The sequence below is a fragment of the Rhinolophus sinicus genome, linkage group LG04 (genome assembly GCF_036562045.2).
Source record: "Rhinolophus sinicus isolate RSC01 linkage group LG04, ASM3656204v1, whole genome shotgun sequence".
In the NCBI taxonomy this organism is placed as follows: domain Eukaryota; kingdom Metazoa; phylum Chordata; class Mammalia; order Chiroptera; family Rhinolophidae; genus Rhinolophus; species Rhinolophus sinicus.
In genome coordinates, this window is record NC_133754.1 from 85,856,901 (window position 1) to 85,970,404 (window position 113,504).

At 41.2% G+C, this 113,504-nt stretch overlaps 1 protein-coding gene and 1 pseudogene across 2 annotated transcripts; both read right to left on the reverse strand.

The window, feature by feature from the left end:
• Positions 1 to 1,176: 1,176 nt before the first annotated feature.
• FAM124A (family with sequence similarity 124 member A) lies at positions 1,177 to 72,562 on the reverse strand. 2 transcript variants are annotated; one of them, XM_019752183.2, is made up of 4 exons: positions 72,078 to 72,562; positions 62,727 to 62,758; positions 44,387 to 45,120; positions 1,177 to 4,565 (listed from the first exon to the last, which is right to left on the reverse strand). In XM_019752183.2, exons 1-4 carry the CDS (start codon positions 72,140 to 72,142, stop codon positions 3,756 to 3,758), a joined length of 1,641 nt encoding a protein of 546 aa, XP_019607742.2. In that variant the 5' UTR covers positions 72,143 to 72,562; the 3' UTR covers positions 1,177 to 3,755. The 2 variants fall into 2 exon arrangements, with proteins under 2 accessions (XP_019607742.2, XP_074186009.1); XM_074329908.1 differs by lacking the exon at positions 62,727 to 62,758 and having other exon boundaries at positions 72,078 to 72,417.
• Positions 72,563 to 102,958: 30,396 nt separating this feature from the next.
• On the reverse strand, positions 102,959 to 103,510 carry LOC109458458 (PRELI domain containing protein 3B; annotated as a pseudogene).
• Positions 103,511 to 113,504: the final 9,994 nt, after the last annotated feature.

Consider the following 113,504-nt stretch of genomic DNA (forward strand, 5'->3'; position numbering starts at 1 on the left):
TTTACTTGGGGCTGAAGACAACAGCCATAAACTCAAATGTCTTCTTGACAAAGGTAAACATTTGGTCTCACCTGGAATACCCTAGACAGTGCGGTCCAATAGATGTCCACGTAACTGTTCCTCTGCTGTGGGGCCCCTCGGCCCAAGGGGCATCCGGCACTGTAGCCCACGTCAGAATTCTCAACATCACAAAAGCCTCTTCGATGGCTTCCAACCCCACCTCTATGGGTGACCCAAGATGATTTCCACAGGGCTCAGCAAGTCAGGGACCACCCTGAGAAATGTTTGATCTTTAAAGCAGATACTAAGGGGTGTTTAGGGTAGGCTGTGGTGAGACTGTGAGCAGTAATTCTGGGGAGTCTTATTTGGAAAACAGTCCAACAAGGGATGGGCTTTGAACTATACCAGGTCTGTTATTAACACAACCCTTCTGGGGCAAGCTGGGGGAAGAACTGGGTTCCATTAAATGACAAAGAACTGGGGCTCAAAATCTCGATTTCCTACATCCCAGGGCCTAATCCAGGAGACATAATTTATCAGACAACCTCAATGCTTTTATATTGAACAAATTTATTGAGCACCTACAGTATGCCAGCATCTATCACAACAGTAATAATCCAAGAATCAGATCTACCAGTGGGTGTCAGGAGCTCCTCTGGAGGAGGAAAATGCTAGTGAATGGCCAGAAGTGGAAGCGAGGGCTCTGTTAGTGTCTCTGTGAATCCTACTCCAGAGTGACTGCCGTTTCCGACACAGCACTGGAGAGTAGGGTAAGGTAGGGCCTGAATGTGGTCCGTGGGGAGCTTCCATTCCTTCTCTGTGTTATGGTGGCACCCTGCTTTTTCTGCTTTTGAATGGTGTTGCTGACATCCTTTGGGGTCAGTTTGGTTGAATGGAGTGTGCTGAGGGTGGGTCACTGAAAAAGGGTGGGACCAGGGAGTATCTGAGTTGGGCTCTATGGCAATTCTGGGTGTGCATGCGAGTACACTACGTGTACTGATTAAGGATGAAGACAGGAGGAGCCATCACTTGGCAGTTGGTCTGCTCATTTATGCCTCACTGACTGGCTACTCCTGAGCTTGTCCCCTCAGGACGCTGCATTAATACTTCTAAGTTACTTTTCTCTTCTTCCCTAACTTTAGCATGTTGCTTTTCTTTTCCTTTTTTTTTAAAAAAAAAAAAATCAAGTATCACAATGTTTATTAATAGATACAAGTCTATAAAATCAGGGCATGAACATGACTTGATAAATTAAGTAAACTTAATTTCAATACTATAATAAGAGGGACCAATTCAAATTCTCACCATTTGTTTCATACCCACAAAAACCACTTCAAGAGCATTAATGGTCTCTCAACACTGATTAGTTTTGTGCCAGTAAACCAGGTTTCTTTTAAAAAGACTTGTATACTTGCCCAGGCTCAAGGACTTAAAAATCTAGCACATAAAGAGGTAGAAATACCGGCAAGATACTACTACAGCAACAACCATCAATTACAGTTAAGAATTGTTCTGCGACAACCAAATGGATAATCAAATACGGCAGCAGCTCAGGTATTACCGAGCAAAGTGCATTGCGACAGTATTCAGTGTTGCTGTCCTTTGAGAACTGGCAGCAAAGACGGTCCTGGCACTAGACACCTCCAAGTTAGTTTTCTCTTCCCTCCTAACGTTAGCCTGTGGCTTTTCATCACCAGCTACTGACTGCCACTTTTTCAGGCAGGAGGTGGATAAGCGAGTGGCTTTCTAGGAATCCTCTCTGCAGAAAGAAGCCCCTCGCTGATCTACGCCCTGTAGTTCCCTAGACACTGGCATGACCTGAGGAGCTCACTCTCTCGGCCTCATGTACGACAGCACAGCGGGCTGCAGACCTAGATTCTTCACTGCCGACTGTGGCTGGGATCTTACATCTACCTCAGCCCAGCTCAAGGATTGGCAAACTACAACCTTTGGGACAAATCTGGCCCTCCACCTATTCTTGTAAATAAAGTTTTATTGGAACTGAGCCATGCCCACTCATTTACCTGTTACCCATGGCAGAGTTGAGCAGGTTCAACACAGACCAGTTGGCTAGCAAAGCCTAAGATATTTATTATCCAGCCCTTTCCAGAGCAGGTCTGCTCACTCCTGGTATAGAAGTGTAAGAGACCGTATTTTTATTTACTTAAACTGGAGGATATTACAATTTGGAATTTTGGAACATCCAGGATGTTTGGGGCCGGATCGAAGGCGCTCATTGTAGACATGGCAATGATTGAGGCTTCAGCCAAGTCTGACGACGTAACAGCCAGGAGGGCCGTGTGGAAGATTCTGGGGCTGCAGCTGGGCTGGTGTGGGCACTTCCAGAGAGGTGAAAATGTAGACAAAGAGCACCAGCTGGGGGGAAATGAGCACGGCACATCCATGCTCTTCGTTCCCAAAAGTAAACAGCGACCAGAGAGAGCTCAGCATTGGTCCTGATGCCCGCACTTGGCATTGTGGATGTCTGAACTATAAACAGACGCTTATGGGAGTGGGAGAGAGGTGACATTTAACTAGCATTCCCTCTGTGACAGAAGCAGACAGGCAGGAAGGGCCCAAGGTCGGGCGAGAGCTCCAGCTTCAGTTAAGGTGTCGGTGCACTCGTGCAAGACCAGCAACGCGCCAGTAGTTGTTCAGGGGAGCATTTCGTGTAAAGCTTTCCATTCGGAGAAGAGGGGGCGTTTAGTCATCCGCATTCAACATGCCAGTTACAATATTACAAATTATTTAAAAATGAAGACAGGGTGACAATACATATTTACTGGAGAAAGCAGTATAAAATGTGGCTCCTGTCATTTCTATAGATATGTACATATGTAGCCCTTAGATTGTGGTTTTTAAAATCGAAGAATCCTAAGACTACCTACCCACTATGTCTAAATCCTATTATTCTGTAACTCTAACGATCGATTCTTCCTCAGTGATCCAAATAAATCCGGGTGGTGGAGGGGTCTCCTATAGCCCCTCACTTGTGAGTGAATGTTTTGTTGAAAGGTGGAGGCAAATCTAGTTTTTGGAAGTCGTCATATATTAAATGCACCAAGAATCTGTTACTCATGCTAAATCCTCCTAAAGCACACTCGCCACTTTAGTGTAAATCCAGATTTTCAGACGTTGCATGGTATCGAAGTGTGAGGTATTACTGCAGTCTGATGTTTACAGCTGTCTTAACAAGTGGACTTTTTTCACCATATGCAGTACTTGGGATTTCTTCGGGTCACTGTTCCCTGCTGGTGTAAATCTATCTGGAGAACCCAGTGAGCTGTACATTACGTTATTGTGCACTTATCGTACAAGTCACTTAGTATATTTCCCACATTCAACATTTTGGCTTTAGTTTTTTCTTCCTTTACAGAGTGAAAAACTGCCAAATCAGCTTTGGCTGACTAGGTTTTCTTTTCATTTCAAATAATTATATGAAGCATTTAAATTGTAGAAGCGCACTCAACCATATCTCAAATGGAATTGAGTGTTCAAAATATATATATTTTACGACCTAAGTTTCTTGAGAATTTGCATAAAAATGCCAGTATTTTCCCACTGAGTCCCTACAAATATGCCAGCACTCAGGTAAGAATGGGTGGCATGGCAAATGTGCTAGCGATCCCTGTGAAACAGATAATTAGGTTCCAGAAGACCTGGGAAAGCTGGGCTGAGAACACGGGCAGTGTTCAGACCCCAAAGGGGTGGTGGGGTCTGAGCCTGTGTGCTTGAAAAACCAGAGTAGAGGGTGTTCAGATGTAGAATTCCTCTGTGTCATTGTCCCCTGGTCCAGCTAATGCTGAGGGCGGTGGGATGTCTCTGCCTGTCCACTCGGCACTGGGAGCACCACCAGAGAGCTGGGGGGATGACTCTGTGAGTGAGGGGGCCCCAGAAGCTGGGGTGGCAGCAACCGCTGTCGCCGAGGAGCTGCAAGGCCCTTTAGTGGAGAAAGGGAGGGAAGTCCAGGAGGTCTCCATGGTCACCCCGCTCCCAGCGGGCAGCGGTCCTTCTGTGGAACCCTTGTGCATGGGCCAGTGGCTGCTGCATCTTTCGGAGGAGACAGGTGTTTCCAAGGAGCTGCAGAACCTACTGGGTGCGGAATACGCAGAGACCACAGACAGGTCCGAGGAGGATAGCCTCAGGCCCGTGTCCACGTCCGTCTCCTGGGCCCCCTCTAAGTCATCAATGGAGAGGGGGTGGGTGTGCCTCCACTCTGACGCCCATTGCCCTGGGACACCTGTGTTTGAAAACCACTCTGGTACAGCTGAGGAGGAGGCTGGGGAGGGGTCTTCAGTGGATAAACAAAACAAGGACTTGCTTCTCTGGAAAGACCAGGGAAGGCTGGGGGTGCTGCTGGCCCGTCTGGTGAATTCCTGCTGGTGCCCAGCAGGCAGGCCCATCTGGCTGGGCTCCAGGTGTGGACTGTCCAGCAGGGGCTGCTGGCTGCTGCCAGGGGTATGGCTCGGTGTGCTGGCACTCGGGGAAGGCATGGCGTGAGGTTTCTGTGCCGACGAGTGGTGAGCTCTGCCGGGTTTAGGAAACTTCCTGTGCAGCCTTTGTGCCTGTAGGGGCAAGAGGGCACATCCCGTTAGTCACCTGGGGAGGGGATTTATTGTTAAACACATCATGAAACACACTTTCTCCTAACTGGAAACTTCCAGCAATGTCGTGGCAATAAAGCATTGCCAGAAATTTCATTCTCCAAACTCTAAAGCAAAGACAGAGGTAGCAGAGCTTGGGGTGATACTAATGAGGACCTAGGAGGAGATGGCAGCCCCTTGGTGAGGGAATAACACTTCCTCAAGTACACGCGCAGGGGCTTAATAGACCAGCAACAAGAACGAGGGCTTGGCTGAGCCTGATAGAGAAAGTAAGAATTACCGTTAAAAATAGAAAGAATGCTTGAAGGGTTCTTTCCCTCCAACCAAGGGACCTTTGTTTGGAAATGTTACAGATGAGAGGATGGAAGTGATCAGGATGGGAGATGTACAATCTCAGGTCAGACCAACAAGGGACTTAACTCCAGTACCCACGTGACCACCAGGACACATCGTAGGGCTGGCCCATGGTTCAGGGTGGTAAATCTTCAATGAGTGAGGGGCTCTCAGGAAGGAGGTTAGCATTTATTTACTTGCTCTTAGGAATCACTGACCATGTATTGTGCCTTCCAGAGACTGCATGGGAAGGGAAGCTGCAACTACTGACTAATTCCTCGGATGCCCTATAGGGTGTGGGCAAGCAGTTGCACCCTTTCATGTCTTAACACGTCCTCCTATTCTCCCCACCCTCCCCGCAGCTCAGCAGGAAGCTGTTTCATGGACCTGGGGGTCCTCTCTTCTACCTGGTCTGCTTCTCTCAGATTCTTCCTCTGGTCTGGAAATGTTAGAGGTCGAGCCAACAGGGGGGCAATCTTACAATGCAAAGTTTCAGTTAAATAATGGATTTGGAGATAGGGGGTCTGGCTCTATTTGGTATAGGAATCATCTATCTGATTTATGAATCCCTGCAATAAGAAAAGGGCTCTCACTGTGGTTCACTATAAAGGATATTTTGTGGCACGCAGCCAGCTGAGACACTGGCCCTTCCCTAGGAAACAAACCCCTCTGCTATCCTGTTCAGCAGGAACCTGGTTTTCCCATAGTCACTTGGAAAATTCAGTTCTATGTCATATACATTTATTGAGTACTTATTGCAAGTAAAGGCGAGGTAACTGCAATGACATGGATTCAGTCCTTGACCACACGAAGCTTATATTTCATCGAAAGGATAGAAGACAGAAATAAATAACTCAGACAAGAGAAGGTGATGACAGGCGCAATCATAGTGCTCTGAGGGACAGGCCGTGATGATAAAGTGAGTAGCAATATACGGGGCATGTTGGACACAGATGAGGGAGCTGTTGATTTTACAGAGGAGTGAGGCGCTATGGGGAAAGGGGAGGAAAAGCGCGCCTTGGAAAGTCACGCTTGGATGAAATCTTGAAAGTGGAAGAGGGTTTGCCATTGGGAAGGCAGCAGTGCAGCATGAAAGGGCATTGAGGCACAGAGGCAGGCTGAGTGGAGGCTGGAGGCATGAACCAGGAGGTGAGCCCCGAGAAGTGAGAGGAGCCTCATCACAGTGCGCCCCGAATCACATATAAACAGAAGGACCCGCAGGCTTGAACAAAAATCCTGAAGGCTTGAAAGCAAGATGGTGGCATGGCTCGATTTGTGGCAGCAGAGTGAAGGAGAAAGGATTGGATCGGGGTGTGGGGGGTCTGGGTGGGGGGACAGGGCAAGATGAATGGTAGGAAGACCATTTATTAATAGAAGATACCATAGCCATCTTTCCCTTTTTGAGATTTGGGACAAATGAGTCATATTTTCAGTTGCTCGTGTGAGCTTTTTCTCAATCATTGCTTCAGATAGTCAGGACTTTCTGAGCATTCTCTGTCCAGCCTTCCTGATCTTCTCCTTAATTGTCAGTCTCTCTGTTCTGTGTGTATGGAGGGCTGAGTGTCTATGTCCCCGTGACCTACTGATCCTGTTCCTGCCCTTCAGGCTCTGTAGAGCATAGTGACATTCCCAAGGTCTTCTGCTAAGGCTGGCTTCCACAAAGACTGCGATGCAAATGCTTTTAGCACAGGTTGTACTGGGTAGGATGTGGTTTTTCTAAGAATCACAGTTCATGAGGCCATTCTCCCCATGACAATGACACTTCAGTTTTAAGTAGCTCTGGATTTTATGAATATGGGAGACCTAGCTGAATATGGTGAGGGAAATTCTGAGCCGCGCTGGGTCTCCCTGGGTCTGAGCCACTCTCCAGGGCTTGCTGCTCTGTGCTCCAGTGTCCCCTAGTCTCCCAGCCCAGCCCTTTTGATGCTGCCCTGTAGTGCGCTGTCCTCTCTGGTCAGCGGTCTCTCTTCTCTGCCAGGCTCTCTGCTCCACAAAGGAGACCCTGCTCGACACACGCCCTGCCCAGTGCCTGACACGTTACGAGAGTATAAGCATAAACGAAGCGTCACACCTTCGGGATGGGGTAAGGAGCAGTCTCAGAAGGCCCAGGTGTGCCTGAGAGGTGGCACAGCGGGGTGGCTGCTGGAGAGACAAACCCATCACTTGTGTGTGGCTAAATAAGAGAGAAGATATGTCATGAGGTTCTTTAGAGAAGGAAGTCCCGGAGGCCACTTCTGGGGCGACAATGTTGAGTAGTGCAAATGCCTTGTTTCCCCAAGGCCAAGTCGCTCGGTGCCCCAATGTCATTGTCTGACTTGGGAAGTGTCTGCCACGCTGTGACTTCTATCTACAGAGCCTTATTTGAGGAGCATGCTCTTGGGGAACACGTGTGCAGTATGAATCTGCCTGAAATAAGAAGGCTTTGTGGGTATTGCTGCATGAGACGCAAAAAGCCAAGGTTCTCACGCAAGGAACTGCTAGGCGACCTCTGAATCTACCAACCCTCAGGGACAGAGCGGTGTTCAATTTGCTTTAAACTTAGGAACAACTGGCCGAGGATGGATACTTGAGCGGTTTTATAGATTTTCAGCCCTGTGCTTGTTTAACGGAAATCTGCCTGTGCTGTGTCTTATTTTTACCCCATCAGGAGTCCAAATAAACCCTAAATTCTACTACTTTGAAGAGAGGTGGTGTTTTTCACTGGAGGGGTGCCCACTGCTCCATGGAGGTACCTGCTGGGCGGGCGGGATTCCAGCTGGCACAGCGCTGGCTGGCCATAGCGGCAGGATCCTGGGGCAGGGAGCTGGGGAGGGTGGCTGCAGAGACTCTGAGCCCCCAGCTCCCAATCTGGGCCAAGGGCTGGTGTGGGATGTGCCTGCTGTGGGGTAGCAGATATGGTGGTATTGTTCAGTTCCTCCCCGAGGCAGAGCAGTCTTTTCTGTCCTGAAGAAAACTTGCATATGCAAAGAATGGTGCTTCTTTCTGTGCCAGTCCGCTGGAGGGGGCTGTTTCCAGCCTCTCGCGTCTGCTTGACCAGAACACTAGATGCTGAGACTGAATCATAGTAGATGTTTCAGGAAATTCTTCCCACTGTCCTTTCCAGAGTGAAACAACACCCTGTGCCCTCCTCTCCTGGAAGCCTCGCTGCTCCCCGGGCTTTCGGCTCTCAGTGGCTGCCCTCCAGAGCTTCTCCAAGTGACAGCAGCAATGAACCTCCAAGTGGCTTCCTTTCTTTTCTGTCTGAAGGGGTGCAGGCTAGCTGACTCACTGGATTCCAGTAGTTCCCTTCTTTGCTATTTATGGAACTTTCTCTAAGGAACAGAGAGTATTACATAAGTGAATCTGCTTAAAGCAGCCAGAGCGATCCAGTTAATGTCCCTAAAATCACCAAAAAAACCCAAAAAAACAAACAAACAAACAAAATGGAAATGTAGTAATAGATCCATGAACTTCTCATGCAACTTCAAGCACAGGCAGTTTGTAGCTCGCAAAGTAAAGAGGTGTGAGTCAAAGCATCTTTTTCAAGGATCTGGGTGTCAGCAGACTCATTCCCTGGCACATGGATCGCGTCCCTGCTCAAGGTGACTCTGCCCCTGACGCAGTCCCCTTGGCAGGGTGTCACGGCTCAATCACGGTGTCTCATGGGTCATTCATGACCAGGCAATTCTCTTTCACCTTCACACCTCCTGTTTCTGAGAAAGGTCATTCATTTCCTCTTGTTTTGTCCTTGACAGAAGTACAACCAGTGGGGCATTGTGTGCTGTGTAAAGAGCCAGCAATGCTCCTTTTAACCCAGGGACTAATAAAAACGAGGGGCAGTCTCAAGGAGACTGGGCAATTGGTTCCCATGAGAAATCACATTTTTGTCCTAAAGAAAAACATCACATTTTGCTTGTCCTTTCACTGTCCTCTGGGTAGTTTTCATATACCTTCAAAGAGTACTACCACAGGCAAAGCCTATGTGGTCTTCAAAAATATTTCTAAAAATTTTAATTAAAAAATTTTAAATTAAAATATAATAGACATATAACACTGTATTAGTTTTAGGAGTACAACATAATGATTTACTATTTGTATATATTGTGAAATGATCACCACAGAAAGTATGTTTAACCCCTTACCATACATATTTACATTTTTTTCTTATTATGAGAATTTTTAATTTACTTTCTTTGCATCTTTTAATAACAACATAGTATTATTAACTATAGTAACCATGCTGTGCCCAGGACTTATTTATTTGATAATGGGAAGTTTGTATGTTTTGACTCCCTTCATACCCCCTTACCCCTGGCAACCACCAATATGTTCTCTGTATCTATGAGTCAGGGTTCCCCCCGCCACACACACACACACATATTAAGTGAGATGATATTTGTCTTATTTCACTTAGCATAATGCCTTCAAGGTCCATCCATGTTTCACAAATGACAGTATTTCCTTTCTTTATGGCTGCATAAAACACCATTGTGTATATACACACCATATTTTCTTTATCCATTCATCCATCGATGGACAATTAGGCTGCTTCCATGTCTTGGCTATTGTAAATAATGCTGCAATGAACATGAAAGGTGCGAATATCTTCTTGAGTTAGTGTTTTTGTTTCCTTTGGATGAACATCCAGAAGTGGAATTGTTGGGTTATATAGTAGTTCTATTTTTAATTTTTTGAGAAACCTCCATACTGTTTTCCATAGCGGTCGCACTTTACATTCCCACCAGCAGTGCACAAGGGTCAGCTCTCTCCACATCCTCGCCAACGCTTACTTCCTGTCTATTTGATAATAGCCATTCTAATAGGTGTGAGGTAGTATCTCACAGTGGTTTTGATTTGCTTTTCCCTGATGATTAGTGATGTTGAGCACGATTTCATGTACCTGTTGGTCATCTGAATGTCTTCTGTGGAAAAATGTGTATTCAGGTTCTCTGCCTATTTTTAATCAGATTGGTTGTGTGTTTTTGTTTGTTTGGTTGGTTTTGTTTTTTTGGTATTGAATTGTATGAATTCTTTATATATTTTGCATATTAACGCCTTACCAGATATATGATTTGCAAATGTTTTCTCCCATTTGGTAGGTGACCTTCTCATCGTTGATGATTTCCTTTGCTATGCAGAAGATTTTCAGTTTTAAAAAAACTTCAGTAGCCCCACTTATTTTTTCTTTTGTTGTTTGTGCTTTTGGTGTCAAACACAAAAAATCATCACCAAGACTAATCTCAAGGAACTTATCACCTGTGTTTCCTTGTAGGAGTTTTATGGTTTCAGGTCTTACATTCAAGTCTTTAATCCATTTTGAGTTAATTTTTGTGCATGGTGTAAGACAGTGGTTCAGTTTTATTTTTTTGTATGTGGCTGTCCAATTTCCCCAAAACTGTTATTGAAAAAGACTGTCCTTTCCCCATTTTACAGTCTTGGTTCCTTTGTTGTAAATTAATTGACTATATAAGCATGGGTTTATTTCTGACTTCTCTATTCTGTTTATTGAGCTGTGTCTGTTTTATGCCCGTACCATGCTGTTTTGATTACTATAGTCTTGTGATACAGTTTAAAATCAGTAGGCATGATGCTTCCAGCTTTGTTTTCCTTTCTCAAGACTAATTTGGCTATTTGGGGTCCTGAGTGGTTCCATATAAATTTTAGAATTGTTTGTTCTATTTCTTTGACAAATACCATTGGGATTTTGATAGGCATTGCACTGAATCTGTAGATTGCTTTGGGTTATGTGGACATTTTTTACAGTATCGATCCTTCCAATCCATGAGAATGGAATGCCTTCCCATTTATTTGTGTCTTCTTCAAATTCTTTCATCAATGTCTTGTAGTTTTCAATGCACATATAGGTCTTTCACCTTGGTTAAATTTATTCCTAGGTACTTTTTGTTCCTTCAATGCAGTTACAAATGGAATTGCTTTCTTAATTTCTCTGATAGTTTGTTTAGTGTATGAAAACACAACAGGTTTTTATATGTTGATTTTGTATCCTGCAACTTTACTACATTTGCTTATTGCCACTTTTTTTTTTGGTGGAGACTTTAGGGTTTTCATTATATAATATCACGTTATCTGCAAATTGTGATGTTTCACTTCTTTTTTTTAAAAATTGGATGCCTTTTATTTCTTTTTTTGCCTAATGGCTCTGGCTAGGACTTGTAATACTATGTTGAGTATAAGTGGTGAGAGTCAGAATCCTTGTCTTTTTTCTGATCTTAAAGAAAGAGCTTTCAGTTTTTGTGGTCTTTTTTTTTTTTTTTACATTGAGTGTGATGTGAGCTGTGGGCTTGTCATTTATGGGCTTTATTATGTTTACATACATTCTCTCTATATCCAGGATATGAGAGGTTTTCTTTCAAAAATCATAAATGAATGTTGAATCTTATCAAATGTTTTTTCTGCACCTATTGAAATGACTATATGATTTTTATCCTTTATTTTGATAATGTGGTATATAACATTGATTGATTTGTGAAGGCTGAACTCTCCTTGTATTCCTGAAATAAATCCTATTTGATCATGTGTATGACCCTTTTCACATATCGTTGAATTCATATTGCTGTTACTTTGTTGAGGATTTTTGCATCTATGTTCATCAGGGATATTGACCTGTAATTTTCATCTCCTGTGGTGTCCTTGTCTGACTTTGGTACCAGCATAATGCTGGCTTGGTAAAATGAGTTTGGAAGTGTTCTCTCCTCTTCTACTTTTTGGTAGACTTTGAGAAGGATTGGCATTAATTCTTCCTTAAACATTAGAATTCACCAGTGAAGCCATCTAGTCTGGACTTTTGCTTGTTGGGAGGTTTTTGATTACTTATTCAATCTCCTTACTAGTAATTGGTCTGTTCAGATTTTATATTTCATCATGATTCAGTGTTAGCAGGCTGTATGTTTTTAGGAATTTATCCATTTCTTCTAGGTATCCAATTTGTTGGCATATAATTGTTTCATAGTTATCTCTTATGATCATATTTTTGTGGTAACCATTTTAACGTCTCCTTTTTCATTTCTGATTTTATTTGAGTACTCTCTTTTTTTCAGGTGGGTCTACCTAAAGGTTTATCAATTTTGTTTATATTTCAAAGAATCCATGTTTAGTTTCATTGATATTTTAAATTTTCTTTTCCTTCTCCATTTCATTTATTCCTGCTCTGATCTTTGTTCTTTCTTTCTTTTTACTAAATTTTGACTCATTTGTTCTTTTTCTAGTTTGTTGAGGTATAAAGTTAAGGGCTAGATTGTTTATTTGGGATCTTTTTTGTTTCTTGAGGTGGTATTTATTGCTATAAACTTCTTAGAATTGTGTTTGCTGTATCCCATAAGTTTTGTTATGTTGTATTTCCATTTTAGTTTGTCTCAAGGTTTTTTCTGTTTTGATTTCTTCTTTGAACCATTGGTTGTTCGTTTTTAAATCTCTACATACTTGTGACTTTTTCAGTTTTCTTCTTGGAATTGAATTCTGGTTTCATACCATTTGGTTGGAAAAGATGATTTTTTTTCAAAGTCATTGAACTTTATTATTTTTTAAAAGATGCTTGATATAAGTTCAATCTTCTTAAATTTATTAAGACCCATATTGTGGCCTAACATATGATCACTCTTGGAGAATATTCCATGAGCACTTGAGATGAATGTGTATTCTGTTGCTTTTGGATAATGTTTTGTATATAGCTGTTAAGTCCTCAGGCCTAACGTGTCATTTATTTCCTTACTGATTTTCTGTTTGGATGATCTATCCATTGGTAAAAGTGGAGTATTAAAGTCCTCTTTAATATTGTACAGTTCTCTCTTTGGGTCTGTTAATATTTGCTTTATCTATTTAGATGTGAATATGTTGGGTGCATAACTATTTTCAAATATTATGTCCTCTGTTGGACCGACCACTTCATCAATATAAAATGACTGTTTTTTTGTCTATTATAGACTTTTTCTCAGTCAATTTGTCTGATATAAGTATTGCTACACTAGCTTTCTTTTGGTTTGTATTTGCATAAAATATCTTTTTCCATCCCTTCACTTTCAGTCTGTGTGTGTCCTTACATCTTAAGTATCTTGTAGGTAGCATACGTGTGTGTGGTTTTTTTAAAAATCCATTCAGCCACTCTGCATCTTTGGATTGGAAAATTATTCAATTTACTTCTAAAGTAATTGTTAATAGGTTTGTACTTACTGCCATTTTGTTCATTGTTTTCTGACTCTTTTATAATTCCTTTGCTCCTTTCTTCTTCTCTTGCTTTCTTCCTTTGCAATTTGATGATATCCTATAGTGGTGTCAACCCCGAGAATGAATGTGCCTTTTAAGAAGGACTTGTGGTGGCTAATTGGGCTCAAATTTATAAACAGAGTCTAGTAGTCATTGCTAAACAGAGGACTCTCATATTCTCTGCACTTCAGGGGAAAACTGCACTGACCTGCCTGCCTCCTGCCTGTGCTTCTGATGTCTGAGATGACCATTATAAAGGAGCTCTTCTCACTGTTTCTATTCAACATAGTACTTTGAAGTCCTAGCCAGGGAAATTAGGCAAGAAAAAAAAAAAGACACCCATAGCAGAAAGAAAGATGTAAAATCATCTGTTTGCAGAAAATATGGTGTTATATATAGAAAACCCTATCTTAAGTTCAGATGAAACATTCTCCAACATAGATCATATGTTACATCACATAACAATACTTAATAAATTTAAGAAGATTTAAATCACATCAAACATCTTTTCCAACAGCAATGGAATGAAGCTAGAATCAATTTTAAGAAGAAAACTGAAAAATTCAAAAACATGTAGAGATTAAATAACATGTTACTGAAAAACCGATGTGTCAAAGAAGAAAATTTAAAAATAGATTGAGACAAATGAAAATGGAATATACCAAAAGTTAGGAAATGCAACAAAAGCAGTTCTAAGAGGAAAATTCATAGTGATAAATGCCTACCTCAAAAACAGAACAAATTAACACCAAAATCAGCAGAAGTAAGGAAATAACAAGGATCAGAGTAGAAATAAATTAGACTGAAAAGATTATAGAAAATATCAATGAAACTAAAAACTGCTTTTTTGAAAGATAAACAAATTGACAAACCTTTAGCTAGACTCACCAAGAAAAAAGGAGAACTCAAGTAAAATCAGAAATGAAAGAGGAGACATTAAAATGGATACCAAGAAATACAAAGGATCATAAGAGACAACTATGGAACAATTATATGCCAACAAATTGGACAATCTAGAAGAAATGGATAAATTCCTAAAAACATACAATCTACCAACAGAATCATGAAAAATATGCAAATAACCTAAGTTTCATCAATGGTGAATGGATAAAGAAAATGTGTATACTCAATGGAATGCTATTCAGCTATGAGAAAGAAGGAAATCCTGCCATTTGTGACAACATGAATGAACTTTGAGGGCATTATGCTAAGTAAGATAAGTCAGATAGAGAAAAACAAATACCACTTATATGTGGAATCTAAAAATACTGAACTTGTAAAAACAGAGAGTAGAATGGTAGTTACCAGGGACTAGGGAGAGATGAAATTGGGGAGATATTATTTAGGATTACAAACTTGTTAACTAGTAGATAAATAAATTTGAAGATCTGATATACTAATACAACAAAGGAATTATAATCAGTAGTACTTACTATAAACTTCAGAGTTGCTAAGAGAGAAGATCTTAGCTATCCTCAACACAAAAAAAGAAATGATAATTATGTGACACAATAAAGGTGTTTGCTAATGCTACTGTAGTAGTCATGTTGCCATATACAAATGTTATCAACGCAACATGTACACCTGAAACTTATACAATGTTATATGCCAATTATATCTCAATTAAAAAATCCCATTTTTACTCTATTTGAACAATAATCAAGAGAAAGGATATTTTTGGTTTGAATTATCCAGATAATTCCTGCAATTCTTCCTTTTAATATTCTGGAGTACTGAGAATATAATGTTAGCCTGTGGCACAGAACTTTAGTCAATTACTATATTGCAGGCCACAAGACTATTCTTTTAAGTAAAAAAAAAAAAAAAAAAATACACATACACATATTTTGAGATCCTGATTGGAATCTTAGAGATTTAATTTAATTCAAGATTTCTCTCCCTTGGCACAATTTACATTTAGGGCCAGATAATTCTTTGCTGTGTATTGTGACAAGCCAAAATGTTTCCAGACATTGCCAAACATTCCCAGCCATGGGAGGGGTAAAAAAATGCCCTCAATTGAGAACCAGTGCTAACCTTTTGTATTATGAAAACAGAACGCTCTTATATAAATTCGGGGGTCAGAATTCTATGGGAATGCTTCATAATTTTTAAATTAAATTTCTATTTTTTATAAATGCATATGTGTACAGTTTAAAAACCAAGTAGTTCTACAAAGCTTATAATGGAAGAAAAAAGGTTCTGCTCTTACTCCTGAGTCTTATTTCTTAGAGCAGTGCTTTTAAAGAGAATTTTCTGCAGTGATGGAAATGTTCAATATCTACACTGAGTGGTATAAGAGCTACTAGTCCAGTTCTCCCCAGTCTTGCTCAGGCTCCTGCCTGGACAGGTGTTAGAAACAGCCCATGTGCTTGAAGCCAGTCGGGGAGTGTTGGGCTGGTGGGCATGCAGCCAAGGATACACAATTCTACTTCTGCCGTGTAGCACTCCCACCCTTGACTGTGCTTCACATCCTCAGGTCTAGTTCTGCTGGCCCCCCTTTCTAGAGAATAAGCTTCAGTCTTCTGATGGAATGAGGAAGAGGTGGGTGATCTAGGGGTTCAATTGCTCTGTGTGTGTGTATGATCCAATAAAACTTTACTTACAGAAACAGTCGGCAGACCAGATATGGTCTATGGTCTTCGGTCTGTTGACCTCCCCTCACCCAGGCAACAAACACAGTGTATGCACTCTGCCTCTTTCAGCTTCGCCATCTCCCTCCTGCCACTTCCTCAGAGCCCTGGCAATACCAGCCTGACGCATCAAGTCTTGGCCTCAGAGGCTCAGAATGATAAAGATAAGACAACCACTAGTCCCCTAGTTTGTGAGGATGGTTTGAGGACCCTTGATCTTGTAGGAAGTAGAAGGAATGTGTTTACTCAAAGATAACCTACTGACCCGATGTGCTCCCAGCCCTCTTATATGCAGGTGGGTGGATGGAGTTCTGGTTCTGCTGAACTGGACCACCTGGCATGCCTTGAAGAGGGAAATGTCTGGTCTCAAGTTGGAACTTCTCTGAACTTCAAGTTGAGGTACTTAACACCTTCTTTGTTTTTCTGAATGTACTCCAACCACTAATTCAGAGATAAGTGGGCACCCATCAGCACTATGTGACATAAACACTAGGTTGGTACCAAAGTAATTGCGGTTTTTGCAATTTTTTAACCTTTTAAACCGCAATTACTTTTGCACCAACCTAATAAATACAAGTGGATTATCAAAACTCAAAGGTGATGCTGTTGCAAAGCTGAGCTAGCTGCCTATATCAGAAATGAAACCACACCTAATATGAGGCAACACCAATGAGTCAGGTCTACCCAACACCTTCAAAACCTTCCAGTGGACGTGGCCAGAGTTACATTACTGCCCGACTATGGCCAGCCATCATGGTGCTCTCCTGGCTGCCCTCAACTTCAGCCCCCACACTGTCATCAGGGTCAGTGAATACATGTATTGGTCAGAACAGATACTGGTAGAGTCGAGACTAAGGCTTTCAGGAAACCATGCTGAGAGAAGCAGAAATGAGAGCAGAACGTAGTGTATTATGTATGCCAGTAGTAGTTTGCAATCCAGGCTGCACGTAAGAATCACTTGGGAAGCTTTAAAAAAATAGCCCACTCCAGAGCAACTGAACCAGAATCTCCAGGGTGGGTTCCAGGCATCAACTGAAAAGCTTCCCAGGTGATTTTAATGGGCAGCCGGCACAGGGCCGCCTTCCTGATTTTCCCTTCTGCCTAGGCTTTATTTTTCTTGTGGACATATTTTTATGGCAACTGAAAGTGACACTCTGAATGACTAGATAGTATATCCTTTCATAACTATATATTCTTCAAAACTTAAAAACAACAACCCTTTCTTACTGTGAAACAAACTCCTGTAATTTACAGCTTCAAATATCTGTGACTCTGAAAAACTAAAAACTAAGACTCAGAAAATCGTGCCTTTTACAGTCTGCACTGAGAAAACTAGTGGGAGAGGCAGAGGTAGCACAGGAATACTCTTTTGTGTTTGTCTTACCTCCCACGGTGTTAATTAGATTAGTATTCACGTTTCCCCCCTTGTTTTATACAATTATTTTGGCTAAAGTACACTGAGCTTTTCCTCTCAATTAACCTTTGTCTGGAAAATGATATGGATAATGGAAATTCTGAAGAACGAGTTTCCACTGCCACCTTCCTCCCTCAACAATTTTTTACTTTGTTCTTATCTGCAAGTCTGTTTTAATAACAAAACTTGCTTTTTAAGTCTTGAATTCTCATCAGTTCCAACCATTGCTATGGCTTACATAAGTTTCCTCTTGCAGTATTATCTGCTAACTCACTTAAAACAGAAATCTATTGGATATATTTATAATGCTTGTGCCAGAAACAAGGTTGTCTACATCAGAAGAGATCAACTAACTGCCCCACAGAACAAAGACTCAGGCTGGACAAAATTTCCATCTAGTCTTCCTCAGAGCACACTGACGTCACTGTCATTGTAGATTCTAAAGAGCAAACATGGATCTAATCTTCTCCATTAATCTGCGTCACTGGGGAAAAATGCTGACTGTTGAGAGCAGTCTTGTGGTAACAATGCCTCTACTTAGCAAATAGAATTTAGGACAGCTCCTCAAAGTTTGTGGGTTAATAAGCACACCAGGAATGTATCAAGAACTCACTATGTCCTTAGGTGCTCTCCTGGCCACAATCTGTGTGGGTTTTCTTGGGTGATTGAAAAGGAAGTAAAAATATAAAAAAACAAACAAACAAAATCCTGCCCTTGAAGTGCTTACTATTCAAGACACAGATGCAGAAACAGAAGGACAACTTGATAGATGTGCGATGAATATGTCAATTAAATAAGCATTTTCACTGAAGATAAATAAGATGGGATGCAATGTATCTTCATAGGTTGTAAAGGAGGAGTCATTTCAGGCTTGCATTTTCAGATACGGCAACAACCTGACATGTAGTCAGGTGGCCATTTGCCTGAAGAATTTACCAACCACTTTAACCTGCTGTGGTATCAGGGCTGGAGGATGAATATAGGTCTGGGGTCACTGCTTCGGGTTGGGCTCTGGACTTGCAGAAGACCATTAAGGGGATGGGCCAGATCCATGTGGGATCTAAGAGAGGCCTGAGAAAAGAGGACCTCTCTTGGAACACCATGAGTGAGTGTGGGCCCCCCAAATTGTCTGACTGGTCCTAAACTCACCCTGTTCAGTAGCTGCGTCCTTGGACCAGACCCAGCTACACTTGGATTAGTTCTGGTTGGGATTAAACTAACGTTCCATTAGTTACTCAGTTAAAATTCTAGAATGTCAATGTAGGTTTTCTGATCTGCTTTTGTGCACAGGAAAATACCCAAAAGCTACTTTTGAAAAATTAATATCCAATTAATTAAAGTACCAATTTCAAGCCCAATTTTTTATTAAACTTACTGATTTAAGTTCAACTCTCAAATCTTATTACTCTAGTACTAATCTAGCAACGTTAACAATTAACACTTATTTTTAAAAGGGCTCTTTCAGCTTAATCGATTAATTTCCTTTAACATCTTAAATTGCATTTGTACATTTACTGTATTAATTTTTGTTTTAAGTCATTCAGTGGTCTGATTAATAAACAAAACCTTTCAAGTACTTAAATGTAATCAATTAAACACATAAACATGGCAAATATTGAATCCTCTTAAATATTTCAATGTTATAAATTTTACTGAAACTTTACCCTTACATTCCTCAACTTAAAACTGCAAAAATAAATCAGTTCTAAACTACATTGTAAATTGGAATCATGGGTTGATCTTTTGTTCTAATAGACCACCTTCTCTAAAACACAACAAATTTTTAGACTCCCAATCATGAACAAATGATTTCTGAACCTAACACAAACAAGTGTAGTATTAGGTTTTGCTTACTTTATTATTTCAATACTTAATTATATATTTTTTCTGGGTTTAAAACATAAATATCCACTAAGGAAGTAACTATGTCATTCCAAACATTTTGGGATTGTTTTTCTATCTGACTTACATTATACACGGACAGCTGTTTTTACCAGGAAGTGTCCCAACAAGGAGGGACAAGTAGGGCCTTCTTTTGCGGTTACTATCACAGAGATTCTAGAAGTTAAAGGAGTTGTTTCCATGGCCCATCTTCCTGGATTTAAGTCAAACCATTATCTATTTCCTCTCTACTAACAGACTTCTGCAACCTTCTCTCAGGTTGTTGCTAACTTCCATCACTGCTTCATTAGCTCTGCATGTCTTTGTTCTCTTGGATTCTGTGTCTCACAGGCTTTGTTGCTTCTGCAGTCCTCTGATAACCAGAGGTTCTTGGATTCATGGAAGAGGGGAGCCAGTTGAGGCTGGAAGGCTCAGCTACTTGAAATGTCCCACATGAATCCGGTGTTAAAGGATAAATCACGAAACAGCGGGGCAACTGAAGGGAGAGTTTGGTTCAGGAAAGAAAGGTGCTAAGCTGCTCATTACTCGACTATCAAAATCATCAGACATAAGGGGATTTTTGGAAAGCAATTTCATGTACTGGCTTCCAGGGCCCTACAACACAGCATGTCCAAGCCCTGGAAGCTTCCTCCTTGATCCTATTTACTACGACTTCCACTTTTTTCTCTGATCCTTCCTACAGCCTTTTCAAAAGATGGTGATCAAAACTGAATTTTGTCCTTCAAGACTGAGGGTATCACTCTTTTGCTTGTCAAGGACAGAAACTCATCTCACACTGTTAAAAAGGGAGATTTGGTGTAAGAGTACTAGGAGACATAACTGCAGAACTGCAGCGAACCACAGGAATAAGTGGAACTAAGGATTCATCTGTAACAAGGCCCATTCTTTCTCGTCTCTGGGCTTTTCTTGTGCACAGATAGTTTTTTCTCTTTCATGGCAGGATGGCTTTCTCTATGTGGTGGAAAACACAGCTGCTGACCACTCTCAAGCTTTACATGTTAAAGCTTCAGTCATCTGGAGGGAGACTAACTTTTCTTTCCCAATCAATATCAGTCCCACAATGCCAAAATGACATCAGTGCACAGACAGTTTAGATACATCAACTATAGGTGGGAGGCAGGATTGGATTATTGGTTATTGGGTTATTAATATGGTGCTCTGGTGATACTTGTGTGAATGGGGGAGAAGGCTCTTACCAACGGAGCACTGGGAAGGGACTGTCTTACTGGGCCAAAGTATGGAGATAACCTGTGCTGAACATAAGGGCATCTTAACCCCCTATACTTCAGATCACTGCTTAGAACTGTTCAACATTAGGCTTTCTCTTAAATAACTAAATTACATTTCTCATTTATATTATTTGAATGTCTTTTGAATCAGAAATAAAGAACATTTAAAACATCTTATTATTATGAAAGCTAGGTGACAGGTAAAACTCTGAAACTTAATTTCCTGGGAATTTGTAGAAAAGGAACAGGTAGCCAGCCTTGCAGTGTCAGGTATTTTCTTTGCTTTTCAGTTTCAGGAAGATACCTATTCTTTTGGGGCGCAAGAGAGAAAATTCATTTGCAATTTCTGACAACAAATATTTCAGATAAGCAATACACTGGGATCAGACTAAAATGACATACATTTTGGAATTTTCAAAATTGTATACATATATTGTCAAGCACACATAAAAAACATTCTCTGGCACAGATCATATGTTAGACCACAAAACAAAATCTTAACATATTTAACAAGATTGAAACCACATCAAGCATCTTTTCCAACAACAATGGTGTATAAAGCTAGAAATCAATTTCAAGAAGATGAAAAATTGATAAACATGTAGAGATTAAATAACACACTACTGAAAAACCAATGGATCCAAGAAGTGATCAAAAGAGAAATAAAAATAACTTTGAGACAAATGAAAATGGAAATACAACATACCTAAACATATGGGATGCAGCAAAAGTGATTCTCAGAGAAAACTTCATTGTGATAAATACCTACATCAAGAAATAAGGAGGATCACAAATAAACAACCTTACTTTACACCTCGAGGAAGTGGAAAAACAAGAAAATATGAAGCCCAAAGTTAGCAGAAGAAAGGAAATAACTAAGATCAGATCAGAAATAAATGATAGAGACTAAAAAAACAATAGAAAAGACGAAGGAAAAAGAGGGTTTTTTTAAAAAATATAAAATTGACAACTTTTAGTGAGACCTATCAAGAAACAAAGAGAGGACTCAAATAAATAAAATCAGAAATGAAAGAGATGTTACAACTGATACCACAAAAATATAAAGGATCATAAGAGAGTATAATGAATAATTAGATGACAAAAAGTTGAACAACCAAGAAGAAATGGATACATTCTTAGAAACATACAAATTATCAAGACTGAATCAAGAATAGAAAATCTGAACAGACCAATTATGAGTAAGACTGAATCAGTAATCAAACACCTCCCAGCAAACAAAAGTCTAGACCAGATGGCTTCTCTCATGAATTCTACTAAATATTTAAGGAAGAATTAATGTCAAGGCTTTTCAAACTCTTCCAAAAAACAGAACAGGAGGGAACATTTTCAAACTCATTTTACCAGGCCAGCATTACCTTGATACCAAAACCAGACAAGGACACCAAAAGAAAAAATAAAATTCCTGGTCAATATCCCTGATGAACATAGATGAAAAATCCTCAACAAAACATTAGAAACTGAATTCAACAATACATTAAAAAGATCATATACAATGTTCAAGTGAGATATCTTCCAGGAATACAAGTTTGTTTCAAAATCAATTAATGTGATGCACCACATTAACATAATGAAGAATAAAAATCATATGATCATTTCAATAGACACAAAAAAGCATTTGACAAAATTTACTATCCATTTATGACAAAAATTATCAACAAGGTAGGTATAAAGATAACATACCTAAAAAACATAAAGGCCATAAATGACAAGCCAACAGTTAATACCATACTCGACGGTGAAAAACTGAAAGCTTTTGTTCTAGTATCAGGAACAAGCCAAGGATGCCCCCTCTCACCACTTTTATTCAACACACCATGGAAGTATGAAAAAGAAGGTATGAAAAAGAAATAAAAGGTATCCAAATCAAAAATGAAGAAGTAAGACAGTCACTATTTACAGATGGCATTTTATACATAGAAAACCCTAAAGACTCTACCAAAAAACAGAACTAATGAATTAAGTAAAGTTACAGGATACAAAATTAATGTACAAAAATCTGTTGCATTTCTATACACTAATAACAAACTATCAGAAAGAGAAATTGAGAAAATAATCCCATTTACAGTTGCATCAAAAAAGAATAAAATACCTAGGAATAAATTTAACCGAGGAGGTGAAATACCTGTACACTGAAAGAAATAGAAGAAGACACAAATAAATGGAAAAGTATTCCATGCTAATGGATAGGAAGAATTAATATTGTTAAAATGTCCGTACTACTCAAAGCAATCTACAGATTCAATGTAATCCCTACCAAAATTCCAATGGCATTTTTCATAGAAATCGAACAAACAATCCTAAAATTTGTATGGAACCAAAAAAGACCCCAAATAGCCAAAGCAATCTTGAGAAAGAACAAAGCTGGGAGGCATCACATTTCCTGATTTGTTTTCTTTTTTTTTTTTTTTAATTTTATTTAAATTTATTGGGGTGACAATTGTTAGTAAAATTACATAGATTTCAGGGGTACAATTCTGTGTTACATCATCTATATATCCCATTGTGTGTTCACCACCCAGAGTCAGTTCTCCTTCCATAACCATATATTTGATCCCCCTTACCCTCATCTCCCACCCCCCCACCCCCTTACCCTCTGGTAACTATTAAACTATTGTCTGTGTCTATGAGTTTCTGTTTCTCATTTGTTTGTCTTGTTCTTTTGTTGTTTTTGGTTTATATACCACATATCAGTGAAATCACATGATTCTCTGCTTTTTCTGTCTGACTTATTTTGCTCAGCATTACACTCTCAAGATCCATCCATGTTGTCACAAATGTTCCTATATCATCTTTTCGTACTGCCAAATAGTATTCCATTTTGTATATATACCACAACTTCTTTATCCATTCAACTATCGAAGGACATTTTGGTTGTTTCCATGTCTTGGCCACCGTAAACAAAGCTGCAATGAACATTGGAGCACACGTGTCTTTATGTATAAATGTTTTCAGATTTTTTGGGTAGATACCCAGGACAGGGATTGCTGGGTCATATGGTAATTCTATTTGTAATTTTTGAGGAACCTCCACACTGCCTTCCATAACGGCTGCACCAGTCTGCAATCCCACCAACAGTGTATGAGGGTTCCTTTTTCTCCACAGCCTCTCCAACACTTGTTACTATTTGTCTTGTTGATGATAGCCATTCTGACTGGGGTGAGGTGATATCTCATTGTGGTTTTGATTTGCATTTCTCTGATGATTAATGATGTTGAGCATTTTTTCATATGTCTATTTGCCATTTGTATGTCCTCTTTGGAGAAATGTCTCTTCAGGTCCTCTGCCCATTTTTCAATTGGGTTGTTTGTTTTTTTGTTGTTGAGTTGCATGAGTTCCTTGTATATTTTGGATATTAGCCCCTTATTGGAGGCACTGTTTGCAAAAATCTTCTCCCATTCAGTTGGTTGCCTCTTTATTTTGTCGATGGTTTCTTTTGCTGTGCAGAAGCTTTAAAGTTTCATATAGTCCCATTCGTTTATTTTAGCTTTTACTTCCATTGCCTTTGGAGTCAAATTCATAAAATGCTCTTTGAACCCAAGGTCCATAAGTTTAGTACCTATGTTTTCTTCTATGCAGTTTATTGTGTCAGGTCTTATGCTTAAGTCTTTGATCCATTTTGAATTAATTTTGGTACATGGTGACAAATAGCAGTCCAGTTTCATTCTTTTGCACGTGGTTATCCAATTCTCCTAACACCATTTATTGAAGAGACTGTCTTTCCTCCATTGTATGTTTTTAGCTTCTTTGTCAAAAATTATCTGTCCATATTTATGTGGTATTGTTTCTGGGTTCTCAAATCTATTCCATTGGTCTATGTGTCTGTTGTTCTGCCAATACCATGCTGTTTTGATTATTGTAGTCCTGTAGTACAAGCTAAAGTCAGGAAGTGTGATACCTCCATTATTCTTTTTTCTTAAGATTTCTTTGGCTATTCGGCGTCTTTTCTGTTTCCAAACAAATCTGACGATTTTTTCTTCTATTTCTTTAAAAAATGCCATTGGGATTTTGATGGGGATTGCATTAAATCTGTATATTGCTTTGGGTAATATGGCCATTTTAACTATGTTGATTCTTCCAATCCATGAGCACGGAATGTCTTTCCATTTCTTTGTGTCTTCTTCAATTTCTTTCAAAAATGTCTTATAGTTTTCAGCATATAGGTCTTTCACATCCTTGGTTAAGTTTATTCCTAGGTATTTTATTCTTTTTGCTGCAATTGCAAAAGGAATTGTTTTTTGTATTTCTTTTTCTGAGATTTCATTGTTAGTATATAGGAAAGCAATGGACTTTTGTACATTGATTTTGTAGCCAGCAACTTTACTGTATTCATTGATTGTTTCTAATAGCTTTTTGGTGGAGTCTTTAGGGTTTTCTATATATAGCATCATGTCATCTGCAAAGAGTGATAATTTAACTTCTTCGTTCCCAATTTGGATGCCTTTTATTTCTTTCTCTTGCCTGATTGCTCTGGCAAGGACTTCAATCCTGTTTGAGCAGGATTGGTATTAGATCCTATGTGAACACTATGTTGAAAAGCAGAGGTGATAGGGGACAGTCCTGTCGTTTTCCTGAACGTAGAGCAAAGGGCTTTAGTTTTTCACCATTAATTATGAGATTAGCAGAGGGCTTGTCATATATGGCCTTTACTGTGTTAAGGTATTTTCCTTCTATACCTATTTTATTAAGTGTTTTAATCATAAATGGATGTTGTATCTTGTCAAATGCTTTTTCTGCATCAATTGATATAATCATGTGATTTTTGTCCTTTATTTTGTTTACGTGATCTATCACATTGATGGATTTGTGGATGTTGAACCATCCTTGTGCCCCGGGGATGAACCCCACTTGGTCGTGATGAATAATCTTTTTAATGCATTGTTGTATTCGATTTGCTAGAATTTTATTTAGGATTTTTGCATCTGTATTCAGCAGAGATATTGGTCTGTAGTTTTCTTTTTTTGTGCTGTCCTTACCAGGTTTTGGTATCAGGGTAATGTTGGCCTCATAAAATGAGTTGGGGAGTACTGACTCTTCTTTAATTTTTTGGAAGAGTTTGAGCAGGACTGGTATTAGATCATCTTTGAATGTTTGGTAGAATTCACTAGTGAAGCCATCTGGTCCTGTACTTTTGCTTTTGGGAAGGTTTCGGAGGACTGATTCAATTTCATTACTGGTGATCGGTCTGTTTAGATTTTCCAGTTCTTCATGGTTCAGCCTTGGAAGGCTATATGTTTCTAAGAACTTGTCCATTTCTTCTAGGTTATTGAATTTGGTGGCATATAGTCCTTCATAGTATTCTTGGATGATCCTTTGTATTTTTGTGGTGTCTGTGATAACTTCCCCTCTTTCATTTCTGATTTTGTTTATTAGTGCCTTTTCTCTTTTTATCTTAGTGAATCCAGCCAAAGGTTTGTCAATTTTGTTAATCTTTTCAAAGAACCAGCTCTTTGTCACATTAATTTTTTCTATTGTCTTTTTGTTCTCTATTTCATTTAGTTCTGCTCTGATTTTTATTATTTCCTTTCTTCTGCTGACCTTGGGTTTCATTTATTCTTCTATTCTAGTTCTTTAAGGTGGAACATGACGTTATTTATCTCGGATTTTTCTTGTTTCTTGAGATAGGCCTGTAATGATATAAATTTCCATCTTAAAACTGCTTTCACTGCATCCCAAAAATTTTGGTAAGATGTATTTTCTTTCTCATTTGTTTCTATGTATATTTTGATCTCTCCTCTTATTTCTTCTTTGACCTGGTCATTCTTTAAAAGTATGTTGTTTAATCTCCACATATTTGTGGTTTTACCTGCTTATTTTTGCAGTTGATATCCAATTTCAAAGCCTTGTGATCAGAGAATATGCTTGGTATGATTTCAGTCTTAAATTTGCTGAGGCTAGTTTTATGTCTCAATATATGGTCTATCCTTGAGAATGTTCCATGTATACTAGAAAAAAATGTGTAGTCTGATGTTCTAGGATGAAGTGCTCTATAAATGTCAATTATGTCCATTTCATCTAAAGTGTCATTTAGGGCTGATATTTCTTTATTTGTTTTCTGTTTGGATGACCTATCCATAGCTGTCAATGATGTATTTAGGTCCCCTATGATAATTCTACAATTTCTCCCTTTAGTTCTGTTAGTAGTTGCTTGGCATATTTCAGTGCTCCCTGATGGGGGGCATAAATACTGACGACGATTATGTTTTCTTATTGTATAGTCCCCTTTATCATTATGAAATGTCCAGTTTATCTCTTGTTACCTTTTTTTATCCTGGAATCTGTTTCATCTGATATCAGTATGGATACACCTGATTTTCTATGGATACCATTTGCTTGGAGTGTCAATTTCCACCCTTTCACTTTGTATCTATGTTTGTCCTTGTAGCTGAGATGTATCTCGTGGAGGCAGCATATGGTTGGGTTAGTTTTTTGATCCAATCTTCTACTCTGTGCCTTTTTATTGGTGAGTTCAGTCCATTTACATTTAGGGTGATTATTGATATATGAGGATTTCCTATCATTCTATCTTTTTTTTCTGATAAGACTGTGTCTCCATTGTTTCTTTGTCTTTTTGTTGTTGTCTATTATTTTTGTGGGGTGGTATTGTATGATTTTCCCCTCTGTTTCTTCTTTTATTACGTTATATATTTCAGTTCTGTATTTTTTTTTAGTGGTTTCCATTAAGTTTATGTAAAAGAAAGTTTCCAATTTAGACTATTCCATTTTCTTCAGCATGCTTACTTTTTCCATTCCCATAATCCAGTTCAGAACTTTACTCTCCCCTGTTTTATGGTTTGGTTGTCACAAATAATCCCTATTTATGCTGGTTGAATAGTCTCCTTCAGTATTTCTTGTAGTGCAGGTCGTGTGTTAGAAAACTCTGTCAGCTTCTGTATGTCTGGAAAGGTCTTTATTCCTCCTTCATATCTAAAGTATATCTTTGCTGGATATATTATTCTTGGCTCATAATTTATCTCTTTCAATAGTTTGAATATCTGATTCCACTCCCTCCTGGCTTGTAGAGTTTCTGCTGAAAAATCTGACGATTATCTAATGGGCTTTCCTTTGAAGGTTACTATTTTCTTTGCTCTGGCTGCCTTGAGGATTCTTTCTTTGTCATTAATTTTGGACAGCTTCAATATAATGGGCCTTGGTGAAGGCCTGTTGGGTTTGAGGTAATTAGGTGTTCTATTTGTTCGTTGGATTCAAGGATCTAGTTCTTTCCACAAGTTTGGGAAGTTCTCATCGACTATTTGTTCGAATATGCTCTCTGTTCCCTTCTCTTTTTCTTCTTCTTCTAGTATGCCCATTATTTTTATATTGCTCTTTCTGATGGAGTCAGAAAGTTCTTGTAGAGTTCTTTCATTTCTTTTAAGTCTCAAGTGTCTTTCTTCTTCCATCTCTGTCATTTCCAGATTTCTGTCTTCAATGTCACTGATTCTTTCCTCCATCTGGTCAACTCTGCTACCTAAGCTGGCTATTTCATTCTTCATTTCTGTTACTGAGTTCTTAATCTCCAGAAATTCTATTTGGTTCTTTTTTAAAATTTCAATCTCTTCGGTAAAATGTTCATGTTGTTCTTTGATTGTGTTTCTGAGTTCATTAAACTGCCTGTCTGTGTTTTCTTGCATCTCGTTGAGTTTTTTAAGAACTGCAATCTTGAATTCTCTGTCATTTATGTCACATATTTCCATGTCTTTAAGTTTATTTTCTGGAGACTTTTCATTTTCTTTATGAGCTGTCTTGTTACCTTAGTTATTCATGGCTATTAATGATTTATTACTTCTCTTCCTAGACATCTACAGGAGTGGGTTCTGCAACAGGTTGACAGAAAGAGGTCTTTCTTTGTTTTTCAGTAGGTGTTGGTAGAATGTTTTATTTTCTCTCTGACTGCAGCCTTTTATTCTCTCTCATACTGTAGTGTTATATTTTCTCTGCACTATTCCAGCTTCTCACATAACGGGGGGATTCCCTGGATGGCCAGCTTCTCCTCTGTGATCAGTTCACGTGGTTCATAGGGTGCCCCCTCCATAGGGAGATGTGTAGAGCTTCTGAAGTTGCAAAGCTCTTCCTGCACCAGATTCAGAGCCTGTGTGTTTCAGCATCTCTGTCTACTCCTGCAGGGATCTGCCCAGATAGGTTGGGACAGGAGTGGGGTGGGTTGTGAGAGGTGGCCCAGAGCAATGGCAGCAACCACCACCACAGTCAGTCTTGCTTCCATAGCTCCCTCCCCTTTGCTGGAACTAGTTGGGCTGCGAGTCTGTGTCTGCGGACCACAGTTCTCAGAAGTGCAAATATTCTGTTCTTTTTATCTGACACTGCTACTGTTCCACTTCTAGCACTGGGCAGGTGGGGGCAGGGCGAGGTCTGGGAGGACAGGGAGGGGGCGGCTCGTCTCAGTACCTAAGGCTTCCATTCTCTGCTCAGCAGTGAGGGCTTAAACCACCGTTTTCAGCCTTCTTACCTCAGTCTTTGCTCTGAGGTCTCTGCCATGAGCTGTATTATATGCTGTTCCCTCTGCCCCGTGGGCCACAAGCAGAGCCCTAACAGTGTGAGTTCTTCCCTCTCCTGCAGCTTGGTAGTTCTGGGATGCAGCGAACTCAGAGCACTGAACTAGGTCTGCGTCCTGCGCCTGCGCGGCCCCATCTCCACACTTCTCCCTTCCCTCCTCACCCATTTGCGCAATTTGCCCACCTTTAGATGATTTCAATAGTGCGCCTCTTAGTCTTGCCTGTCTGCTGTGCAGGGAGTCCTTTGTGGAGTTATAGTTCAATTTGTTGTAAATTTCAGGGGAGATTTCCAGAGGCTCACCTCATGCCGCCATTTTTATGACATTATCTTCAGTAGTTCTTTTATCATTGGGTAAAGAAAGCAGTCATTGGGGACCAGATCAGCTGAGTAGGGAGGGTGTCCCAATACAGTTATTGGTTTACTGGCTCAAAATTCCCTCACAGACATTGCCATATGAGCTGGTGCATTGTTGTGATGCAAGAGTCATGAATTGTTGGTGAAAAGTTCAGGTCGTCCAACTTTTTCACACAACCTTTTCAGCACTTCCAAATAATAAAGTTCGTTAACTGTCCAGTTGGTACAAATTCATAATGAATAATCCCTCTGATATCAAAATAGGTTAGCGACATCGTTGCAACAAGTTCACAAACTTAATTGCCAGACCTTGTGTGTGTGCATGTGTGTGTAATGTTTATATGTATACATATATGTATAATATTGTATATGTAATAGAATCTATATATAGGTTTTTGCTGAACCACTTGAAAGCAATTTGTGGCTTTGCTAACATTTACTCCTAAGTGTTTCAGCCTGAATCACCTAAGGATAATTTAAGTAAATCCTACATATGTGGCTGAGATGGGCACATGTTCACATGTACCAATCAAGCATCTTGAATTCTTGTCTCAGGCAGGAAGATACTTTGTTGTGGTCTGGAGAAAGGCCCCTGAAAATGGGATGCCACAGGCAGCTACCAAATTTAGTTAATAGCAGAGCCACCTCTGTGCATTTGAATCCTTACTGGTTCACTTATTAGCTTTGTGGCCTGGGGTGAGTGGCTTACTAGCCCTGATGATATTGGCAGTGGTGATGACAATGATGACAATAGCAGCAGCAGCTGCAAACACTTAATAACCTTAATGTGTGCCAGGATTTACCATTCTAATCTTTTCTCTTGTAGTGAAGTCACCAAGATGGTAACATAGATCTTCCCTGATTTCACTCCCCTCACAAGGAGAACAACTAACCATTAAAGTAGTCCCCCATTATTCACAATTTTGATTTTAATGGTTTGTTACCCGTACTCAACTACGGTCTAAAAATATTAAACAGAAAATTCCATAAATAAACAATTCAATAAACAATTCATAAGTTTTAAATTATGTGCTGTTCTGAGTAGCATGATGAATTCTGTGCCATCCTGCTCCATCCTGCCCGGACATGAATCATCCCTTTGTCCAGTGTCCCCACACTGTATATGCTACCCACCCATTAGTCATTTGCTAGCTGTCTTGGTTATCAGATCGACTGTCACTCTGCCCATCTGCAGAGACAAGCTGGTGATCCTGTCTGGCCAGAGAGTTTGATGCACAGGTCTGCCTGATTAGCTCCCCAAGTAAGAGACTTGTCAGCCTATGTGTTCAATCCTCCCTCCACCTCCAAGGCAGAGAAGCTAATCTACAGCCCTGCCAACTGTTGAATATAGTTTCCAACACTGCTAAGCAGGAAATCAAACCAGAGCTCCTGGGAATCTTGGTAGCCCACCCTGAAGGCCTGATTATAGCAGCACTTGAATGGAGAACCTGACAAATGGCTCTGTGCCTGCAGAGCCAAGATAGTGATGCCATCTGTCCAGGGAGCTTAGCATGCATATTTGCTTGATTTGATTGTGGAAAAAAGCCTTGCCAGCCCTGGGGCCTGTTCTGCAGCCCCAACCATGCAGGGGAGGCAATTTACAGCCACACCCAAAGCTGAATACAACCTCCAGCCCAACCCAACCTGAAAACATAACCAGAGCTTCTGGGAGCCCATCTTGCAAGTCCAATTATAGTGGAACTTGAATGGAGAACCTACCCAGCAACCCTGCCCTTCTGCAGCTAGGATGGTAGCCTGTCAGGCCAGGGAACTTGGTGAATATTTCTGCCGAATTTGATCCCCAGTCTTGGGGTCAATATGGAGCACTGCATGGGCAGGGGAACTAATTCGTAGCCCCACCACTGCTGAACACAGCCTTCAGCCTGTCTGACCTGAAGACCTAACCAGAACACATGGGAAGCTGCATGTCCCATCCTATAGCCCTTCTCGCAGTGGCACTTGAACAGAGAGCACAGCATGGTGTTTCCCTACCTGCAGAGCAAAACTGGTGGTCCCATCTGGCGAAGAAATCCAGTGCACAGTCTAACCTGATTTGGGTCCCCAAACAGTGAGCCATGGAGGCCTTGGGACCTGTTCTGCCATGGGGCCCTGGCAGAGAAGCTAATTCTCTGCCTACTGCTGAGTAGAGTACCCAGTCACCACTGTCTAGTAAGCCTGACCAGAGAACCTAGGCAACTGTGAAACCAATCCTATAGCCTCACTTGGGCAGGGAACCAAGCCAACAGTCATATCCAACTATTCTCAGCCATTGTCACCATACCTCCACCTGACCTCAGAGCCAAGAAGTGGCCTCACCCAAAAATAGACCCTGATAGCAAGCCCCATCTGCCCAAGGACTTTATCAGCTGACACGTCCAGAACACCAAGCTGATCCGAATGGTGAAAAACTGTCTCTGCCAAAGCGAATCTGCAAAGTCTGGAAAAGAAAACCACTAACTCAAATGTGCAGATACCAGTGTAAGAAATCAAGTATCATGACAAATCAGGTGAACATGATACCACCAAAGGAAACTAATAAACATTTAATAACTGATCCTAAAGAAATGGAGATGCATGAACTGTCACACAAAGAATTCAGAATAATTCACTTAATGAAGTTTAGTGAACTACAAGAGCACACTGACAACAACTAAAATTAGGAAAACAATGCGTGAATAAAATGAGAAGTTCAACAAAGAAATAGAAACTGTATTAAAAAAACACCCCACCCAAAACTAGAAATCCTAGAGCTGAAAAATACCATGACTGAACTGAAGAACTTAATAGAAAGCTTCAAGAACAGACTCAACCAGAAGAAGAAAATAGTGACCCAGAAAACAGACTTTGAAGTTATCCAGTCAGAGAAGCAAAAACAAAAAAGTGTGAGAAAAAAACAACAGAAAAAAAATGGAAAAGAGTGAAGAAAGCCTATGAGACTTGTGGGACACAATCAAAAGAAACAATACCTGTATTATGGGAATTCCAAGAAGAGAAGAGAAAGAGAAAGGGACAGAAAGTATATTTAAAGCAATAATGACTGATAACTTCCCAAACCTGGGGAGAGAAATGGACATCCAAATCCACGAGGCCCACAGGACCCTACATAGGTTCAATTTAAACACAGCTACACTGAGACACTGCATGATTACATCGCCAAAAGTCAAATACAATGAAAGAATTTTGAAAGTAGCAGGAGAGAAGAGGTAAGTTACATACAAGGCAACTCTCATAAGATTATTAGCAGATTTCTCAACAGAAACTTTTCAGGCCAGGAGAGAATGGGATGGGAATGAGAACTGTTAACCAAGAATTCTAAACAGGGCAAAGCTGTCCTTCAGAAATGAGGGAGAGATAAAGACTTTCCAAAACAAACAAAACCTGAGGGAGTTCATCACCACTAGACCTGCCACACAAAAAATGATAAAGGGATTCTTTGCGTAGAAGTAAAAGTATGCTAACTAACATCATATAAATTTAAGAAAGCAGCATAAAAATCACTGGTAATAGTAACTATATAGTCAATGTTAGATTCTGTAATATGGTAATGGTGGTGTGTAATTCACTTACAACATTAGTTTAAAAGGCAAAAAAAAAAAAAAAAAAAAAGTAGTAAAAATAACCATAGCTATAGTAATCTGTTATCGATTACACAATATAAAAAAATGTAAACTGCAACATCAAAAACCTAAAATGTGAGGGGGAGGAGAAATAAAAGTGTAAAGTTTAAGAATGCTATTAGTGTTAAATTGTTATCAGTTTAAAATAGGGTGTTACAAAATGGCAATAGTAAGTCCATACCTATTAATAACTACTTTAAGTGTAAATTGATTAAATTTTTCAATCAAAAGACAGAGAATGCCTGAGTGGATAAAAAAAAAAAAGATCCAATGATATGCTGACTACAAGAGATTCACTTTTACCTTAAAGACGCACATAGACTGAGAGTAAAGGGATAGAAAAAGATATTTTAGCAAATGGTAACCATAAAAACTCAGGGGTAGCCATACTGATCAGAAAAATTATACTTTAAACTAAAAATGGTAAGAAGATACAAAGAAGGTCATTATATAATGATAAAGGGGTCAATCTTTCAAGAAGATATAACAATTTAAAGTATTTATGTACCTGGCATCAGAGCACCTAGGTATATGAAGCAAAAACTGACATAGCTAAAAGAAGAAATAAACAATAAATAAATGCCTACATTAAGAAACAAAAATAATCTCTAATAACCAACCTAAATTTATGCTTCAAGAAATTAGAAAAAAAGGAACATGGTTAGCAGAAGGAAGGCAATATAAAGATCAGAGCAGAAATCAATGAAATAGAGAACAGGAAAACAATAGAAAAGATTAATGAAACTAAAAGTTGGTTCTTTAAGAAGATAAACAAAATTGACAAATCTTTAGCTAGACTAACCAAGGAAACAGAGGACCCAAATCAACAAAATTATAAATGAAAGAGGAGACGTTACAACTGGTACCATAAAAATACAAAGGATCATAAGAAGCTATGATGAATACCTACCACATGGCAATAAACTGGGCAACCTAGAATAAATGCAGAAATTCTTAGAAACATCAACCTACCAAGAGTGAATCAGGAAGAAATGGAAAATCTGAACAGACCAATTACTAGTAAGGAAATTGAATCATTAATCAAAAATCTTCCAACAAATAAAAGCCCAGGACCAGATGGCTTCACTGGGAAATTTACAAAACATTTAAAGAAGAATTAACGCCAATTCTTCTCAAATTCTTCCAAAATACTGAAGAGGAGGGAACACTCTTAAACTCATGGTGGTACAGCCACCACGGAAAACAGTATGGAGGTTCCTCAAAAAAGTAAAAACAGAACTACCTTATGATATAGCAACTCCAGTTCTGAGTATTTATCTGAAGGAAATTAAAATAGTATGTTGAAGGGATCTGTGCACCCCCATGTTCATTGCAGCATTGTTTCCAATAGCCAAGACATGGAAGTAACCTAGGTGTCCATCAACAGATGAATGGATAGAGAAGCTGTGATACACACACACACACACACACACACACACACGCACACACACGTGCACACGCACACACACGCAGTGCAATATTATTCTTCCATAAAAAAGAAGGAAATGTCACAATTTCCTTAAGAGTTCTCATCACAAGGGAAAAAGCCATTTATGTTGATAACCATATGAGATGGTGGCTGTTAACTGAACTTACTGTGGCAATCACTTCACAATATATGTAAGTCGTCGTTATGTTCTACACCTTAAACTTATGTCATAATTGACATACATAATTACTGTATGTCAATTATATCTCAACAGAACTAGAAAAAATTCCTTTCCCTATATTTTAGTGACTCCATCCCCTAACCATCGTGGCTTTACATTATGTCATTTTAGCCACGTTGGAACTATGTTTCCCTGAATTCCCTTCCCCATATGATTCTGTTGAAGGTTGGTCACAAGTGGAATGTGCTTGGGATGTGAGGTGGAAATGAAAGAACAACCATTTTTCATGCTCTGAAGGTTGGAGCCGGGTGCCAGGCACTGGTGGCTTGTACATGCTGTCGCTCATCTGCTGGCCCACCTGTGGGCACGAGGCTGGCCCTGGGCCTGCAGGAACTCCAGCTCCCACTGGGGCTCTGTTTTCAGTTTCTCCTGGCCTTGGGCAGGTGAGTTTTAGGTCCAGAAGAAAGGATCTCAGCTTCTTTTCCAGTCACCACATCACATGAAATTGAGGTGGTGACGGACAAACCTGGGTTCCACTTTATTCCTGTGGGTTCAAGCTCCTCAACCTGCCATCAGCTTTTTGTCCTGACTGTTGGCCTAGCTGGTCTGGGGAGATCTCAGGTCCAACATCAGGGGCACAGCTGTCTCTGCCAGCTCCCACGACTGTGTGTGGCCCTTATGCCAGATTCTTCCTAAGTCTCCCTGAGTGAGCCCTGGCTTATACAGCAGTCCTACAAGATACTCGTATTATCCCTGCTTGACAGATAAAGAAAGTGAGGCACACAGAGAGAAAGTAACTTGCCCAGGGTCACAGAGCTAGCAAGGGGTGGGATACAAATCCAAACCATGGCTCAGAGGCCAAACTTGTGATACATGCAAAATGGTAAAAATGATTCTTAGCCTTTGAGGATTAAAGATTATATATATATAATGTCTGGACCATGAGAGATGCAGATATATGCTTAATTAAGTGGAAGCCATTGCTATGAAGATAATATGATGTACTCTTAAAGCTCTGCCAATTTCAATGAAGAGATATCTCAGAGCCAGTGGGCCACCAAACCCACTGACACGGCGGGGGGCGGGGGGGGCGGGCGGCTGACATGCAGGGGACATGGGAGGTGAACACTGAGTCCCTGAGGATGCAGGAGGACTTGGCTCGGGTTTGAGGGACCCTATGGGAACAAGAACACGGACAAATGACAGGAAGACAGAGCACCGCCCGGGTCCACCCAAGTGGTTGTTCCCATTCTGTCCCTATAAGGCTTTATTTATGCCATTTGTAATTTATTTCCTCTTCTAAACACTCACAAATAGCAATCATAGATATTAAAACTGATCCAGAGCAAAGAGCACAGCATCTCTGATCTAAAGACATTCATGGTTGCAGCTATTAAAGTCATCAGTCTCCCCTGACTTGATCCAAGGCCACTCGAAACACATTAATACAGCTTCCAAACAGTCATAGTGGAAGACCATTCATTGTTATCTTAAATGATTCTTATAAAAGGAACATGAGTTTAGCACCCAGAAATGTTTGTGTTTTCAGATCTGGAATTTTTCTTTTTTTTTTTTTTCAAACAATGAACATTGGGTTTCTCTTTCTGCTTTGGTCTAGATCTGTGGGATCCACACTCAAACTGCTGGCTTCCAGAAGTTTCTGCTATAGTTTCCTTGTTTCCCTGGCCCTGGAGGGAGGCGCCCCTCTGGAGCATACCCACTGCACCCCACTCTCCTGTACTGTGGCTTGCACATGTTATGCCCCACGGAATGGTCTGGAAAAGCTGTGAACTTGGAGCACAGGGACTCTTGTTTATTGCTGTCCCCATGCAGTACCACGTCTGGCTGAGAGGAGCTCCTCAGTTTTTGCAGACTCTTTTAACAGCTTCCAAAAAGGCTGCACTGCCTATTTCTGTTGCATTTATTCACAAGCACAATGCAGCCGGTGTGCAGGGGACAGGCCCTGCCTGCTGGGAGCTACAGCCCTTTCTCTCACATCTGTCACCAAACCCAATCTCTTTGAAAGTAGAGCCCTGGACAAACTAAACTAAACAAGCTAAATGAGACAGGCAGGTCAAGGGGGAAAGCTGCTTGCTCTCAGAAGGAGAGCAGAAAACATTGTTTCAAATTCTTCCCTTTCCTCCCTCTGCCTCAAAGACCTGATTCCAGGTCTTGCCAACTGCTGGCTTACCTATAATAACAGTTCACTTTTTGTTTTCCTAAAGGTAAATGACCCTTCCAGGCCTGAAAGGGCTATGATGTCACTTACACATTCTATAGGAATATCAGTCCCAGATGATACTCTGGGAAATGATTTTCTGGGGGTGACTTTCAAGCACCCTGGGTCATCTGCACGGGTAAAATACCCCAGCACGTGTGATGCAGAGAATGAAAAACAGACATTTTCTTCAGAGTCTGCACTGGGAACTACAAACCCCGGGCAGGTGCAACGAGCTGCCATACCCCATGGCCTCCTGTTCATACAGTATCTTCCTGCGTCCATCTGTAGATGCCTTAACCCTTGGGTCACTGCACCTGTGCCTTGAGATACCAGAGACCCAGGGAGAGGAGGGACAAGCTAATGTCCACTGAGTAACTGCCGTGCATCGGACATCAAGCTTGGGGCTGGGAACAGGGCAAAGACAGTTTTAGGAAGCTGTGCTCACCCTCCAGACACCTGCTTTGAGTTGTACTCTTTTTTCTTTTGAGATATAATTGATATTAAACATTATATTGGCTTCAGGTGTACACCATGACTCCATATATGTATATATTGTGAAATAATCACCACAATATTGTGACTTATACTTTTGATGTTTTGTCCTGAGCCTCTTACTAAGTACAATTATAATATACTTTAAAAAGTGAACTTGCCCCACACATTGGTAATACGCATAAAACAGGAAGCAGTGACTGGGTATCCTGCCTTCAAAAACCCTGTGCCTGGTGAACGTGCAGTGTACCTGGGAGCTGGTTACAAATGCAGGATCTCAGGCCTGGCCCCAGCCCTCCCAGATCAGTTTGAGAAACACTGGTAGAGGGAATGCCGAGGTCGCTACTGGGTTCCTTGGCAAGAACAGAGAGCAGCACAGCCAGTGTGGGTTCATGAGTCAAATGTGCCTACGTACCATTTGCCGCTGGTAATACTGGGAGTGGTGCTTACTTGACCTAAATCTGGGGGTGAGCATCGGCAAGGTGGGGATACGAATGGTCCCCAGCTGGTAGAAATGCTGAGAGGGTTAAGTAAGGTGCTAGAGTGCACTTAGCCTAAAGTGTGGCACTAACTAAGCAAGCAATTAATATTCATTATCATATCAGTATTATTTCTTAGATAAATTCTTCCCTGCATAAGCTCATACTTGGGCAACAAGCTGACCAACTGGAGCTCGTCGGTCCCTGTTTCTGGCAGCTAGAAGCAGAGGCAATAAGACTGAGGAGTGAACCACCATGGTGTGTGTCTTTGGGCATTCCCAGAGATGCTGGCTGAGCCCTCCCTTACTGTTCTAGCCTCTCCTGGGAGAAGCAGGCCTCTCCCAAGGCTGGATGGTAGGGCAGGGGTGGAGAGGGTCTTCAGCCAGCATGGCCACTGTTCTCTGTGTGCAAGGGAAGCTGGCCCACAGGGCCTCCAGCCTGGCGTGCAGGGCAGGGAGGCTATGGGAGGCCCCCCCTACTTCCTTTCTTTGCCTTCTGCCATGTGTTCAATGGCTGGCATCCCACTCAGAGTCAGCCAACAGACACCACAGCTAAGGACTCCTCCCTGCAGGCACCTCCTGTCCTGGTCTCCTACTCTAGGCCTCTGTCACTCTACATCCCCGTCCCCAACTGCCTCTCAACCGCCATGTGGAGGCTTTCCGGGACTCATTCTGACTCAGCTGTGTATGCCTGAAATAGCCCAAAGTCTCCCATCTCTCTCCCCTTCTCTCTGTCTTTCCTTCTTTTATTCATTCAACACTGGGCATCTAATACGTGCCAGACACTTAGAGGTACTAGACATACAGCCATGGGCAAAACAGATAAAGTCCCTGCCCTCAACGTGCTTCTATTCTGGTGGAGGAGGTAGACAAACCTGTGATTCAGTCAATATATAATATGTTGAAAGATGAGTGCTCTGGAGAAAAATAAAGCAGGTAGGGAGGACGGCTGCGGGTGTGTCTGCATGTGAGAGAACAGGGGAGGGAGAGCTTTTCAGAGTGACCAGGGAAGGCCTCACAAAGGAGGGGACACTGAGCAGAGACCAGAGATGGGTGAGGGAGTGAGGTGGCCAGCTGGGGGTAGGAGGTGCTTCAGGCAGAGGGCACTGAATGAGCACAGGGTGTTCTGAAGCATCAACAAGGTGGCCAGGGTGGCTGGGGCAGACTGAGGGGAGGAGAGATGAGAAGAGTAGAAGGGGGAGGTAACATCAGCCACTATGAGGAAATTGGCTTTTACTTTGCGTGTGGTGGCACAGGCAGCACTGGGGATTCCACGTAGAGGAGTCACATGGTCCGACTTATGTTTCAAAGGACCTCTGACTGTCCAGTGGAGAACTGATTGTAGAGAGGTGAGGGCAGAAATCAGGTGACGGGTCAAAAGGCTCCTGAGTAAACACCAGCGGCTTGGAGCAAGTGGTGACAGTGGCCAGAAGTAGTTGGATTCTGCATGTATTCTGGAAGTGGGGTAAACAGGGTCTCCTGAAAGAGGTGGCCTCAAACTAACCCTTGCATTTTTGGCCAGAGCATCTGAAAAGTGGTTTCCCTTTTCCTATGTTGGTTTCTCACCAGACATCTTCCTGCCCTCAGGACGGCAGCTCAGGAACCTGACCACTGCCCTGGCCAGACAGCGCTGCCCAGGCCTTTGTGATTTTTGCTGCCCTGGGGCTCCCCTGGACACCTTGAACCCACGCCCACTCTCAGCTCAGCTCAGGCATGGTTCTTCTAAGAAGCCTTTCATGACCATTTTCCCCACCCCTGGCCAGCAGCAATCAATCTGCCTTTGTGTAATAATAATAACTATTGTTTTCTGGTTCATTGGGTGTGGCTGGTAAAGGACAGCTGGCACTCGGTCGGGAATAACAAAGCCAAGCTCACTGTCACTCACTATGTATTGGAAGTTAAGCTGCGAGAAACAAGTTTTGGGATTTCCCTCCCTCTAGGATTAAGCGAAGCCCCCAGGAGCTGCAGGGGGTCCACCTTGTTTTACCCAGCCTCCTTCTGTACAGTGGCCTTTCTGCTGGGCACCCTGGCCCACAGGCATTAGATAAGAAAAAGCTTTGTGAAGCCTTGTTGTGATTGTCAAGGTACCATTGACAGTCGCCTGTGGACACCACTATGAAAGTGAGAAGATGGCGGAACACTGCTACCAGGACTCAGACCCATGAATACTGGTGCATCTAAAGCACGATATTCTTACCTCACAGACTCTACATCACATCACTGGTGATTTTCATTTTGCTTTTGCTGCTAGAAAACTCAAAGTCAAATTTGGGGCCTATTTCTAGAACAATACTGTCTAGCAGACTGTTTGTGATAATGGAAATTTTCTGTATCTGTGCTGTCCAATGTGGTAGGCATGAGCCACATGTGGTCACTGAGCGCTTGAAATGTGCCTAGTGAATTTTTAATTTAATTTAATTTTAATTAACTACAATTTTGAACTTAAATGGCCACATGTGGCTAGTGGCTACCCATTGTACAGCACAGTTTTAGACGCCATACAGAAAACGACATGCATATTGGATGTCACACTTGGTTTATCTTACTTTCCTATCAATATTTTTCTTCTACTGTAAATACCTTCAGTATCTAATGATTTTTTGTGTAGTATGTATCTTTTTCAGCCATCTTAAATCTTGTTTTAAAAATGTGAGACCTACATACAAAAAAAAAGGTAACATACCCACATTCCCAACTTTTTTGACTAGGTATGCTACTGTAGGCAGAAAGACTAGGGTGGCAGGGAGAGCTGGGGGAGGAAGGGAAGGAGGAGGCAAATGAGGGAGGAGATCAGATCATTCTTAAGAAAAGGTGCAGTTACCAGACGGGCCAGAACTAGATTTTAGTGACGGAGAACAGATCCAGGACACCATCTTGCCCCTCAAGGTGAACTTGAGCAAATTGTAATGGACTATAATACTACCTGTATTAGCATTGCAGGCTGGGAAAAATCTCCACCCCGTGTTGCCATGACAGTTCCGACAAGGGCCAAATAAGGACAAGGGAATCCCTCCTTCCAACGGGAAGGAGTGGTCAGCAAGGACCCGTCTGGGAATACCTGTAACACCACACTTGAATTTAAAATATTTCATGACGTCATTTTGAGGGTAATAAATTCCTAAGCCTCTTTGTTTTTTGGTGCAGTTGCGCTTCTCCTGGCCTGCCCACTCCCACTATTTTGGGAGTGTACTTCTTTTAATAATTCTAGTGCTCGCTTGGCTTTGCTTGCTTCACTTATTTTGTGCATCTTTGCATTCTTTCCTGTGACAATACCAAGAAACCATTTTCCAGAAACAACAGGTACTTCTCCCGCCCTGTCATGCAATAGAGAGTAATTAATATGTTCACTTCAGGGAAGGGAGTCCCAGGAGTAGGGGGGAGACGCCTTCTCTTTGTTTCTGTCTCTATTCTGTTTCTTCATCTGGGTTCCGCTCACACAAATGTTCAATTTGTGAGAATTCATCGAGCTGTATATTTATGATGTGTACACTTTTTGTATGTATATAATTTACATTATTCTTCAATAAAAAATAAAGGAGAACATAAAAAGAGAACTATAATGTTCAATGTTAGTTTAGTTCTAGGAGATGTGGAAAGACTCACAAACACGGACCTAAATTCCAGAAAGCTGTAGTTTAGTATCATCGGGCATTAATGCAAATTTCTAAGACGCATTTTTTCAGAGGGATCTCAGGCAACTCCTGATGCTAGCAACTCCCCACCCACCCACCTCCTGCCTGTTCCCCAGAACTCGGCAATGCCAAGAAAGAAGGAGAGATGAGTTTCAGGAGGAGGAAGGCTTTTTTTCCATCTTACCAGATCTTAGTAAAAAACATTTCCAAATTCTTGTAAGAAGCTGAGCAACTCCCAGAAAAAAAACCTCTCCGCTTTTCTCCTGCAGAGGAATTAAATGGGAGGAGGAGGTGTCTGAAATATGGAATGTTAAGTTAATGGGGCAGGACCAGCAAATAAAATGCTATCTATATGTTAAGAAAGTAATGAAAAACAACTAAACAACGATTTTTATTCAATGTATAACTCCACCCAATTGAGCAAAATCATTTATATCAAAAATTATAGTTGAAGCTGGAACTTGGGAAATATACTAAGGAAAATGTGGATAAAAATGAGCTCTCTCAATGTCATCCTTCCCCTCCTGACCTAGAAATCTTAATTTTGCTAAAGACTGAAATATACATTTTTACTTTTAAAAGTAACTTAAAGAGACGGGCAGGTGTGTATCTCATGCTAGAGCAGAAGTTTGCTTTCTGCAGTGATGGAGTAACAGTAATCTGTTCAAATGGCCATAATCAAAATTTATTAGTCATTTCTGCCCACATTAATTTAACTCCTTGATATATTACTATTTTGAACAGAGGTCTGCATTCCTGAGGCCTAAGATACAAATATTCTTTCTTATCCTTTACACACTTTCATGCCATAACTTCAAAAGCCTGCACCTGTACAGATTTTATAACCATTTAAATGTGTGGATTATCTTTGAGATAGTCTTTCAACGGTTCCTTTGAGCAGAGTGCAGGCCAAGCGTTCATACTTTGTTCTTTCACTTATATTATTATAGGGATCGAAAGAAAAAAGTATTCCAATTATTGCAAAAAGGAAGAAGTCCCTTCAGAAACAATCACATTCATTTTGGTCTTTTAGAAACAAAGCTTTCCATTAACTTTTACTTATTCACCTGCATTGTATTTTGCATAAAGAATCGGCAGCCTTCAAACATAGAATAAATTTTTTTTTCACGTTTTAAAAGAGATTATAGAGCAAATGCTAGCTTTCAGTTATAAAGTATAATGAAGTAATATTATTTACTTATCTGCATAATTGAAAGGGAAATCTGAAAACTATCTAGTTCCTATAAATAGTAACTATCTCAAAGTGACCTTTCTGACAGGAACAGTGTGGCCTGGCTGTAGTTTTAACCAGTTATCTGACATATGCCAACTTCTCAATTCATTTTGTGATCTGTGGATTACGTTCTGATGGTTAATGCCAAACACAACAAACACTGAAACTTTACCTGTGATTCAAGTAACTACAATCAGCACCTTTCAAGACAATGGCCCCTAATTCGCTATCAATTTTCTCCTTTCAAGTAGCCAAAAGCAAAAACGCACACACAGAGGCTTTTCAGAAAAACAAAGTCCTATATTCATCAAACTGATTTATATGTTAATTCAAGGAAGCCTGGGTTTGAAAGCGTTTATCAGGTAGGACCAGGTGTAGGCCATTCTTAAATCTATATACTGAATTTTGAATTCAGAATTTAATTAATGGTCTTGAAAGAGTGTTGGACCACCACTGAAAGGATGGGAGGAGCAAGGGGTCCAGTAATTGAGCAAAAGCATTCACCAAGGAAGGAGCAGAAAAGTCTACTGGATCCATTTCCTTAAAATGAATTCACTCACCCCTTCCCAAGTTTAATGAAACCAGAAGCTCCAAAGGCATCACTTACTCCTTAAAATGTTTATGAGAAAGTCATTTTCAAGTGATCACTGCCCAGCAGTGGAAGGGTAGATGGGGTGACACCAGAGGAAAGAAGAAAACAGGTACTGTTGCCACGCAGCAGCCTACCCGTCTGTCTCCTTATACCTGCCCCTAAAGCAAGGAGAGTCTGTGAGACGGATCCTTTCAGGGACTTTGCTTCACCTTTGTGCTTGCACCTTATGTCTCCCAGTTGGGCCTCAGAAAGATGGCTGGTCAGCCAATGATGAGTAAGATTCCCCACGGGGGTGGGGGGGGCAACTCAAGCCAGGTGCAGTGGAGTGGGGACCAACAGGAGAACCCATGGGGTTCACAGAGGTGGGCACAGCCCCCCACCTTCCCCCAGCTAAGGAGAGCCTCTGCCTCTGTGGCTGCATTTCTTCCCACAATCTGCAAGGGAAGAGATTCAATTATGTGCTCTCCGTCTATTCATATGCATAAAGGTTTTGTCCCTTGGGGAAGTACTTACATCCTGAGACTTAAGGTTCTGCGGCCTGCAGGCAAGGGTGATTGGCTTGAATCAGTTTCCTATTATGATGTGTGGGATTCACAGATCTTGAGATTGACAAGCTTTATCTCCTTTACTTCCCCTCCTAAGTAATAAAAACTATGTGTAGGCTGGATTTGGGCCCAGTCCTTGAGATGGGAGACCCTTGGCCCCGCTTCATTCTATTCACGGCTACTGTCTTTTCTTAACCCTGCGCCGCCCTCCTCACTCCCCACAACCTTCCTCTCGCGGGATGCAACAAAGTACCGTCTCTACTGAGTACGATATGTCTAACTATTTTCATAGTTGGGTTTTCCTTATGTTCCTTTGTGGGAGTAAAGAATACATTGGTTAAAAACTCCTTAAGAGTGAGGGAGTAGATTCAGGAATCTTTACTAACAAGTTCCCTGGGGTATAAACTCATCTGAAATCCCAGGTGAACACCCAGGAGCATTTAGTGGGTGTTCAAACACAGGTGGGTGAAGAGGCATTGGGGGGAGAGGAGGACTGGTAGTTGCTCGACTGAGGCACGTGGCCATGACAGTAAAGTGAAAAGAACCAATGGAAAGAGCCGCCACGCCTCCTCTTTTGTTTGCGTAGAGTATGAACACCTTGACTTAGTACAAGGCCAGACAGAGGGTCATTGATCCCTCCCTTTTCTTAACTCATTGCTCTGTAACAGGTACTAACTCGTGTTTCTGGCAGAGCCAACCCACTAGTGTCTCGGTTCCCCCAGACAGACAGGGAGACAGGCACAGTCAGACAGACTGCCCCCAGGGTACCTGCAGAAGGATCTTGTTCCCGTCGAGGTCCTCCGTCTGCCAGCGCCCCTCACTGATGGGGCTGCAGGGGTTGGGCAGCAGCGGTACCAGCTCGCCGATGTCCCTGACTCGGAACTCCAGCACGGAGGAGTCGGTGGGGACCGGGTTCTGGTCACAGGGCAGTCTTTTCAGGGAGAACTGGATGTCCACATCCAGGTTGGAGAAAATGGGGAAGATGCAGAAGTCCGTTTTCTTCTGCGTGGGGCTCCGCCTGAGGATCAGCTCGTAGAACTTGAGGATGTCGGTGTAGTTGTCATGGCGACAGTAGACGGTGAAGCGCACGATCTCCCTGCCGTAGTGCACGGGCCGGATGGCCCACAGTGGCGTCCCGGGCGCCAGCGTGAAGAAGTCCTGGCTGCAGGGCAGGTAGGGCAGGAACCTGCCGGGCACGCGCTCCGTGTGGTGGTGGCGCCAGGGCGGCCGCTGCAGCGTGCGGTGCAGCTGCAGGATCTGGTCCTCGCCGTACTCCTCCTGCAGGAAGAGAACCACCGCCAGCGCCGGCTGCGCCACCCTCGGAGGCTTCCGCCGCCGCCGGCAAGCCCTCCTTTCAGAGACACGGAACAGCTGGAGGTCTGGGTGGATCCAAGCCAAGACCTTGTCGATGGCCTCCTGTAGGGGTTGGGATTCCCCGGGGTCTGCGATTATGTGGATGCTCACCAGGAAAGGGTCCTGCGCCTCCTCCACGGAAAGCTCACCTGGGAGCACAAAAACAAAAACAAACAAAAAAAATCCCCAAATTATGACTATTTCATTCAGGTGTCTGGTGACGACATGCAAAGCGTTTGGCAGGAAGGCAAACTAATTTCGAAATGAACCGACTCCTGGATCGTTATGATTATCTGACTCCAAGTTCATCTGCAAAACTACTGTTCCTGTACCCCAGCCACCAAAAACTAATGAACGATTGCTATGAATGGTTCCCACGCTGGGCAGTGTTAGGAAAACTCTGGTTCTGTACTTCATCAGGTTGAATATACTTTCTATCTGGCAGCAGAAAGTTAAGTCTGCATTGATCTGGAAGGGAGAGCAGGCCCATTAGAGAAGATGCTGCAGCATTAAGTGTCCACCACTTAGTATTTCCTGAATTGCAGCCTTATCTTTCAAATATTCCCTATACCATTGCACTCCTCTGGTTTGCTTATTTCATTTATTTTGTTCATTCATTTAACATTTATGGTATCCTTTCTTCATGCCCTATACTAGGTGGTGTGCTAGCACTGACTCTTATTGACAGATGCAGGCCCGGCTGTTGAGCCATGCTGCCAACAGTGTCCTAATGGTGGGGTGGCCTAGTTATGATCACCTTGCTGCTAGAAACACAAAGAAGAACATTCTGGGAACATGCCCAGTGTTCCTGCTGTCAGAGCTTACTGCAGCTACGGTTAGGGGTGGGGGAGGCATGGTGGGACCATTGCTGTCTGTGCTATGCTGTCTTTTGGGCCTCTCCTCAGGCCATGTCCACCCAGAAGTCCATACATCCTCAATGTGTCAGTTACTCTCCCTATATCGTCTGGCAGAACATCTGGAAGCATTGACTCCTAAGTGTAAAACTGACTGTTTAACTTGGCAACACTTTCCCATGGGGTGAACAGTTTGCTGGCCACACTGGTATATTTCTAATTCAGAAATATTCAGCATATTTTATCAGATAACCTGATAAAAGTCTTGTTCTTTAAAATTTGCATTTTTATATAAGCTTTAATGACTCATCCAAGGGCAATCAAGAAATCTCTAAGTCTGTTGTGACTTGGGGGCTAGAATCATCTAGCATCTAGATCTGTCCTCACACACGTGCCTCGCAATGTCCACTAAGGTTAGGCACGTGACAATCATGCAGTCAGTAATGTTTGAGAAGTGTGATCTGCTTCTAGGAACCATACTCTTGACCCATTCACAGGATGAAAGGTAATTTTTGTTGTTGCTGTTGTTGTAGGGCAACAAGACATTCCAAGTAGGCTTACAGGTACCTTCCATCATATGCACCTGTAACAATGTGGTTTTCATTTTGTTGGATCAAAACCTGGCTGAATTTTCATCCCAACTCTGACTGTTAGATATCTCACTTGGGAATAGTTTGTTGTTGCACTTTTTTCTCATGTACTCATTTATTCACACATTTCTTGAGCAACCAGTAGGTGCTAGGCACTGGGGAGACAAGGAAGCTGGTACCACCAAATACTATGGGAGTCTATTTACATAGACTCTGGTGTGAATAGTGCACCCTTAGACTTGCTCAGTGCACGGCCTGCACAACCATAGGCAGTACGTAGCCCTCTAAAGAACCAAAAGCCACAAATGAGCACTTCATGATTCAGTTGGGAAGCACAGATGTAAAAAATTAAAATTCAATCTGATATGTGCCTATAGGAAATATAGTAGACAAGTATCTTCGGCAGGGGTTGGACTCTAAAGTCACCATGAAATAAACATTACCTATATATATAGACACTTACCACTGAAAGTCCCTTATATTTCCAACACAGTACTGAAGGTACTGACTTACAACTTGCAACAAGACAGCACAGCCAGATAGATGTTCCTTTGATTGAACACCAGGTGAAATAACAGGCTTGCTTCATGGCTGTGTTATAAAAGAATTGTCTAGACCCCCCATACAGGCTGTGCCTTTCACTCTACAAGAGGATTCTGAGAACTCAAAAGGCTTCTGGAACCAAAAGATGAGTAAGGTAACAGCAGAGTCAAGTCTCCCATGATCATGGAGTAGAATAGTGGGTGGAATCATTTAAACTCTCCTGCTCTCTCTGGCTGAGCATGTATTCCCCAATTTGTATGAGTTAAATATGAGCATGGTGCAATTCCAATTTACTACCACATGACAAAGGAAGGAGCAACGTTTTCTCCAGAGGGTGTCTGAGAAGGCTTTTTGGAGGAGGCACCACGTGACTAGGTCTTGAAAGGGAAATGACATCTCAGTTATAATGACCTCCAATGGGGGGGAGATTGCTGTGGGAAGAGAGAAGACTGTTTGTGAAGGCACAGAACTGTGCAAAAAAACAAGCACATTTGGAAGGGGTGGTGAGTAATTCTGAAACACTGCAACAGATACAGCAGGAAAAAATGGATCGGAGCCAAGTTGTACAAGGGTTTCAGCCCAATTTGGTAGTGATGAGGGGCGATGGAAAGTTTTAATAGAGGGATGTTGACATCAAGTCAGGGGGAGGTTAACTATAGGCAAAGTAAGAAGTTGAAAGATGAGTGAAGAGGCCAGACAAGAGATAACAAGGCCTTGGCATGCAGGGATTGCATTATTAGCCCTAGTTCTTTATCCTGCCTTGTCTCCTGCTCTCTGCCTTGTAACTCTGTAGTTACTCCCACTAAGTGGGTGAAGTGTGTTTCCCCATTCTTTGACTTTGGATTAGACAACATGCCTAGCTTAGCCAATAGAAAGAGATAAGAGTGACATGTGTTTCAGGATGCCTCTTGTGCTTCTGACACTTCCATGAGAAGAATGTGCTCAGGCCAGCTAACTGATGCCAGAAGGGAAGATGAGAGGTATGTGGAGCAGAGCCACTCTCGCTGAGCCCACCTACATCAGCCAACGTCAGACACCCAAAGACACATGGTACGAGCCATCCAACTAAGCTTGGTCTGGATCAGTTGACCCAAGACACATGGGAAATAATAAGTGACTGTTGTTTGAAGCCATCGTTTGGGGGTGGTTGTTACACAGCAATATTAGATATTCAGGCAAAGTCAGGGGATGAGGCACCGATTCACAGGCTATTTAGGAGGCATATGTGACAGGCCTTGGAGCCCACAGGCCTGGGGGTGGGGAGCAGAAAAAGCAAGAGAGAAGTATACCTTGATGTTTCCAGCTTGAACAACTGATCTGATGTTAATGCTCAACTGACCTAGGAATTAGAGGAAGAAGGGCAGGTTTGTGGGGCGTTCCTTGGCCATGTTGGCTTGAGATGCCCCCATGACTTCCAGGACAGATGTCCTGTTGGCAACTGGACCTGTATGTTGCTGAGGTGATGGGCTGTGTTTAAGGATGGGCCAATTATCTTTAGACCATATTCTTGCTTTTATGCAGTTATCTCATAAGTGTGTGCCCCCATATTGATTTGAATCAGGGAAAATTCATCTTGATGACTTAAAAAACAATCCGAATTCATAGATTATTCTGGTCCTTTTCTTTGCTTGTTCTTTCTATTCACCTAGCTACTTTCTGCTTCATTGAACATGAGCACCACTTGAGCAGAAGTGCAGTAGAAACAAAAGTAGTGAAAATACAAACCAATGAAATTTACTGCCAGTCAGTAACTTCAGTAAAGGTAGGAGAAGATACCACAATCATCTAAAATGCATATTTCGCATTTCCATGGTGCCTTGATCTCCCACCAGTGGAGACATGTGACTTTGCTAAACATAAATGAATGCTCAATATAAATGGAAAGGGGCAGAAAGGCTGTGAACAATTTGGGGATGAAATTTACTTGCGAAAATCACAGATGATTTCTGTGAGAGGCAAAAAGGACACATGTTGCAGAAAGTGTTTGGGAAAAGAAGTTGTCACAACAGTCAGGGAGCCCTGTGAAGAGCCTGCTCCACACTCAAGGTGTGCATGTGCCCGTGTACCTGGCGTGACACTGTTAGCTAACACTTGTATGACATTCACTGTAGGTCGGCTGGTGTTTTCTCGGTGTTCTACATGTATGAACTCATTTAATCCTCACAACAACCCTAGAAGGGGGGGCAGTGCTATTATTGTCCCCATTTTAGAGAGCAGGAAATCGAGGCACAAAGAGGTGAAGTAACCTGCCCAGGGCACCCAGCATCTAACTTTGTGTGCACAGTCACCCCACAGCTCTGCAGAGAAGTGTGCTCACATTCTCTGCTGGATTCGTTTGACAGCAGAATGAGCAGCTGCCCAGCTACCTCTGGCCACAATGCTACTCCTTCGCCTCTCTCTATATCTCTCCTGCCTCCTTCTGACTGGCTGGCTTTTCAGACACCAGCCAATAGCTTCACGTCTTGGACATCCATGTACATCTCTTTCTTCTAGCCCCGAGTCTCTGAGGAATAACCCAGAAACAGACCCCCTCCATGGCACAGGCCTAGGTCTTTACATCTGAGCACCGCCCCTGAGGGCAACTGAAAGAGACCAGCACTGCAGGTGGCACAACAGTGAAAGGAAAGCAAAGAGTGACACAGAGAAAGCCTGCAGATGGGCGTGAGCACCTCGGTGTGAAAAGACCTGCAGTATGGTAGCTTCTGAGCCTACAAGACAGAGCTGTCAGGGTGCTCAGTGTCAGGCCACCCCTATCAGCTGCATAAAGGTTTCCCAGAGAACAGTAACAAAGGCCACACTGAGCCTGCACGGATGAGTGAATGTTCACAGCTTTGCAAAAGGGCAAGATGCCCGGTCGGAGCAGGGGGGTGGGGCTAGAAGGCACTGGACCAAACACTGGCTCAAGTACCAGCTTGCCTGGGCAGCTGTGGGTGCAGCCAATTAACCCAACTCCAGAGCTCCCCCCTTTGCACTGTAAGAAACAGGGAGATGTCAGTGGCTAAAATCCTGCCCTGAGAAGAGGAAGAACAAGGAGCGACAGCATTAGTATGCTCCCGCCATTGCCAGCAATGTGCCCACTGCACATGAGCCGAAGATACACAGGCTCAAAGAGCCACAGAATGCAGCGCCAAACCGCCATCAGGGGACTCGGGTTACACACACCCCAGAGAAAAATCTGCCTCCACGGAGCTAGATAGGAAACCAAGTATTTGAGGGGAAGGAGAGAAAATGTGAATAATTAATTGTCATGAAAAGCCTGTCCGCCTCCCGGGAGAAGCGGAGACGCCGCGACTGTAGGATACGCTCTGCCTTTATCATATCTATTACACGTCTTCTTGAAGGACCGCAGAGAGCACCTGTTCAGTTAGGGCAAGGCACAGACCAAAACCGGACCCAGGACGGACGGGCCTCCCCAGGGCTGGTTAGAGGACGGGAGCTGTCCACGCAATATGAACAAAGCTTTCAAATTAGTCTGGGCTTCCCAAGGGGACAAGGGCGATTATTTCCCATGTGATTACAATTAGGTTTTGCTTTCAGGATGTAAGACAAAAACAACTTGAAGTAAAGCACTGCACGCGTTCAGACCTTCTATGAGGCAGAAAGTGTACTATCAACCTGAGTATTTGTTACATTTTCTTCCCCAGTATTTCACTTCTCCTGTATGTCCCTTTTTTGGATCCCTTAACTTGAACAGAAAATAATTTACACAATAATAACCATGTATTAAGCTTTTATTGTTTGCCAAACACTGTCCTAAAAGCTTTACATATATTATCTAGTTTAATCTTTAAAACATTATGACAAAGGTGCATTCTCCCATTTTGCAGGTGAAATGTTAACTGAGTCACTAAAGGTCATTTGGGGTCTCCGTGTTCCTCACCAGTGTGCTTTCTCACCTCTCACGTCTACTCTTCCTAAAATCATCACATTGGTTTCCTGACCCAAACCTCAGCCTGCTTGGTTGGGCTCTGAAACTGTGGCTTAGCCCCTTCAGGCAGTGTGGGTGGGAGATTCTGCTGTGGATGGGCTGACCATCAAGCCTGGGCAGGTCCGGCAATCCCTGACCTGCATGGATGTCCTAAGCTTGAGTCTGGTGGAGGAGAGGGAGGACACTGAAGTCCTTCTGCCTGATGACGTCCTGAGGCTGGACCTCCACTCAGTGCCGCCTGCACCAGAACCCCTTGCGGCCATTCTCTGCATCCCCCAGCTTCACACCAGCCTTGCCAGCACTGTCTCCAGCTGTCCAGTGCCTGCCAGACTGGCCCTCCTCCAAGAACTGGAAAACTGGTGTGTTGCCGTAGCACTTCCTTTCCAGCAGCAGGTATTTCTAATTGAAGGTCCAGCTCTTATTCCAAAGGAAATGCCTCACCAAATCTCAGGATAGGACAAGCTCAGGTACCGCCTTCTAGAATTTGGGGGCAATGATTGATGTCACTGTCATTTTATCCACAATTTATCACTGACAATTTGCAATTCAGTTGCAATCACTTATTTAATCAAGGAATGTTTACTGAGGACCTATTTTGTGCTGGGCACTGTAGGATACAGTGGTGAATAAAAGAATCTCTGACTTCCTAAGACTTATAATATAGTGGAGGAGATACACAATAAGCAAACAGATATATAAGATGAAGTCAGGTAGCTTAGTGCAAGAAACACTTCACTGAACTTCAAAACCCCTATTCAATGGGGTTCCCAAGGCAGTAGCCATAACCATTGACCATCAACTTAATAAACTGGCAAGCAGCATTCCAGTGCCATAAGAACTGCCAGCACCTCAGTGCCTCCTAAACCCTCAGGAGGCTAACAGTCTGAACAAGGGTACCTCCAGCTGCTGTAGGCTGCTTAGTTTAGGGAATTTGGCCCTGGAGCCTGGCTTGAGACCCTCTAACGTCATATGCATGAAGTCTAATAAACTCCTCAGAGGGTTAACAAACTCCGTAGTGGCATTTCTAAAGCCCCACGCTGTGGCTGTTTGGGGGCTTGGATACCCACCTGATCCAGTGGCCATCCAGATGAGATGGCGATCAGGTGTGTAACAAAGACACACGCAAGGCATAGGCTGAGGCAGTGAAGAATGATGAAGTGAGAAAGCAGGAGGGAAAGATGCCTCAGAATGACAATAAAATCAAAACCCACTGCATCCTGAAGTGCCATAAGAGGGCCAACCTCCCCCATGAAGCTGTCTGGTCTTCCCAGAATGCCTGAAAAAGCTCTCTGAAAGGGGCTCTTGAATTCCTTACCCCAAGAGTCTATTCATCCAGAATGAATAACCTGTCTTCGTCTCTTTTTCTTACCGTTTTTAAAAACCAGTTCCTTGAACCTCTGAACTAATAAAAAACACTGAAGCAATCCTCTTTGCCCCTGCTAACACATAAGAGAAACATTTCAGACTTTCTCAGTTCTTAGTAATTTTATGATTTCGACAAGGCCTTTGCTTGGCCTGCAACCTTGGGCTGTGAAAGCAGCAAGGCTGGTCTCAGTGCTAGCCCCAAACGGAAGTCAAACTAGATGCAGGGTTGGAACTAGTGGGAATCTGGTGGCAATGAGGTGACAATGAGTTTTTAACATAAGGGATCACCATATAGATAATAAGGTTCTCCTCTCTTAGCCTGAATTCACAGAACTTTCCTGCAATTGAAGAATGGACTATACGCTGAAATGGTTAGGCCCAAACCCATATCTTCATTTGACAGAGGAGAAGAATATGGAATCTTTCTTATGCTTTGGCCCCTCTCTCAGGCTTTGTAAGAAGTATGGCTTTGCTCTGACTGTGTTACTGCACTGCTCTCTCAATTTTCATCTCCATTGCGGAAACAATGTCAGGGAACTGGATATTCTCGAGCTCATTCTGAAACCAGGACACTATTAAGAAAGAAAAAACATAGAAAGCAAGGCAGATACTTCAGATACCATGCATGGTCTTCCACCTGGAAACGAGACATCCACTTTACTTTGAATGTATTTCTAGTCTTCATTCTGAAACAACTCTCCAGGTGGGAAGAGGAGGGGGAAGGAAGCAAAGGCCAGACCCTAACCAGAGAGTAGTGACAAGAACGCTAAGTTCCGACACAGCTTGACCGGCATTCAGGAAGACGACCAGGAGGTTGATACGTAAGTAGTCTGAGTAGGTATAAATGCAGCTAGAAACACTTAAACGTATCTAGTGTAGTGATGTAAGTCCTTGGACTACAATAATTTTGAAAGTTTATGAGAAGGTAACTCAGTCTGACACACACCAGTGTCCAATGCTTAATAATGTACTAGGACCCTTTGTGATAAAAGCTAAAGGGTTCAAAATGACGGGCGTATCTAGTATTTTACACAGAATCCTTTATTCTACTCAGTAATTTCCATTCTTTCTCGGCTACATCATGTCTTGTCATTTTCATCAGTAGCAAAGCATCCTGAGAGAGCCAGAACTTCAGTAGAATTTGTAGATTTGGAGACAAGGCCGCAGGGCTTGCAAATGACAGGATTAGAATATTCATCTTATTTTAAGAAGCACGTTAATCAAAACAAAACAGACAAGAGAGGAGGGTGTTAACCAAAACCTATCCCAAGGACTTGCTCATCAAGAACTCCAGGCTTCAGACATACACTAGAGCTAGCGGGAGAAACCCTCACTATTATATTAATTAAGTCTTATTTTTAAAAGGGATTTATTCTGGCAGGATGCTGAGAAATCAGATGAGCAATGATTCGCTATTACAACTGTTCTAGGAAAAAAACACCCTACTTACGTACTTATAAAACATACCCTGAATGCGAAGTAGAAAACTCAGAGGCTCATGATCAAACTAGCAGTGGAGGAAATGGAGCCTGTAGACTCATTTATTTTCCCTTCTGGCCTAAAAGTCAATGAAATATTCAAGTGCTTTGCCAATGTGAATATGATACTGACAAGCCCCTAGTCCTTGTTTCCATGTTTCCTTACAATGTATGTATCATTAAGCCTATTTGAAGAAGAAGCTTACTGAATATGACAAGAAACTTAAAGGTGGGTAAGGCATTTAGTCCAGCCCCCTCATTTTACAGATGAGATCAGGCAACTTGCCCACGTCAACCAGTTAGTCAGTGGCGGGTCTAGAAAGAGAACAAATATCTCCCAACTCCTAACTTGGGGCTTGCCCGCTGCACCTCAGCTGCCCTTAACTCTGAAGTGCCTACTCTTGCTAACAGCCCCAAGGACTGCAAAGCAGGAGGAGACATGGTCCCTTCCAGAGCTCACAACCTAGCTGAGGAAGCAAGCTGTTCACACATGAGAAATATAAGAAAAGCATAAAATGGGAGATGATAAGTTCTAAAAGATGTAGTGGATGAATCACAGAGATAGTAACCAAAGTTTCCCTTTCCCACAATTTTCTTATTGCCTGTGGCCCTCCACCTGCAGAGCCGTTTCCTGTTTGTTGCTTCGGGGAGGCTAGGGACAGTTAGACCCACTAGTCAAGTTTTTGGATTTCTATATATTTTTTCAAACCATATATTTTTTGAGACAGAGAAGGCTTTCTGAGGCCAGGTAGGCCAAACACCTAGGGCAGAGCGTTCACCCTATGAATTGGAAGGAAAAACAGAATGTGTGATGCTGCAAGAGCGGCTTTGCCAGCTCAGAAGGTGTCAAGTTTAAGCTTCTGGTGAAAGGAAGAAAACTGGAAAGGACCTGACCAAGGGCTGGATGCCAGAAGGTTTCTGAGCAAGGATCATGTGCTGAACTTCTCCTGTGTGGAGCCCTGCAGCGGTGGAATCCCAGAGCAGAGCAGACCTTTGCTTGCCAGGGGTGAGGGTGTCAGCTCAAGGGTGAAGTTCAGCTTAGTTACAGAGAAATACAGCAGTTCTGCTTTTATACCTGAGCATGTGGCTGTGAAAATTCATACTCACTATACTAGGAGAATCTTAAAGAGTTTTCAGTGGATAGTAGAAAGTGCTATACCCCAACTGACAGTGACTCCTTATACATGCCATCTCATAGAAAGACCTCCAACTTCTGAGTCTCGGTTATCTGTGATCTCCACACGTCTTAGCCAGACTATGCTCCGGATTGAGGCAATGAAATGTTAAATATGGAATCACAGAGGAAGCCCAATTCACCCTGCCGTAGACAAAGGAAAGATGTCTCATAACTCTTCCTGTTACAAGGAAGGAAAAATCAGTCTTCCAAGTGCCGGTTGAACAGCTCAGCTTCACTATCTTTGGTGCCAATAACAATGTCAGAGGATGTCAAGGTGAGACGAAAATAAAAGGGGGACCAAGAGCTGGTGGAATATTCCTTCCCTTCCCTAAACAGTATGTTCTATAAAATAGAAGTTTAATTAATGTGGAGGAAGGAGAAAAGGTTTACAGAGAAAGGAAGGGAGACTGATGGGATCCTCTTCGCTTTCCTCGTCTGCTCTAAGTACTGTACCCTTTAGTGGATATGGCCGGCGTTTTGCACAACATTCCCCAAACACTTCCAACTTGTTATCCCCTCAGAGATTCACAGCAACAATATTGAAGAAAGACAGAAATTGTCTCCTAGAGTGGGGAACATAAAGCCTGCAGAAGACTGATGGCTTTGCTGTGGCTGTGTTGCTGCCTGAGGTCGGAACAGGGGTGTGATCAAAACCTTCCTTCTAATGAGACCCGCAGAAAAGACTTGTGGGTCTCCAAACCCTGAGAGTCTCCCTGTTTATAATCTACTCTTCAGAGTACTTTTGCCCATTGTTAGTGTGTGTGTGTGTGTGTGTGTGTGTGTGTGTGTCCATACGTATCCCAATGGGGATTGGAAAGCTTTAAAAAGTAAGTAAGCTTTTTACCTCAGTAATTCCACTTGTAGGAACTGGTCCTAAGGAAATGATGAAGGACATGTACAAAGACTTAGTACAAAAATATTCCTGGCAAGGCTGTTTATAACAGTGAAAAAGTGAATACAAGGTACAGGACCAACAATAGGGCACTAATGAATAAAGTACGGTGCAGAAATATAATGGAGTACTGAGACAGTCAAACTACTGTAGAAGTAAGTTTATTGATATAGAAAGATGTTCACAATATACTTGGTGAGAAAATTAGACTATAAAACTATATAATACCATATTTTGGTAATAATATATATCTATAGGAATATAGATGTTCAGGAAAAAAAGCCTGTGAAGGAAGACACCAACTTAAGACTACTGGTTCTTTCTGGATAGCAGGATTCTGAATTTTCTTTTTTGCTAATCTGTATTTTCTGAGTTTTTTGCAATGACTATGTATTATTTGGATAACAATGATTACTTAAAATTGAGAAAAGCACCATGCATTTTGGGGGAATATGCAATGGCAGCTAAGCACTCCTGTTCCCTCCTTTGGGGAACCGGACAACCCTAGTAGACCAGACGTCCCTGAAGTGTCACTTCAGCTTCTCAGGGAAAATATGGTAAGAGAAATCTGCCTTCATTTTTCTTTTATATCCTGGATAAAAATCGACACCCTCTACATAGTTGAAGGCACACAATTAAAACTTATCTTTGAAACCAGAAAGATTACACCCTATTTTGGGGGGAACAGATGCCAGTGCAGTAAGGCATCAAAGGGGTGGTGTGTGTGGTATACTGTCCACAGCCCTTGATTTCCTGATGTGTATCTTTGGTTATCGCTTTTTTCTTATCAACTGTCAAACAGTATTACTGTCCAGTTTTTCAGGTTCCCATTCGGAGGACTCTGAACTTACAGACCCTATACCAGCAAGGAACAGTCTAAGTGTACTCATACTTCCAGCGTCAGTGGCTTCACTCACCTCAGAGGCTTCAATGCTACTTCCATGGTCTTATAGACAAGGTTGCCACCTGCTTCTCAAAAAGCCCCCCCCCAAAAAAAAAATCCCCCCCCAAAACGAATGCCTCTAGATTGCCTGATAAAGGATAAATCTCATGTTTTAAAATAAACCATTCTTAGAGGATGAACACAATTTTCTTCTTTGAAATTATCGATAAAATCATTTAAATATTTATCAAGTGAAAATTTTTCTCCTCTAGACATCCTGCAAATCCTAGAGCCTACAAGTTACACCATTAAAAATTAGACTCTAACAGTAAGAAATTTGGACAAACCATAGTTCCCAGGGATGATTTAAGAGCAATCTTGCGTATTGGGGAGATGGGCTACCAGGATCCTGCACTTCTAACAAGCTCCAGGACCAATGCAGCGGTCCCTAGACCACACTGAGTAATACATTTTCCAGTTTGGTGATTTTATGTGCTCTGCCAGGCCGAGAATGCCTTCTCTGGGCAGCTGACAAAATATGGAGTGAGCCGATACCCCAACCTGTGCCAGGTGGCAGTCTGTGATTCTCAGGCTATGACTAACCCTCCACCTGAGTGGCTGCAAGACCAGATCTGCCAAAAATGACATAGCCAGGACTGTGGCCTTTTTATTAGTGTCACCTACAAGCTACATGCTACATCCTGGGGCTACATGCTTTATGTCAACTGTTGGGTTTACAACAGTACATCAAACATCATCATTAGTATTACTAATAAGTGTTTTGGAAACTGAGGAAGTAGAAAACAAATGAAACTAGTGATGGACCTGAGATACTTGTCAGGTTGGTCCCTAAAGACCATATTTCCATCCATAACTAACATTGTCTAAAAGGCTATATTCTACTTTGCCAACTACATGCTAATCACAAAATTAAGTATATTCAATGGCTAAAATTGTTCTTCAGAAGAACTAATGAATAGATTTGAGTTTTGCCTAGATCTCATGGACTAAGATTCCGAAAGAATATTTGCTCTGAAATTAAAATGGGGAAGGTACTTTATACCGAAGAAAAAAAACTATGAAATTTACAAATGGATCAAAGTTAAATTAGCTCCTACTACCTCTTCCAAAATTCAGATTTTCTTTTTTGGGGGGATGTGGTAAAAACTGGCTCTAAAATGAACAAAATATGTCAATAAGTCCTCTAATAAAAACAGAAAGGAAATAATGAATCTTTCATTATCCCAAGTCTGAATTTAGCTCTTGGATGTGGAAATACAGATCATATATATTCAAATCTTCCTTATGAGTGACGAGTTCTACAGTATGTAATCATATCTTTCAATGTGTTGCTTTTAAAACTCCTTACATTTGTGTATAAATTAAATCACAATAGGCTTGTCTTTCCCTCCATGTTTAGAGGAGGCACGTTGTGGCCAAGGACAAAATTAAAACATATTTTGCTTCAGTATCCTGAAACTTCAAAGAAATGATGAAACTACAGAGAAATGAAAGGGAGAAGATGGCATTTATGTGGAGAGAGATATGCCTGTGAGCAAAGGCAGCCTGAGGAAGCAATGAGATGTTCTCCCAGACTGACACCGAGGCAGAGCTGGCAAGTCCCCAATGTGGCTCTGACCAGCTACAGTGTCTTGCAATTAACCAAGACACCCCGACTTTCCTGTGTGAGAAACACCCATTTGACACTTTTTCCTTGAGATGAGAGTGCATCGCATCCAGGGGCCCAGAGCACTCGCTGGGCCTAGTCAGGGCTGCCTTTAAGGGCAGGTCACAGACCTCAGCACAGCTGAGGGTACAGAACTCCATTGGACCTACGGTCTGTGAAAGCTCGGGGTCAGCAGGGAGCACGTATGCAGGAAAGGGGCAAGCTGCCGAGTTACTGGAAGGACAGAGCAGGAAGCTACGCAAAGAAAGCTGGCGGAGGGCAGGAATCTGAGGCCTGGGCAGGTTGAAGAAGATCAGCGACTCCCACCTACCCATGACGTGTGCCTCTTATACCCAGCTTGGTACACGCTCCTGGACTCAGGTCAGCAGAACACACTGTTCGTGGCCATTTCCCCACCGTTTCAGACTGGGCGAGTTCCACGGGACACTGCCAGTGGCCCTCTGCCCCTGCAACCCATCTTCTACCATTTGTGCTTCAAAAAGCATGAAGTGCTTCAGAACTGCAAGGCATTCCCTCTGTTACTGGCAGGCAGTTCAGAAGGGCCAGGGAGAGTTAATGTCTATACCTGAGTTTGAGAAGGAACAGTTTTCGGACACAAATTAGGGGGGCAAACAGAGAACAGTCTCAAATAGAGAGAGCTAGTTCATTCTTTGGCCACTTCCTACTGACATTATCCTGGGGCTAGAGATCCCCAAGAAAAGTTATACTGTCCTAAAAATATCACTTAAAAGCCCCCAGCATGTTCTAAGATTAGTTCTCCACGTATGATTATAATCTTTATTGGAACGGAAATAGTCAATCAAACATGATGGAAGTTCTATTAACATTACGTGGCCCAGTTGATTTTTTTCCCAACGTAATTATCGTGTTTTCTTTTATCCTGTTTATAAAACTTCCCCTTATTTATTTAACACTTAAGAATGCACATTGTACATAGTGGCTTGATGATCCCCTTACCAGGATTCTGGAAAAATTCTGAGAGTTTAAATTAAATTCGTCTTCCTTGGGAAGCGTTATGATTTATTGAGGTCTCCTGAGTGTTTACAGTGTGTTTAGCTTTGTATTAGGTTGGTACAAAAGTAATTGTGGTTTAAAAGGTTAAAAAAAATGCAAAAACCACAATTACTTTTGCACCAACCTAATAGAAAGAAAAAAGGAGTAGAAAGAAAAAAGGAAAAGCCTGTCTGCCCTGTCAATCTAAAGAGGCCAATAATGGACCAGACACAACTAGAAAAAATTCACCTACATAACACCAGACCATTCATTAAAGAAGGCCCCTTAGCTGCTTGCTCCAGAGTTGAAAGTGACATCGGACACAATGGAAATGCGACACCATGATCCATGAGGTTAAGGAAAAACAGGATATCCACAATCCACGTGCCCTCCATAACCCTGTACCCTGTCCATTTTCTCAAGGGGACAGGGATTAAAAAGCAGCGACTGCCCCACATCACAATGTCCGCACTGCCACCAATTTACAGGGAGCTCACAGTACAGAAGCTCAGGGTGATTCTGAACAGCCCTCACTTCAGGATTAATGCTATGGGCCACCAGAGAGGATGCCCTTCCTCCAGACTCTACTCAGGGACAAAGAACAAAGGTACAGATTCCTCAACTGTTCACTCCTTCTCACCTCTTCTCCACCTTCCCTTCTTCCCTTCTTCTCTGCTTAGAGGAGTTTCTAAGACATTTACATCTTAGCATCCCAGAGCTTCTGCAAAGGCCCTTAGAGGCCATCGAGCTCAACCAGATCATTCCACTGAGGAGGAAACTGATGCCCGGAGAGGGTAATTGACTTGTCTGAAAGCACACTGCTCATTCAGGGTAGAACCAGGACTAGGACCTAGGACACCTAATTCTTGTACTTTGTTTTGGTGATGACCTCTCCTCATTTCCCATCAGGGGGAGGCAGCATGAGGAAGCAGCCCCTGCATTGAGGGAAAAGATGACTAAACATTGACTAGCATTCTTGGAGGAAGCTTTCCTCACAATTTTGGGAAGGACGAAAACCAACTGTGAACAAACAGACTCTAACCTAGCACACCCCAAGGAAGCATTTCTGGCCCTGTGAACTCAGGAACCAATGGATAAAGCAGCATCATGTGAATGCTGAATAAGAACAACTCACAGACATAGAAAAATCTACTTCTTAACAGGGAATGATTAGAACCAACGCTCAAATTCCAGTCAGGCATCATTCAGAAACAAGCCACTGAGTGAGAGAGGCTGACTGAGGGCAATGGAATCACAGTGAAATGCAGGAGCTGCTTCCAGGATTGACAAATGGGAACGGGGATGGTCAGTCCCCTGGGCCCCACTGGTCACACAGGGAGCACCAGCCCCACCAAGTCAGCTGTGAAGGGACAGCGACCCTAGAACTGAATCATTCAGGGTAGATAGTAAACACATTAACTTGCTCTCTATTAGGTCCTCTGTGTGATTATACAGTTGGTGGGGAAACACTATTTTAAAAATCTACTTGGAAAATATTTTTTATTATTGCAGCACTGTTGAACTTATTTTTAAAGGATTTAAGACTCTAGACTTTATTTGTTTTCTTTTCAGAAAGGGTTCACTGTTACCATTCACTCACTGCTTAAGGGCCTTCTCCTGAGTATGGGTGTGACCAGGATCTATGTTCCTTGGCTGGGAGGAAAGGCAGGCCAGGCAACATGCGGAGTAAAGACATCGAGGGGCCCACCAATATCCACTCATCCCTTCTTACTGCCCAGAACAGGCATGTGATGGCTATGTTGGAGGCAGCCACTTTGTGACTCTGAGGCAACTCTGAGGATGGAAGCCAAAAGCTGAGGATGGTGTAGTGGGATGATTGCAGGGGTTTCTACACCTCACCTGCGCTGCCTCCTCTGGACTTTTTTTTTTTTTTTAAATGTTAGAAGAAAACACACCTCTACTTGTTCAAGTCATTATTTTTTTCTCAAGTTATTATTTGTAGCCAAATACATTTCCTAACTGAAATATAAAACACATATAAATATACATTCTCATTCACCAAGAGGCCCCAGAGCTGAAGAGTGAGGTAGGAATCACCAAATATTTAAAGAGAAAAGAAAGAGCAATAAAAGGCTATTGATCCCAGCGGCACTAAGAGAAATTCCAGTTCAGAGATTGCAATTAAAATAATGGAGAGGAAAACATCCCAAACCGAATTACCAGTTTCTTTGACAAGAGAAGTGCTTTGTTGTGACCCAGAGGGCTGATTTGAGAGCTACAAATTGAGCAAAGGCTTTGGGCAAGTACTTTATAAAAATCATTCTTTAAAAATATATAGCCTCTGGGCAAAAGTGAGTGGAACGAAAATGGTGGCACAGAGAGAGAGTTCAAGAGAGCTTTCTCTGATTTTAGGAATGCTAAAGCTTCAGGGTGTGAACGCAAATCACTGGAGCATTATTCTCATTATTACTAATGGTTCTTAATAACTAAGGGGCAATGTTAAGTCTCCAGTTGGCTGAAATGAAAGAAATTGCTCGTTGCAGTTATACTAATAACTAAATATAATTTGACACTAAATTACAATTTCAGAGATACAGCTTTCTACACAGTCTCTTATTGTAAAGGAAAACCAAGCCAGGCCATTAGTAAACAGAATAATCCAATTAAATGTCTTTCCAACTGGGAACTATTTAGAATTGAGAGTTTAACATGATAGTGAGATCGTAAATACTGAAGTGTTTTGTCCTGATTTTAAAAATCAGCACTTTATCATACGACAATTTTTTGTTATTTTAAAATAAATGTTTAATCAATCTGAATGGCTTTGGTCATTTACACATCTTAATCACTGTAAATTATTGCTAGACATAAGACCTAATTTCCCATGAGTAGATTTACTTGAAATTTAATATTTAATATAGAGGTAAGTTTTTCTATGCTGAGTGTGTTTATAAACATATTCCCTTATATAACATTAATAATTACCTATGACATCTGCCTGCAGACACAGAAATACAAGGGAGGAAACTTGCCTATCAGATGAGTTGGGGCCACTCCATGGATCCAATGAATGTGTTCTAAGCTGTTAACCTTCAGGCAGTTAAGTATTTGATAAATGTTTGTTGAATCAATGAGTTATCTCAGATTCTTCAGAGAAGGTGTTTTAGAAGCATTCGTGTTCACAAAGCCTCAGCTAGTCCCTCCAGGCTGAATTTCCACAGGGAAAGTAGTGGCATATCTAGTCCTGCAATCACGGTGCAAATTCTCCAGGAAAAGCCTCCACTTCCGTGAGTCTTACTATTAAAGCCGGGGGTCACGGGGATGGCCTTCTCTACATGTGTAGATGGGACTGATCCCCGGGGGACTGTGAAGACCCTGCTGAAGGACATTTAAACCATACTTACTGCTGGTGGAGGACATGTGGCTGTAGTCAGACCTGAAACACAAAACCTTAGTATTAGCAAGATTAGACATTCTTTTTCTTTATCCAAATGATTTCTTCAAGCTAGCATTTTAAAGTCAGTGGTAGGTAGCATTTAACTCGTAAAGGAATGGCACGAATTAAAAACTATAGTGCTGAGTATTGTTTGTGCAAAATAAAGTTATGTCTGAATTTAAAAGCAAAACTTGAAAAGCACTTTAGAAATCAAGAGTCCTTCATATGGGCTCCGTGACTGTCCCAGATGGGAGACCAGATGGGTCCCGAACCATTTAAATTTGCTGGCAAATTTTTGAATGGATGCTTATTTTTCTGGGGAGAAGGCTTAGAGTTTTCAACAGATTCTCAAAGGGGTCATAATTCCCCAAACGGTTCCCTTCAAATGTTATCACCACACCAAATACCATCGCAGGGGCAAATGTTTCTGTGCAGAGGAGTAGTGGACCCTGGGGAGAGTAAGCAGGGGACCCCGGCTGTGAGGGCTTCCACATTCAAGGTCTGGCTGACCATCAGGAAACACAAAGGCATAATGATGTCTGACTGATTTCAGGTCCATCTAAGAAGAAATCCTGCTTGACAGTAAGTGCAGTAACAGGATGTGGGCCGTGATCGGGAAAGGGAAAAGGCAGGGTTAGGGCCAGGGTGAAATCAGCCATCAGTTTCTGTGCTAAGAAATCAGCCACTGGCATTCGGCCTCTGTGCGAATGGGCCTCTGGCCAAGGATCTGCCTGCTTAATCTCTGCTAAGCTTCTGCCCTAGTAGTGTGGCTGCTAAGCCTTCCCTCTCTGGCATCGAATTTGGTATAGAAGCTGTTAGTTTTCTTCTCTCAGTGTCCTAAAGTCATTCTCGGTAGGAAATTAATCTCTCAGGCATCTAGGGATTTAGTCTGTCAAGGTGGTAGTTAGGGGATACAGTGGTGCACATAACGTGGTTAATTCTGTTTAATTTTATAGATATGCGCTCCCTAGATTTACTTAGTCTCACAGCGCCTGTCTTAAGTCATCCAGTTTTCACTCCCCTGAGTTTCTTACCACATTAAAAAAGTACAGTATATGCAAAACTTAAAAAAAAAAACCACCTTAAAAAGCATGGCTCTCACTAGTTAAAAGAATCTACATTTCTTACACAAACTGATTCACCGATTTATTGGTAGAGGAAGGAAATGCAAGAAAAACAGCATGTGGTTTTCTCTTTTCCGATGAAATACTTCAGTAGTCATTGAATCACTGAATTTTAAAACTGGTAAGAACAACTACTAACATTTGCATATCCATTTATATATTACCAACTGCATCCTCCTAGATCTACTCCAATTTTTTATATTATTGATTAGGAGACTAAAGTGGTATTATTGGTAAGCAGACCAGGAGGTGAGAAGTGATAAGAGCTTGAACTATGTGTGCAGGGCGGTGGCGAGGTAGAACAAACTGGCTAGGTGACAAACTGGCTAGGCGACACGCTGGCTGGCTAAGGGAAATGAAAGAGGAAGGATCAGTAACATTCTGAAAACCAGGATTTGTAACCCCAGTGTTTGTGCACTGCATGTTTTCTGGAATCAGGCAGGACAAAAATAAACTTGAGGCCAATGCTTAGAAATGTAACTATATATAAGTGCAATGAATGCTCCACAAACATCTACTGTGGTAGATGCAACAATGAAACAATTCCATTACATATGATCATCTTAAGATGGCTAGACCGGAAAGAAATTGCATGACCATTCAAATCAAATGTTTAATAAGAATGTATGATAGGACTGTTTATTGTATTAAAAATTTGTCAGTATTTTCAGCTAGCATTTTCCAAATATTCCCGAGGCAGATGGATTTCACATATGCATACATTTTAAAGATCTGCATACAGATGGAAATACATGTAGAGTGAAATTTACATTTGAAATGTATTTCAAGAATCTTAAAGTGCAACAGTAGTATTTCAGGACAAGTGCTAGCACAACTAATATCCCTGCCACGAATTTCTCCATATTTCTTGTCACTAAAGGCACTGCCCAGGTCAAGCCTGCCAACTGGTCAGTGTCCTGACTGTCACGCTCACTTGCTCCGAGTCCTTCCCCATACAGCAGCCAATCTTTAATCTTTGCAAAGTACAAATGTGATCATGTCTCTCTCTGGATGAAGTTCAAGCTTGACGTTATACAGCACAAACCCCTCTTTCCATGACCAGTGGGTCTACAGTCTCATCCATCACCCCAACTTCCATCCCTGTCCACCATTAAAACCAGAAAATCAACAGAAAAAAAAAGTCACCTAAAATCTCACATTGCTTTCCAGGCTCTGATCCTGTTCATGTAATTTGTACGTAGTTGCCATAATGATGGAGATATAATTTTAAACTGCTCTTTTCACAAAACACCATCAAAACATGCTGTTACATGGTTCCTATAATTATAATTTTAGATAAAGTGATGTACTATAATTTATTCAACCATTTCCCTTTTGTTAGCTATATGATTGTTCCTGATTGTTCACTTTTGCAAAGCACATGTTGATGAGATATTTATAAATATAGCTTCATAGTTACTTTCTTTTCCCTAGAATAATTATCATGAGGAAGAGCAGGGCCTGAGTCAAGGTATGAACACTTTTATAGCTCTTAAAATACAGTCCAAATACCCCCAAAAGATTATACACTGGAAATACTGCCAGTGAAAGACGAACTGTAAAGCTTAAAACAACTTTGTATATACTAAATAGGTTTTGGCATCTGGAGGGGTATTTACTCCCCAGCTATTTTAGAGTAGAAGGGAACAGCAGTTGGTACCTGTCTTGGGAATCCTGTTTACTAGTCTCACATCCGAAGAATTTACCCAGCTGGCTATACATAAGACATTCAACTCTGCCAGAAAGAAGCATGAAATGTGAGTCCATGAATTTTAGGATGAGAAATTTATGGACACAATACAGATGAGCAGAATACAAGGATTATACATTTTCATACACCTTACCCACATCGTAGACATTTCCAAATATTATTTATTTAGTATCCGTGGCAATGATGAAGAGAATGTTAGATGTAGTCCCTTGGCTGTATTTTAATTATGATTATACATATAGGAATCATATATAAATGGGTCTGCACTTAAGATAGTTTACCACCGTCAGTAGCTGACTTGCCAGTTTTTTTCTAACAAAAAGTACACAGAAGCACAAAGGCTTGCTTTCAAGTGGAAAATGGGAGTTTCAATATGACATCAATCACCACAGAAGAATACTAGTTTGCTTTTAGTCTTGGCCTGTATTAGGTGGGTCAAACAGCAAAGGTAGCATTTCAAGCAAAATAATATGTCTGAGCAAAAAACAAGAACTAATTCCAGAAGTTGAGAGTCAAGTTCACTAGGTGGGAAGTGCAATAGAGACCCAGGCTTCAAGGTAGGCCACTGTGGGGGAAGAAAAAATTTCCTCTACCCTTATAGGTTCTTCTGGTTGGTCAAATAATCAAATTGACATGAGACAGATTAGCGGGAGAAAAACAAATTAAAGTTTAATAACATGCATACCTCCTATATACATGGGACAGACCCAGGAAAACTGAGTAACTTGCCAAAAGACAGAAGCCACCACCTCAACACCTTCAGCTAAAGACAAAAGAAGATGTTGGGGGTGGAGAGTGAGTTATAGGAGGTGACCAGGAAAAGCACAGTAAACAAGGGTAAGATTGTTATGCAGCTTTAAGTCTAGGCCTTCTCCATTAATAGCGTAGGCAGGCCTGGCACAGTGAGGGAAATAGCCTTACAAATGTAAGTGTCCTTCTACAAAGGGTAACTTCTACTTGGTTTCCAGGGCTTCTCCCATGTCTGCTGTTCTTTAAAATTAGCCAGCCTAAAATAATATCCCAAAGAGGCATATTTTGGGGTGGCAAACTCTGCTTCCCTTCATCACTAATTAGTCATGTACTCTCTGAACCTCCATTTGCTCATCTGTAAAACAATAATTATAACACTGAGGTATGTCCTATAGTCTCAGATGTTCTGAACGATGATCCAATTGTGTAAGGCATTGAAAAGCATCAGAACATCTACTATGGTGAATATAAAGAACATATGGTCTTGAACACACCCGGAAATACACATTTTTATTATATAAAACTCTAAGTTTACCACTTGGAGTGTTTTTCATAACAATATTATGATGAGCAACAATGATGTACTGAGGAACTCATTTATGCCAGGCACTGTTCCTACAGGCTTTTAAATGTATAGCATAATTTAATTCTCAAAATCACCCTATGAGGTGGTTGCTATTATTGTCATCCCCTTTTTCCAGAGGAGAAAACTGAAGGCAGAGAGAGGATAAGTAATTAGCTCAAGTTTCTACAATTCCTAAGTAGAGGAATGAGAATTTGAACCCTGGCAGTTTGGCTCTTTTGATTGTAACTTTCAAAGTGATCAGTACAGTCTGCCCACAGGCTGTGGGACCCACAGTGGTTCCTGGAACCACTCTTTGACCATAATTATGAAAGGATCAATACTCAGCTCAAAAAAAATACCCAAATCCCTTGCTCTTATGTTCATATCAGCAACCCAGTGTGGACCCTGAGAAGATTCATTTGATATGAACCCCGAGAAGGAGTTTATCTGCAGAGATGGACTCCCCATGGCCAACTGAGGGCCCAAATTTTATAACTAATAACAGCCTAGCAGGCATTTGCTGACGGGGGCTTCTCACAGATTCTATATATTGGGAAGAACCTCCAACTGAACTCTCGGCTTATGGTATTATGCCCTGCTCAGTTATGTACCTGAGTCAACTATTACGAGGGAGTTCCTGGTTTCCTCTTTTGACCAATGTACTAAGACCTGTCCTGTCCAGTCAGAACTGCTCCATAATGACCAATCTGGTCGCATAATGCCTACCAAGCAGTACTGCATAATTCGGACCAATCAGAAGTGTACAAATTTGGATACCTCCTTTACATAAAATGACCTAATTGGGAATACAGGCAGGAACTTTTGCTATAAAAGGTAGCCTCTGTCAGAGGAGCACAATTTAAGTTGCTACAAGAATGTGTGTCTCCCAGGCTGCAGCAACTTTTGCTCAAATAAATGGTTTTTATTCTTTATTACAGTCTAAAATTAATTTGGGTTTCCACTAGCAATAATCCCTCTCCCCCAAGCCTTAGGGATCCCAACTGCTCACCATCTCTCTGCCTACTTGCCCCTGGGTAGTTAAGCACTGCTGCAGGAAAAGAAATAGCAAGGCAGACTGGTACCGCCGTAAACATGTAACCACTAATCTCAACTGGGTCCTCACTCAACATTGTCCAAACAACTATTTCAAATGTCCATTCTTCTGGGAGAGGGCTGAATTTTCACCAAATGTAAACCCATACTGCCTTCTCTCCTGCTAGTTTTAGGAGGGGAGAAGTCCCTCCTCCTATCCAAAGCCAGTCCATCCATACAGGTGGTCTGCAGTCCACCTGCCTCCACCTTCTCAGACAGCTGACATGACAGATCATCAGTTTTTCTCATATCTTTATCCTTTCCCTTGTACAGAATCCTTTCTGTGCATATTTATTGTCCAATTACTGCCTGTGTTTAGGAAATCCTTTCTTCACCCCACTCTCCCCTCCAGCGACTGCCTCTCCTTCTCTCTCCCCCTTTCCAGACAAAGGATTCCAGCTCTCTTCTCCTCCTCACCTTCCTCTCCGTCCTGGCTTCCACTTCCGCCACTCCACTGCACTCCAGGGTCAATACTACTTTACCCTCCCTTCATTCTCTCCATTTAAAAAGACACTTCACATTCCTCATCTTAGTTTTTCAGTAGCACAGTTGGTCTGTTTCTTTCTTCCTTAGGCTTCTGGTATACCGTATTCTTCCCTTTTTTAATTCCATGCTTACTTTTTTTTCTCAGGCTCCTTTATTGGCTCATCTTCCTTTACCTGACACTTAAATGTTGTAGTTTCTCAAGGCTGGCCTTAAGTAGTAACTGCTTCACAGAGTTGTTTAAGGAGTAAATGAATTAATGAAATAATGGAAAGGCTCAGAATAGTACCTGCACATAGTAATGCTAGGCAAGTGTTTGCTTTTGCCTCTAATTGATTTAATCTACGTGGCTTCAATTGCCATTTTTAGGCAGACAGTTCCCTAATGCAATGTCATCACACATACCTCCTCTCTAAGCGCTAGGTAAGTGGACACATTCAGGCTCATCATCGCTACTTGGACGTCTCCCAACACCTCAAACGCAACCTATTGAAAACAAAATTTCTCACACCCTGCTCAAACTTGGTATGGAGGGAATCACAGGCTACTTTAAGAATCTGATAAAGATCAGTCTCGTCTCATAAAAATTCACAAATGATATCATTCTGCATAAGCTTGAGGCAATACATGGACCCCAAATTATGGATCCCTGACTTAGCAGATGTGTCACTTGAGCCGAGTCTTAAAAATGAAGAGTAGAGTTTCACCTGGTGGAGAGGCATGCCAGGTGGAAAAGGGCGTAGCTAGCAAAGAGGGCAGTTTGACAAAAGCAAGGACCTGGAAACACCCTGCTGATGTGGCTAGATGCAGGGTACAAGGGTGGACCTACCAAGAAGCAAGGAGAGAGAGAGAGAGGAAACCTATAACATGGGGGCTTGTAGGCTACGCTGAGCTCTTCACCTTTTATAGTGACAGAACCACTAAATTTTGAACGGGAGAGAGACATGATCAGATCTGTGTTTAAAAAATAATGATAGCAAATATATATTGAGTGCTCTCTCTGTATTTTATACCCAACATTAGGTAGCTATATGAAAGCTAGATAAGGTAAGAGGAGGCAAGCTCTAGAAAAGCAGGGAAACTATGAACAGCTTTTTGATAACTAAGGGATTTGTGAATATGTGGCAAACACAAGACTAATAAGCATACACAGAAACTATTTTATTTAAATGCAGGCCATTCTACCTGTATCTTTTTTTAAAATTTATTGGGGTGACAATTGTTAGTGAAATTACATAGATTTCAGGTGTACAATTCTGTATTACATCATCTATAAATCATTCTACCTGTATCTTTAAGGCTGCTACTGAGGCAATAAGAATTCTTTAAATAATTCTGTCCTGTTACAACTGCAAACTTTTCTGACAGGCAGAGAACAGATGCTCTAGTGTCAGTATTGTGTTTTCCCGAAAATAAGACCTAGCCAGACAATCAGCTCTAATGTGTCTTTTGAAGCAAAAATAGTAAAATAAGACTGGGTCTTATATAATTGTGGGGACAGAGCCAGGAGAGCAGTTTCCAGGCTCTCGGCCTCACAAGGAAAGGTGCTGGCTCGGGTAGTAGATGGCCATCGGCTGTAACCAGTTAGCCATTAGCCACTGATATAACTGCCGTGGCTAAGCTAGCAAGCGCGGATTGCAGTTAGCATGGCGGATTGCAGTTAGCAAGGGGTTGGTTGGCAAAGTGGACGGCAGGTTGCCGATCGGATCGTGTGGCTCCTCCTTCCTGTGTCTCCAACCCAGCCACCAGCGAGAATATAGTGGTATGACTCCCCTATCTATGGCTCCATGGGTGTTCCTTTTGGCCTCACTTGTGTTCTTGTGCGGGGAGCAGGAACTGAGACCCGCATGACACCCTGCATGACAATAATATAAGACTGTGTCTTATATAAGACCAGTTCTTATATTAATTTTTGCTCCAAAAGATGCATTAGAGCTGATTGTCCGGCTAGGTCTTATTTTCAGGGAAACATGGTATGTTCAGCAAACCCATCCCCAGGAGTCCTGGGAGCTGTCATGTTGCTCGTTGGGATCCTGGGGTGATGTCACCCCCCTGGGTCAGGGATTCCTCTCCACTCATTTCTCCAAGAGGGAGACCTTGGAAAAAATATCTGTTTTAAGTGAGCTCTGAAAATTGAAAACAAATGGACTAGTTGGTGCTTTATTTAACCTAGCTGAAAATGAGCTGGTTAATTTTGCTTTCTTCTATTCACGGTCCAGCTAACTAGAGGCAGGAGAGGGGGAAAGCTAAGGATCTTCAATTAAAGTTGATAAATGCCACACATACAAAGTGTGGGAAAAAGTAAGGGAGTTCAGTATTTGGAGTCAGGTTACTCCACTGGAATATCACTGGGTTCTGTAGTGAACCATAGATGATTACAAATTTGGATAACAGGGAAAGTCCATTACAGGGTAAATGCTTTAGGGTATAAAGTCCCAGATTTGGGCTAACAGTGGCAGTGGAGGCTCCAAAAAACAGTGGGGGTGGGCCTGCAGGAGGGGCTGAGTAGGGAGCCCTTCTTTGGGGCTGGTCAGACCCATGGGTCCATTCTGGACCTGGACTCTCTTTCTGCCACTCTCACAAGGTTGCCAACCCCTGAAATTAGTCTAAACCTCCCAACCTTCCAGGATGGAGGTTTTCTGTCTGGGCAGGTCCAGACCTCCCGCAGACAGGAAAAGACACCCTTTCCTCCTGGGTGGGTAAAGGCATCCTGGACGTGCGCTGACTCTGCATAGGGAAATCCTCTAGAGATAGGGGCTGGGAGGAAGACTTTACAATGACTTTCACCTTCTAAGAGACATTCAGGAAACCAGTTTTGTTGGGAGAGGGCTAATTAGTCTCCGAAGGTTTGGGGTAACTGTTTGAGTCCATTGAAGTGAACTCAAACTCTAAAGCAAACATTTCTCTACATAGGTCTTCGTCCCACGATCTTTATTCCACCTGTACCTAAGGCAAACAGTTATGGGTGGGGCAGGTGCGCAAAGAGGTGAGGAAGTTCGGCGGGGGAATGGAGGAGTTGGGGGTGGGGGATCTCGGAAAGCCATAGAATGAAAAATGCTATCCTCTTAGACAACTTCTGAAGGAGTTTTAGGCGCCGGGTGTCCTACCCTCTTTTCCTCATGCCCAAGCCCCCACCCCGACTTCAGAGGGCTCGGGAGATACAAGAAGAAAGTCCTCACGAAACAAGTGCAAGAGCATCCCTTGTTTCTCTAAGGATGATCTCGGGGACACTGCATTTGCCTGGCACTCCACATCATCTCAGTAATAACGAGGGCAAGAGGGGCTGGGGTGGGGGCCTGTGGAGGGGGGTACTCTGAACCGTAAGTCCACTTTCCCCCATCCCCGGGGTGGGTCTATCCTGCCCCCGGGAGCCATGGACCACGCAACTCGGCTCTAAGGGCCGGCCTGGGGGGGCGCGGGCCCACCACAGACTCTCTGGCTTCCCTGGGGACCCAGTGAGAGGGGCAGCCCCCGTCTCCCTGTTCCGCCGCCGCAGCTCCCGCTCTGCGGCTGGGTCCAAGAAGGTCCCGGGCCGGGGAGGAGCTGCCGCGCAACTCGGAGAGCGCCCCCCGCCCACAGCCCGCGTCGGCTCACCCTCCGGTCTCCGCGCCCGAGTCCACGCACTCATCCTCCTCGCCAGCGCCCTCTTTGCGGTCCATGGCGCGCTCCCTGCCGCGCCCCGCTCGCGGGCGCCGGCGTGACCTGGGGCACGCTCCCTCGGGGCCGCCCAGCACAGTGCAGCCAGAGCTGGCGGGGCTCGCTGCTGGCGTCTCCACGCCCTGGCTAGGGCAAACGACTCCAGCGTCCACCGCGGTCCACCGCGCCGCGCCCTCTCCTGGCCACCAGGGGCCGGGCACCAGTGGCCGCCCTCCCCGCCCCTCGCTGCTCAGCGGTGTGAGCGTGTGCGCGCGCTAGGGTAAGTGCGTGCACCAGAGGGTGTGTACTCCGGGTGTGAGGGTGTGCGCGCGGTGTGTGTATGTGAATGAGGGTATGTGCACGCGCAAGAGGGTATGCGCGCCAGTGTAAGCGTGTGCGCGCAGATGTGCACATGTGCGCAAGCACGTGTGAGCTCGCGTGTTGCGCGCCTGTGTGTGGTGTGCGTGCATGAGTGGGAGAAGTGTGTGAGGTCGCGTGCGCCGGTGTTTGTGTTGTGACGGGTGAGGTATGTGTTTGGAAGTGCACACTTCTGTGTATGTACTGAACGCGATTGTTCCTGTGCCTGTCTGTGATTTGTAACTGCGGGCGGCGTGTTTAAGTGTATGGGAGCCACCCCTTTCCCCTGGGCCCACAATCTGTGAATCAGAGTCCCAGGGATTGCCCCGAGGTTCCCAAGACCCGCGCGGCGAACTGCACGGGAAAATACCCCACCGCACAGTGAAATCAAGTAGGGATCTGTTTCATTTCTGGGAGGAATAGGAATATCCAGGTGTTTTCTTCTAGTTTCCTCAGAATTGCCAACACTGAATTCATTATCCCCTTTCTTAGCACAGGTCTGTGTGGCTTCCCGCCACCCAGCTTTCCAGTTTACAATCGGTGTCATGCATTGTTTTGCTATTTTTTAACAAAATGTGTTTTAAAACAAAGACCATTTAATGTGCATTCAGTCAGGGGTTGTTGCAGTAAGTAAGGGGATAGATGTTTGTAAAGTACCCCTGTCAAGACCTTGGGTGAGTTAATGATCATTATTGGAGGGATTCACTTCCCTTTGTCAGATAAGGTGGTATGGAAGCTTAGGGGGAGGGAGGACCAGAAGCATTGGGTTTAATTCTGACAGCCCGGTCCAAGTCCTTAGAAGGCACTCATTTCTACTTCCTTCTGTTTTAAGACAAGTTATTTAATCTCTTTGAGGCTTAATTTACTTATCTGTAAAATAAGGCTATTGATATCTACCCTATAGTTTGTTGTGAATTTAATGAGATCGTGTATGTACAATACTTAACGTTGGTCCTGACACATGCCAAACCCTAGTCACAGGCAGCTATCGCTGCATTTAAAGCTAGCTACATTCCCAACTTGCAAAGCAGTGCCACTCTGGGTGACAAGTGATACCGTAAAGAGGAATATATTGTTTTTCCTCTCTCCTGCTTCCCTCCCTTTATTTCTTCCTTCCCCACCTAAATATCACTTTCTGATGCTTATCTTAATTAAATTACACAAAAGAGAGAACTATTAATAAAAGAAGAATAGAAATGCAATCTCCTCATCAGGTAAATATGCCAACCCTGAATCTTAAGTGAATTTTCCTTACTGAGCATAAAATTCCTTTTACACAAAACAGACATGAATATATTCTACTCAATTTGTGCTCATTAGCTGAAAAAAAGGAACAGATATGGTGCCTGCCCTCATGGAGTTTGTAATCCAGAGGGGGAGACTAGTTAAGTGAATTAGATACCTTGAAATATATAAAACATAAATGGAGATAAATGCTATGAAAGAAAAGCATAGTGTGCCCCGAGAAAAAGAGAACATTTTAAATTTGAGTGTCAGGAAGGGATATTTTAGCCCTCTGCTGCCTCAGGGCCTTTGTGTTTGCTGTTCCTTCTCCCTGGAATACTTTCTGCCAGATTTTCTGCAAGACTCCTGCTATATGTCCTTCATGTTCAAATGGTCCCTCATCAGAGAGCCCTTCCCAAGTAATCCTACATCACAGAATCCCCTTACCTCTCCTACTCTTTCTTATAACTCTACCAGCACCTAGCATATGATAGATTTAGTTACTAATTACCTGCTCTTCCCTCCCCAACTTTACTCCAAGAATGCCAGCTCCATGAGAGCAAGGGCTCTGTTTGTTCCCTGCTATATCCCCAACACCTGGAGCAATAAATAAATAAAATATATCCATTTCTGTTTTACATAAAAGGAATTTTATGCTCAGTAAGGATAACTCATTTAAGATTTGCAGTTGGCGTATTTACCTGTGTTTTTTCTTGATTATGAGATTACACTTCTATTCTCCTTTTGTGAATGGGTAAATGAAAGGGAAGCAGACCCAGCGTGGAGGTAGGAAGTGAGGAGAGTGTCCCGGGTGGGGACTAGCAAGTGTGAGGCAGGGTGGGGCACTGAGTATGTGATTAGAGGGGGAGTAAAGGAAACCTAGGTGACTGGAAGAACACAATATGGCAGAGGTGATAGACATTTCTACATAAATCTGACATCTCCTGGAAATCAATAGACAATTACTGCCTATTTGGAAAGTGGAAGGACAAATACAGTATCAATGAAACCAGATGAAAGGGAGTGATAAAAGTGGAAAAATAGATAAGTATAATGAACATTCTACCATCTTGTTATTCTTATAGCCACTAGTGAATCTACCTTTGTCTATTCTGTGTGGGGATAATTCATATTTGTCACTTCATTTAACCCTTGACAAAGAAATTTCTGTGAAGTAGGTGTATTTTTCCATTTTACAGTGGAGGAAACTAAACTGCAGTGAGTGCCTGCCCCAGGCCACCCAATGAGTGAATGGAGCAGCCAGGTGACCCTTATATGCGATGGAGTTCTTGTCATCTACCTGGATGGCTAATGGATGGGCCAGTCCATCCTCAGGAAGACTGCATTAAGAAAAAGGTCAGAGAAGAAAGAGTGAAATTAGCATGGCCTTTAGAAGGAGGGCTGTAGAAAATGAGATGCTACTTAAATTATTTCAGTCTTTTTTAAATATACAAAGAAAGGTCAGACCAGATAAAAAGCTTGGGCCACATCTCAAAATGATGCATTGATTCAGGTCCCCTCGACCACAGGGATACAAGTGTTATCATTTATCTTTGGCACAGTATCTGATGGCAACTCAGTGATGCATTTATTATCTGGAAGAAAAGTGTGAAGGTAATCACTATCCCTCTGAGCTGATGTATCATGGTTCTGTGTGGGCTCCCACTTCAATCCTAGGGTCTTAGGAGCCTCATTTTATTTGTTATTTGTTTGGAAATAGAGCTGTCAGCAGGGAATCAGCAGGAGGACTTGCCGTGCTCACCATAGGGTATCTTGCCCATAATCTTGCATGGTTCCCTGGCTCTACTTCTAACTATTTAGCATCAATCACGTTAATCATGGGAGTACAATGCCCTCCTCCCTCACCCCTGTCAGATGGGAGCAGAGGAGTGTCACTGGTTTGCTTAGGGTGCTCTGCCTGCTGCCCTAAAGATTTTCCCATCAGAGTCTGAGGACAGCGTGGGAGGAATGCTGAGGTGTGGCAGGAAGTGTAATAGGCCAGGAAACGCAAAACCTGACCTCTGGACCTGAATCAGTCATGTCACTACCGTGTTTCCCCAAAAATAAGACCTAGCTGAAAAATCAGCTCTACTGTGTCTTTTGGAGCAAAAATTAATATAAGACCCGGTATTATATTATATTACATTATATTATACCGGGTCTTATATTAATTTTTGCCCCAAAAGATGCATTAGAGCTGATTGTCTGGCTAGGTCTTATTTTTGGGGAAACACAGTAGAGGAAAAGGGTAGACCATCAACTGTTTTAAAAGCTCTCACTACATGTCAGGGATTGTGGTAGGGATGTTACATTCATGATCTCTTTAATCCTCAATAAAACCTTATAAGGCTCCCATTATCCTTAAAATGGGTGTTGATATAAATCCTCATAGGAGACTTGGAGCTCTCTAGAAACTATGCATCATATAAATAAGATGTCACTGATTTTTTTTAATCACTTTTGCTCAAACAGCTCTAAACAACACTCTCATGTTGTATTTCACCGATAATACTTGTTTCAGTCTTTGTTGAGGTTGGTATTAGAAAACAAGTCCATTCATCCATTTATTTATTGAGCACTCACTGTGCCAGGCAGTGGCTGGGTGCCCGGGACACAATGGGGAACAGGCCAGAAGCCGTGGCTGGCCTAATGGAGTTTTGAGGTCAGGAGAGGGCAGTTTATTATGTTCCAGGCCCCATGGGTAAGGCCAGGCTTTCCAACAAGACTACCCTTCCTTAGAGGGCTCCTGACACACACCTGACAGGTACACAGTGCCATCAGCCAGTAGAATAGGACTGGAATATCAAAGCCCTTTACTGGAGAAAAAAAATCTCAAAATAATCTGATGGAAAATAAAGAGATTGATGATGAAAGAGATTAGTAATGGAGAAGGCCAAAAGTAATTGGGAGCAGGCCAAGGGTTCTGAATAGCAGAAGATAAGCAGCTTTAAGATAAGAACTTTAAGGGCTAGAGATTGAAAACAGATAAAAAATGAAACTCTCCTGCACATGAGATTTTCCCGAATTTGAGTTTCAAGTCATAGGGAAGGAAGCTAGGCCGCTTCCACGGCATGAGTCTAAACCTTCTGGATCATTTGCTGTAAGGCCAGCCTGATCAACTACAGTTCTTTAAATGAAGTATTGGTTTAGGGTTGCCAGCAGCAATGAGAACTCGAAGATATATTGGCTTGGGAAGTTTTGTTCATTCATTTTTATTTAATTCTTTACTTTAAAAAACACATTTCCCGGAAACAAAAATTTCAGGTTAAAGAGAGACATGACAAAAAAAAAAAAATCCAAAACTTTCTTCCAAGTCTCCAGAAGAGTTTGTCTGATGTGAAAAATAAATATTATGATCATGACAAGAAAAATTATAAACTATTGACAAATCTACTTAGACAAAGAAAGCCACTAGCCTTACATGTGAGCATAAGGGGACCAGATGGCAAGAGGAAAATGAAACTAAAGATAAACTGTTGAGTTGGAAAATAATCTCATTAAAATATAAATGACTCGGCTTCGATAAAGGAGAGCAGAGATAGTGGTCCTGCCTGGGAGCCTATCCAAGAACTCTCAGCCTGCAGTTTATGGGATGAGACCTGGAGTCCAAGACCAGACATCCGGCAACGTGCCCACGGTTACCCCTCCAACTGCCGGGTGGTGGGCGAAAGATGAGACGGAATGAGAAAGACCTCTGGAAAAGTGCTATGGAAACTTAAGAATATGGTGAAATCCTAGACCCAGGACATTGCCCTGTAGGCCCCTGTGAGGATAGATGTGCCTTCTGGGAATTGTGGTCAGGTCACCTATTTATCATCGTATTAATTCTCTAAACTTGGAAAGACTTGGCCCTCTGCCTCTTCTAATTCTCACACGTTCCTGCCCTGACCCAGTCTTCCACAGTTCTAACTGCCTATAGTTTGCTACGGCTGCCAGAACACCACACACTGAGTGGCTTAAACAACAGAAATTTATTTTCTCACAGTTCTGGAGGCTAGAAGTCCAAGATCAAGGTGTCAGCAGGTTTGGTTTCTCCTGAGGTTTCTCTCCTGGTCTTTCCTGTTTGTACACAGAGCCCTAGTGTCTCTTTGTGTGTCCAAATGTCCTCTTTTTATAAGGACATCAGTAATGTTTGATTAGGGCCCATCCTAAATGCCTCATTTTAACTTTATTGCCTCCATAAAGAACTTATCTCCAAGTACAGTCACATTCTAGGTACTGGTGTTAGAGCTTCAATATATGAATTTGAGGTACACAATTTAGCCCATAACACTGCCTTTGAAGAAGTCTCAGGTAGGAGGCAGGATAGTATGTATCACAGGTGGACTGAATTTTGATGCTGGCCAGACTGTCCAAGTTCAAACCCTCCCTCTCTCCCTAGGTTTGTGATCTGGGGCAGTTACTCAACCCCTCTAAGAATCAGTTTCCTTGTTTGTATCACTGGCACATTAAGAGCTTTGTGAGGGCTGAGAAGTTATTGTATGGAGAGTGCTGAGCTAGTGTCTGGCATGTGGGAAATGTTGGATATTACCATTTTGCTCTGCAGTCAGCTTCCAAATCTGTCTCTCTCTCCATGCACTCTCTTGGGTATGTGTCTACTGTCCAAATGCACTTGACCCTCTCCCCACGAATGCCATGCACTCTCTCCTCAAAATGGTGTTTACCTGGGCATCCTGCTGGATCTGGTCCGTATAAGACAGAGACCCTGCCCTTGAACCCTGACAGTCATTAGTGGGTGATCCAGACCAATAGACCCCAAACCTCAATACACTGTCATTAATGTTATGACAGATGTGTGTGCAATTCAATTTAGAAACATGTACAAGATGCTGTTAGAGCCAGTGGAAGGGAGGAAAAAATACATCCTGAATAGGGTGGGAGGGGAGGGGGTAAAGAGGAGGAATTAATGGGAATGAATTTCTCAGAGTAACAAACGAAGGTTGAGACTTAAGGAATGAATTAAGTTCACCGAATAGAAAGAGGGAAGGTCAGAAACTGTTCTTTTCTGAGGTCTAGGCCGTTCAGCCGTCCTTTCCAGCCCCCTACTGCTGCTTCTGGTATGTTGGTATTACAGGCATCCTAGTTCCTCCCCTCGTCCAATGAGGACCTTGGCATTTGCTCACTATCATCCTTTCCACCCCAGTTCTTGCCTTCATTTTGTGCCTGCTCCAACCACAATTTAAAATTCCAAGATATAAATTTATGACTACCAGTTTCAGTCCATTCTGCCCTTGATTCTATCTCCCCACCTGTTCCTTAACCTCATACAGACTTCTTGTTATGCATCTCAGAGTTGAACCACCCTGAAAGGTCTCTGGATAGATCTGCTGCTTCGAGAGCTATTGCCCTACAGCACAGTTTTAAGGACATTCATTTCCACCATCTACTCACAGAAGACAACCCCGTGCTTATCCCACCTTGGCTCTCTTTCCAGCCTCGTTTCTCTCTCTACCCTCTTTCCACTCTCTGTGATGGATCCTGCCTCCTGGTCCATCAACTGCTCTGTATCACAGATGGCACTAAGCTCTGGGGACACACAGATAAAAAGCACAATACTTGCCCTTAAATGGCTGCCAGTATATTCAAGAGTTAAGAAGTAACCTGACAGTTTGAAAACAATGTGATAACCGTTCCCAAACCCAAAGTCAGGCTGAGGAAAGTCCTCCTTTCCCCCATAATCCCCCTAGATATTTTATGTAACACCTATTGGTATACTCACCTTACTTGCTTTTCTTTTTTACCTATGTCTGGGGGTCCTGAGCCCTTTTTCTGTGTTGTGGGTTTACAAGTACTGTGGGGTCGCTGAATGAGGAACCCTATTGGGTGGTCTGACTGGAGATGTTAAGCAAAGCCTCAGATTCAGACGTTTGCTCTGCTGGGTCAACCAATAAGCAGTGTCCTGAGTAGACGAGCTGTCCTTAGGGTAGCAACAAGAGGAACAACTGACAGTATCTTTGGGGTTCCCCGATACTGGCAACAAAGCTGCTTGCTCTGGCAACATGATTGCTGTTTTTAATATAGTCTGAGAACCTGACCTTCTCAACACCCACAGTGAGTACCTTCAAAATAAAATCGTTGCATCTAAGGCTCCTATTGCCAGAAACTACACTATCGCTTGCCCTTTCTCTCTGCTCTGTATTTAATCTCTCCTCAGGTCTCTCCCATCAACAGTTAAATACACTCACCTCTCTCATGTTGAAAGAGAAAAAAGTCTTTGTAACCCCACATCACTTTTGTCAACTGCCACTCCCTCACGCAGTAAATTTCCTGAAAGCGTTGTCCAATTTGTAATCTCTATTTCCTTTCCATTCTAGATAGGTTTCAGTTTGCTTAGACATGGTTGATGCCTTCTTTCTTCTTGGAACAGGCTCTTCCCTTGGTTTTCATGGTATGATGCTCCTGGGTTTTCTTCCCACCCCTCTGGTCCTGTCTACTTTGTCTCCCATGCAGCTTCCTCTATGGTCTTTATGGACTGGAGTCCTCCAAGTCTTTTCCTAAGCTCTCTTCTTTGCACCCTCTCCCTTGGCCCATGATTTCAATTGATACACATATGATTTCTAATGAGAATCCAGCTCTGACATCTCCTCTGTGCCTCAGACCTGTTGATCTTATATCTCCTTGACAGCTTTTCTTGGATATCTCGAAGGAACTTCCAATTAAAGTTATACAAACTGAAATCATGATCGCCAACCCCCCACCTCCATTTCCCTACCCTAACGCCTGCCATGATTGTCTTCCCTGTTTCTCATCTCAGTGAGGAGAAAGAACCATTATCTGTCCTAGTATGGAAGCCAGAGATTAGATGTCATCCTTTTTTTTTTTTTAATTTTATTGGGGAATATTGGGGAACAGTGTGTTTCTCCAGGGCCCATCAGCTCCAAGTCTTTGTCCTTTAGTCTAGTTGTGGAGGGCGCAGCTCAGCTCCAAGTCCAGTCGCCGTTTTCAATCTTTAGTTGCAGGGAGTGCAGCCCACCATCCCATGTGGCAGTTGAATTGGCAACCTTGTTGTTCAGAGCTCGCACGCTAACCAACTGAGCCATCCAGCCGCCCCTCCAGAAGCTCAGCGGCAGCTCATTGCCTTCAGTCTAGTTGTGGAGGGCACAGCTCACTGGCCCATGTGGGAATTGAACTGGCAATGCTGTTGTTTAGAGCTTGGGCTCTAACCAACTGAGCCATTTGGCCACCCCTAGATGTCATCCTTAAAATACTCTCTTTCCTTTAACCATTGATCAGTTCATCACCAAGTCCTGTCATTTCTGCTTGCTAGATGTGCCCTGAAATATTAATCTTTCCTTCTACTCCACTGCCATCTTCTTAGTCCATTTTTTTTCTCTTTTCTAGGCTACCTTATTATACTAGTCTTTTAGATGGCTTCCCACATCCATTCCTGCCCTCTTATCCAGCCAGAGTGCTCTTCCTGAAAGACAAATCTGGCCATGTCATCCCTTCAGAAGGGATTGCAATGGCTTCCTGGTGCTGTTAGGATGGAGACCAGAATTGTATCAAGTGTCCAGTCCCCCACCCCATTCTTTCTGTGTTCTCTCTGCACCAAGTACACTAGCCTTGTTTAGTTCCTCCAATGACTACTTTCTTTCCAGGCACATACCTTTGCATATGCCAGTTTCTCTCTCTAGAATACTCTTCCTGGCTCATCTTCACCTGGTTGACTGCTACTTGGTTGTCAGATCACCTGTCATTTTTTATTGCCTCCTTGACTAGATTTCTGCATTCAGAGAACCTTAACAAAGTGGTCATTTTACATTTGTTTGTGTGGTTCTTTGATCATTCCCTCTTTTCACCTCTAAATTATAAGCTTCATGAAGACCAGATGATTCCATTCACCATTGTACCTCCACTGTCTAACGCAATGCTTGACACGTGGTGAGTATCATTACAGCAGATGCTTCTATGCCAGCACTTAATACAAGCCTAGCACACAGTAGGGATTCTTCAAATGTTGCTGGAAGGGTGACTGAACACATGGGCTGTGAATATTATGATGCCTTTTTTAAGCCCTTGGAGGAAACTAGAAAAGTTCTCAAAGATGCTCACTTTCTTTTTAAAAAAGACTTACGAGTACAGTTTTATTAAAGCATTCTTCATGGGCAGGACAGAATATGTAAAAGAGCAGACACAGTTCAAATAATTTTCATCCCACTGGGAGATTTACTTACTGGAAGAAGCATGAAAAAAAAGGGTACACTGAGTGACAGTGGTTAATTCCCAAAACCCCTCAAAAATTGACCCAAGTGACCTTGGACTCTTCCAGGCATGAGTAGTCTAATGTGGAAAACATTATGTTGTGAATGGTTGTGCTTTGATGATTTCACTTTTCCATAATATTTTCCAGGATTCAAAGTATTATTATATCTGGATCATCTCTAGGTGAATTAGGTCATTTTCTTCCCAGTCTGTTTTTGACTAGCAATGTCCTGCCGTGAGGGTTGTTGATACCATGTCACCCCAGGGTTCTCACAGGATAGAGGTTGCTAAGCAGTGAGAATTGTTTGTTGGACATTGTAGAATCTTCTCTTCTGGAGGGGAAAGAGCTGCCTTATAAACATAAGGATTCCTTAGTTCCTTGGGGTTAGGTTAAACATTCTCCTGTGGATGGGAGTAGATTGATTCCACGAGTTCCCCTGGTCTCTCTCTGCATGATGATTCCATGATCCTATTAATGTTTGACAGAAGGGCAAGTCTAAATGTGCAATTCCATATAACCCCTGAGTTTTCTCCTGGGGATGAAATTGAATAGAAAATGGAATATATCACCATGATGGGAATCTGGCTGTGTGCTTTGGAATAGTAACTAGCTGCACAGCTTGGTCACCTAGGAAACAAGCAAAGCCCAATATGAGGATCTCGGCGGGCTTATGCTACTGACTCAAAATTTATCTGGATTTGGCTTCATGGTGGGAGTGCAAGTGATATTTTATTTGTGAGTCTGGGAACACTGACAAATGGTGTTCTAAGTGATTTAAGAGAACAACAGTGCATAACATAAAAGATCAAGGTGTAAACACTGGCTTTATGTTAAAAAGATGGTATGTGGGTAGTGAGCTGTGGAAAGCTTTAGGTCATTTTACACATGATGCTAAATATCAGAATGATTCCTGAAAAAAATGGCTGCCAAACATCTGCCTATTTGGTTTACGTGATGCCAAACATTAGGATATTTGGAAACATTCAGACATCTGACATTGCAGGGACAAACTTTGTGGATGAACAATTATGTGGTTTTTCTTTGAATTCCTTATTATGGTGCCACATAAATCATTTTTGAAAAGTTCCTTTATTATATGTAACTGGGATTTACATTTATGCATTTCCAAACATAACCTATGGCTATCCAGAGAGTTGTTTTTCAAAAAGGGAAACATTTTCTGATTCTATCATGGGATTTTCCCCAAGAGAAAAATTATAGACACTTCAGTTTGACCTGCCAGCAGCAGCCCCACACAGAGGGCCCGCCCTTCTCCCTAAAGGACTCCCTTCCCTGGACATTATCCCTGCAGGATTGCTCGTGTCTCTGGATGCTGCTGCTTCTCAGATTCCTTTGCCAGAGCCTAGAGATCACTCTGACTTCTTGTGTTGGAGTCTCAGTGTTACCCTCGTTCCACTCATTCTCCACTTATCTCCTCGGTGACCCTATGCATGCTCATGACTACAAGTACTATCATTAGGCCAATGACTTCTGAATTTGTATCTTTGGCCACTTCTCCCAGCTAAGCCCCATTCTCTACATGGCATTTTCACTTAGATGTCTCAGAGATGCATCAAATTCAACATGTCCAGAACAGAAATGATAATCTTCCTCCCCAAACCTGCTGCTTTTCCTCCATGTTTCTTAGTAAATAATCCCATCATCCACCAGAAACCAAGGAGTCATCTTTGATAGCTCCACCTGTCCCACCTTTTACATCCAATCATCACAAATACACCTCATAAGTGTCTTTTGAATGGTCCTTGTCTCTTCATCTCCAATATCACCCCCTTGGTCCAACATCATTGCTGACCAAGATGACTGCAATGGCCTCCAATTGGCATCCTTTATCCACTCTTGCCTTCTAACAATCTATTCTCTACATCAGGTAGAGACATTTTATAGAAATGCAAGCCAGGTCATGTTACTACTCTGCTTAAAACTCTTCTGTGATCTCCTAACACCTCCAGGAACAGTAGGAAGAATGGATTTGCAGGCCAAGACTATAAATTATGTCTTAGAAATGTTGGGCTTGACATGCCTGTGACATTCAGTTAGGGCAGATGCACATAGAGGTCATAGTAAGAGAGGTAACTAGAGCCGTTTTGCTGTAACAGAACCACGTGGAGATGTTATCGAGATAAACCAAGCGTTCCCCCAGTCAGGGCTCACAGAATGGCAGTCATACCAGGTGTGGTTAGAGGGTGGGGAACTCTAGTTTGCTAGAAGCTTCCAGTATTTTAGGGGGCTGTTTTGTATATACCTAACTCATAAGAGATTGAAGTACAAGCATTGATGTACGATCATGTCAATTCATTAATTTGGAGTGAGACATATAAGTACCAAATTCTTCCAAAGAGTGTATTGCGTTCTTTTTCTAAAGACAAATAACTGTAAGATAAATTGTAATCAGAAGGTTGCCTGCTGAACATGAAATCCAAGCAAGGGAAGTACGATGACTGATTCTTATTGAGTCATTGGTCCATAATATTCATATACCTGTTTCCAGCCTCTATTGATGCTATGCCTTAAAAAGTCCTGTTTGTGCTTAGCTAAAATGGAGGTTGGATAAAAACAATGAAGCAGTTTTTACTTTTATATGAAAATATTTTTCTACAAGTGGTTTTTGTTCCCTTATAAAAGCAAAACAAAAAAACAGCAAACAACCAAAGAAAAACACAAGGCTAGGGAAATATTCAGTTAGAAATATTTAGTTCAAAATGTATTGTAATATGAAAGAACTGTATTCTCAACAGGAACCAGATAGAAAAAGGTTGTAATTCATTAAAATTTTTCCCTGAGGAGGATAAAGCAGTTGAGAAAATAGTCATTTGATTCCTCTCTTCTGCTTGGGTCTTAGGGAAACAAACAAACAAACAAAAACAAGAGAGAGAGAGAGAGAGAGAGAGAGAGAGAGAGAGAGAGAGAGAGAGAGAAAGAGGCACCATGCTTCAGATGCAGTTGCCTTGGGGAAAAAGAATCAGTGAGAAGCAAGCTCTGCTCTGAGGAGCAGAAATTGGGGGAGGCACAATAAGTGTCCTGAGCTCAAAACTGCTGAGATTTGTGGTCTGCCTGCTCCTCTCTGCCCATTAGGATGACAGTGAGAATTTAACTATGAGCCAGACACTGTTTGACACCCTTTGAAATATATTAACTCATTGAATCCTTAAATTTCTGTGAGGGGGACACTATTTATCATCACTCTGCAGACAAGAAAACTGAGGCACAGAGAGGCAGGTAACTTGATGAAGGCACATAACCAATATTGGCTGCATTGGGGTTCGAACCCAGGTGGTTTGAATCCCAAATTCACAGTCTCAAGATCCCAGCCTATTTATTTTGCTCTTCCTGGGAGAGACAGAGACAGAGACAGAGAGAGAGAGAGAGAGAGAGAGACCCCCAAGTTGGTCCCAGAAGAGCCAAAAACATCACGACTGTGGTAGGTCACAGTCCGCTTGAGGAGACGTAGGTCTGCAGCCATGGAGGGTTTCCTCCTGAGGACCAGGGTGAGGGAGGGGGGCTGGGATGTGGGTGCCTTTCCTATTTTTTATTTCTTACCCACATACCAAAAAAAAAAAAAGGGATTCTTTTCCTAAGAGCCTGGCTACAGACTGCTTACCTCAGGCAAACCGTGGGGCAGGGTGGGGAGAACAGAGTGTAACCGACACAGTGAGCTCTCAGGTCAGGTCACACGGCTTCCCTCTCCTCTGGTCTGCGTGTTGGGCACACAGATAGCGCCTCACGGTCTTGCTCTTTCTCTAGGCCACTTGCTGACCACATTCTTCTATAAAGTCTTTCCTCAGGAAGAGCAAAATACAATGGCTCATATTTCTCCTTTCTTAGTTAAAAATCCCACTCCAATGGTGCTTCTCTGAGATGAAAGAACTCCCAAGGCAGCTTGACTGGTCTTGGACGGACACAAATAGCATCAGTTTTGTATTTATACACAATCCCTTTGTTTTCTTCTATGAATGTTTAACGTTAGTACTGTGCTGTTGGATTTTCTGTTTAACACTCAGCTGGTGACATTACTTATAAGTTACAAAGGTAATTGCCATGGGGATGGGCAAGAAAATTGCCTCACTTCTCCCTATGGATTAATGTAGGGAGACTGTTATGAGCATTTAAGTGAGAGCCAGTGAGAAAAGAGTCAGAGCAGACCCTGGTAAGAACAATATTTAAGGGAAGAGCAGAGGAAGGAGGAGACTAGGAAAGAACAATCGTGGATTAGTGAGAAACCATGTCATGGAAGCCAAAGTAGGTGCGAGTTCGGGGAAGGGGCTTAGTCATCAAGGATCTCAAATACTATGTGGAGGTCAAGTAGGATGTCATCCATGAAGAAGCCATGAAGAAGTCGCTGAGAAGAATCACAAAGCCTGACAGAAAAGGGAAACGACGTGTCATTAAAACAATTGAGAAGCTATGGCTCATAGTCAGACACGTGGAGAGCTGGGCAATAGCCAGGTTTGTTGATTCCAGGCCAGGGGTTACAGATTTAAATCAGACTTGAGCGTTAGGCAGTGTGAACCTGCATCTAGTTATATGGTAGATGACTCCATTAGGCAGGTGTGCACCGGGTGTCCCGATTGGCATAATCTCCATAAAGGGGAGCTCAAATCTTGTGGCTCAGGGTCATTTGCAGAATTGCCCTGCATAGCTCCAACTTGTTAATAAGCAACTTTGGTTCTCAGAGGAATCACCCATACTTTCTTGGGAGAGTCACCTCAATTCTCTTAGGCTAGTAATGTCAGCTTCAGTTCCCATAGAATAGTAATACCCATTTGGTTGAGATAATAAAATTGTTTTCTTGGTTAGTGTTTTTGATGCTAAGAAATACAGAAATGATAATGTAGATCAAATCTATTGTATTCATACTCCTGTGTTAAGTTCAGGAATGATCCTTGGATATTTGATTTGTAAAATTTAAAAGAAATTTAGCATATTATTTGATCAACACACTCCTACCCCAGTGCCTTTGTATTTGCTACTCTTTTGCGTAGAAAGTTTACTCCCAATACCCTTATGCCTTGCTTTACTAAATCCTTTAAGTCTGTATTCAAATATCAACTTATCAATAAAACTTTCCCTAATAACTTTTTTAAAAAGTTATACTTCACCCCTCCATACTCTGCTTTATTTTCTTCACAGCACTAGCCACCATCTGACATACCGTGTTTTCCCAAAAATAAGACCTAGCCAGACAATCAGTTCTAATGCATCTTTTGGAGCAAAAATTCATATAAGACTGGATCTTGTATTATATTAAATAAGACCCAGTTTTATATTATAGTAAAATAAGACCAGGTCTTATATTAATGTTTGCTCCAAAAGATGCTTAGAGCTGATTGTTCGGCTAGGTCTTATTTTCGGGGAGACACGGAACTCTATTTTTTTAATTGTTGATTTGTCCCCCTTGTGCACCAGGTACTGTTCTAGGTGCCGGAGATATAGTGGTAAACAAAACAGACTTACTTTTTTTTTGAAAAATGCTTCTGTGAGCTGCTTAGGGTTGGAATGAAGCTACAAGGGTAACCAAAGATAACTGAAAGATCTCAGGCACAATAAAAATGAAGAGAACAAAATTGTCTAAAAGGATTTCAAGCATCTTAACACAAATTCTTTTATTAAGTTATGTTAAGTTAATAAAAGTTGAGTTTGTGGTAAGATTTCTTAATCTTAAAAATACATGCATATGGTGAAATATTTCAAATAGAACAAAACTACATACAGTGAAAAATGAGGCTCTTTTCCATTCTAAACTTCTTGTCCTTTTGACCCAACTCCCTCCAAGAGTTTTTCTGCTTCCTTCTAGATATTTTCCATGCATATGCTCACATCTATGAATCTATTCTTTTTAACCAAACTAGAATATTATATATGGAATGCATTGCTTTGATCTTTTTCACTTCACATATTTTAGAGCTATTCCTATATGAATACATTCAGACTTGCCTCCTTTAAAAAAAGCTTTCCTTTTAATATTGCATTGAATGAGTTGCCACATTTTAAAATAGTAACCTACTGATGAACTCAAACCATGGCTCAATGAATGTTCTTATAATAACTCTTTGTTACTTTGTCCATGTTTGTAGAATAGGTTGTTAGAAGCAGAATTGCTGATCTGAGTACAGTAGAGTGTGTAACACAAGAGTTTAAAGCATTTCTTCTTCAAACCCTAGTTTGAAGAGCATAGAATTTGGTTTTACTTCCAGCATTCCCACTGTGTTAGTCGAACATGGGGCTTGATACTTCATCCTTTGCTGTCCAATTTCCTATTCTAATAATGAAAATATTTAATAGCTATGCAAACACCACACCAGAGATATAATTTATTAAATTGGCACCAGCAAGTACCACTACGCACTGGGAGCATTGACTTCATAGTACAATTCCACAAGCCTTTATTAAAGACTCATTCATGGGTCTGATTCATCCTTTTGTCTCAGTCATGTGTGGCCCTCAGCTACTGCAGAGAGGAGTACAGAGTATGCCTGCCGTGTCTCACCATCTGAAAGTGCAGCAGCTGCCCAGACTTTTAGCAGCCCAACAGTGGCCAGCAGGAGAGATTTCTATGGGCACTTATTAACTGAAGGAAGGAAAACCTTTTCTTTTAGAGATCATGGGGAAATTCAGTCCCTTCCAGAACATCTGGGCTTGCTCCATTTCTGCCTTAACTGTGTGACACTGCAGGGATGGGGCAACCCATGTGGAAGTAAGTCCTTGCTAAGGATATTAGGGCAAGGGGAGCCAACCTGCATGTCTTAGGTTCATGAGCAGCTCATAGAACACACAGACGGAGCTTAAAGGAGCTTTAGAGGAAAAACTGTTAATAAAATCAAACTTGTTTCTTTTTTTGCAATAGGGAAGAAATGATACCATGTTTCCCCTAAAATAAGACCTAGCCGGACAATCAACTGTAATGTGTCTTTTGGAGCAAACGTTAATATAAGAACCAATATTATATTATATTATATTATATTATATTATATTATATTATATTATATTATATTATATTATATTATATTATATTATATTATATTTATTATATTTATTATATTAAGACCTGGTCTTGTAGTAAAATAAGACTGAGTCTTATATTAATCTTTGATCCAAAGGACGCATTACAGCTGATGGTCCGGCTAGGTCTTATTTTCAGGAAAACACGGTATTATAGGGGCATATTGAGAAAGGGGGAGCAAGATATGACCAAGAGGGCTGGGTGGGTATAAAATTGTGGAGCCATCAGCATAAAGATGGCATTTAACATTGTGGGGAAGGAAAAGATGACTCAGCCAGAGTGTAGATGGGGCAAAGACAAGAAGACCCAGTGCACAGAGGAACACCCCATTTAGAAGTCTGGTTGGGGTTACAGAATCAGAACAGGAGGTTGGGAGGGAGGGCAGCTATGGAAGAGGAAAAGTAGAAAGCACAATGAGACAAATACCATAGGAGACATTGCTTCCAGAATGCAGGAGCAGCCGTCTGCTGCAATCAGCTAATAGGCTAAGTCTTCCTTGGGTTCAGACACGAGTCCATGGGGTTGAGAGTATGAGGGTTATTGTTGATGTTGAAAAGAATCCTTTCCTTGGAGTACAGAAACCGAAAGCCTTATGGAAGTGGGAGATGAAGAGGAAGAGGCAGCATTTATGGGCAAGTCTTGGTCATTTGTTCTGGAAGGGAGAACAGAGAAGTGGAGCATTAGCATTTTCTATAGCAAGTTCTTCAGAACGCTAGTTATATTGTGTTTCATCCATTAGAGCTGCTAAAACAAAATGCCATTTCTGTAAACAATGGAATCCCATTTCTGTAAACAACAGAAATTTACTTTTCACAGTTCTGGAGGCTGGAAGTTCAAGATCAGGATGCTGGCTGGCGTGGTTGAGTTCTGATGAGCGCCCTCTTCCAGGTGACAGACTGCCGCCTTCTCATTGTATCCTCATTTGGCAGAAAGAGAGAGCGCTCTCTGGGGTTGTTCTTATAAGGGCACTAATCCCATCCCGAGGGTTCCACTCTTGTGACATAATTACCTCCCAAAGGCCTCCCCGTCTAATAATATCACATTCGGGTTAGGATTTCAATGTATGAATTTGGGGGAGACACAAGCATTCAGTCCATTGCATATTAGGTATTAATTGTTTTAATGCAAGTGAAAAGCTCTGAGAAACTTAGGTTTAAAAACATCTTTACTACCTATCCTTATAGAGCCTTGGTAAGTTAATGTGTAGTATGAGTTTTCCTCCTTATTTGATACCAGAAAGCTTTTTAAGAATTTTTTATTTTTCAATTATGCTTGACATTCAATATTATATTAGCTTCAGGTGTACAGCATAGTGGTTAGAAAGTTACATCACTTACAAAGTGATCCCCCTGATAAGCCTAGTACCCCCCTGCTACCATGCATAGTAATTGCAATATTATTAACTATAATCCCTAAACTGTACTTTACATCCCTGTGACTATTTTGTAACTGCTAATTTGTATTTCTTAATCACTTCATTTTTTTTCACCCAGCTCTCCAACCCCCCTCCCATTTGGCAACCATCTGTTTCTTCTCTGTATCCATGAGTTTGTTTGTTTTGCTTGTTAATTTTTACTTTTTGTTCCATGTCTGAGATCATATGGTATTTGTCTTTGTCTGACAAATAATCTTTTGTCTGAAATAATCACTTAGCATAATGTCCTCTAGGTCCATCCATGTTGTCACAAATTTCATTCTTTTTTATGGCTGAGTAATATTTTGTATATATGTACCACATCTTTATCCTTTGGAGCATATAATCCATTTACATTTAAAGCAATTATTGATAGATATGTAATTATTGCCATTTTATTAGTTGTTTTCTAATTGTCTTTTAAATTCTTCTTTGTTCCTTTCTTATTCTCTTGCTCTTTTATATGTTGATGACTTTCTATAATGTTGAGTTTGGATTCCTTTCTCTTTATTTCTTGTATATCTCTTGTAGATTTTTGGTTTATGGTTGCCATTTGCTTCAGATACACCAAGTTATGTTTATAGCAGTCTATGTTAAGTTGATGGTCGCTCAAATTTGAACATATTCTAGAATCACGATTTTTACTCACCCCCTCCATGTTTATGTTTTTGTCATTATTTTTTTTTGTGTGTGTGTGTGTTTGCGTATATCCCTTAATTTACTATTGTAATTACACATGATCTTCCTACTTTTAATATTTGTACTAGCTTTAGTGTTGGTTGATCCACTGTTTTTATTATGTGGTTTCCTTCATCAGTGAGGTTTTTTTTTTGCAATATTTCCTTATTTATTTGTTTTACTTTTCCCCCTTCTTCTTGAATAAGTCCCTTTTACATTCCTTGTAATACTGGTTTGGTGGTGATGAATTTCTCCAGCTCTTTCTTGTCTGGGAAGCTCTTTATTTCTCCTTCGATTCTAAATAATAGCCTTGCTGGGTAGAACAATCTTGGTTGTAGGTCCTCGCTTTTCATCACTTTGAATATTTTGTGTCGATCCCTTCTGGCTGCAAAGTTCCTGTTGAGAAATCAGCTGACAGTCTTATGGGAGCTCCCTTGTAAATAACTATCTGCTTTCCTCTTGCTCCTTTGAATATTCTGTCTTTGTCTTTAAACTCTGGCATTTTAATTGTGATGTTTCTTGGTGTGGGCCTCTTTGAGTTCATCTTGCTTGGGACTCTCTGCACTTCCTGGACTTATATGTCTATTTGCTTGACCAGGTTAGGGAAGTTTTCAGTCATTATTTCTTCAACTAGATTTTTAATCCCTTGCTCTCTCTCTCCTCCTTCTGGTAACTCAATGATGTGAATATTTGTATGCTTGATGTTGTCCCAGAGGTCCCTTAAACTATCCTCATTTTATATATATATATTTTTTTGCTGTTCTGATTTGGTGTTTTCTGCTATCTTGTCTTCTAAATTACTGATTTGATCCTTTGTTTCATCTAATCTGCTGTTAATTCCATCTAATGTATTCTTTACCACTTCAATTCCACTTCAGTTATTGTATTCTTCATTTGTAACTGGTTCTGTTTTATGTTTTGTATCATATCTATATATCTATATATCTATATATCTATCTCCTATCTCTTTGTTAAAGTTCTCACTGAGATCATCTATTCTTCTCCTAAGTTCATTGAGCAACCTTATAACCAGTGTTTTGAATTCTGCATCTCGTAGATTGCTTGCCTCCGTTTTGTTCTTTTTCTGGAGTTTTGTCCTATTCTTTCATTTGGGACATGTTTCTTTGTCTCCCCATTTTGGCTGCCTCCCTTCTATGTATTAGGTAGGGCTGCTATGTCTCCCAGTCTTAGGAGAGTGGCCTTATGTAGTAGATGTCCTGTGGTACCCAGTGGTGCAGTCTCCCTGGTCGTCTGAGCTGGGTGCTCCAGGGGTGTCTTTTGAGTGGGTTGTGTGTGCTCTCCTGTTGTAACTGAGCTTTGATTGTTATTGGCACATCAGTAGGTGGGATTGAATCTCAGGCTGACTGGTGAGGACTGGCCATGACTATAGCAGATAAGCTGTTGTGTTGGGGCTGATCCCATAGGGTGGGATTTGGTTTAGCAGGCCTCTGGTGCCTGCCAAGCCACCCTTTGGGTGTGTTATTTGTGGTGCTAACTGGGTGGTGCTTTGGAGTGGTCCAAAGCTGGCCACCAGGTTTGTTGGTTATGGGGCTTCTTGGGAGGGGGTTCAGTCCAGGCCCAGGTCAGCAGCTGCCTGTGCCTGGCCCAGAGCCACCTGTAGGAGCTACAAAATGATCTGTGGTTGTTAGCTGTTTGTACTGGGCTTGGAGGCACTTGGGAGAAGCTATGCTGTGAACCAAGGCTGGCTGCCACTACTGCCAGTCTTGGAGCCACTTAGCAAGAGGTACAGGGCACACTGAGGCCAGCCTCTACTTGTTTGGGGTTTGTGGACCTTTCAGAGATCTTAGGAAAGACCACAGAATGGCCAGTTATGTGGATTAGCCTTTGAAAGATGCTGGGGACAGGGGTGTGAATTGGGTGGGGTGAGGTCTGAGACAAACACCCAGGTAGGGTGAGAATGGTGTTAGTCAGGTTAATGGAAACTCGGATTTGGTGCCCACCTGTTCCTGTAGGCTGTGTGTGGGATGGTGGTGGGGAGGGTTCAAAAAAGGAACAATGGCGCCTGCTGGAACTTTATTCCTGGAGAGAGTTGCCCCTTCAGCCCTCGCCCTATACCCAGACAATTCAGTTCCTCGCTGTATGTCCCTGGTGACTTTAAACTGCTGTCTCTTCTCTGGAGTTTAGGGCAAGTGTTTGTGAGTGAGTGAGTCTGTGCTTGGTCCTTTTAAGAGGATGCCTGAGTCTACAGCAGCCCTCCCTCTCATCCCAACTCAGTCCCTGCTGATTTTCATAGCTAGTTGTTGTGGGGACTCTTCTTCCCTGCAATGGTGCTCTGGGCTGAGGAGCCCAGTGTAAGGCTTGGACTCCTCATTCCTCAGGGGGCACCTCTGCAGCCGAGATAGCCCTTCCAATTCTTTTTTTTTTTTTTTTTTAAGATTTTATTGAGGAAGGGGAACAGGACTTTATTGGGGAACACCGTGCACTTCCAGGGCTTTTCTCCAAGTCAAGTTGTTGTCCTTTCAATCTTAGTTGTGGAGGGTTCTGTTCAGCTTCAAATTGTTGTTCTTTCAGTCTTAGTTGTGGAGGGCGCAGCTCAGTTCCAGGTCCAGTTGCCGTTTTCTAGTTGCAGGGGGCACAGCCCACCATCCCTTGCGGAGTCGAACCAGCAACCTTGTGGTTGAGAGGACACGCTCCAACCAACTGAGCCATCCAGGAGCTCAGCGGCAGCTCAGCTCAAGGTGCCATGTTCAATTTTAGCTGCAGGGGGCGCTGCCCACCATCCCTTGCGGGAGTCGAGGAATTGAACTGGCAACCTTGTGGTTGAGAGCCCGCACTCCAACCAACAACTGAGCCATCCAGGAGGCAGCTCAGCTCAAGGTGCGTGTTCAATCTTAGTTGCAGGGGGCAGAGCCCACCATCCCTTGCATGACTCGAGGAATTGAACTGGCAACCTTGTGGTTGAGAGCCCACTGGCCCATGTGTGAATCGAACTGGCAGCGTTTGGAGTTAGGAGCACGGAGCTCTAACCTCCTGAGCCACCGGGCCGGCCCCTCCCTTCCAATTCTTAACTGCCACACGTGGGTGTGGGACCAGCCTGTTTCTCATCTCCTACCAGTCTCTGTGTGGCTTCTTTTTTATATCCTTAGTCATACAAATTCTGTTCAGCTAGACTTCAGGTGGTTCTCACGGGTGGTTGTGCTATAATTTAGTTGTAATTTTGATGTGGCCATGGGAAGAGGCACACATAGTGTTCACTTACTCTATCATCGTAACTTTTTTTTTCCCCAAGTTGTATCTTATGGGACTAATGGAGCAAACTTTAGGAAACACATACTGAGTTTACCTTAATTTTTGTCTTTAAATTTTATAGATGTAAGATACAGTAAAACTTACTAAATGCACATTTTTGTGTCCTTTGTAAAACAGTAGTAAGCATATTATTAATTGAGTCACTCAATGTGCATTATACAAAAAAAAAAAAAAAATCTGTGACAAATTCCGCCTACAAATCAATACCAGAAAAAAATAAATTACTTCTCTGAACTGGAACATTTAAAAATATCGATTAGGACACAGGCAAGATGGTGCCTACCTGCAGGCTGCACAGAAGAAGGACCCCTCACAAGGAAAATGCCAATTGTCCTTTAGTCCTCCCCCAAAGCCACATACCTCAGTCTGCCCCCCTGTATGTCTCTGAGGTCCCCCAAGTCACCGTCCCTCTGCTGGACCCCAAAGTGAGTACCTGTGAATGAATGAGTCTGTGCGTGGGCTGTTTAAGAGGATGGCTGGGTTTCCCGCAGCCTTCCATCCCACCTGAATGGTCAGAATCCCTATTGTTTTTCACAGCAGGACGTTGTGGGGGCTCCTCTTTCTGGATACCAGTACTCCAGCCTGGAGAGCCATGTTTGTGGCTGGGGTCCCTCGCTTCTCCAGGGGATCCAATGCAGGGGAGATATCCTTCCTGATTCTCAACCACCATGCACAGGTGTAGGGCCTGTTCCATGTCTCTGCCCCTCCTGCTGGTTTTGATGTGTCTTTTCCTTTAACTTTTTAATTCTAGGACTTCTGTATGGCTAGATTTCAGATGGTTCTCTAGGTTGATTATTCTATAATTTAGTTTAATTTTAATATGTTCACAGGATGTAGGCACAGTGTTTATCTACTCTGCCATCTTCAGGCATTCAAATGTTCTTTAAAAACCCTCAACCCCACCACGATCAACAAAAATCTACTTTAAAAAAATTACATGATATACGTGTTTATTAAAGAAAATTTAGAAAATACATATGACCAAAAATCTAAAATTAATGCCCACCATTATTCAATGCCTCAAAAGGAACTGTAGTTGAAATATTGGTGTACTTTCCTCTGCTCTTTCTTGTATTCATGTGTTATGTATCTATCTATAAAATACTTGATCTATAAAAATGAATATAGATTATTTTATAATCTGCTTTCTTCCCTTATTAATACTACATGGTCACTATTCCATGTCATTAAATACTTTTCTACAACTTCAATTTTTTCTGTCAGATTTATTGAGATAGAATTTATGTGCAGTAAAACAGCCTTTTTAACTGCTCAATTTGATGCTTTTAAAAATATATACAGTTATGTAAACCCTACAAAAACCAAGATATAGAGAATTTCTGGTATGTCCAAATTTCCTTTCCCACCCCTGATCCCTGGCAACTATGGATTTGATTTCTAGAGTTTTATCTTTTCTACCATGTCATATAAATAGAATCACAGGATATGTTGCCTTTTGTGTGTGTGTGTGTCTGGCTTCTTTCACTTAAAATAAAGCTTTTGAGATTATATATATATATATATATATATCAGTGAATCAAAGATGAGTCACAGCATCTAGAACTAAAAATGACATTAATGTAATATAGTCAATCATACTACTTTTACAGAGGAGAAAACAGGCCCAGAGATGTTAGAGAACCTGCCAGTGCCCTGGGCTCCTTAGAAGCAAGTCCCCTCTTCTCTTCCTAGTCCTCTGGTCATTTCTCTATAGGGACATGCTGGATGTTTCTGTCACCACACTAAGCTGCCAGGAGTCTTGGTAGTAGGTCTTGTCTTCAACCACAGTGACCAATGTATCCCAGTTGCCTGATGACATCTACTAGCGTCTCTTAAAATTATCTTTTTCTGGTTCTTTTTAATGAGTATGATTTACCTGGCTTTTAGTTTATAGCTCCAAAATTTTCAGAAAGCACAATTATAAATTATAATAATTTTTTAAAATGAGTGCATAGAGGAATTTTTAAATTAGTCCTGTATGTTTGGAACTTGGGAAGTATTTTCCTGTGTAATCCATATTAAACATGCTGGTTAGTTTATAGCACCAAAGTCCTTAATCCATAATGCAGCTGAAATTCATTCATATGTCTTCCTTGAGTTGGCCCATTTACTATTATTGCTCCATTTATTCCTACCTATTAAGGATGAGGCTTCACGAGTCAGCAGAGGGGAGAACAAGGACCCCTCTAGGAGTCCCAGTTCAATAGAGCAAGCTAAGATTTATGCACTCCTGCTGACCCTCCTTCACTGGTTTCTTCTTCCATAATGTGGTGGTGGTGGTGGTGGTGGTGGTGGTGGTGGTGGTGGTGGTGGTGGAGAGGACAAAATGACTTTGCAGGCTGCTAGGTACCTGTCCACTCCATCTCACTCTATCTTCTTTTCCACCTAAAACATTCCTTTGTTTGTTTAAAGATCTTGGGACTTGAGCATTTGGTCTCCTCATGTACTCCTCTGACACTTCCTCAATCTGCCACTACCCTCTCCCCACAGCCAGGGGCATAGGGAAGCAACAGTAGAGGTGGACATGTCCCCACTTCAAAGAAGCTAATCTTTGCAAATGGTAGTAGGAAGACTAAAGAGGGGAGAGATAGAGGGAGAGGGAGAGGGAAGGAGGGAGGGAAGGGGAGATAGATAGATAGATAGATAGATAGATAGATAGATAGATAGATAGATAGATAGCTAGATAGATAGATGATACATAGATATATAGATACATAGATACATAGATACATAGATACATAGATAGATAGTTTTCTCTGGCTGTGTCAAAGCTCCCCACCCTTCCCCCTTATCCCCAGCCAATGGTCTCCAGGACCAAGGCAAATGAGAAAAGGATGGTGGAATCTTTCTTGCTCCTGTGAACTGCTTCACCCTCAGCTGTTTGGATGTTGGGAGGAAATTGAAGAAAACTTTGTACTGAGTTATTATAATATTCAGAATCCTTACCTCTTATAAAACCACAGATATTATTATATATTTTTTAAAGTTGGGGGAACTGAAGTTAAGACACTCACACAAGTTAAGACTTTATAAAAAAGAGTATTAACAATCCATTTGTATAGGGAAATATAATTTACATTCAGAAAAATATATAAAGAGAGATATAACAGCTCGTGGTGTAAGTGGAAGCACTCCCCAGGTTCAAACATAAGCATCAACTTCCCTGAAAACCACGCCCCTCACTTCCTTGATTGTTTTATAGCTTTTCCATATAAGTGTGATGTTTGGTTTTACCTGTTTTTTGAATTTTAAAAGATGAACTCATATTGTATGTATTCTTTTGTGTCCCGCTTCTTTTGCTCAACAATATGTTTGTACAACTTTAAGTTGAATGAATAGATCACAATTCTTTAAAACTATTGCATATTGAGTGTTTTGAGGTTGTCTCCATTTTCCAGTTATTTCTAATAATGTTGCTATGAGCATTCTTTTATATGTCTATCAGTATACGTTACTCTTGGGTATATTAACATTTGGAGGTATATATGTATCCCTATCTCTGTCCCTATCTCTATCCACTTATATATCTATATCAGGATATATACCTTTCTAGATCTTGTGGTGTGGGTATTTCAACTTTAATAGATAATCCTAGTTTGTTTTTGAAAGTGGCTGTTCAATTTACATTCTCACCAGCAATGTATGAAAGATTCAGTTGTTTCACATCTTTGCTAACACTTATTATCATTCTTTTGCATTTTAGCTATTCAGGTCTTATCTAATATCTAAGAATGGTTTTAAATTTGCATTTACCTGATTACTAGTGAGGTTGAACATCTTTACATATATTTATTTAATATTTGCATTTCCTATGTCACGAAGTGCCTATTCAAGTAATTTTCCTTTTTTTAAAATTGGGTTATCTTTTTCTTATTGATTTTAGGGACTGTTTATATAGCCTGCATATAAGTCCTATGTCAGTTATTTTTATTGAAAATATTTTCTTCTACTCTGTGACTTGCCTTTTTACCCTCTTCATGGTGTCTTTTGATAAACTGAAGCTCTTAATTTCAATGTAGTTTAATTTATCAATTTCTTTCCTTCATGTACCCAAGATCATGAAGAAATTTTCTAATATCATTTTTATATATCAGTTTTATAGTTTGCTTTTCACATTTAGGTCTACAACTGATTTTTGAACATGGGTGAATGGGGGCAAGTTTATTTTTTTCCATATGGATATCCAGCTATCCCTGAACAATCTATTAAAGAGACTATTCTTTTCCACCTATTATAGATATTTATTGTGTGAATATTTGTGCTTAAAGAAGAGTATATTTTTTAATATGAAAGAAGGAACCCACAGTCACTGAAACACATTTATGTAAAGTTATGAGTTATCTAAAATTTGGAGAATGTCAAACCAACCCAATTATTTCTATGATCTTTTCTTTTACGAGGTGAAGGAGCAAATCTTTGAGTTATGTGGTGACTGTCCCCAAAAACCTAAAGATAGTTTATGTACATAGGCGTGTTAACATTTTTATTAATCTTAATTCAAGCCTAAATTTGGGTAAGGCAAAAATGAAGAATTGTAAGACATGGGTGTATGTCAAAATTATCTAAAGGCAAGCAATAGTCACAAGCATCGTTATGAAAGGGTAGAGCAATAAGAAACAATTGTTATTAAAATCTTTAAACTTTTTTCATAAATTAGGAACATTTATTAAAATAAATTAAAGTGGCAAAGGCACAAAGAATCTATACTTAGAATGGATACAGAAGATGTGATCTGTATACACAATGCAATACTGTTGGCACACAAAAAAGAAGGAAATCCTGCCACTTGCCATAACATGGATGGAACTTGAGGATACTATCTAAGTGAAATAAGTCAAACAGAGAAAGACAAATACTATATGGCATCACTTATATGTGGAATCTAAAAAAGTCTAACTCATAGAAATAGAGACTAGAATGGTGGTTACCAGGATCTGGGAGAGGGGAGTAGGGTGTGGGAAATGGGGAGATATTGGTTAAAGAGTACAAACTTCCAGTTATAAGATGAATAAATTCTGAGGATCTAATGTTTAGCATGGTGATTAAAGTTAATAATACTGTATTATATACTTGAAAGTTGCTAAGAGAATAGATCTTAAATGTTCTCACCACCAAAAAGAAAAGGTAGTTATGTGATGTGATGCTATACTGGTAATCATTCTGCAGTATGTACTCATAAGTGGATCAAATCAACACATTGTATATTGCACAATGTTATATGTCAATTATGTTCAATAAAGCTGGAAAAAAGAATGTATACTTAAATATCTATTTTTTTCTAACCAATTGAAAAAGTTTATTTTTAATTAAATTTGTAAAATTAACCTTAATATACTTTTATATGTCCATTTTTCAAAATACATACATATATAAATATGCATTAGATTTAAGGCTTTCAACTTCAGTGTTAAATGCAATTGATTTGGGTCTTGCTACACACTAACATCATTTTCAAACAATGATAGTTTCAATCTTTCCAATCTAATCTGTAAAATTCTTTCCTCCTTTTCTTTTTTCTTTTTTCCTTCCTCCCTTCCTTCTTTCCTTCCTTCCTTCCTTCCTTCCTTCCTTCCTTCCTTCCTTCCTTCCTTCCTTCCTTCTTTCTTTCCTTCCTTCCTTCCTTCCTTCCTTCCTTCCTTCCTTCCTTCCTTCCTTCCTTCCTTCTTTCCTTCCTTCCTTGCTTTCCTGAACTTTCTAGAAAACTTAAGTAAAATGTTGAATAGAAGTGGTACTAGTAGGCATTCCTGTCATATTCTTTGCTTCAAAGTATACTTTTAGTGTTTCAGGTTGGGTATGATGTTGGTGGATACTTTTAATCAACTTAAGGTGATTCTTTTCTATCCTAGTTTACTAAGAGATTTTTTGTGATAATGTTTAATTTTATCAAAAACTCTTTCTGACTCTCTTGAGATAAACACATAGTTTTTCTCTTTTATGCTATTTCTGTGGTACATTACATTGATTGTCTAATGTTAAATCAACCTTGCATTTTTGGAATAAACTATATTTGATTGTGATATATTACATTTTTATCTATCTCTGAACTTTATTTGCTAATGTTTTGATTAGAATTTTTGCATTTGTGTTTACTAGAAAGATTGGCCTGTGATTTCCCTCATATATGTCTCAGGACGATTTTTATGTCAAGGACTTGCTAGCCTTATAAAATGAGTTCCTTTTGTATTGTCTGGATGAGTTTGTTTGATAAGAAAGATTGAAATTATTTCTTTCTTGAATAGTTTTTAGAGTTCTCCTGAAGTCATATGGGCCTAGAAAATTGGTGGGAAGATTTTGTATTGCTGATTCCATTTTTTAAATGGTTATAAATCATACAGATTTTCTATTTTTGTTTCTAAATCCCATTTGATTGGTTATATTTTTAGGAATTAGTCTACAAGTATTTCAAATACATTTTCCAATTTATTGGCCTTAAATTGTTCTTAATTTCTTCTTATCACCTTTTTTTTTTTTGGGGATCCAGATTGTACTTCTTTTTTTCTAGTTTCAGGCGTACAAAACAATGTAATAGTTAGACATTTATACCCCTCACAAAGTGGTAACTCCCCTCCCCCAATCTACTACCCCTCTGACATCGTATATAGCTGTTTCAATTCCACTGACTCTATTCCCTATGCTGTACTCCATATCCAGTGGCCATATATATAAAATTATAGTTGACATTCATTATTATTCAGCTACAGCTTCAGTTGTACACTGCAGTGGTCAGGCATCTGCACCTTTTTAATGACTGCAGGATCTGTAATGATGTTTCCTTTTGCATTCCTGATATTGGTTATTTGTGTGTTTCTTCTTTTTTATGAGAATTATTAATTCAACTAAAGTATTTGGCTTTATTGATCTTTTCTACTACATAATTGTTTTTAATGTCTTTAATTTATGCTGTTAAATTTATTATTTTCTTCCACATTTGTTTGTTTTATTTTGCTAGCTTTGGATTGGTGTGGAAGTTATATACTGTATTTCTTTTCTTTTAGTGGTTGCAGTAGAAACAACAGCATGCGTTGTTACCTTATCGATGTGTAGTATTGTTAAATACTTTAGTCTCTTCTTCTTGGCTGATTATAAGGACATTAGAATAGTTTAAGATCCATTCACACCTCTTCTGACTTATATGCTGTTATTTACATATATTTTAAAAACCAAAGAAATTATAATCACTATTAATTTACATAATTAATGTTTATTTGAAATTATGCTCATACTTGCTTGTATCTTTGGTCTTCATTTTTTCTTGTATCTCAGACTTTTCATTTGGGATCATTTTCTTTCTTCCTAAAATACGTCTTTCAGAACTTTCTTCATTGCATATCTGCTCATGGAAAACTCAAGTTTTATTTGTTTGAACATATCTTTATTGGATTTCTATCTTTATGGATATTCTGGCTAGATACAGACTTTTAGATTTTTAAAAGATCATCAAGACAGTAATTTTACTACATTCTGACTTCTTTTATGGCTCTTGAAAAGCATTGCTGTCGGTCAATTCTTTAAAGATAATATGTCTTTTTCCTTTAATTGCTTTTGGGACATCCTCTTTGTCCTTGGTTTTCTGAATTTTCACCATGATGTATCTAGGTGTGGCATCCTTTTTATTTTCCTGCTTGTGATTCATAGCTCCTTGAATATGTGATTGGTGCCCTTCTGTTGTTCTAGAAAATTGTCACTATCTCATTAAGTATTGCTTCTTCCCTACTCTACTCTTTTTTGGACTCTGAGTTAATGTATGTGAAAACTTCTCACTATGGACATTTTCTGTTACTTTCTTTTTTATTTTATTTTTTAATTAAAATTTATTGGGTGCCAATAGTCAACCAAACTACATAGGTTTCAAGTGTACAATTCTATAACACATCATCTATATATTGCATTATATGTTGACCGTTTTCTGTTACTTTCTGTACTAAACTTTTTATTTCAGGTATGTCTATATTTTCAGTTAACATAAGAACCCCATGGTACAACATACTAAATCATAAAGACTTTTGGAAGTACAAATTGAAGGAAGGTTATAACTTTACTAAGTTACAAAACTTTGGCAAATTAATACAGTACTTGCTAATACAATAAAACCATATTTAATAGTAATTTTTCTCTCCAAAATATCATTTAAGTACCAAATTAAAACACTGTGATTCTTAGTAGTGGTTTATAGCAGAACAGATTCTTTTATATAAATTAATATGACTTTAAAATGATATAATTTTTCCCTTTGAAAGTGAGTTCCTTTAGGCAAGCTGTTGGAGCTGGGCAACACACAGCCGGGCAATCGTGTGTACGTAGGAGGTGGCTCTGCTTTGTTTTGAGATTGGTCCAAAGCCAGCTAGAGCTCCAATGTGTGAAAAGCTTCAAATCTGACCTTAAGGAGATTGAAAGCCAATACCAATTTCAAAGTACTTTTTCAAAAATTACTAAATTTTCACATGGACACTGCGACCTTCAAAATTAGGTGAACATTTCGAACAACACTAATTTTGGATTATTTATGTAAAAACCTGTACCTCTTTGGTTTGGTCAGAAATCATGTAGCCTTTCTTCTGGTTATTAAGCAAAAAAAATTCTACCTAAAATGTAGTTGTATTTTTAAAATAACAAATAAATGTATTGCCAGCTTAGAGATACCTGGGGAACCCAATGCTGTATCCCAATTTTCATTATCATTTCTCTACAAATGTTGCTGCTGCTGTGAGGATTCTTATCTTCCTCTTGCTGAAGTGATCAACTTATCAGTGTTGGCATTTATTTTATGTATTACTCAGTCCATTGATTCTCAGGCTTTATTACCATTTGAAGATCTGGCACTTGCCATTGGTCCTTCTAGGAAACTGCTGAGATTGATTCCTTTCAAAGTCATTATAACTTCTTGAGTTAAAAATGTTTTTTCTGGGTCTTGGAGATGTGGTTTGCATTTATCTCCCATCTACTGAAAATATATTTATAAATGAAATATTAGTAGATTTAAGTTCCATTATTTTATTTGCAGGATTATAGAATGTTCTTACACATAAGCTTTGGTTCTTGCTGCAACAATAAGTAAATTCACAATGGGAGGCAATACCTACTCTGTGCTGAGAAGTTTATGGCTGTGCAACTTTCCAGAGGGATTTATGTATCTTTCCAATTCATAGAGTTTGGATATCTCTGCATTGCAGCTATTGTAACAGTTTCCCATGGATGTAAAAGACATGCTCTGAAGTCCAGATCTTCATGGTGGTAGTGACCTGTGTGATGGCCAGGTCGTACTAGGAAATAATCAGGCTGAGATAACACCTGCCCCCACCCCTCCACACTCCCCAGCCATCCCAGCTGGCTATTTGTACACTATATTTTTTAATGATTTTGCATCTCCATGCTACAATTTGTGTAATTTCTTCTGAAACATTATCCAGTTCACTAATTCTCTTCAGTTGTGTCTAACCTTCTATAGAATCCATCCATGTAATTTTAAATTTTTTGTTTTTATTTCTACAAAATTCTATTTTTGTCTGCTTTGTCATTTTTATATACTTTTGTTTTTGCAGAGATCTCAAATTTGTCTTTTATTTATTCAAACATAGTAAGATGATCACTTTGTAGACTCTTTGGTAAGTCCTATATCTAAGCCTTGCGGATCTGTGTTATGTGTTGTTTCTGCTGTTTCTTTCTGGCTTCCTTGTGTGCCTAGCTGTTTTTTTTTTTTTTTTTTTTTTACTAGATACTGGATGTTTTACTTGAAAAAATATTGTAGGAATAATTTGGGGCCTATAATTAATTAAGGAAGCTTCATCCAGAAAGGATTTGTCTTTGGTTCTGCCAGGCATGGGGATGCTACCAATTTGAAATCAACTTAAATCAAGTCTAAGGCTTGAGATTCACTAGGTGACCCAGAAATAAAGCTCAGGTGTAATTCCATGTGAGGAAAACCCATTCCTGGGCCATCCCCTCACTGTAGACTCTTCAAGGTCCCAACTTATCGCAGGGAGAGTTTCTTATTATATCCCCATAATGTTTATATTCACAAGGAAAATGTTCTGGGCTATGCACATGTTCTTGGGGCAAATGTATCTTCTTTTTTTTTTTTTGGTTCCCAAATTATCATTTTCTCTTCAGTTTTTGTAATTCCCTATTATCTTTCAGCTCTTAGATTAAAAAAAATATATTTTGTCCAAAATTTTTTTGTTATTAGGGTTGGTTTGAATAACACAGCTCATTGTTACTGGAAAGAAGGAGTCCTTCTGGGTATATTTTGAAGGTAAAGCTAATAGGACTTTCCTATACTGGAAAAGGTATGTAATAGAAAGAGGAGTCAAGCATGACTGGAAGATTTTTGACCGGAGCGTTTATCAATGGAGAAACCAATAACTGAGATGAAAAAGACAGAGGAGGGAGCAGGCTAGAGGAGTCTAGGTGCTTGTTAAGTTTAAGATGCTTAATAGGCATGCAGGTGAAGTTGAGTAGGCAGCTGGGTATGTAAGCCTGGAGTTCATGAAAGAAGTTACAGCTAGACATGGAAAGTTTGGAGCCTTCCCGTGGAAAGGAATGGGTTCTGCCGTCTGCGACGACATGGATAGACCTGGAGAGAATTGTGCTGAGAGGAGTGTCAGACAGAGAAAGACAGAGGCAATGAGATTTCACTTATATGTGGAATCTAAGACTAATTAACAAACGAAACAGAAACAAACTCATAGATACAGAGGACATTTTGATGGTTGCCAGATGGGAGGGGGGTTGGGGCAGGTGGGTGAATGAATGGCAAGGGCTTAAAAAGTACAAATTGGTTGTTACAAAGTAGTTATGGGAATACAGGGTGTAGCATAAGGAATATAGTCCGTAATATGGTAATAACTATGTACGGCCTCAGATGGGTACTAGATTTTTTGGGTAATAGATGGGAGGGGGTTGAGAGGCTGGGTGAAAAAGGTGAGAGGATTAAGGAATACAAACTGGTAGTTATGAAATAGTCAGGGGGATGTAAAGTAAAGCATAGGGAATATAGTCAATAATATGGTAATCACGTGTATAGTTCCAGGTGGGTATTAGATTAGTCAGGGGGATCATTTCTTAAATTATATAAATGTCTAACCACTATGCTACACACCTGAAATTAATATAAAATAATATTGAATGTCAACTGTAACTGAGAAATTTAAAAAGGGGAGGGGGGAAGGTGAAAGGGAATAAGATGTCCAAATTTCCAGGTATAAAACAAGTTAAGTCCTGGGGATGTAATGTACACCATGGGGAATATAGTCAATAACATTGTGACAGCGTGGTACGGTGTCAGATGGTTGCTGAACTTAACATGGTGATAATTTCTTAGGTATATAAATGTTGAATAACTATTGGTGTACCCCTGAAACTAATATAATATTGTATGTTAGCTATATTTTTTTTTAAAAAAAGAGAAAATTTGAAGCCCTTCCTGTATAGATATTTTAAATTGTGAGGTTGGTTGAAATCACCAAGGGAGTGGGTACAGATAGAGAAGAGTTCCAAAGACCTAACAGACATTCAGGAAATATTATTTCTCTCCTCTTCTTCTCCTGAAACTCTATATAAGTATAATGCATTGCCAGACATAAAGATGGGAAGTTTTTTCTTTTTTCTTCCTGAAGACTAGTTATAATAAATGACAACAATTTAGACAGAAAAAATTTGTTATCTTGTCCTGTCACCTGACTTCCTTACCGTTACATTCTTCCCTGTTTTCCCTCCCCCACTGTACTGCCTACTCTGGGCTTTCAGCATTTCTCAGCTGTTTGCCACACAGCCTCAGAGCTGGTCTTCCTGCCTCTCCCCACGCCTTCTTATGTTTCCTGCACACCAGGGCCAGAGCTGTCCCTCTACAACCCAAGAATGCTGAAGTCCTGTCCTTGAAATGACAGTCATAGTTTCATATGATTAACATGGTTTTTACAAATTTAGATAGACAAGACTATACTAGTGACAAGGGTTTTACAAACTAAGGAAATACTGTAAGGTTTTTCTTAGGACATACGAGTCAAAGTACAGCATTTTTGGGAATTATTTCCTATTCACTGCAAGTCATGTGTGGTGATTAGGAGGCAGAACTGTAAATAAAAGACAGCAACCTTTGTCAATTCTATGCACACTCACCACTCAGTTTTCGTTCTACACACACATCCACTTCTAGAATAAAAAGACCTGCATTTTCCAGTCTCACAGAAGAAAAGGAATTGGTTACTCAGGGAGAATGCCAAATCTCTGCTGAGAGATGCTTTGACAATAAAATTTATCCTTGTCTAACAGAAATAAGTTGGATGTAGACCTGAGTGCAGGCAGGGGAGAAAAGCGGACGAGCTTTCATTTTCCTTGACAATATTGATTTGATTTTGGAGTCTATTTCGCTAGCAATTCATTGGGGTCTAGGAATTATATTCCTTTTCATCACTTTTTGATTTAAAAGTCCAGTGTTTCACCCAACATCTCCCTCACTCTGTAGCTTTATTTCTTTTGTCTTTTGATCCACACAGAAGCTATGTCAAAAAAAAAAAAAGATAGTTATCAAAATAAAATGCTGTTTTAGTGGGAGCCCTTCAAAAGAAGGGTTTGTGACCAACTCTGATCCTTAATGTAACTGAAATGCATTTAGTGCTTACCTAGGGCCAGGCTCTGTGTTTAGCACTATGCATCAATGATTTTATATAAAGCTCATATCTTCTCTTGGGGGGGGGCAGATACTTTTATTATCCCCATTTTAATGATGAGGCACAGAGGAGGTAAGTAGCTTGTTGAGAGCTAGTAAGGAGGCAGGTGAACTCCAGAGCCCTTGGATGTGACCTCTGTGCTATAAGCCCTAAGGGATGGACATGTTCACTGTAATCCTTCAATTGTAGTGAAGTCACATGATTTTCGTGCACTGAAACCCAGTGGTGTAAAAACCTAGGTCAAATGAGGCATAGAGAATGCACGCAGACCTTGATTTTAAGTGGATTCGTTCTCAAACCCTTTTCCTTGGAGCGCCTTCATTAGTCCACATGCTTTGCCGTTTGGTCTCATCTCTTACCAGAATGTTTTCCTGTCTTGCATTCCTGGAATTTTGCAGCCTGCTAGACACTAAGATTAGCTTTAGGGGATACTTTTGAGGAGCAGGAGCTGGAACAGAATAGACTTTCCCTGAACGAGGGATGGGAGAACTCAGGTGAAATCTTGAGTAGAAGAGGAGGGGGTATCAAAGAGAGGAGTCTGTGGTTAAGTTCCGGGAGTGAGGAGGGTAGAGCCCTCTTTGGGGAGGTCTGGACTTCGGGGAATTGAAGTGATGCAGCTTTTCTGTGTGATTCCACAAAATCTTCAATACTGCCCTCAGAAATGATGCCATTCTTAGGTAATTTGATTTTCTTTGGAAGGTGCTGAAAGGTTGAGTACATGTTCTGGTTGATTTCGCCTGAATCAGGTCAACAGACATGGATAAGGTAATACGTACAAGTCTGACAGACAGATAAAAGTTTTTTCATCAAAAATTTGACAGTGGGAAATTGTCATTTTCAGGGTGTCAGAGGTGGACCATCCCTGATGATGGCCTGGTCCAGGGTCTGATCCAGGGAGAAGTGCCTGAAAGGGAGTGGTTGAAAGGTCTTTGGAAGTAAAGACACGGAGGCAGAATTCATTCATAACCACCCTCTTGCTCTAATTATCATTGCTTACTTGATACTTCTATCGTTATAACAAGCCAATCACTATTCTCGTGTGTTTTCAACCTACTTCATCTATGTCATATCTAGATGGAACATGAAAAATTGAGGATCCTGAAGGAGGTGGTTTGAGTAACAGCAAGCATCCAGCAGTGGGAAGACGAAACGTCAAGGTGATTGATGAATCACCTTTATCCAGACATTTCGAAGAGAAGTAGGAACAGCCAGAAAGTGGATATTGGCAGACAATTTCCTAGAAATGAAATTTAGACTTGGAATAGGTCACTGCCTCTAGCTTGAGAGCCTCCAGAAAATTGGGTCTCCATATGAACCAAAAATTAAAGCTGGCCAAAACAGTGAAAGGCAGATAGGGGCCTGGGAAGTCTGTCAAAGGAAAGATTTTGAAAATTTAGGTAGCAGGAGATGAATGACGATGTCACAGCTAAGATGAAACAGGCTTGGAAGTGACACCTACATGAGAAGCGAAGGTCCAGAAGTGTAGGAGGCTAAAGCTCAGGACGCTAGTGGTGTAGGCCTATAGGGAATATCCTTCTGAAAATAAAATGGAATGAGACCTCAAAGAGGGACGTTACAAAGTTTAAAGCCTATTTTTACCTGTGGTCTAAGACGGGATTTAAATTTTACTGGTGCAAGGTATAGGTGAAGAATAATCCAATTTAAGTGCACTATATAATGTTCTTAATTAAGTAGATAGAGTCAGAATTTGCAGTAATAAGAATGGAGAAAAGAATGACCGTATTCTGTAGGCATTTCTTTAGCACTCATGTGCACAGAATCGCCTGGGAGTCTTGGTTGCAGATTTTGATTCACTGAGTCCCCAGTAGAGCCAGAGATTTCTACAAAGCTCCCAAATGATGCCAGTGCTGCTTGTCCTTAGAGTACACTGTGAGAGACGAGGCTCTAGAGCAGAGGTTTCCACATCTGGATTCCCAAGAAACCTCCCCAGGGAATACTAATATGCAGCAGGATTTTGGCACCAAAGCTACTGAAAAATTTGTTGGCGATTAATTAATGGGAGAATCAGAAGACTCAGAACAGTAATGAAGCTTCTTCAAACAAAACTTCGTCCCCACCAGCAGCATGTGGAAAAAAATCTTATAGATGTTTATGAAAAATACCTAAAGCAGCCATCAGAAATTTGGAGGGTGGGTAGTATGTTTTTCACAAACTGTACAGTGTTTGTTTTAAAGATGTTGACGGTCTGGAGTGGACAGAAGAGGGTAGACAAAATAACTAAATCTGTAGACACAGTCCTACTTTTGTAGCTTCTTTGATAATACTTCTAATTGTTTGGATAATAAATGTGGCCAGTGACTTCTAGGTATTTAAGGAGCTAGGAACAGAGAGGGAGGGGAAAAGAGACATGGAGGGAGACAGGAGGAAGGGAGGGAGGGTTAATATGTGTGTATATGTGATCGCGTGTCTGTATGAATGTGTATGTGCGTGAATGTGTTTAAAAGCATGTGTGTGTGTGTTTAGTCAGACAAGCCGTACCGTTACTGGGAACCCAGCGCTAAGAAGCACTGGCCTCCTGCCTGAGCGCCATACCTTGTATTCCATTCAGGGGTTGAAAATTGATGCTCATGAAGTACCCACCCTCTTTCAACTCACCAGACTCCTCTTCTGATTTTTTTAGACTCCTTCACCTCTTTAGGCCTCAGCAGGATTCAGTCCTTGCTGCATCCAATTTTGTCCTCTTTAGTAGAATGTAATTAGACTCAAATACAAATCACAACTATTGTCAGAATTCAAATGGGTTCTGATGAAAATTAATATTTTCCATTCATAGAAAGACTGGTTCAGAGCACACCATAAGGCAAAAGTTCAAAATTAGGCAGAAACTACTTATTTTTCCAGCATAAATAGCTACATTATATTCAGCTTATAGAGAATGCAACTTTGCAATGCAGATATCAGAGCTGGAGGCTGTAATTGATTTCTTATCCTCCCTCCCAAATCTTCCCTCCATGATGACAATGGAATAAATGACTACGTGGCAGCATTAATCGAATGCTATTATCTTTACTTTATAGTTTTAATTTAAGATCTTGTCTCATTAACACAATTATCCAGGAAAGCATTATGTTAAACACACGACTGTGATGTACTGTGTGTATTAATCAAAATTCTTGTGTTTGCAAGTGACAACTCACACTGCTTTAAACCAAAAGAAAATGAAGCTATTACTTTCTCTAACTACAAAATTGAGGTACACTTTAGGTACCATTGAACCCAGAGTCAATTTTTCAATCTCTATCTTCTTCTGTTTCCTTTGAATGTTGGCGCATTCATTCCAGTAGCAGGCAGCTTGTTCCTATCATGGAAGGTATCTCAAAGCAGCTTGAACTTACAGACATTAGAACTCAAGATCCCAGAAGGAACAAAAACACCTTTCCACATACCCATGGCAGAAAAATCCTTGGGAAGCTGTGTTTCAGTCTGGCTTACATGCCCTTCTCTGAAGCTATCATTATGGCCATCGGGCTGGAGTCCTCTAATTGGCCTCACTTGGGTCACATGCCCATCTCTGGGACAAAAGTGAGCTCAGTATGGTCCCCACTTGGCCACCTTGAATGGAAGAGGATGTTTTTCTTGCAGGACGGGATGACAGGCAAATGGCTAATGCATCTCCACTCCATGACAGGCCTAGCTCAAATGGTACGTAAGAGAGACCCAAGGGGGTGCTGCCAAGGCCAGGAAGAGAAGTATCTAGGAAGGGCTCAGGGAAGTTCAGTGGACAAGACATGTGTATAACAGACATGTGTTAACACATATGTATATGTGTGTGCAGTAAGATTTACATCTATTGGTGGTGGACTTCAGGCAAGCTATCGAGGCAGTAGTAACCTGGAACAGAAAGGAAAGTTAGCTGGCTGCCGTGTGTCTTCTCATAGATTTAACAAGCACCAAAGCATTATTGTTAAATGCAAGGAATAGTTCATAATGATGCAGGATCTTAGATCTAAAATGAACCCCAAATATCTTTAAAGCAGGATTGTGTTTTGTCAGGAGCTCAGCTGAGCTCAAGAGAGCTGAGCTTTCAAGTGTCAGAGGATCTGACTAAAGCCACAAGCCAAAATGAAAGTGACAGTGAAGCTTCTAATCACTTACTGTGACAGTGTAAGCAAGAGGCCCAAACTGGAGAAAGCACCCACTCCCCTCTTTTCCCCATGGAATGGTGCGCCTGGAGAGAGAGCTTCCAGTGGATCAGTGCAGACATGGGGTTGTCTCACTGCTGAGTGAGCCCTCAACACAGGGCTCCTGTAATTTTAGGGATCATACATACGAGTAAACATGGTCAGACTCATGCTTAATCAGGCAAAGCCTTTGTAATGCTTATGGTCAGGCCTGAAAAATCACACAGAGATTTTTAACCAGACGCTGAACTCCTCACATTTGTGTCTATTAAATAATATAAAGGATAAAGTTTTGGTAGCATTTTAAACTAAAAAAAAAAAAAAAAGAAAGAGAAGCTATTTTTTCTCACAGCTCACTCTTATTGTGAGGACATTAAGAATTGACAATAAACGAGGCATTGTTATTTCTATAACTCCTGGTCCCAGGGATCCTTGTGCTATGCAGAATAAGATTCAAGGACCCTCAGACTTTAAAAGAACCTACAGATTTCATTTTATCCAAACTTTTAGTACTTACATATTATCCATCTCCAAGTGGTCATCCCACTTATGACTGAATTCCAGTGACAAAAACCTTGTACTTTCTAAAGTAATTCATCACATTTTCTCAGACTTTGATGGTCAAAAACTGATTTACGAGGCAAAATTTGTCTCCAACTTTTCATCCACTGATCTTGGGACCATATTTAAACAGCTATATCATCTCTTAGAACAGGCTGTTCTTCAAATGTTTGAAGCTAACGTTCATGTTTTTCAGTTTATTCTTTCCAGAGCAAATACCGTTAGTTGCTTCATTATCCCGTGTGTGATACAGTTTTGAGAACCTTTACTCTGTAGTCCGCCTCCTCTGAGGAACCATGCTTGTCAATGTCCCTGCGAAAGTATAGAGCCCAAGACTATTCAGTGTGGAGAGCAACAAACATCTTTTTTGTTGTAGATTTTGTATTTTATTTTAGTGTGGCCAAAGACCAAGTTAGTTCTTAGGAATCGTTCTTACTGTTAACACACATTGAGCGTACAATAAAAGAAAACTCCCAAGTGCTTTTCATGCATACCTTACATCTTCTTTATTTCTACTGGTTCAGTTGGTTTTTGACTCAAATTTTTAGTGCAAAAAGTACAGCCTTCTGTACTTCTCAATTTGGCATTTATCATAAGTAAAGAATAGTAATCACATAGATTTTTTAAAAAAACCTTTATATTTTAAAATAAACTTGATGCAAAAGAAGCTGCAAAATAAATGTATGGTTAAAAAATTATAAGGTGAACAATCAGGTCAAGAAATACTAAGTTGCTGCAAAAGTAATTGCAGTTTGTGCGATTATTTTTAACCTTTAAAACCACAATAACTTTTGCACCAACCTAACAACTGTGCCAGTCACTCCAGAAGCCCTTTCATGTGGCCCATCTAAATCTTAACAACTGCCTTCCTTAATAGGACACTATTATATTAATATAGTAATATAAACTAATCAAGTAGTCAATTATTTGTGTTATTTAAATATTTTTATTATCCAGATACATTACAAAACACTATAGCACAGTCTTGCCCATTTAAAAAAAAATATGACTAAGTCTCTTTTAATTGCTAGTTTTCCCTTTATCGCTTTATTTATCTTAAAATGTATTTGTTGCATTGACCTGGAGAATTATCTACAGTGTGGAATTTTTTTATTGCATAATCATGGTGCAATTCAACATACTCCTCTGTCCTTTGAATTTCTTGCAAATTGGTGGTTGGATCCAATGTCTTCATCAGACTCACGTTTAATCCCTTTGGCAAAACTATAGGTTGTGCTGAGTTCTTCCCCCTGCCCCTCCCCCACTTTATTGAGATATAACTGACACAGCATTGTATAAGTTTAAGGTGTACAATGTGTTGATTTGATACACTTATTCTGTATGTTAATTTGATACACTTATATATTGCAAAATGATTACCACTATACCTTTAGTTAAGACCTGCATCGTGTCACATAATTACCATTTCTTTTTTGTGGTGAGAACATTTAAGACCTACTCTCTTAGCAACTTTCAAGTGTTCAATACAGTGTTATTAACTATAATGACTACACTGTACATTTGATCCCCAGAACTTATTCATCTTATAATTAGAAGTTTGTACTCTTTGGGTGGTGCTGTGCTCTATAATGAGGGGCATTTTGTTTGGACATTTTTTTTTGTGATGTTAGTAGCTGATGAAGCTCAACGCCTATATCCATTAATTCACTGGAATTGGGAAATAGTGATATTTTAATTCTATCAGTTCTTGCAATTTATTTATTAGAGAACTATGAAGAAACACGCCACTCATCTATAATTTGGTTATTATGTATAATTTATATAGAAAGTTGGGATGAATTTGTGTTTTCTTTCATTCTTTTAAGTAGTTTTCAAAATGATAAATTGGTTTC

What these genes read in the sequence shown, in the direction of transcription:
- FAM124A (XM_019752183.2), bottom strand. Translation starts at nt 72,142, where the DNA reads ATGGACCGCAAAGAGGGCGCTGGCGAGGAGGATGAGTGCGTGGACTCG. An exon ending in TCGGGCGCGGAGACCGGAGG is followed by an intron (nt 62,759 to 72,077) that starts GTGAGCCGACGC and finishes TTTGTGTTTCAG; the next exon opens with GTCTGACTACAGCCACATGT. An exon ending in CCACATGTCCTCCACCAGCA is followed by an intron (nt 45,121 to 62,726) that starts GTAAGTATGGTT and finishes TTGTGCTCCCAG; the next exon opens with GTGAGCTTTCCGTGGAGGAG.